At 41.3% G+C, this 121,896-nt stretch overlaps 6 protein-coding genes across 8 annotated transcripts; 2 read left to right on the top strand and 4 right to left on the bottom strand.

Annotated features, from left to right (window-relative positions):
- Positions 1 to 5,066: 5,066 nt before the first annotated feature.
- On the bottom strand, positions 5,067 to 20,761 carry LOC139446191 (cytochrome P450 1A5-like). Its single transcript, XM_071227498.1, has 11 exons — positions 20,665 to 20,761; positions 14,011 to 14,214; positions 12,617 to 12,691; positions 11,974 to 12,072; positions 10,748 to 10,841; positions 10,054 to 10,215; positions 9,639 to 9,847; positions 8,538 to 8,663; positions 7,214 to 7,318; positions 6,575 to 6,709; positions 5,067 to 5,528 (listed from the first exon to the last, which is right to left on the bottom strand). The coding sequence occupies exons 2-11, from the start codon at positions 14,156 to 14,158 to the stop codon at positions 5,182 to 5,184; spliced, it is 1,500 nt and encodes a 499-aa protein (XP_071083599.1). The 5' UTR covers positions 14,159 to 14,214; positions 20,665 to 20,761; the 3' UTR covers positions 5,067 to 5,181.
- A 2,232-nt stretch (positions 20,762 to 22,993) lies between these two features.
- Positions 22,994 to 35,918, bottom strand: LOC139444963 (steroid 17-alpha-hydroxylase/17,20 lyase-like). The gene is made up of 11 exons (XM_071225993.1): positions 35,796 to 35,918; positions 34,123 to 34,296; positions 33,822 to 33,899; positions 30,824 to 30,922; positions 30,408 to 30,501; positions 28,300 to 28,455; positions 27,537 to 27,745; positions 26,281 to 26,409; positions 25,625 to 25,729; positions 24,853 to 24,987; positions 22,994 to 24,025 (listed from the first exon to the last, which is right to left on the bottom strand). The coding sequence occupies exons 2-11, from the start codon at positions 34,280 to 34,282 to the stop codon at positions 23,679 to 23,681; spliced, it is 1,512 nt and encodes a 503-aa protein (XP_071082094.1). The 5' UTR covers positions 34,283 to 34,296; positions 35,796 to 35,918; the 3' UTR covers positions 22,994 to 23,678.
- Positions 35,919 to 44,625: 8,707 nt separating this feature from the next.
- LOC139445692 (steroid 17-alpha-hydroxylase/17,20 lyase-like) lies at positions 44,626 to 61,095 on the bottom strand. Its single transcript, XM_071226887.1, has 11 exons — positions 60,979 to 61,095; positions 57,304 to 57,521; positions 55,203 to 55,280; positions 54,935 to 55,033; positions 53,963 to 54,056; positions 53,307 to 53,462; positions 52,189 to 52,397; positions 50,723 to 50,851; positions 49,611 to 49,715; positions 48,443 to 48,577; positions 44,626 to 46,731 (listed from the first exon to the last, which is right to left on the bottom strand). The coding sequence occupies exons 2-11, from the start codon at positions 57,512 to 57,514 to the stop codon at positions 46,385 to 46,387; spliced, it is 1,563 nt and encodes a 520-aa protein (XP_071082988.1). The 5' UTR covers positions 57,515 to 57,521; positions 60,979 to 61,095; the 3' UTR covers positions 44,626 to 46,384.
- A 1,414-nt stretch (positions 61,096 to 62,509) lies between these two features.
- LOC139445691 (steroid 17-alpha-hydroxylase/17,20 lyase-like) lies at positions 62,510 to 76,440 on the bottom strand. Of its 3 annotated transcripts, none has more exons than XM_071226885.1 (11): positions 76,359 to 76,440; positions 73,249 to 73,478; positions 72,659 to 72,736; positions 70,545 to 70,643; positions 69,851 to 69,944; positions 69,147 to 69,302; positions 67,971 to 68,179; positions 66,627 to 66,755; positions 65,977 to 66,081; positions 64,754 to 64,888; positions 62,510 to 62,945 (listed from the first exon to the last, which is right to left on the bottom strand). In XM_071226885.1, the coding sequence occupies exons 2-11, from the start codon at positions 73,457 to 73,459 to the stop codon at positions 62,599 to 62,601; spliced, it is 1,563 nt and encodes a 520-aa protein (XP_071082986.1). In that variant the 5' UTR covers positions 73,460 to 73,478; positions 76,359 to 76,440; the 3' UTR covers positions 62,510 to 62,598. The 3 variants fall into 3 exon arrangements, with proteins under 3 accessions (XP_071082986.1, XP_071082987.1, XP_071082985.1); XM_071226886.1 differs by having other exon boundaries at positions 73,249 to 73,466; positions 76,359 to 76,411; XM_071226884.1 differs by lacking the exon at positions 76,359 to 76,440 and adding an exon at positions 75,392 to 75,608.
- Positions 76,441 to 85,527: 9,087 nt separating this feature from the next.
- LOC139446167 (perlucin-like) lies at positions 85,528 to 109,054 on the top strand. Its single transcript, XM_071227469.1, has 3 exons — positions 85,528 to 85,840; positions 99,190 to 99,369; positions 108,828 to 109,054. The coding sequence occupies exons 1-3, from the start codon at positions 85,528 to 85,530 to the stop codon at positions 109,052 to 109,054; spliced, it is 720 nt and encodes a 239-aa protein (XP_071083570.1).
- Positions 109,055 to 113,847: 4,793 nt separating this feature from the next.
- LOC139446310 (uncharacterized) lies at positions 113,848 to 116,312 on the top strand. The gene is made up of 3 exons (XM_071227659.1): positions 113,848 to 114,145; positions 114,469 to 114,675; positions 116,185 to 116,312. The coding sequence occupies exons 1-3, from the start codon at positions 113,848 to 113,850 to the stop codon at positions 116,310 to 116,312; spliced, it is 633 nt and encodes a 210-aa protein (XP_071083760.1).
- Positions 116,313 to 121,896: the final 5,584 nt, after the last annotated feature.

Consider the following 121,896-nt stretch of genomic DNA (forward strand, 5'->3'; position numbering starts at 1 on the left):
CATTCACAAGGTTTGGTTGATAAGCATTATGTATTAAGCGTTAAGACTAAATGCGTGTAGTTGATATGCATTATGTATTGAGCGTTAAGACTACATGCGTGTACCGTCCGAAGTCTACTATCAGTCGGTTTTGATATACGCCTGCCTTCATTCCCAAGATTTAGTCTATAAGCGTTATGGGCTAATCGTTAAGACCACATGTCCAGCGAGAGAAGTAAACATTACTCTGATAGTATGATAACGCACTATCCGAGAAATCTTACGTAATTTTAGTCATTTCTGCATACTCATGTCCTTCAAAACTGCGAGGTAATCTCTAAATTCAGATAGTCAGCACGTTAGATTAGCAACATTGTGATGGTATTGTGAAAGTAAGTAATAATTGAAAATGCGACCATATGATGACTTAAGAGCATCGGTGGTATAAATAACGGCCTTTGTTCCGGGTAATAAGATACACGCTAATAAGACTGGCCACTAGCAGATGCTTCTCATGCAGTAAAGACCTAAACACCCTAAGATGCCTAACTGGCTCTAACTGGGGAGCCTCCAAAGATACTCTCCTCTCTCTCTACATATCCCTAATTAGATCAAAACTAGACTACGGCTGCGCCATATACAACACCCTAAACAACTCTCTATCTAAAAAACTTGACTCAATACAATATCAGGCTCTCAAACTCATTACACGCACCCAACATGGCACCTCCTACACCTCACTTCAGGCCTTAACAAGAGAAATGCCACTAGGTCTACGCAGGGAACAGCTAAGCTTAAATTTCTGGACCGCGTCCCATTCAAACCCTCTCATCCAAAACTTAATAAACCAAAACATCAGCCCTTAAAACCAAGCTCTAGCTCGTAAACACTCCTTACTTACCCCAATATCCCAAAGAATAACAAACTACCTAAATGAACACCAAATTAAAAATCTTAAACAAAACTGCAAACAATCAAATATCTTCACCCCTAAACTTAAAATATCCAAAATAGACACAACACTAGCTAGCCAAATAAATAAACAAACCGACCCAAACATAGCTAAAACTACCACACTAGCATACATACACAAAAATTCCAAAAACTCCAAACAGGACACACCAACCTAAATAACCATCTAAAAAAATTTAAAAAACACACTACAGGTAACTGCCCACACTGCAAACAACTAGAAACCCCAGAACACGCACTCATCCACTGCACACACTACCTAACACATCGAACCGCATTACAAACCACCCTCAATCTAAACAAGGCTCTCACTCTAGACGCAATACTAAACCCACAAAATAAACTAGAAAACTTCAAGGCCTTAGGCGTATTCTTAATCAAAACGGAACTAATAAAACGCATCTAAAACCATAATAACCTACCAAATCAAAATCACATAAACAAACAAACATCCACCATACCCAGCTCCCTTAGTTCTCCTCCCCAACCCCATCGGCATCTATTCCAAATCTCAAAATTCCCAAATTGTATATAAGCAACCCCTAAAGCCCGCTCTTGGGTTGCACAGACCACCCTCGCCCCTTTCGGAAACACATTAAATGGTCGGGCCGGGCCCGTGTGCGAAATACGCATCAGTCGGAAAGCGCACGTTAAATCTCCAAAGTAAGTAAGTAAGTAAGTAAGTAAGTAAGATGCTTCTCTTTGTTGTCTTAAGGTAAGATATGTTCACTTCATATATATTGTATGTTCTTAAACTATATTCCTATTTTTCCTGTTTTCTATATTCTTAGTTGCTTTGAATATAATCAACATTTTAAATTCGTCATTACTGATTAAGGTAACAAGTAAAGGTCATGTAGCACGAGAAACAATCTAACAATATAGTGTATATTAAAATAGTATAAAATATGATATGATAACGTTTTTAGACATTGGTTCAGCAAATTATCGGGCTCACATAATCGGGCTCGTGGAGGCAAAGTAATTTATGTGCATCTGTTGTCAATTGTATATTTTATTGATTGTTTGCAGTTGAAGTGTATGTAAATGAATGTATCTTTAAATGATTACTGTGTGTGTTCCATTCAAATTATTCAAACTACCCTTGATGTAATTAATGTTTAAACAAGGTACTTATTGAGCGAGGTAACTATACTGTACACGCAAAAACCCGTGAGCGCACATAACACTTGTTGTCTTATTCATTTGCTGATGTATTGCTACATTTGCAGTATTATTAAGCTCTATTTATGTCTACATTGTACACATTCAATGACATACCGGCGGGCATATGCCTTTTGGTTTTAACGGTAGTTAAGATATGAAACATGTGGCCATATTATTTAATTAGCAGACTGAAATCTTATTAATATTAGTGTTTTCTTATCATTCGGTTTAAGTTGTATTCTGTAAGGTTGTATTAAAGTAAAGCTGATCATTACGTTCTTCATAAACATCAAAGATCAAGTAAGATTATTTTAGTAATGGGTGAGATATTTATTAATGTATGTGTATACTTATTATTCAGTTTAGGTTATCTTCTGCTAGGTATATTAAGGTAACGCTTATCATTACGTTCTTCATAAATAGCAAAGATCGTGTGAGATTATTTTAGTTATTGGTAACACATGTAGTACGTGTCTTACCGAAGAGTTATCCTATTTATCTAAAATACAATGTCCTTAATTGCGCTATATCACGAGTATTATATTTTCAACCAAATGTAGAGTGTCTTCGTTTCATTGTTAAATGCAATTGTTTAGTGTATGATACATTGTAAGATTTATACTGTAACTGTTCATTCATAATTAGCGGAATACTTTAATTGTCTTAGGTTGTACTTTGTTGTTTTTTATTGTGATATGTAAATGACTGATGAGATACACGGAATAAAGACTGGCCACTAATAGATGCTTCTCTTGGTTGTTGTAAGGTGTGCGGTCCAAGCTAATTCCCCGACAGCTAATTCTAGGAATAATAATCAGCCTAGACCAAACATAAACCGTTAAAGGTTATTATAGGTCATAAGGTTTATTATACCTGCATGCACGTCGCCACATAAGTGCTATAATCTTGAACGCGACGTTAACACCATATCACCCTACCCCGCCGGCGAAATTCCTCAACCTTTTCATTATGAAAGCGTCTTTACCGGTTGTCTGGGACTGTGCTGTGTCTGAGTGAGGTAATGTTAAACTATACAACCGACTTTACTCCGGACTAGTACAAGCAGACACACACGAACACGTGCAACCATTCGCTATAAATCCTTAATGCCTTTGAACCCCATTTCACCTCACAGCCACATGCACAAGAAATGTATTATTTACTCCAAACAGGAAGCAAACAGTTTCTGACCTTTGCAACATTCCTGTTCCATTGGTTCACAGAGCAAATGTACTTCGCGATGCGACACACGAATACATGAACAAGAACTATTTACCATGATCTATTGTGTATGTTTGCCTAAATATTCGACGTGGATCTCACGTGATGTTGACAGACAACGGTGTATATTTATCACTGACATAAGGGTAAGTGTACTGCGTTGTTGATCTACTTTACCTTACCATGCAGGTGATCGAATTACATTGCGTCTTTGTTTCGCATTTGTGTGTTGTTGTGACTAGGGGCAACGCATTATATGGTAAAACGAATATAACTAATGTGAATCTCGTGTTGCTCCCGTGCACCGAGTGTGTTTAGTGAACACAGTGAAACAATTTCGATAATTCGGAGTTTCATTTTGGGACCATAATATACTGTGAGTGAGTTGGGTGTAACGCCATTCCGACCCGTGAAGATCCGGGGTAGAATAGGTCTTCAGCAGCCCATGCTTGCTGTAAAAGGCAACTATGCTTGTCGTAAGAGGCGACTAAAGGGATCGGGTGGTCAGGGTCGCTGACTTGGTTAACGCATGTCATCGTGTCCCAATTGCGTGGATTGATGCTTAGGATGTCAATCACTGGACTGTCTGGTCCAGACTCGTTTATTTACAGACCGCCGTCATGTAGCTGGGATATTGCACACAAGAAAAAACAAGCAAAAACAGTTACATTTGTATATCACGACATGTCAGTTTAATAAGGGAGAAAAACCCGAAGTGATGGATGTCGCAGAGGTTTGCCACTTTGATGAAACCAATGGTGCTAACAAACCTAGAAACACATTTGCGCCGAACCGTAGACGATCCCTGAGATCTTCAATAGTTCCTGGCACGCCTAAGGGACGCAACTCTGAAAAACTTATCCGGGAACCTCAGACACCTGGACCACTCGTACTAATATACTGTGAAAATCAAATTAAAATGTGAATGGATTTTCGAATTCTATGGGTTTTTTAATTACAGTTACCGTGAAATGAGAAGATGAATAATTCTGTGAAGCGAAATAATAAATAACATCATAATTATCATCAATTTTCAGAGATCAGTAAAATTATAACATTTGCTACTGTTGCTTTTTCAGCATTGCTATCTGCAGCCAGTTATAATTCTTTGCATTTTTCACGACAATCAAAGCGTGTTATTTGAGGGGTATAATTTGATGGTTATTTAACGCCGCACTCAGCAGTATTCTAACTATATCACGGCGGTTTAGGGTTATGAGCGCGATGATGTGTAACTTCAAATAACCCTTCTTCATCCCCCCCCCCCCCCCCAAACAAAACAAAAACAACAACAAACAAACTAAATTACAAAACAAAAAAACCCACACAGAATACAACACTAAGTAACTGCGACAATAGCTAATGTGCCCCCAGGATCAGTGCCTTCAAGCCACATTCAGGCTTAAAATAGCCGTCCAATGAAATTACACTTGCGAGCGACATAAATCATGTGCTAAGTCAGTGACAAGTCATGTAGAGATGGCGACGTGACGTTTGAAAAAAAAGACTGGGATGAATGGAAATAAAATACCCTTGATAATCGAGGATGTGAAGATCGCTGCGTCAGTGTTTCCTTGTATGGTACGTTATATTTATTGTATGTGTATAAACTACATTTATTTTAAGGATACACGCCAATATGTCGTCTGAGGGATCTTAAAGAACCTAAAAAGTCAAAACTCTTTGAAAAAATATTTATTCAAGAAATGAGTATGGGCTTGAAAATATATAAATACAAAATGTCATGAGTGAATCGGTTGCATAATGTATATGTTGATATAAACCTGTCAAAGTGAAGCACATCTTCATACGTGGCAAGATCCATTGAAACCTCAGGATATGTTATGATCTAATCTTGAAAATAAGTTTATAGTCTCTCGGCATATTTTTCTCTGCCTTGAAGATAGGGTCCAGACTTGGCGTAACACCATCTTCTGGGGATATGTGGAAGTTCTTCAGTAGTCCGGCTAGGACGAGGTGGAGCTCTGGCTTGGCCACGTACTCCCCCAAACACGCTCTGCGTCCGACAGCGAAGGGGAGAAAGTGAGTGAGGTTGGTCTTCACCTTCCCTTCATCCGTCAGGAACCGTTCTGGTTTGAAAGTCTCCGGGTCCTCCCAATGGTCGGGGTCGTGGTGGATCGCCCAGTGGTTTATCAGGACGTTTGAGTTCTTGGGAACATCATATGGCCCTGCAGAAACACCGTCAGAGACTTAGCAAATATATAGAGGTTATCACATGAGTGTGTTTGGGGATGGTAAATATCCTGCATTAGGAATAAACATTGTATTTAGTGAGTCTTGGCGAGGCCTCGTGCCCTCGCAAAATTGTTTCGAAATTTATATCTCCAAAGTTGCCAAAACTTATAAAATGCCCTAGCTACATTGTACGTCACAGTAAGACACTGATTTTCAGTATATTAGACTGTTCTTTTGATAATGATAGCAATTATCCCTGTAGTTTATCCAGATTCCCGATGGTTAATTCTGACTCGATCGCCGAATGACGAGGGCGACGCCATGTTTGTTTAAAAACAGTGAAAGTAGAGATATTTGCATCTCTATTGGCTTTATCCTGCCGAGAAACCTACCCATTATATGATAAACGTGGTTACGGCGTGTAAAGTATTTCGACATGTCAGCTTATAGTGTGTCAGTGCGTGCGTGCGTGCGTGCGTGCGTGCGCGCGCATGTGTATTTGTGCTTGTACTAGTCCGGAATATAAGCTGTAGTGAAAAGTACAGAAGGGAGAGAACTCTGATTATGGAGTACTGCTGATCCACACATAAAATATTTATAGATACACCTATCGTCTGAAAGGTGATACCGACATACCAATAAACACAACCAGCGATTCTAACCAACGATCATCGGATTCTGGCACGACCAAGGGATGCAACTCTGCACAATCTTAGATGACTGGGCCACTCGTGCCCCCATTAAAATTGGAACAGACATGCAAGTTCCATGAATTGCTATGAACTACTATGAATTACTATGAATTACTATAAATAGGTAGTTGTCCGCAGTCTTTTGTTCTGTAAGTTAAATGTTTAAAAACTAATATTAAAAATAATGTAGGTTAACTTTGCGACATATTTCAAATTGAGAAATAAACAACATCTACTACAAAATACCCTTATACCGGCGTACCACCATTTAATGCATTCCACTGGTCCCTGAGAAAACGCACTAGCCCGGGGCCAATGGACCAGCGTAAATGTCGAACATTGCATACCTATTGTAGCGTCTGTTATAGCCCTGTGGGGTAGTCCGAAAGGAACGACAGTGCTAAGCCTCATGCTCTCGTATATCACAGCTTGGAGGTAGCACAGATAGGGGCGGTCTACAAGGTTGGCCATGCACCGGGACTCTGGAAACAAAGACATTATTTAAAACATATGCGGATAAAAAAGCTTTTATGACGCATACTTTCACCAAAACATATGGTCGGTAGCGAAAAACAGTAAACTATGTTTATAACGAACACGTTTATAACGAACTGACAGATATAACGAATTGTATTTTTTGTACCGGCAATTGCTGTATATTTTATCATATACAACGAACTACGTTCATAACGAACTCAAGATAGTGGTTCCTTTGAGTTCGTAATAACCGTAGTTTACTTTGAGAATAGACATCAAATGCCAGAAAAATAATTACGGGTAATGTGATGTCTTTTCGGTGGTCCGAAAGACGTTGGGTTTATTAGGCTGTACTTCAGTCCATAATGTCTAAACTATGCAAATAAGCAATCAATTTGATAAGAACATATGAAATAGCTTAGTGATTATTGCGCTTTTGCAATATTCCACTTTCTATCTTCGAAACTGAAGTTCAAGCAAAACACTGGAATTGGTCAGTGGTCCCATACCTAGCACCTCGTCCAGTTCCTGGTGGACCTTCTCCTGAACGTCCTGGTGAACAGCCAGATACAGCAGCGTCCACGACAACGTCAGTCGGACAGGATCGTTACCAGCTAGAGCAGAGAGAAGAGACATGTTTGTGAGTGTTGTCTCTTGAAATGTTCCACCTGTACCATGTGTGGTGGTAAGAAAACGTGTGTTATATATCTTCAAATGACACTTCATAAGCTGTGGTATCAGTGATTCCGGGTTAGAATGGGTCTCCGTAACCTTCTGATGGTCTATGAGGCGACTAAGTGGATCGGGTGGACAGGCTCAGAGACTTGGCTGATAGGTGAGGTGAGGTGAAATGGGGTTTAACGTCGCGTCCAAGATTACTGCACTTATATAGCGACGTGCATGCACGTGTGCGTGTGTGTGTGTGGCTGCTTGTACTAGTCTGGACTGATGCCGATTTATAGTGCGAGCTCACTGAGATACCATGCCGCAGTTTAACATGAATAGTGAGTGAGTGAGTGGGTTTAACGCCGCTTTTAACAGTATTCAAGTTATATCGCGGCGTGTCAGCTTAATGTGGGAGGAAAGCCCGAAGTGATGCAGGTCTCAGACGTTTACCACTTCGGTGAAACCCACGAGCACGGGTATGGTGCTGACAAACCTAGAAACATAATCGGGAAGAACCGGGATTCGAACCCACAATCATAGGTTTCTGGCGTGCCCAAGGGACGCAACTCTGCACAGCGATTCGCGGCGCCTTAGACGACTGGGCCACCCGTGCCCCCTTAACATGAATACCCCAATCAGACACAGTATACTGACTCCGAGCCGACCAGTCCTTGTTTTAGCCCCTTAATGCCGAGCGCCAGACAGGATAACAACAAGTACCATTTTTTAACGTATTTCGGTATGACGTGGCCGGGGATCGAACCCCCGACCTTCCGCTCTCTGGGTGGACGCTCTACCACTTGGCCACGGAGGCGGTCACTTGGTTGATTGAGTGTCATTGTACTCCAACGGCGTTGATTATTGCCCAAAGTATCAATCACTGGATTGTCTGGTCCAGACTCGATATTTTGACATAGCTGAAATATTGCGGAGTGCGGCGTTAAACAACAAACAAATAAACAACAAAGTATCAGTTAAGACTGGCGGATTTGACTTGTTTGATAAAGATACAAACAGCTCTGTTGAAACCACGCACATTAAGCTGACACGCCGCGATATAACTGGAATACTGTTAAAAGCGGCGTAAAACACAACTCACTCACTCACTCACGTTAATCCCAAACACCGATAACCATCATTAAGATATGTGGCACTTCGTTGACTCACCATTGAACATGTCCAGTATCGTATGCACCACGTGATCATCTGTCAGACGCTGAGATACTTCCACTCCCTCCTCCTCATCTTCAAGCTGGGACAACAAGATGGCGTCTAACACATCCCGTATGTTCTCTGTTGTAAAACAATAATACATTGATGAACATCGTTCTGGGAAAATTATATTTCCGCTACCTATTACCTGATCTTATGCGAACCCACATATTGTACTGTGGTATTTGTCGGGCCCAGCTTAATTACACATGAACTCATACCTTAAAACGTGTGAATGTATTCACATTACAGATAAGAACAGCCAAGTGAGTGTGTAAGTTAGTAAGTATGGTTTTACTTCGCATGTACCACAATGCTAACCATATCATGGCGTGGGGCGATATCAGTTAATAAGCACCTTTAAAGAAAGATAATTCCCTTCAATAAACCAACCCGACCACAAGTTAATCCATTAGCACTGCTATAATAGCTGCACACAGTCCTACAAGTGTAGCGGCCATAAAATCTCCGAGTCCCGTGATGGAAGGTGAACCACGGACCTTCTGATCAGAAGTCGGACGCCTTGTCCACATGACCAAAGAGGTTAACCCCGTCAGCAAGCTGACATGGTAAGGATGTCATCTGTGGGACGACTCCACGCCCTGCTACATACTTCCCTGTCAGCAGAAGGCACGTCCCGGGCCGCATAGTAGGGATATGAGACTTATATTGCTCAAATTTAATATGAACGTGCTCAGCCCCACGTTTGGCGCCAATGTAGCGGCCATAAAATCTCCGAGTCCCGTGATGGAATTCGAACCACGGACCTTCTGATCAGAAGTCGGACGCCTTGTCCACATGACCAAAGAGGTTAACCCCGTCAGCAAGCTGACAAGGTAAGGATGTCATCTGTGGGACGATTCCAAGCCCTGCTACACAAGAAACATAACATCGGTGCACCGCCTTCAGAGAATTATAGTTCTCTTTGCAGGTACGGGTTAAGAATTCACAAAGATTTTACTTGCATACAGTACGATTAGTAATACCAAGATACCAACACAAACATGTAATGTACGTGCAGAAAGTCAGAAGGTATAAGCTAATGGTCGGTCTTACCTGGGTTAAATGTTTCTTTATGCATCTCGACTCTCTTTTCAATGTATTTCTTTAATTTCTTGACGGTCGTGAGCATCTTATTAAATCTTGGTGTTGGTAGCCACTTCAGAGGCGGGATAATATCCTCCCAGAAAAAAGATCCCGTCTGCTTGCTGTAGTCGTCCAGGAGCGCCATAAACTTTCTGAAGTCGTTGCTGCCTATATCATGCCTACAATAAATATGGCATCATTACAACTGCTGCAAACAATCTTTCAATAAACGTTATTACAGGTCCGTCATAAGGTCCTTCAATAAACGGGACATCAGTACAGGTGCTGCAAAACGCGCGCAACGATCCTCACCATCACTGAAATACCTTATGACTCTACAATAAGTTAACTGAAGACGAAGCCCAGTGCTAGACGTCACACTCACGTCTTGTCGAAGCAGACACCACACATGATGTTCACGTCGATGAGGGACAGGTAGGGCAGGGGATCTACCGCCGTCTTCTCCGTCTTCAGCAGCTCCATCGCCTTCGTCACAGACTGGTGGATCTTGTCCTCAAGATGGAAACCCGACAAGAACGTGTAGGACCTAATAATAATAATAATAATAATAATAATAATAATAATAATAATAATAATAATAATAATACCACAACTACATGTACTGCTACTGCTACTACTGTTGCAACGAAGAAAGTGAATGTTGTTTTATGCCACATATCCAGGACTAGCGTTTGATAGCATGACGAAAAAGGCACACCGTCGGGCCACGAAGCTCTCCCGGCGGACGCTCTACCACTAGACCACGAAGGCTGTCCACGGCGTGTCAACTTAATGTGGGAGGAAATCCTGAAGTGATACATGTCTCAGACGTTTACCATTTTGGCGAAACCCACGAGCACGGGTATGGTGCTGACAAACCTAGAAACATAATCTGGGCAAACTGGGATCTGAGCCCATAACAATGGGCTTCTGGCGTGCCCAGGGGTCGCAACTCTGCACAGCGAATTGCGGCGCCTTATACGACTAGGTCACCCGTGTCACCGTTTTGTTTCACCGATATCATTTCAGAGTATGAACGTTAAGAAAAAGACATCTGCCGAACAGGAATGTTACCACACCTGAGTGCCATACTTGTCACCTTCCGCTGGTGCCGCAGTGTGGGCGTGTAGTCTGAGAACAGGATGCCCTTCTGACCACAGGTGATCTGTTTAACTGCAACATAATATGTCAGTCAAAATTATACAAAGAAATGACTGAGTTGGGATTAACGCAGCTTAGAACACTGTTTCATTTAGATCCCTGATTTCGACTTCATGTGGAGCGGCGCTAACTTTATAAAACTACGGCCACTTTTGCCTATATATATTTGTATTGTAGGTATATTCCTATCTCGTAATAACCTCTTGGGAGGTTTTATTTTTTCCTAGTAAGACCAGGTATGAGGTTTTACTCTTTCTCTAGTAAGACCTGGTACGAGGTTTTGCTTTTTCCTAGTAAAATCTGGAAGGAGGTTTTACTTTTTCCTAGTAAAATCTGGAAGGAGGTTTTACTTTTTCCGAGTAAAACCCGGAATAAGGTTTTACTTTTCCTTGTAAGAACTGCAATGAGGTTTTACTTTTCCTAGTAAGATCTGGAATGAGGTTTTAATTTTTCCTAGTAAGGCCTGGCATGGGGTTTTATTTTTTGCTAGTAAGACCTGATGATTTGAGTAGCAGATGGAATTTAGACAAGTATTTCAAACGTCAAATTTCAAAGACAAGAAATGAAATTATTTTATTATGGATGACGGGAATCGAACCTGCAATCTCAAATATTGTGATAGGTTTTGTAACCTACTGTTTTCTCACGGAGACACCGGGACAGGTGGTGAGAGAACGTTCAGATGGCATGACTTCTTCGGCTACCCTTTTGCCTCGGTCTTACTTCCTCGACCATAACCTCGTGTCGTGCTTTATCCTTCAGACCGCCTCCGTGGTCTAGTGGTAGAGCGTCCGCCCGGAGAGCGGAAAGTCCGGAGTCATACCAATAGACGTTAAAAGATTGTACTTGTTGTTACCCTGTCTGCCGCTCGGCATTAAGGGGCTAAAACAAGGACTGGTCGGCTCGGAGTCAGTATACCGTGTCTGAGTGGAGTATCCATGTGAAACTGCGGCATAGTATCTCAGTGAGCTAGCACTATAAATCGGCATCAGTACGGACTGGTACAAGCAGCCACACAAACACAAACACGTACATGCACGTCGCTATATAAGTGAAATAATCTTGGACGCGACGTTGAACCCCATTTCACCTCACCTCACCTTTATTTATCGTTCATGTCAAGATTCTGTGGCAAAACTCTCACCTGAGTAAGATTGTGGTCGCGCTGTGAAGGCAGACTGTTGCTTGACGAATGCTTCATCCACGGCCTGCCTGGTGTTGAGATACATGGTAGCAACACGGCCTGCCAACAGGGTAACCAACATTATATATATATATCATTTGTAAAATGTATACACTTTACCAGTCTCATGAATGAGAGTTTCAAATATCACTATTCACATTCACAGGTTCCATTCCTATATGAACTTAACAAGAAGTGTTAGAGATGAGGAATAATTTTGGAATATTTCTATGAAGATGTGAGCTCAGTCTTCACTACAAAATAGTATCCCCATGATATAATGATCCCTAACTTTATTTTGTTCAGTTTACATGTATATCCACAAAGCCGTTTATGAATAAGAACATACGAGTGAGTGAGTGAGTTAAACCACGCTTTGAACTGTGGTATATCAGTTATATCGGGGATGTAAGGGGATAAACACAGGGGTGTGGCTACTGTGCCGACTGAGAAGCATTATGAGGGAAATGTGAGATTCGAACCCACGATCACTGAATTCTCGAACATGTGTTTGATATTGAAGAGGACCATAAGTATTGTTACCATGGTATTATGAATGGTGGCATTTAAAGTATTAGATATATTCTTTTATCTCTGACAATACCTTTGTAAACCGTCATGTAGGGTCCAAAATATCTTGCCCACTCATACAGCGTCTCAAGGGTATCATCTTTTAAATCTGCGAAAATAGACAAGATGCAATTGTCAAAAGCTATGATAACTGAAGGTTCTTTGTTTGAATAATTCTTTATCATCAGCTGCAGCTTCATGTTATTATATCAAAAGCTCGAAATGTCGATTTTTTTCTCGTACATTCAATTATTTTCTCGCTACTCCGAGTTTTTTTCTCTCTATCCTTCGATTATTTTCTCGCTATTTCAAGTTTATTTTGAAAAACCTGAAGCTTCGAGAAAGATAATCGAAGCAACGAAAAAATAATTGAAATAAGAAAAAAATAGGAATTTCGAGTTTTTTAAATAAACTTGAAATAACAAGAGCATCGAAATTACAAGAAAATAATGGATGTAACGAGCAAAAGTTCGAAATTTCGATTTCTTAAAAACATACTTGAAATAAGGAGAAAATTTTCGAAATAACGACAATAAACTCGAAATTTCGAGAAAATAATTGAAATAACGAGAAATTTCCATTGAAATATTTTCACCAAAACATCATTAGGCTTTCGTACTTTGTTCCTCAATGTTCTCTTGGGTAATTAATTACCTGTGAAAACGGTTTGTAAAACCTGACAATATGTCAATATCATACCACTACACGTTAATTAAGTTATAATAATATTTCAGGGAAAATGAAAAGCATCATGACCCTCTACCGTATACATAAAGATTATAAAGTGAGTGAATGGTGTTAAACGCCGCTGTCAGCAATACTCCAGTTATGTCACGGCTGCCTGTAAACAGCCAAACCAGTGGTTGACACTATGAGCAACGACCCACGCCGTCGGCGTATCATGACACACACTCAGTCCGATATTGTGATAGACCGATCCTTTTGTTTGTTTGTTTGTTGTTTAACGCCGCACTATTCCAATATCAATATTCCAGACGGCGGTCTGTAAATAATCAAATCTGTGATTGACATCATGAGCATCGATCTACGGAATTGGGATACGATGACATGCATCAACCAAGTCAGCGAGCCTGACCACCCGATCCCGTTAGTAGCCTCTTTATACGACAAGCATAGTCGCCTATCAGCATGGGTTCCCGGAGGCCTTTTCTAACATGAGCTTCATGGGTACGATCTTATTTAGTCGACTCTCACGACAAGCATTGGGGACTTGGCATCTGTTCCCATCTCTGCCCCGAGATCCTCATATATGAGCCAGTAACAGTTGACCCGTTTTTTCAAAGATAGAAAACGTCGACTTATAACTAAGCCAGGACAGCTTAACAACAGTCATGTTTTAAGGAAGACATCGACTCGACGACATCAGTGGTCAAACTAAGCAATTAATTGGCCATGAACTACCCTTACCTAGAAGGCTGCCGAGTAACGGAAGGCCCCTGGGCCCCGGGGGTAGTCGTGGAAAAGGGCGTGTCCACCACAGGGTGAAGAGCCCCGCTGTGACGCCGATGATGGCACATTGCCACATCTGGGACAACTCGAGGAAAGCTGCTAACATCTTCTTTTTGTTGAAATTAGCTCTGCACTAATTGCCCATGCGTGGTAATCTGTGAACTAGATTGATACATCTTTTATTACAAACTATATTGGTAATTTTTATAGTGTCACGTGCTATGGTCTTAAACTAGAACACATGCACGAAATACCTCTCTGAAAATGATTTTGTTATTGACGCAATATATTCACCAAAACACAGGCACAAAGGATGAGGTCCTTCGAAAATATAATCCAATCAAAAGAAGTCAAAGAACAACCAATTTTTTCATGTGACTTAAGCTACTCTGTCTTGGCCTATAGTCAAAGGAGAAGAGCGGGTGTTCTTTAACTTCTTAGGAGTAGTATATATCGATTTATCCGTTGTTCGTGAAAACCGAGTCAATATTTGACTAAACTAGTGCCCCTCAGGTTGCTGTCGGGACCACACAAAAATATTTGATACATTTTTTTTTTTTAAATTTGACCAATTTGACTCTTATGTTTCCGGTCTGTGATAGGTTTATTTGTTGTTTAACGCCGCAATATTCCAGTTATATGAAGGCGGTCTCCAAATAATCGAGTCTAGACCAGTGACTGACATCATGAGCATCGATCCTCGCAACTAGGATACGACTATATGCATCCATCAATCAAGCGAGCCTTACCATCCGATCCCGTTAGTTGCGTCTTACGACCGGCATGCGTTGCTGATAATTCTATCCCGGATATTTAGTTAAACACTTTGTTACGGGTGCCATCGGTGTTGAAGGACACGCACTCCTTTTCGCGAACACCTGGCAAAATCACTACGTAATACTGATTCATAAACACATGCTTCTGATATAGTGAGTGAGTGAAAATGGTTTTACGCCGCTTTTGGCAATATTCCAGCCAAATCACGGTGGGGGACACGAGAAATGGGCTTCACACATTGTACCCATGTCGGGTATCGAACCCGGGTCATTGGCGTGACGAGCGAACGCTTTAACCAGTAGGCTACCCGACCGCCCCCTTATCATATTGTCGCAGTCGTACAACGGGATGTGCCTTCAGCAGAGATTCCGAGTGATTAGGCAAAGGGTTTGTTCGCTTTTCTTCGCATACATTAGGCAAATTGTTATTATGTAGTGCCTGAGCAACAATCGGGGGACACGGGTGGCTCAGTTGTTTAAGGCGCCGCGATTCGCTGTGCAGGGTTGCGTCCCTTGGGCACGCCAGAAACCTATGATTTCTGGGTTGGAATCCCGGTTCGCCCCAATTATGTTTCTAGGTTTGTCAGCACCATACCCGTGCTCATGGGTTTCACCGAGGTGGTAAACGTCTGAGACCTGCATCGCTTCGGGCTTTCCTCCTACATTAAGCTGACACGCCGTGATATAACTGGAATAATGTTAAAAGCGGCGTTAAACCAAACTCACTCACACTCACTCACTAAGCAACAATCAAGTTGAATGCATCCTCAATTATAACCATCATCATTATCATTATCAATTTCTCAAAGAGTTTTCCAAATAAGGTTGTTTTCATGTTAGGTAACGCTAATTTTATTGACATCTCAATTCGCAGTTAAGCTTAATACACGAAATACTTTTCTGAAAAAAAGATTATTATACAAACAATTCGTTCTACAGCGAAAATTCGTTAACTGGATGCCCCGTGAAGCATTTAATATTTACAGATTTCATGGTTCGAGACAAACGGACATCCGACACTTGACCATTGAGTATATTCGCTTTAAACAACATAGGGAGTTATCGGAGTGTCACTGTATTTCTACATGTGTATACAGTACACTACGGTTATAACGAACTCAAAAGGACCAATAACCGGAGTTCGTTATAGGCGTTTAAACTAAAGCATACCGCAAATGACCGGGACCAAAAACAACAGTTCGTTATATCCATCACTTCGTTATAAGCGTGTTCGTTATAAGCGTAGTTTACTGTACTATGGAACATCATATTCCTGAAACTGAATTACTTTTTAGAACCCGTTGTAAAGTTAAAACAACGCAAAAGAACTGTCAGTCTCGATTATCTGACGAAACAGATTACCGTATTTCCTCTATTAGGCGCCGGTCCTTAATGGAAGCCGGGTCAACTGATCAGTGCTAAAAATAGAAGCCGGGCCTCTAATAGATGCCGGGTCGACCAATTGATACAATTAATGATCCCTTTTTGGGACCTAAATTACATAATGAGGACTCAAAATATTTCCATTTCGTGACGATTCGGGACATCCGTGGTCAAAATGAAATGGGGGTATTAATAGAAGCCGGGCCTTCAATAGACGCCCGGCCTCTAATTGACTCTAAAAGGCTTGTAGGAAATAAATAGGAGCCCGGGCGACTAATAGAGGAAATACGGTACACTGGGGATAAAAGCCTAAATAGTGGTGAACCTTATATGATTGAAAGTCTGAAAAGTAAGTGCTAGCGAAAAGGGTAAGCATGTAAGCACAGAATACTTAGCACTGTAATTATTATTGAAGCAAATTTCAAAAGTATTTTTCATCAAAGCAAAATGGCTATAACCTAACAATATGTTTACATCTCAGTGAACAATTATCTAATTTTCACCAGTATAAAAGACCATAGTAAATTGTGTCGTAATGAACAAACGATGCCCAAATCAGCTTGAGAACCATCTACAGCTGCCAATAATATTATGACATATTCAATGAATGTATTACGGAAAAAAACAAAGTATCACATCACAAAGATATTCCTTTAAATATCACCAACCTCTCAGCAACGTAAACCCCGGAATATATCACGCCTGTGCAAGACCTGACTAGTACGACACTGACATCGCCTGTTGGTGGACACGCAGTACTTGCAACCTACCCTCAGTCTGTTAGTTCTGTTGCCCGGGGGTAGGCTGGACCTGCGCTTCCCCCCAGCCATGACAATCTACCCCACGGAAAATAGACCCTTTGTTGTGTCCGCCATATTTACCTCCCGATAAGACATGTACCATATCCCCCTTATCTGATGAAACTGCCCTGGGCAGCGGTTGACCTTACGTAATATTAGCTGTATAAACAACGACGTGAGTCCTTCATTAACCACCTGTATCTGAAAAAAGTCTACCAGAATACAACACTAAATGTATAAGCTATGTATTCATTAATCAATTATTGTTTTGTACACAACAATAACATTAATCTCATTTATTATAAATTTATTTAACATTTATTAATGTGATAGTTACACAGCAAATTATATGCAACAAAAGTGGTGGGCGGCCAACCGTTTATAAGGAATGGCGGTTTGTACTCTCTGACATGATTACTATCATGTCAGAGAGTACAAAACGCCATTCCTTATAAACGGTTGGCCTCCCACCACTTTTTTATGTACTCGTGACCTTTTTAGAGGAATGTATTATGAAAATAAAAGACAAAACCCTTCTATATTCATAAGATATCTCTGCCAAAAACAGAGACGATTCTACGATTCCGACTATATCATGAGCATGTGTTTATGAATCACTATAAGACAGTAAAATAAGTATTAACCTCATCGGTTTAAATTTATGCGTATTTACCGCATCCCGAATATATTTTGAGATTCAGATTGGTCGCACACGTATAGTCTGTCATACAGACCCTGAAACAAATATATCCAATACAGCCCATCCAGGTCTATAATGCTTGGCAAGTCTAGATTACTGTCGTATCTGAAAATGAAGAAAGTCTCTGGGCTCATTTTTATTGTATTTTATAACTATAATTTAATAACTGTTTTTCTGTAAAATATGTTCAATTCAGAGACTAGATGTTAGTCTAGCACACGTATAGCTATAGTCCCTACTACAGACAAGAAACCGCTTGATTGTTGGAATGGTGGTACACTCTAGTCATTTATATTGCATCTGCATCAAAGTGGACTGTTAAAGGACACTAATCAGTGTCATTGTGAAATCAAAAATACCCCTCAAAGCCTAAGCAAGTCTACATCAGTTTGGGAACATTGAATTTCATGACATTCTGAAAGTAGAGATATACTCAGGGCTCTTTCTATTATCTATTTCAAGACGATTGTAACAAAATAATCTGAAATTATTTTTATTTCAGACTACATGTATAATATTACGTACGTTAGCAATAAACAAGTAGCGGTTTCTAGGGCAGCACAATTTTCTGTTGTTTTCGTTAACGTCCAGTGACTTACATGTGTGAAGAAATTTTGCCACAAGCACTCGTCATATGTGTCGTTTCGATAAAGCTAGATTCTGTACAATGTTATGGCGGTGTTTTACACACTCGTGTACAGCGGTGACCTCGCTGTAACCCCCGGCTATGTACCGACACGCATGGGTGAGCCAGTTGTCTCAGGGATGTGATACTGTCAAACGTCGTCACGTGACATGCATTTAGACGACACACCATATAAAATAGTGAATAACCGGTTTATTCATCCTGGGCTTTCTCACTGTTTGAAGAAAATTAAAAAATTAAAAAAGCTCTGTAACTGATATATTTTACCGTCAGGGTATATCATTGTCTATATATATTTTATTATATTATATTTTATATTATATATTTTATTTTATTTTATTTTATTTTAATTTATTTTATATATCATGTTTTTTAGAATTTAAAACTCGCTCATCGATGCAGAGTAAATGTTCGCTATACATCCACGATATCTACAATCCAGTGGTTAAACATGCACTTGCTAAGCCGACAATAATTCAAGTGAAAGTGCACTGAAAATTGTCGAAATGTGTGTATACAAACTGCCGGGCAAACGTTCACACCCATGTACCCATGTTTGATGGTGGCGAAAAATTAACCAATCAAAAACTCCGTATGTTATTCGATGGTGATCTGTTTGATACGGGGATCATAGCTGATCTTTGGACCTTAAGCTTGCAGTGTTTCTACGCCTGTTTCCAGCCTAGTAACGTTTTGATGACGTTCGTAATTTTATTGTCAAATCCAGTTCTGAAGTGTATACTTTCTTTTGCCCGGCATTTTTCATACTTAGACAGAAACAAGACAATTGTAATTCAGAATTTGCTTTTGTTCTTATTCTTTATTATCTAAACAATATAGAGCCTCGCCATTATCAGTATTATTACAGTAAACTACGGTTATAACGAACACGCTTATAACGAACTGACGGAAATAACGAACTAACTTTTCAGTCCCGACTATTTGCTGTAGTTATGCTGTATATATGCTTATAACGAACTACGGTTATAACGAACTAAAAATAGTAGTCCCTTTGAGTTTGTTATAACCGTAGTTTACTGTGCGTGTCAGAAGAAATGTCGAAAGCTTTCATGTTAAACCGACGTACGTGTTTTTATCTCTGACATGCCTATCGTGATGAAAATCCGACGTACGCTTGTTAAATACGCCGAAAGGGTAATAGGTAGAGCTTGCTGTAAATCACGAATTGTCTAGGCTCGCTTGTGAAAGTACATGTATGTTATAGGCGTAAACGTGCTAGTATATGTACCATGTGAACGCCAGTATATGTATGTATATAAGTGCTCCCGTTCTCCCTGTTGAAACACACTTGATGACTGCGATAGTACACGTAGTTGTCCAATATTTTATCACGAACGTATATACCACCTTATTTCGTTTATCCGACATACTCGTTAATCAGACATAATCATATGCAACCAACAATGTCGGATTAATGGGACTTGACTGTATATGAAAGGCTGCATTTATCAAGTACTCGTATAGAGTAATCGATTTGGGATTAAATATTCACATGTCTTGAATGTTAGTGGTGGATAGCGGGGCATGTTTACCCCTTTCGCGAACACCTGGTGTCATTGATTTTCAGTGATCCATTCATACAATTTTCACCACTAGTTTGCCGTTAACGCCCACTGGAATTTATTTCGGAAGATAATCGAGATTAAATATTGTCTGGCATTGACTTTTAGAATTAAATACCTTTCACGATGAATATCCTATGGTATACATATGTATTACCTACGTGTAAATATGAATTAATATATTGTTGATACAGTGTCATGTATCACTATAAATAAGTAATATATACATTGACGTCACTACGCTTGAGTAAATTCCCAAATCGTATGTGCTGTGGTATACATATTTCCTGTGTGAATATGGATGAATAAATCATGGCTAGAGTGTATTATTTTTATTCTATTTAATTCCATATATCACGAACATAAGTCTTGAATACTTAATGTACGGAGATATTAGCGGGGTTTAAAGATGTTGCATTACCTGCGCATGAGTGTAAATTAATATATTATTGTTAAAGTGTTTTATACAGGGTACATTTTCTTGAAGTTAACTGTCGATGACCGCTTGCAGCAGATATTCGTCTGACTATACCACATAACACACCAGCTGACCTGATTCACCGTGACCCAGGGCAGTGCTTGCCTTACGGTCACGTGGTGTCGGGGAAACATCCCCCCCTCAATGTCACGGAGTACCTGAGTGCCCTTTATTCAATGCATGCACCCAGCTCACAGTACGACACATGCAGTTAATAGGAATGGTGAATTGAACAATGTCACTTACTGTAGCGAATGTAGAGTTGTCTCCTCTTACGTCTGCAGCCGCATGTGAATCCGCTCAGGTGAAATGTACAACAGTGGCTCCTCTCGCTTGCGGTGAGCGCCCCGTACCATGACGAAGCGAACCAGTGGGGCCCTGTTTGGGTTCTTTCACGGGTGTCCTTGAATCGCGCTTCGGGGACAAACCAATGAAATAAGAGTGAGTGAGTATGGTTTTACGCCGCTTTTAGCAATATTCCAGCAATATCACGGCGGGGGACACCAGAAGTGGGCAATGAAATAGGAGAAATGTGTGGAGTGGAAAGACGTGAGTTCTGTATCATCAAGTGAATAAATTGGTACCTGGTGTTTTGTATTTATTATCACCGGAGGCCCTGTATAGGTTTTGTCATAAGTGTCAAGATTGTTTATGACTGGTATCAAGGGTTGGCAAATACAATAAACAACTTTAAAAGGTGTGTCATAAGGTTGAGTGGTAGAGTGTATATGCACATGCTTGTACTGTGGGATGTTTTACCATCGGGGTAATATAATGTCCAATGTCCACGTGGTACATGCTGAGAGCGAGTGAAGGGTTTTAAAGGGGGTAGGGTGGAGGTGGGGGTGGGGAGTCACGCGTGGCCCAGTCCTCCGAGGCGTCGCTATTTGCTGTACAGAGTTGCGTCCCTTGGGAACGACAAACCTACGATCTTTCGCTTGAATCCCGAGTCGCCCCAATTATGTTTCTAGGTTTATCAGCACAATACCCGGGTTTCACCAAAATGGTAAACGTCTAGGACTTGCATCACTACTTGTCGTAGACGTGTAACACGTTAAACACCTTGAGCACTGACAAGTTGCTGACAAATCAAGGTTTAGCATGGACACGAGGACACACTTATCTACTCCTTGCATGCCGAAGGGCCGCAACTCAGTACATCAAATTGCGTCTCAATCAGGGGACATTGGTACCTTGATGTGAGCAACAATCCACCTTAGGACATTCATATCACAGGTAATGATCCATGTTGGGACATTAATATCACGAGTAACGATCCATGCTGGGACATTGACATCATGAGTAACGATCCATGTTGGGACATTAATATCACGAGTAACGATCCATGCTGGGACATTGACATCATGAGTAACGATCCATGTTGGGACATTAATATCACGAGTAACGATCCATGCTGGGACATTGACATCATGAGTAACTATCCACGTTGGGACATTAATATCACGAGTAACGATCCATGCTGGAACATTGACATCATGAGTAACTATCCACGTTGGGACATTAATATCATGAGTAACTATCCACGTTAGGACATTAATATCATGAGTAACTATATATCCAGGCTGGGACATTAATATCACGAGTAACGATCCAGTTGGGACATCAATACCATGAGTAACGATCAACGTTGGGACATTAATATCATGAGTAACGATCAACGTTGGGACATTAATATCATGAGTAACGATCCACGTTGGGACATTAATATCATAAATAACGACCCACGATGGGACAGTAATATCATGAGTAACTATCCACGTTGGGACATTAAGATAAGTAACGATCCACACTGATATCATAAGTGATGACCTACTTTGGGACATCCATATCTTGAGTTGTTATATATGTTGGTTCACTGATTTCATCAGTAGCAGGGGACAAATTATCCAGACCTATCAATGACGTGAGGCATTTTGCATGAACAATATAGCCAGCATAGGGACGGTCATAACACAGGGGGTGTAAAAACCAGACCTGTATTTCACCATTGCCAGGCTGATATGGCTTGGCGGGGCGGTCCGGGTAGCCTTGTGGTTAAAGCGTTTGCTCGTCACCCCGAAGACCCGGGTTCTATTCCCGACATGGGTACAATGTGTGAAGCCTATTTCTGATGTCCCCCGCCGTGATATTGCTGGAATATTGCTAAAAGCGGCGTAAAACTATACTCACTCACTCGACCCATGTCTGGACATTGATATCATAACTAAATACATTTGTTGGGCCGTTGATATGAGTTGTGATCCACGTTGACACATAGATGACCATCTTTTCCTCGTAATAGTCGGATTCTACTACAAAATGTCAAAGTTATCTAGTTGCAACGCCATTGGATGAGATAATCAAAAGTGCAATGAACTGAATGTTTCGCAAGATACGTGTCAAGTAAGCATGTCTTTATAACATAATATCGCAAACCAGTATTTGACATACTTGTATTCAATTCTAACGTATGTTTTCTTTCAACGAAAACCTACGTTTTCATTAGTGTACATTTCCTACTTCCATTGGGTACAAAAAAGACGAAGAAGACTATAGTTGTTTTGTTCCTTTCAATGTATTTTTAAAATTACAAAAAGGTAGAACATGATCAAAAGTAGATATAGGCAGCTACGGTGTTTCAAGGTGGAATATAGACATAGATTTTCTGTACATTCAAGAGTAGGTCATTAGGTCACAAAAAATTAAGTAGCTTGTACAAAGACCGATGGTACAGAAAGACCACATATATACATGTAGTTGGTGGAGGACAATCCGTGTTTTGCCTTCAGTATATATCCATATATTTTCACGTTGACACGTAAATAAAGAAAATGTTGACTATGTTAGTGAATGAAATTTAGTCCTCGCTTGTTCTAATTGCGTAATGTAAACAGTTTGTGACATACTGAATGATATGTAGCGTCACGTTTTGGAAAAACAAATCTAAAAAAGATAATTAAGTTTGAGGATCGCTTCAATGAAAAATCAATCTATTGTTTTTTAATATTCAGATGTCACAGATGAAGCAAAGCTAGATGTGAAGAAAAAAGCACGTCTGATATAGTTGAAGATTACACATGGAGCTTTGAGGTTTACAAAAAGCTTTAAAGTGAGACATTATTTCTAACCAGATTATTCCCACGTAAGTAAATAAGTATATAAGTATAAATGTATAAGTAGTATAATTCTGTCTATTTCATGTGTAATTAGTCTTCTGAGTACCCGTGAACATCACATGTGGTTGGCCGTCTTTTTACATATCACACCAGTCTGTTTTTGATGACAACCTTATAGCGCTTAGGCAAACAGGTGAAGCTTCCTTGTGGTTCAAGGTCAGGGGTCACCCCGTCCGGCAGACGAATCTCAAAAGATCTCATGAAAGACGCCAAGAGAAGATGTAGTTCCGGTTTGGCCAACGCTTCCGCCATACACGATCTCTTGCCGACGGAGAATGGCATCCAACTTTCTGGCTTTGGTGCAAACCTTCCAGAATCATCAAGGAAACGTTCTGGATTAAAGACTTCTGGTTCTTTCCAGTGTCTTGGATCATGATGGATAGCAAAGAGGTTGGCCATCACCATTGTCCCTTTGGGAATCTCGTAGTCACCTGAAAGAATGTGTTTAAGTGAGTGAGTGAATGAGTGAGCTGGGTTTGACGTCGCTTTGAACAGTATTCCAGTCATATCACAACGTGTCAGCTTAATGAGAGAGGGAATCTCTAAGTGATGCAGGTCTCAGACGTTTACCACTTTGGTGAAACCCACGAGAACGGGTATGGTGCTGACAAACCTAGAAATATAACCGGGATTAGAACCTAGGTTTCGCGCAAAAGGAGAATGTTTTAAAAACAAACACAGATGCAAAAAGAGGAACAGTGAGTGATTTCGGTTTAACGCCGCTTTGAACAGTGCAAAATGACACAGGTCAAGTATTGAAACCCGCGCTTATAGGACAGGCAGAGCAACGGGGTCACAATCGCGACGACTCCAGGATTCGATCCCACGGTCTGCAGATCCTTGTACAGTTCATCGATGCAATTTTGCAAATCTAATCGTGGTGCTCTGAGCCATTGGGCCTTCCGTGTCCCCAAATAAGAAGATATACAAATATAGATATATAAGATAAGTAAAAATCATCGCAAGTTGTTGCCCAGGTATACAGACACGAATATCAAGACCAACCATGAACCTTTTGAGTGAGTGAGTGAGTATGGTTTTACGCCGCTTTTAACAATATTCCAGCAATATCACGGCGGGGCACATCAGAAATACGCTACACACATATGGGAAATCGTACCCGGGTCTTCGGCGTGACGAGCGAATGCTTTAACCACAAGGCTTCCACACCGCCCCTTAACTTTTGGAAACACACTGATATTAAGCGTAGCCATGACGTTAATGATAAACATAAATTTCTGAACTGCGCCCGTCTTACCGAGCGTTGTATCACAAGTGGTTGAGTGCGGGAGGCTGAGAGGTGCAACAGTCGCCATCCGCATACTCTCATATAACACGGCCTCGGTGTACGGCAGCTTGTGTCGCTCGGACAACATCGGCACTCGGCGCTGACCTGTGAATTCACATGTTTCATGAACAATCCATACCAACAATTATACTTACAACCAAGTAGGAGGCTACTGGAACATCCTTGTCATTAATATTACATCCATATCACGGTTACTTGTTACAGTGGGGGGGGGGGGGGGGGGGGGTATTTTTTATTTTTAAAATATGAGCCTGAATTGTAAAAACACTTTGCAAAAAAATGTAAATTCTACGGCGGCAATACCATCAGAAACTAGTTACGAACATCAGACTCTTGGTGTCTAAATTTCAAGTTACATAAGTTGAAATGTCAAGTTAATAAGTTGAAAATTCAAGATACTAAGATGAAATTTCAACTTATTATCTTGATATTTCATCTTATTATCTTGATATTTCAAGTTCATATCTTGAAATTTCAAGTTAGTATCTTGAAATTATAACTAAGTATCTTGAAATTTCAAGAAAAAACCCCAAAAAAACATAAATGGCCCTAAAAGGGTTCCGTACAGCGGGGTATACAGTACAGATCGAGCAATACATATCGTGTAATTGTTGGACCTTCCTGGGAAAATACTGTCTAAATGCCTGTGTTTAACTTCGTAAACATCAACTTGTTAATGCCACTGACAGAGAACAATTTGAATTCCAAATGCGTTTCTTACACAACACGCTGTCCACTTCCGCATGGAGTTTCGCCTGCACTTCTGGGTGTGCAGCTATGTACAGGACTGTCCAGTAAAGAGTCTGTCGGGACGTGTCCACTCCCGCTGCGAGGAGAAAGCTCACAACGTAAATTCCGCTGCAGAATTTTCAACGAATACTCATGTCACCTAAAGGTGACATTTACAATCGTGAGAAACGATTTTGGATTCCATCTCAAGGGGAATTGATAATGTCATTGTTATCGTTACTCGTTATACATATAAACAAGTGATTTCATCAGGTGCTTAAGTATTAAATATAGAAAAAACAGAGTCCAGATATTCGTGCTTGTCAAAATTACACCTGAAGAGCCGTTGAACGGCGAAAGATCTTGTGTGGATAAAGGAATTTTGACAAGCACGAGCAGGAATATCTGGACTATATATATATATAACTTTAAGTTAAAATCGAAATGCAAAAACAATTCAAAATTTTCAAATTCAGAATCTAAACGTTTCTGTTTACATTCACGTTGAAATGAGATAGACATTAGTATTGACCAATGGTCAACTTCATTGCAATAATTTTCAGATATCAACATAATAATATGATCTCTGTTTCAAGTACCGGTAGTAGCTTCCTTCCCAGCTTTTAACAAGGTTATACATTTTATTACCTTGAAAAACATCCGATATGGTCTGGCCGAGATGCGTGTTGGTAATCTGCGCAAGTAGTTCCGGGTTCTCTTCCGCCTCTGCTTCCTTCTGGGCAATCAACATGGCGTCTGTGAAGTCACGTTGTGTATCTGAAAATCAGAGTGAGTGAGTGCGAGTGAGTTGGGTTTAACGCCGCTTTTAACAGTATTCCAGTTACATCACGGCGTGTGGGGGGAAAGCCCGAAGTGATGCAGGTCTCAGACGTTTACCACTTCGGTGAAACCCACGAGCACGGGTATGGTGCTGACAAACCTAGAAACATAATCGGGGCGAACAGGGATTCCAACCCAACAATCATAGGTTTCTGGCGTGCCCAAGGGACGCAACTCTGCACAGCGAATCGCGGCGCCTTAGAGACGACTGGGCCAACCGTGCCCCCCTGAAAATCAGAACTCATCGACACATGTAAGTAATACTTTCGCATGTTCTTAAAGATGGAACACATCAGAGGTGTTTGAAAGTATTTTCAGTCCAAGCAGATAACTTCCAGACCAAGAGTGAGTGACTGAGCTGGGTTTAACGCCGCTTTTAACAGTATTCCAGTTATATCACAACGTGTCAGCTTAATGAGGGGGGAAAGCCCGAAGTGACGCAGGTCTCAGACGTTTACCACTTCGGTGAAACCCACGAGCACGGGTATAATGCTGACAAACCTAGAAACATAATCGGGGAGAACTCGGATTCAAAACCCACAATCATAGGTTTCTGCACAGCGAATCGCAGTGCCTTAGACGACTGGGCTACCCGTGTCCCCTCCAGACCAAGACCTTAATCTTGACAACTTCTTAAGATCCATCGATTACCAAGTCTCAGGAATGTTAAAGTAAAACTACAAACCAGAATGATACAACCATGTTCCTAAACTCTTAAATGATCTTGAACTTTGACATAACGGGACTAACGGGATCTGGTGGTCAAGCTCGCTGACTTGGTTGATGCATGTCATCGTATCCCAATTGTGTGTATCGATGCTCATGATGTCAATCACTTGATTGTCTGGTCCAGACGCGATTATGTACAGATCGTCGTCATATAGCTGGAATATTGCTGAGTGCGACGTTAAACGACAAACAAACAAACAAACAAACAAAACAAACATAACTTTAGGTCAAGGGTATCTATCGTAATGGATTGGACATGTGGTATACTGGATAATCGAGTTGGTTTACAAAAATAGGTACGTAATAACTTGTTGCACTTTTTACAAAATACTCACCCGGTGAAAACGTTTCTTTGTGCACGTTGATCCTTTTGTAAAGGAATCCCAGCATAAAGTCTTGTATCTTCTTAAACTTCCTGAATTTAGCTGTTGGATAAAGTCTTATCGGAGGAAAAACATCTTCCAGGAACCCATTCCCTACCTCTTCCGCGAACGTGTCAAGTCCTTTACAGAATTCCAGAAACTCTTCATTATCCGATGAAAACCTAAAACAAAATATTGTTTTGGTTTTTTTTTGTTTAACGCCGCACTCGGCACTATTCCAGCTATATCATGGCTGTTCGTAAATAATCCAGGATGGACCAGACAATACAGTGATTGATATTAGAAGCATTGGGATACGATAACATGCATTGATATACGCGCCTGATCGCCCGATCCCGTTCGCCGCCTCTTACTACAAGAAAGGGTTGCTGAAGATCAATTCTAACCCGGATCCACCAGATCGTTGAACAGTCCATATGCGCCGGTTGAGTTAGGGTGAAACTAGTATTTTTTCATTATCCTGAATCAACTTCTTTCATCGGAAAGAAGGGGCGGTCGGGTAGCCTAGTGCTTAAAGCGTTCGCTCGTCACGCCAAAAACCCGGGTTCGATTCCCGACATGGGTACAATGTGTGAAGTCCATTTCTGGTGTCCCCCGCCGTGATATTGCTGGAATATTGCTAAAAGCGGCGTAAAATCATACTCACTCACTCATAGGAAAGAAAGATCACATAGAACAACTGTAAATGATATGAAGTAATATTTATGTTGCTCACTTCTCATCGAAGCAGATCTTGCTGATGATGTTGAAGATGGTGAGGTTGATGTAGCGGTAGATGTCGAACGGTTCTGTCTCTGTTTCCATCTCTGCTGCAACGGCTTCCATGACTTCAACTATCGTGTCCTGAAACTTCTCGCCCTTCATGTAGTACCTACATGTGCATTACAAGCCATCCTTTAATAATATTTTATACCGATGTAACTAACCTCAATAGTTTCTCTAGTTTCAATGTATTATCATTACAGTTTGTACTCTTTGTATGTTTGTTTGGTTTGTTTGTTGTTTAAAGCCGCACTAAGTAATATTCCAGCTATATGACGGCGGTCTTTAAATAATCGAATCTGGACCAAACAATCCAGTGATTGACATCATGGGCATTGATCCACGCCATTGGGATCGATGACATGCATCAACCAAGTCAGCGAGCCTGACCACCCGATCCCGTTAGTCGCCTCTTACGACAAGCATGGTCGCCTTTTACGGCAAGCATGGGTTGCTGAAGACTTATTCTACCCGAATCTTCACGGGTCGTACTCTTTGCAGGACATGTAGGACATGTTGAACGATTATATTGATACTATTTTTGGTCACAAAGAATGTAGTAAAATAACCCTTTCCATAATTAAAACAAATTTCTGCAAAAAGGCGATTGTACGATACAGACTATATCATGAGCATGTGTTCATGAATCACTATCAAATTGTGATGACTAACCTTAAACCTTCAAATGATACCAAAAAAATGTGTAAAATACTCAAATTTTGACATGTACATTACTTTTATTCCAGTTGGACCTTGAATATGACTGATTGCTGATCATGAAGAAGTTCAACATAATCGACTATATTTCGACTATATTTCGTGATGATATAACACAAGAAGGTAGTTCGTAACTGTATGAAATAGCTCAGACACCAAGGTTGATCAGTATTCAAACACAAAAATCTATGTGATACATTTCTCAATGTAAGGGTGGCATTGTGACCTGTTGCAGAATAAATGCATACATAGTTATCTTTCCTTACATTAAGATACTAGCTTCTGATTGGTAAAGGAGCGGACAACTCTCTTCCCATTCGTCACCACTCGCCCCTTTCCGTAACCTGCAAGCTGTCCCGGAATAACATGAATTGGTCACGAATGGACCCTTCCCATCCATGACCAAATCGTGTTATTTCGGGTTTTCTTGCAGGTTACGGAAAGGGGCGAGTGGTGACGAATGGTTCTCTTCCATGCAGCCCGCTCTCATGTGAGGTACAAATTTCATGTCACCCGCTGAGAAATCAGACGGAACACATCGTAGGTAGCTTGCTTATCTCGCACAAGCAGAAGAATCGTTCGGTTTCTGAAATAAACCGATGTCTTTCCGAACGCATTGTTTAAAGCGAAGTAACTCGGTCCGTTTGCGTCGCCTACTTCGAGTTTTGCCAAGTCGTGTAACTGCGAGCATGTATTCCGGATCTGCATGAAAGAATGTCGGTAAGATATGTTTGTATTCGTGACCAACTCGTGTTATTCCGGGACAAGCCGAATAGCGACTCGTTTCCCTCTCATGGCCATTTTTGCGACCGGGTTCCGACTTAGCGCAAACGGGCATACCTCAAACAATTGTCAACACGTTGCATAATGGTTCACATATATTTCCCAATATATTATGTATATTTCAGATGCAACTTAAAGCACATCGGGACGTGCGGAAATATACAGTATGATTGAACACATTTAACAGTATGTAGGGTATATTTTTAGATGCAGGACATATGTCAAATCAAAAATTACTTCTGTGGGATTCTTTGACGAAGAACTTGAAATCATACGCGCATTCTGATTGGTTTGTCGTATTTGGACACAAAACTTTCACGATAGGGGACGAGTCTTCTTGCAGGTTCCGGAAAGGGGCGAGTGGTGACGAATGGATATATTCGTTGTAAGCCGATCCCTCGGGGCATATGTGATGTACCCTGTGTGTGAGCCTCGCCCGACGGCTCGGGGTACATACGCTCACACACAGGGTACATCACATCATATACCCCTCGAGATCGGCTGTCAACTTTGTAAACACAAAATAATTAGTCACTACCACAAAGTTGTTTCTAGACTTACTTGAGGGCTCTCAATGCCAGCTTCCGATGGAGTTGCCATGTTGCTCCATAATCTGTGAAGGCAATGTCCTTCCCTCCCTCCGTGAAAGCCTTTCCTGAAATTTATGTTTTGTTTGTTTGTTTGTTAGTTTGTTTGTTGTTTAACGCCGCACTCAGCAATATTCCAGCTATATGACGGCGGTCTGTAAATAATCGAGCCTGGACAAGACAATCCAGTGATTGATATCACGAGCATTGATCCACGCAATTGGGATACGATGACATGCATCAACCAAGTCAGCGAGCCTGACCACCTGATCCCGCTAGTAGCCTCTTAATAATGATCAAAGCATCACTTGTTGAATGGTAAATATACGTTGTGATTACAAGATTTCAATGTCGTTCGTGTATTATATAGTAGTTACTTATTGACCATACCCGAGAACGTCATCGGCCGACCAGCAAAGGCGACAGCTTTCTGCACGAACGCTTCCTGCACCACCTCCACGTTGTTGAGAAACACACAGGGTATAGGACCTACACAGAACAAGTCACGTTTACAGTCGCTAGTTTTACCACGTCCGTACCACGAGCCGTAGCGCTACAACTGTCGGAAGTCTATGTTAAAGTATGGGAGTGACATCTTCCCAAGGCAAGAGAGTTAACTGACTTTAAAAGTCCAGTTTCCGCGAAACTGGACTTTTATAGTCAGTTAACTCACTTGCCTCTGGAAGATGGGGACTGAGGGTCGTCTTAGCTGCACGATCGTTTTGTGGATGGGGCCCCTGCATATCAGTGGTTGACAGCACAATCGCCTTGAGTGAGTGAATGAGTGAGTGTGGTTTTACCACCTTTTCAGCAATATTCCCGCAATATTACTGTGGGGACACCATAAATTGGCTTCAGAAATAGAACCATGTGGGGAATCGAACCCGGGCCTTCAGCAACAGTATATGCCAACGTTCACGGCACATGTCGCCGGGCATGGTTCATAGTCGGCGAGGTTCACTGTACATATCGTCGGCATTAGTCACAGCAAACAAAATATACTTGAAGATGACGATGTTGTTGATGATGATGGTCATGTTGATGATGATGATCATTACAATTATAGCAAACATGTCAGACATGATTTTTAACACCCCCTCCCCTTACATATAAGGGTCCGTCCGTAAAAAAATATTTTCTGGAGCATATCTCGAAAGCTATTCAATCTAGCCTTACGAAACCGAAAACACTTATTGGTCACACTCAGCGCTGGTGCCTGTTGCTATTTAGACATTTTCCAACATTGTATTTTGGACAGTTTCCATGGAAACGTGATGAACTTTGAACCTTAAAGGGTAGTGTCATTTCCGGAGCATGTATATCTAAATATATACAACCTAGCATCTCTCTTAAATTTACTTTCAGAAAACTTTCTGCTCTTGTTATGTCAGTATTGATGCCTTTGAAATACTTATAGCTCTTATAGAATTATTATTGACCATTTCTGGGCGTTATCCAAAACACAAGAAGTGTCGGCCTACACGAAAACTTTATGAGCTTGTGATAGATGCAGGTTAGGTATACATGCCTGTTGATTCAGTGATGTAAATTCCAATTTTTATTGATTTAATTTGGAAATATTAACAGAAAATATTATAGGGTAGAATTTTGTTGAGAAAAATGTATTTGTATTCAGAAAATATATATTTATTATTAAGTTAAACAGTACTGTATATTTCAACAATCATATGTTTAGTGGATTGGTATTTATGAACAATGTTCCCCCTATATAGATTATATCATACATTGTACTGCGACAATATCGTCCGTAACAGGCCCTAATGACACAAGATACTGGAGACCTATTCTGACACGGTTTACAATGGGAAGTGAGTGAGTGAGTTTGGTTTTACGCCGCTTTTAGCAATATTCCAGCAATATCACGGCGGGGGGACACCAGAAATGGGCTTCACACATTGTACCCATGTCGGGATTCGAACCCGGGTCTTCGGCGTGACGACTAGGCTACCCGACCGCCCCTACAATGGGAAGAGAACGGTAGGAATGACATGGGGGATGATATGGAAACTGACATATTATCCTTTTTATCATATACCATAACATCAAATTGTAAAATGATTCTATTTCAAGTGAATGCAATACATTTTCACCTGGTTTGAAGGAAATGGCCACTGGAAAGCTAGCCGAGCCAACGAGCAGACGACGCACTAAGGGAAGTAACTCCAATTTCTTACCATCCGGGCTGCTGTCAATCGCCCATTCAACATGCATTGGCAAACCATATAATGAGTGAGTGAGTATGGTTTTACGCCGCTTTTAGCAATATTCCAGCAATATCACGGAGGGGGACACCAGAAATGGGCTTCACACATTGTACCCATGTTGGGAATCGAACCCGGGCTTTCGGCGTGACGAGCAAACGCTTTAACCACTTGGCTACCCGGACCGCCCCACCAGTCCATATCAGCCTGGCAGGCGTGGAATACAGGTCTGGTTAATACACCAGCTGTGATATGACCGTCCCTATGCTGGCTATATTGCTCATTACTCACATCATTGGGGGGGCACGGGTGGCCCAGTCGTCTAAGGCGCCGCGATTCGCTGTGCAGAGTTGCGTCCCTTGGGCACGCCAGAAACCTATGATTGTGGGTTCGAATCCCGGTTCGCCCCGATTATGTCTCTAGGTTTGTCAGCACCATACCCGTGCTCGTGGGTTTCACCGAAGTGGTAAACGTCTGAGACCTGCATCGCTTCGGGCTTTTCTCCCACATTAATCTGACACGCCGCGATATAACTGGAATATTGTTAAAAGCGGCGTTAAACCCAACTCACATACTCACTCACATCATTGATAGGTATGTGATAATGTCATAGCAGGGAGTCTCTAAAAGCCATTGTTTATGTGTAATTGTATTACAGATTAATGTACTCTGTACGCCGAAAAGGAAGGTATGGAGAAATGTCAGACTTCTGTTCCCCTGCGAATTGGACCGCCCCCGTGGTCTAGTGGCAGAGCGTCCGCCCGGAGAGCGGAAGGTCCGGGGTTCGATCCCCGGCCGCGTCATAACAAAAGACGTTAAAATATAGTACTTGTTGTTTCCCTGTCTGGCGCTCGGCATTAAGGGGCTAAGACAAGGACTGGTCGGCTCGGAGTCAGTATACTGTGTCTGAGTGGGGTATTCATGTTAAACTGCGGCATGGTATCTCAGTGAGCTAGCACTATAAATCGTCATCAGTCCGGACTGGTACCAGCAGCCACACAAACACACACACGTACATGCACGTCACTATATAAGTGCAATAATCTTAGACGCGACGTTAAACCCCATTTCACATCACCTCACCTGTGTATTTATATGGATCATTGGTGATATCCCTATACTCAAGAAATATATAAGCCTATAAAACAAAACTGCGCATGCTTTACCAAGGTCAAGGGTCATCACCGGGCCGAACTGCTTCTCCCACTGTGACAGCTTCCGGTAGAGCGACACGTTTTGTATAGCTGCAATTGATTGTATTAAAATCCACTGATTATTTTTGTACGTATCAGAGCTGGGATACACTTAACATTGCTAAGCAGAAGAAGGATGTAAATTAAAAAAAGGAAATTGATTAGTTTCAAAGTTTAAATATAATATCCATCCCAACGTAAAATCAGGACAGTTTTTAGGTGAGGAGATTTCGTATTTATAAACATGTTCCGCTTGCATAACTGTCTAACTTACCTAGAATGTTGCCAAGCAACGGGAGACCACGTGGTCCCGGTGGAAGTTTGTGTCGCTTCCGGTTCATCAGATACACCATCACCGCCAAGCCCAGACCCAGAATTAGCGTTGTTCGGTACTCCAAAACGATGGCACTGAGCGATTCCAAAGTCCCACCCATGGTGTTTGACTACACTGAAAATATGAGAAACCTATTCCAGTCGACCAAATTTATATTAATGGAATCGGAGAAAACATTAGTGAGTGAGTATGGTTTTACGCCGCTTTTAGCAATATTCCAGCAATGTCACGGAGGGAGAAACCAGAATCGGGCTTCACACATTGTACCCATGTCGGAAATCGACCCCGTGTCTTCGGCGTAACGAGCGAACGCTTTAACCACTAGGCTACCCGACCGCCCGGAGAAAAAATTACGATATTATATCCTGGTTATGTAGCAAATTACACTATATTTTCACTCTCAATCCTTGCATCACCTAAAGGATTCTTTGCAGTGAAAACCAGGTCTTCAATAGACATGAACATTCTATTATAATAATACTTTGCATTTAATATACAAAATACCTTATACCCGAGAAGAACCGTTTTAGATTAGGTTTTCAGCAACCCATGCTTGCCATGGAAGGTGACCATGCTTGTCGTAAGAGGCGACTAACGGGATCGGGTGGTCAGACTCGCTGACTTGGTTGATGCATGTAATCGTATCCCAAATGCGTGGATCGATGCTCATGATATCAATCACTGGATTGTCTGGTTCAGACTCGATTATTTACAGACCGCCGTCATATAGCTGGAATATTGTTGAGTGCGGCGTTAGACAACAAACAACAAAATCCTTTAATCAGGATTTTCAATGTATTCGAAACACACCAGTGACGATGGAAGACATATACAGTAAACTACGTTTATAACGAACACGCTTATAACGAATTGACGGATATAACGAAATGTTTATAATCCCCGTGCATTTGCTGTTTCGGTATATATGCTGTATATATGCTTATAACGAACTAGGGTTATAGTGATCTAAAATTAGTGGTCCCTTCGAGTTACCCGTAGTTTACTGTACCAAGGATTCGAGACAATACTAAGGCCCCAAGGACTTCTTCCTCCAGTGTGCGTCTAGGAACTATCATCTGAATATTATTACCCTCATATGTTATTTGTGAAACAGGCTGCTTCTAAATCCACTAATGCTATCTTGTATAATTTCATTCATAAATTTGAAAAAAGATCAAACCCTTAACCAACTGTTTGTCCTTAGTGTTACAATGTGACGTGTCATGCTTTAGGTAACAATGACAATAATGCCACATAAGCCACCCGTATAGACCCTCACGCATACAATACACATCTAGGTCACATCGACAGCGGGGTATGTCAGTCCACGGACCTATATAACAAGTTGTACAAGTCCGTGGTCAGTCTGAACCACACCGTGTGACATTCTGTGTATGGGAAACACCACGGGCCGTGTCGAATTTACATGAAACGTAATAATCTATTATGTAGACATGACGATCCAAAGTCAAAAGTGTTGACAAGAGTGCATAGAAAATAGCCCTGATGTAATATTTATGCGTCGAAAAAGGCGACAGAAGACTTGCCACTAGCTATGCTTTGTGTTATTGTGACAATACTAATCGAATAATTCAGTAAAGACGGGTACTTACGGTTATGAAGATTGTTCCGGTGCTATCTTACAAGATCTGCTTCGAGATATATGTGTCAAGATGTCTGGTACGCCGAGACACTGACAACCAAAACACACACTGGAATATTGGGAATTCTGATAGTTTGATCACGTGACATGTTTGTTCACGCTAGCTCACGAGGGGGCGAGTCACACGCAGGCTGGAGACATATAAGCGGGCAGTTCAAATTCAGACGCAATTTCAGGGCATCACATGATTCAGTGTTTTAAAGGCGACCTACGGGATCGGGTGGTCAGGCTCGCTGACTTGGTTGATTGATGTCATTGTATCCCCATTGCGTGGATCGATACGTATGACATCAATAACTGGATTGTCTGGTCCAGACCCGATTATATATTTACAGACCGCCGTCATGTAGCTGGAATATATAAATAACAAACAAGCAAACAACAATGATGTGTTTTAGCACCATGAAGAAAGTTTTTACTTCTATTATAAACGTAGGTTTAACTACTTTAGTGAAGAAGCTGTGATTGAATGTTTTTGTGTAAGATTTTTATGTTCTATTAAACGTACACATCCCTCCCGAAATTAAAATATGTTTTTCAATATTTTGTGGTGTCTCTTGATGACTTTTGCTGAATGTAACCACGGATATTTTCAAGCTGGTGACATTTGGTGCGGGACTGGGATTTGTGTGTTTAGCTTCCTGTACTCAGAAAAGGAACTGGGTAAGCTAGCCACATTAGCTAGCCCTTTGTTTACAGAGATTTGAGGGATAATTTATTTTTTGCTGTAACGTCCAAGGCGTCCTCTCACCAAGAATATCCAATGGTCGGTCCCTAAGTAACTGAGAGTACGTTTTTCACTTCGCCCCCTATCGTTTCTTTCTGTACATTGTACATGTATTCCACGAAATCAGCGCAAGTGAAAGTTATGCAGTTTAAACTGTGGTGAAACGGAATACCACTTTATATTTATCCGTGTTTGATAACTTAAGTCAAACTTATATTAATACAAGTTTTATCTCCATCCAAAGTATCACAAATTCAACCTCCTTTTATCATCTGTAGTATACACTGTATACATTTATTATGCTTATGATGCTTATATTGAAAGAAACGTATTATCCAATGCATAACAGCCTGTCCGTATTATTCTATTCTGTACACAAAGGCCCGTGGCCTATACGTATTTGGTAAATCAAATTGAAGTTGAAATTGTGGTACGGATGGTCATCAACTGTATTCCCTGGTTTAAATTGACCACGGAGCGTCTATCCAGTTAACCGCACTTCTCATTCTGTCATCTTTCCGAGGCAAAAGAGTTAACTGACTATAAAAGTCCAGTTTCCACCCTTGCCGAACTAGGCTGGTATTATCGAGTTACATTTTGGCTGGACCAACGAGTCTATGCATAGTCCAATCAAAATTACGCTCCGAAAGCGAAATCCGGTTCGTAAACTGTCGTGCAGATTTCGGTCGATTGCAGGATTTGCAAAGCATGTGCAGCGCTAATTCGTTGTCAGCAGATATTTTCTAAAGCTTTGCATGTTTTTAATCAAGGTGCTCACGTGATTTGATGCACTTCGCAATGTAAGACTCGTTTTATCACAAGTTATGGATCTTGATTATCGATCAGATTGTCTTGACTGGGCGCCGCCGTTTTGTTTGAAGCAAATGCAAGTGATACGAGAGGTGGAATCTGATTGGTCTATAGGAGAGGCATAGAAGGGACATAACTCGCAACAGCCACTGGTGGCGCTACGATCGAGCCCAGGAATTCCAGCCTAGTTCGGCAAGGGTGGAAACTGGACTTTTTAAGTCAGTTAACGCCCTTGCCTCGGGAAGATGCATTCTGTTTGATATTCCAATAATTCAAAGGAGGTCACTCTGCACATGCACTGAACAGTCTGAAAGGAATGCTGGGTAATCTCATGTCTACAACTATTATCCTTAGAATGTTATTTTTGCTAGAACAGTTGAATTCTGATTTCCACCAGAAACTTTACAATTAACATCGTATGAAATTAATCAACCACAGAGAGTAAAAGAATATATGTATACAGTATCTATAGTGAGGTCCCAATTGTGGTCGAATACAATACATAAATACAGTACTGCGATGTCGGTGTATGTATAGTCAGGGTTTGTGTCAAGGTCAAGGCTGCTGCACTACAATGTCAGATTCACTTGCGTTCATTTCATGAAACGACCTTGTACACATCACCGAGTGTACAGAAGTAGCCCCATTTTCCTTTACCGCCCAGCCTTACTGTAATGCATAAGCCCCAACTGAAGGTGCTGCTTTTCCTCAGGTTCTGAATCTCTCATCTCACTTGGGCTCCTTTTAAATTTGAATGGAGTTGTTTGTTTCCATCAACATTATATTTGTTCAGTGACTACACATCAGTATACGATGCAGTAAACTCGCAGGGGAGCCAATATTGGACTTATAGGACTTATAGGGTAGAGCTGGACTCTATAGGGTAGAGTTCGTTTCCGGAGCATAACTCAAAACCCATTCAATACATTCTAACAAAACTTTGCATGTTTATCAGACACATACTGAGCTGGTGCCTTTTGCTATTTAGGAATTTTATAATTTTTTATTTTTTATGTTCCCATGGCAACAAGTTGGACTTAGGTTATATAGGGTAGAGTTCGTTTCCGGAGCATAACTCAGAACCCATTCAATACTTTCTAACAAAATTTTGCATGTCTATCGGACTCATGCTGAACTGGTGCCTTTTGCTTTTTAGGAATTTTAGAATTTTTATTTTTTACGTTTCCATGGCAACATGTTGGACTTAGGTTCTATAACAGTGGTGTTCGTTTCCGGAGCGTAACTCAAAAACCGTTAAATAATTTCTTACAAAACTTTGCATCTCTACCAGGCACATACTAAACTGGTGCCTTTTGATATTTAGCACTTTTAGAACTTGTTATGTTTTACGTTTCCATGGCAACAAGTTGGATTTAAGTTTTAATATAGGGTGGGTTCACTTATGGAGTATAACAAATAAACTGACCATAAATATATATAAAGCACATACTGAACTGGTGCCATTTGATATTAAGGAGTTTTAGAAATGTTTGTGGCCTTATGTGACATGACAATGAACAGTTTTCAAAGCTTTTGTACGACAACGTGTGACTATCAAGCTCCAAAATCTCATATTTGTATCTATGATAATAATTTAAATATAACGACTTTATTAGGTACAATTAGTTTCATAAAAATCTACCTGTGCGTTTCTTTTTTTTGAAGAGTGTATATATTAAAGTTACGTCTTTACGTAAACCAAAAACGCGTCCGCCGGTTCGGGCTCGACACATTATGAATTTTTCTAAACGAACTCCATTTTATTCTAACAAATTACAATTAATAACGTTAAACAATCAAATCAAGTGAATACAATGTTTGAAGATTTGTCTTGTATCCGGAACTCAAAATGACGAGATCACAATTTGAAACACTATTCCTCGGAGGCTGTATTTTGGAAAAGGGACTTCTTCCTATCCAGGTCCACGAATATTATCTGCGTAACGTACCTTCATTTGTCATATTACTCATTAAACATATTTTTGAAACGAACTGCTTCAAGTCTAACCACTCATGTCATCTTATTTAATTTCCGTATTTTTATTTTCTCGGGGGAATGTCGGTGTAGGGGACTATCGGTTTTGGGGAGTGTCACTGTAGGTGAGCGTCGGTGACATGTACTACGTAGAGGGCACCGCGAATCAGGTGCAGGATTTATATGACCATCATATGATTATCGTAAACCTGTCATGGGATGACAAATTAACTACAGTCATGTGAAAGAGTCGTATATTCTGAAACTTCTGTTGAGTGTGCTTGAGCCATGGACTGTTTCGATGCGTCATTCGTGCCTCCTCTTGTTTTGATATGGTTAGTGCCTTTCTCTCATACACTATGGGTCCTTTCACGATGCACGTTAGAAACCGTAACCGTAAAGTAACCGTAATTTTTTTAATAAGTAGTCATTTCTTTGTGGATGAACGTAAGTAAATACATTGTTACAGAAATACTTGAGTGGTACACTCGCAACCAGGTTTGTAACGGAACTCGGCGTCAAGAGGTTGGTATCTTGTAACCAAACACTGTCAGAGATTGGTATCTTGTTATCCAAACCCTGTGCCACCTGGTTCATGTCTTGCAACCAAACACTGTGTCACCGGGTTCGTGTCTTGCAACCAAACACTGTGTCACCTGGTTCATGTATTGCAACCAAACACTGTGTCACCTGGTTCGTGTCTTGCAACCAAACACTGTGTCACCGGGTTGTGTCTTACAACCAAACACTGTGTCACCGGGTTGTGTCTTACAACCAAACACTGTGTCACCGGATTCGTGTCTTGCAACCAAACACTGTGTCACCGGGTTCGTGTCTTGCAACCAAACACTGTGTCACCTGGTTCATGTATTGCAACCAAACACTGTGTCACCTGGTTCATGTATTGCAACCTAACACTGTGTCACCGGGTTCGTGTCTTGCATCCAAACACTGTGTCACCGGGTTTATGTCTTACAACCAAACACTGTGTCACCGGGTTCGTATCTTGCATCCGAACATTGTGTCACCTGGTTCGTGTCTTGCAACCAAACACTGTGTCACCGGGTTCATGTCTATCAACCAAACACTGTGTCACCGGGTTTGTGTCTTGCATCCAAACACTGTGTCACCGGGTTCATGTCTTGCAACCAAACACTGTGTCATCGGGTTCATGTATTGCAACCAAACACTGTGTCACCGGGTTCATGTATTGCAACCAAACACTGTGTCATCGGGTTCATGTATTGCAACCAAACACTGTGTCACCTGGTTCATGTATTGCAACCAAACACTGTGTCACCGGGTTTGTGTCTTATAACCAAACACTGTGTCACCTGGTTCGTATCTTACAACCAAACACTGTCACCGGGTTCACGTCTTACAACCAAACACTGTGTCACCGGGTTCGTGTCTTACAACCAAACACTGTCACCGGGTTCACGTCTTACAACCAAACACTGTGTCACCGGGTTCGTGTCTTACAACCAAACACTATGTCACCGGGTTGTGTCTTACAACCAAACACTGTGTCACCGGGTTCGTGTCTTACAACCAAACACTGTGCCATCGGGTTCGTGTCTTACAACCAAACACTGTGCCATCTGGTTCGTGTCTTGCAACCAAACACTGTGTCACCTGGTTCATGTCTTACAACCAAACACTGTGCCATCTGGTTCGTGTCTTGCATCCAAACACTGTGTCACCTGGTTGGTGTCTTGCAACCAAACACTGTGCCACCTGGTTCATGTCTTGCAACCAAACACTGTGTCACCTGGTTCATGTCTTACAACCAAACACTGTGTCACCGGGTTCGTATCTTGCAACCAAACACTGTGTCACCGGGTTGTGTCTTACAACCAAACACTGTGTCAACTGGTTCATGTCTTACAACCAAACACTTTGTCAACTGGTTCATGTCTTGCATCCAAACACTGTGTCACCTGGTTGTGTCTTACAACCAAACACTGTGTCACCGGGTTGTGTCTTACAACCAAACACTGTGTCACCGGGTTGTGTCTTACAACCAAACACTGTGTCACCGGATTCGTGTCTTGAATCAAAACACTGTGTCACCTGGTTGTGTATTACAACCGAAAACTGTGTCACCGGGTTGTGTCTTACAACCAAACACTGTGTCACCAGGTTGTGTCTTACAACCAAACACTGTGTCACCTGGTTGTGTCTTACAACCAAACACTGTGTCACCGGGTTGTGTCTTACAGCCAAACACTGTGTCACCGGGTTGTGTCTTACAACCAAACACTGTGTCACAGGGTTCGTGTCTTGAATCAAAACACTGTGTCACCGGGTTGTGTCTTACAACCAAACACTGTGTCACCGGGTTGTGTCTTACAACTAAACACTGTGTCACCGGGTTGTGTCTTACAACCAAACACTGTGTCACCGGGTTGTGTCTTACAACCAAACACTGTCATCGGGTTGTGTCTTACAACCAAACACTGTGTCACCGGGTTGTGTCTTACAACCAAACACTGTGTCACCGGGTTCGTGTCTTACAACCAAACACTGTGCCATCGGGTTCGTGTCTTACAACCAAACACTGTGCCATCTGGTTCGTGTCTTGCAACCAGACACTGTGCCACCTGGTTCGTGTCTTACAATCAAACACTGTGTCACCGGGTTGTGTCTTACAACCAAACACTGTGTCACCGGGTTCGTGTCTTGCATCCAAACACTGTGTCACCTGGTTGGTGTCTTGCAACCAAACACTGTGTCACCTGGTTCATGTCTTGCAACCAAACACTGTGTCACCTGGTTCATGTCTTACAACCAAACACTGTGTCACCGGGTTCGTATCTTGCAACCAAACACTGTGTCACCGGGTTGTGTCTTACAACCAAACACTGTGTCACCGGGTTGTGTCTTACAACCAAACACTGTGTCAACTGGTTCATGTCTTGCATCCAAACACTGTGTCACCTGGTTGTGTCTTACAACCAAACACTGTGTCACCGTGTTGTGTCTTACAACCAAACACTGTGTCACCGGGTTGTGTCTTACAACCAAACACTGTGTCACCGGATTCGTGTCTTGAATCAAAACACTGTGTCACCGGGTTGTGTCTTACAACCAAACACTGTGTCACCGGGTTGTGTCTTACAACCAAACACTGTGTCACCGGGTTCGTGTCTTGAATCAAAACACTGTGTCACCGGGTTGTGTCTTACAACCAAACACTGTGTCACCGGGTTGTGTCTTACAACCAAACACTGTGTCACCTGGTTGTGTCTTACAACCAAACACTGTGTCACCGGGTTGTGTCTTACAACCAAACACTGTGTCACCGGGTTGTGTCTTACAACCAAACACTGTGTCACAGGGTTCGTGTCTTGAATCAAAACACTGTGTCACCGGGTTGTGTCTTACAACCAAACACTGTGTCACCGGGTTGTGTCTTACAACCAAACACTGTGTCACCGGGTTGTGTCTTACAACCAAACACTGTGTCACCGGGTTCTGTCTTACAACGAAACACTGTCATCGGGTTGTGTCTTACAACCAAACACTGTCATCGGGTTGTGTCTTACAACCAAACACTGTCATCGGGTTCATGTCTTACAACCAAACACTGTGTCACCGGGTTGTGTCTTACAACCAAACACTGTGTCACCGGATTCGTGTCTTGAATCAAAACACTGTGTCACCGGGTTGTGTCTTACAACCAAACACTGTGTCACCGGGTTGTGTCTTACAACCAAACACTGTGTCACCGTGTTCGTGTCTTGAATCAAAACACTGTGTCACCGGGTTGTGTCTTACAACCAAACACTGTGTCACCAGGTTGTGTCTTACAACCAAACACTGTGTCACCTGGTTGTGTCTTACAACCAAACACTGTGTCACCTGGTTGTGTCTTACAACCAAACACTGTGTCACCGGGTTGTGTCTTACAACCAAACACTGTGTCACCGGGTTCTGTCTTACAACCAAACACTGTCATCGGGTTGTGTCTTACAACCAAACACTGTCATCGGGTTGTGTCTTACAACCAAACACTGTCATCGGGTTCATGTCTTACAACCAAACACTTGCATCAGGTCGATGTCTTTTTACCAAACACTGTCCAATAAAGTGGTGTTTTGTTACCAAACACTGTCATCAGGTGGGTGTCTTGTTATCAAACACTGTCATCAGGTGGATGTCTTGTTACCAAACACTGTCATCAGGTGGATGTCTTGTTACCAAACACTGTCATCAGGTGGGTGTCTTGTTACCAAACACTGTCATCAGGTGGATGTCTTGTTACCAAACACTGTCATCAGGTGGATGTCTTGTTACCAAACACTGTCATCAGGTGGATGTCTTGTTGCCAAACACTGTCATCAGATGGATGTCTTGTTATGAAACACTGTGCAATAGGGTGGATGTTTTGTTACCAAACACTGTCATCAGGTGGATGTCTTGTTACCAAATTGTGTAATCAGGCGGATGTCATCATATCAACCACTGTCTTGAAAACAAAGGGGAAATGGGGGCCCAGACGTTTAAAGCGCCTTCATGCGCCTTCTGAGTTGCATCCCATGAGGACGCCAGAAACCTCTTATCATGGGCTCGAATCCCGATTCGCCCCGATAAAGTTTCTCGGCTTGTCAGCACTATAGGCGTACTCGTGAGTGGTAAACGTCTGAGACCTTCATCACTTCGGGTTTTCCTCCCACATTAAGCTGCCACGCTGTGACACTGGAATAATGTTCAAAGCGGCGTTAAACCGAACTCATTCAGCAATCTGTTGTTGCCCATGTAAGATATTCAGGGATGTTTTAATTGTCATTCCCAATGCCATACAAAATCCAATGTAGAATTGCACACGAATCTTATCAACTTTATTAATGAAACACCTTAAATACTTTTATAACCACAACACACCATAGCCGTAATATTATATACCTTATACGAATTGTTTATCCTGTATTGGTTCAGTTTGTTTATAAATAATAGAGTCTGGACCAGACAATCCAGTGATTTGCAATTGGGATAAGATTACATGCATCAACCAAGTCAACGAGCCTGACCACCCGATCCGGTGAGTGAGTTAACCTCTGTATCAATTGACCTGCTATGTTTATCGTTATGCCAGGCATTGGACACAAAACCCAACATATCAGGGAGGCATCCCTTTTGACAGAAGACGTTTAAGTTAACTGACTGCTAACCACGAGCCTTGCCATTAGTATCCATAGACTGCCATGTGGAATATAAATCAAACGCGAACGGAAGAGTAAAAACTTCTTTATTTTAATAGTGAACCCGTACACATGATACATAACATGACGGGAGGTTAGCGTGCCTCTCAGCAACGTTCTAGCAACATCACTGCGGGGGAATCGAATGTCCCGAAGATTTACAATCGAACCACAAGGCTGCACAGTCTCTCCTTACATTGTCTATACGTCAACGTCAAGTACTCTTAGTCTGTTGCTAATAATGATTTTGCTGAGATTACACCTGCGCAACTGTGAAGGGAAACGCCGTCACAAAACACGGGAGAAGCTGGGGCACATAGAAGTGTCACGCCTTCAAATATTGAATTCTACACTTACCACAGATAACCATTTTGAACATGCTATGTTCTGCATAAAGTGTTAACGATTTAACACTTTGTCTTACTGCATGTACATAGTCTAACACACTCTCTTCACAGACAAGTTGTCTGCAAACAATCTAAATCATGTTAGTTTATCAAGTAAATCTCGGCTATGATCTAATTTAGTTTAATCTAAGTTTTTGTAATTAGTAATGTACAACGTTTCCATCTCTTTTTTCGTGTATGAGACAAGAGTCTAAGTGTTGTTTTCTGGAATAGGTTATGTTATAAACATGATTAGTTCCGTGTAGTATCCTGTATGTAGACAGTATAGCTGTATTACTCTTGGTTATAAAAGTATATGTTACTTAAGAAATAAACGACTCTGCAAGGAAAACAAATAAAAGGTGCGCAGCATGAATGTATTTTGTAAAATCCCTAATTTTATTACACAGAATATTTATCCATCTTCCTGTACACAGTACACAGTTAATGTAACTGTAAAACTATTTACCAAGTTCTACCAGTGTGTACTATTTATTTTACTTATTATTCCTTTTCAAATGTTTCAGGGTCTTACAAAAAATAACTCCTATGGACTATTGCTGGAACAAACGTTTAACACCTGCAGCGTGTGTTTGTTAAACTTTCACATTTACTGCCCAGCTACACAGTTACGACTTATGATTAAAGAAACTGCTACACTGCTTCTTTACATTAGTAAAGACAAAAATAAAAACACCCGCCATCAATAACCAGTCTCGATTATCCGCCGAAACAGATTCCGTTGGGCGTAATAGGCAACATGGTGGTGACAATTCAATGAATGATTCATTGAAAATCAATGATGACACCAGGCGTTCGCAAAGAAATATCATATTTGTTTCAAATGATGCACAGGAGTTAGGACATTTCTTTCAGCTTGCTGAGCTGTGCGCCTTCGTAAAGAAAGACGCACGTATGTCTTCAATGTTTTAAACGCCTTCTAAAGGTAAACAATCTCACTAAAATCAGATCTTCTTCTCGCTACTGCAAAACAAAGATCTGAGGACATCCCATTAGGGGTCACGTCAGAACGACCTTTCATCCGACCAATCAGAGCGTCGCTTACCAGATCATGAAAGTGACAGTCGGAATGGGATTTCTAATCATGCAATCTCAAAAACTTTAACACGGGGTATTCCGAACGATAGTTACAGGCTTAACGACTGAATCCATATACTTGCCATTCCAGAATTGTCTGTTGTTCAGGTTTCAAATTTCTTAATCGAGAATTTGTCAAAATATGTTTCGAAGCGTAGTCGCCAATTTGAAATTAGTGCCGTAAAGCACTGACTTCTTGTCAGTCCTTCAATTAGTCGGTCAAAATTCGCGCAAGGTCGGTCTGACGTGACCCGTAATGGGATGTCCTCAGATCTTTGTTTAGTGATAGCGAGAATTAAGATCTGATTTTAATGAGATTGAAAGGTAAAGTTCATACACCTAAATCCTTGCTTCAACTGTAATTTCGTATTCATTAGGAATGCTCTGAAATGACCCCCCTCTTTGTTCAAAGTTCAGTTTGGTTCCAGGTGGGAGAGACACTCTCAAATGTCTCATAATGCCAGCCAACAAGAGGTGAAGCTCGGGTTTGGCCACGCTCTCTCCGAGACACACTCTCCTTCCGGCGGAGAACGGAAGCCAACTTTCTGGTTTAGCTGCCATCTTGCCAGTCTGGTCCAGAAACCTCTCTGGTTTGAATACTTCCGGGTCACGCCACTGTTCCGGGTCATGGTGCAGAGCGTGGTGGTTAATCAGGACCAATGTTCCTTTTGGGATATCGAAGCCTCCTGTAAACGTAATCATCAAAATATGTTCCACTGAATCAACGACATGCGACATGAAAACACGACCGTAACATCAATGCTTTTGGTCAAGGTTCTTGATGCTGCAGGGGGCAAGGGTGGCCCAGTCGTCTAAGGCGCCGCGATTCGCTGTGCACAGAAGCGTCCCTTGGGCACGCCATAAACCTATGATTGTGGGTTCGAATCCCGGTTGGCCCCGATTATGTTTCTAGGTTTGTCAGCACCATACCCGTTTCGAGTTTCACCGAAGTGGTAAACGTCTGAGACCTGCACCCACATTAAGCTGACACGCCGCGATATAACTGGAATACTGTTAAAAGCGGCGTTAAACCCAACTCACTCACTCACTCTTGATGATAAAAAAAAACACATAAAAATCCTTATTTTTGAAACAAATGCTCATTATTACTCTGCTGACCCTTTTAACGTCATTTTGAGAAAATGTCACTTTATGTCATTCACTATGGTGACTTGTTCGAATGGTGATTGACAAGATTACGAGTGAATAAGGGGTTAACGTGAATAAAAGCGACAATAGCTTTGTTGGTTTGTTGTTTGGTTTGTTGTTTAACGCTGCACTCAGCATATTCCAGCTATATGACGGCGGTCTGTAAATAATCGATTCTAGGCCAGACAATCCAGTGGTTGATATCATGAGCATCGAATCACGCAATTGAGATCGATGACATGCATCAACCAAGCCAGCGAGCCTGACCACCCGATCCCGTTAGTCGCCTCTTACGACAAGCATAGTCGCCTTTTACGGCCAGCATGAGTTGCTGAAGACCTATTCAGATACAGATACAAGGGTGAGTGAGTATGGTTTCACGCGGCTTTTAGCAATAACATAACGGCGGGAGAAACGAAAAATGGACTTCATACATAGTACCCATTTGGGGATTCGAACCCGGATCTTCGGCGTGACAAACGAACGCTTTAGCCACTAGGCTACCCCGCCGCCACACATATACAAGTGAGTGAGTTTAGATTAAACGTTACAACGGCAATATTTCAACCATATCGCGATCACATATACACAGAAGAATCATGGTATATGCTAAGTATATTTTATTGCTAAGTATAACTCTTCAAGATAATGCTGATTATCCTTCCCCGGGAATAACGTAGCGTTGTTACATCAACATATTAAGATGTTACGAGTGCTACGAGCTCATGTACAAGTTCTACTTTAAAGATACAACGTAGAGTAAATATTGTTGTTTGTTTGTTTATTGGTTGTTTAACGCTGCACTCAGCAGTATTCCAGCTATGTGGGGGGCGGTCGGGTAGCCCAGTGGTGAAAGCGTTTGCTCGTCACCCCGACACCCGGGTTCGATTCCCGACATGGGTACAATGTGTGAAGCCCATTTCTGGTGTACCCCGCCGTGATATTGCTGGAAAGCGGCGTAAAGTCAAAACACTCACTCACCCCAGCTATATGACGGCGGTCTGTAAATAATCGAGTCTGGACCAGGCAATCCAGTGATTGACATCATAAGCATCGATCCACGCTATTGGATCCACATACATCAACCAAGTCAGCGAGCCTGACCATCCTATCCGTCAGTCGCCTCTCATATTACGACAAGCATAGTCACCTATTACGGCAAGGTTGCTGAAGACCTTTTCTACCCCGGATCTTCACGTGTAGTAAACATTATTGAATAGATCCTACATATCGGTAACTGTAACCTACCAACGTGTGTGTCACACAGGGACATATGTGGAAGACCAAGAGGCACCATAGTGGCGATCCTCATACTCTCGTACAGCACGGCCTCGATGAAGGGGAGATTACTCCGGTCTGAAACCTTGGGAAAGTGACGTGGACCTGTGGGTGTGTAATGAAGTTGTGAGTGAGTGAGTGAAAAATGCTTAACACCGCACCAGAAATATTGCAATTATTCGAGGCGAGAAATGAATTACACAAACACAACTAATACGTCTCCAGCTAATATTTTCATGAAATATTATCTTTAAGATCATCATATCAAGGCGATCAGGTGATATTTGCAAGAAAATGTAACGTGGCACTATGAAGCCAACGTTGAGTGGTGTGCCATAGTCAAAGTTTGTTTGTTTGTTTGTTGTTTAACGCCGCACTCAGCAATATTATAGCTATATGACGGCGGTCTGTAAATAATCGAGTCTGGACCAGACAATCCAGTTTATTGACATCATGAGCATCGATCTACGCAACTAAGATACGGTGACATGCATCAACCAAGTCAGGGAGCCTGACCACCCGATTCTATTAGTCGCCTTTTACGACAAGAACAGCCACCTTTCACGGCAGACATGGGTTGCTGAAGACCTTTTCTACCTTGGACCCACAGACGTGGAATTTCTATATTCGGATAAATCCTATATTGCTTTATTCAATTGTTTGTGTGTTGTTTTACGCCGCACTCAGCAATATTACAGCTATTCTACCTTGGACCTTTGGCCCTAATTGTGTGCGTATATAATGGAATATTTGGTGTCCAATTATATGCTTTTATATGTAATATTTTGTATCCAGTTGTAAGTTTAAGGGATGACATATTTTGTATCCAAGTGTTTGCGTATTTGAAGCAATCTAAGCAGGAAATAGTTTAATACGACAGTAGCATCTTTTTAAAAGGAACAAAAACAGACACAGGATGGCTTAGCAGATAACGTTCTGGTAAAACTTATTTCTGATATCACAATAATAAAGGCATACAAAAGTGAAGCGGACTTCATAATTGGCACAACCTCCGTTTAGCGGAAAAGTCCTGCTGGTCGGGTTTGAACAGTACTTGAGTTATGTTACCGCATGTCAGATTAATATGATGCCAAATATGTCTGAAGGGATGCAGGTCCTAGATGCTTAATAATCTCACCTAGGGCCTTATCGACCTCCTCGTGCACCTTGTCCTGGATGTCGGGGTGCATGGCCAGGTACAACAGCGTCCACAACAGGGTGAAGCGGGACGTGTCCAACCCAGCTGTAATGAGTGAGTGAGTGAGTGATTTGGCCCTACTTTCACGCTGTCTAGAACAGGAATGCACAATGGGATGCTGGTTAAAGGTTACAAAATGTATCGAAACCCACGAGCAGGGGCACGACCGAGAAACATAATCAGGGCGAATCTGGAATTAAGATGCACGATTCTCGGATCCCAGCGAGACAAAGGAACGAAAGTTTTTCTCGCTGGCTCCATGTTTGTTTGTTGTTTTACACCGCACTCAGCAATATTCCAGCTATATTTCGGTGATCTATAAATAATCGTATCTGGAACAGGCAATCCAGTGATTGACATCATGAACATCGATCTACGCAATTGGGACACAATGACATGCATCAACCAAGTCTCACCACGCATCTTACGACAAGCATGGGTTGCTGAAGACCAATCAATTCTAACCCGGAATCTTCAATGGACGGCACCTCAGAGGAATGAGCCCTTCGTGCCACCCAGCATAATACTTATTATGATAATGACACGCGTGTCGATGACCATGTTCTGCTTTGAAATATAGGCGACAAAACCCTTTCCAGAAACATAAAATGAGGTGTCCGGCATGTCTTAAGCATGTGTTTATGAATCACTATAAAATGGTTTGGTTGGTTGGTAGGTTTGTTGTTTAACGCCGCACTCAGCAAATATTCCAGCTATATGACGGCGGTCTGTAAATAATCGAGTCTGGACCAGACAATCCAGTGATTGATATCATGAGCATCGATCCACGCAATTGGGATCGATGACATATATCAACCAAGTCAGCGAGTCTGACCACCCGATCCCGTTAGTCGCCTTTTACGACAAGCATAGTCGCCTTTTACGGCAAACATGGGTTGCTAGAGACCAATTCTGCCCCGGAATCTTCACGGGTCCTGATACCAAGTTTTCAGAGGTACTTTCTATGTTTTAAGTGCGTGATTTCACTGCAGTAATACGTGTTCCATTCAGAACATATCTGTGGCCTAAATATTTCCTCTATGGAATTTTACCTCCAAGTATGTCTGCTAATGTCCGAAGAATGTGTCTGTCTGACAGCTGTGACATCAGATCGGGGTCTTCCTCTTCACGTGCCTCATCTTGGGCCTCAAGCAGAGCATCACAAAAATCACGGGTAGTACCTGTCGATAAAACACTCACACAGCTACTGACGCGAAGGATTAAAAACATTAACAATACTCAAACACGTCAACGGCAGAAACAGATTCCACTGGGAGTAAAAGGCGACATAATGGTGAAAAATATATTAATGAATCGCTGAAACTCAGTGATGATCCAGACCCGTGAAGATCCGGAGTAGAATAGGTCTTCAGCAACCCATGCTTGCCGTAAAAGGCGACTAACGGGATCGGGTGGTCAGGCTCCCTGACTTGGTTGATGCATGTCATCGATCCCCATTGCGTGGAGATCCAGGATTGGGATCGATGGCATGCATCAAACCAAGTCAGCGAGCCTGACCACCCGATCCCGTTAGTCGCCTTTTACGACAAGCATTGTCACCTTTTACGGCAAGCATGGGTTGCTGAAGACCTATTCTACCCCGGATCTTTATGAACATCGACCCACGCAATTGGGATCGATGACATGCATCAACCAAGTCAGCGAGCCTGACCACCCGATCCCGTTAGTCGCCTTTTACGACAAGCATAGTCGCCTTTTACGGCAAGCATGGGTTGCTGAAGACCTGTTCTACCCCGGAATCTTCACAGGTCCTGAAACTCAGTGATGATCCAGGTGTTCGCGAAAAGGGTGAGTATGTCCTGCTCTTCCGGAAGCTCCAGGCACTCAGACAATTTGCATAAGGAAGTATAAGCGTCTGTTTGTTGCCTGACGCCGCACAGCTGTACTCCTGCCATACGACGGCGGCCTGTAATCAATCGAGTCTGGACCCGTGAAGAGTTCGGGGGAGAATAGGTCTTCAGCAACCCATGCTTGCCGTAAAAGGCGTGGATCGATGCTCATGATATCAATCACTGGATTGTCTGGTCCAGACTCGATTATTTACAGACCGCCGTCATATAGCTGGAATATTGCTGAGTGCGGCGTTAAACAACAAACCAACCAACCGACCTGATCAGACAATCCAGTGACAGTGGACCAGACAATCCAGTGACACTACAGCGCTGAACAGATTTACTTTATATGATATTTTGAATTACGTCTGCTGCGTACAAGTGCAGAGAAACAATTACAATATATATTCGTTTTGCAACACAGTGGGGGCAGATTTAATGTCGCAGCAGCATGCCATAATTGATTACTGAATTTCACGACCATTGTATATATTTTGTAGGGGTGGGAAAGGAGCTATATACGAAAATGAAGGAAAACAAATAGCTTGTCAACTGGTTTTAGAAGAAAAATATAGATCGTTCACTGGCTCAATATTGTAAAAAAATAATATGTTGTGAGTAATAGTATGTTTTCTTAAGTACGTGCCAAAATACCAAAAAGTCACCTTTTGATTGTGTTTGCTTGTGTTTGTTCAATTGCTCCCGCAAGTACCCATCGAATTTGTCAACCAGTTTCAAAATACGCCTCATTTTCCCTGTAGGGAAGAGTCGGAGTGGGGGAATGACATCCTCAAGAAAGCCGTTGCCGACTTCATTCCCCAAGGTATCTGATATACTTATCATATCCTTGAAGTACTTGTCGTTGACATCACATCTGAAAGGAAGAGAGTAAGTGAGTGAGTTTTTCACAGTTAGTTTGTTTGTTGTTTAACGCGAATCTGGACCAGACAATCCAGTGATTGACATCATGAGCATCGATCTACACAAGTCGGATACGATGACATACATCAACCAATCCCACTCGATCCCGTCAGTCGCCTCTTTCAACAAGCATATTCGCCTTTTGCGGCATACATTGATGGTTGCTGAAGACCTATCATAACCCACCTTCCTGAGGCAAGAGAGTAAACTGACTATAAAAGTCCAGTTTCCACCCTTGCCGAACTAGGCTGGTATAATGGAGTTATATTGTGGCTGGACTAACGAGTCCATGCATAGTCCAATCAAAATCGCGCACCGAAATCGAAATCCGGTTCGTAAACTGTCACGCAGAATTCGGTCGATTGCAGGATTTACACAGCATCTGCACCGCAAACGCGTTGTCAACAAATATTTCTGAAATCTTTTCATGTCTTTAATCATGATGCTCACGTGATTTGATGCACTTCGCAATGTAAGACTCGTTTTATCACTAGTTATGGATCTTGATTATCGATCAGATCGTCTTGACTTGGCGCCGCCATTTTGTTTGAAGCAAATGTAAGTGATACGAGAGGTGGAATCTGATTGGTCTATAGGAGAGGCATAGAAGGGACATAACTCGTAATAGCCAATAGTTGCGCAACGATCGAGTCCAGGAATTCCAGCCAAGTTCGGCAGGGGTGGAAACTGGACTTTTAAAGTCAGTTAACTCTCTTGCCTCGGAAAGATGATCATAATCCGGATCGTCACGGGTTGTTTTGAACAGAATTCCAGTCACATCACGGCGTGTCAGCTTTATATGATGGGGGTCATCTAAACAAAAAACTCGGTTATCAGTTCCTATATAGCTCAACATACTTACGTCTCATTATAGCAGATGTTGTTGATGATGTTGAAAACGATCAGGGAGATGATGTCATGTGGGTTAAACGGCCCTTTCTTCTCTTTCATCAGCTGTATGCCCTGGGAGAGGGAACGTTCTATTCCACCCTCAAGTTGGTTGCCCGTCATGTAGTGTCTATGGGGGTAAAATGAATATCATGGTTGGTTGGTTGGTTTGATGTTTAACGCCGCACTCAGCAATATTCCAGCTACATGACGGCGGTCTGTAAATAATCGAGTCTAGGCCAGACAATCCAGTGATTGATATCATGAACATCGATCCACGCAATTTCGGATCGATGACATGCATCAACCAGATCGGCGAGCCTGACCATCCGATCCCGGTAGTCGCCACCTACGCCAAGCATAGTCGCCTTTTACAGCAAGCATGGGTTGCTGAAGACCTATTCTACCCTGGATCTTCACGGGTCTGTAGCAATGTGAACGCAATGCAATACATTTAGATTTAAAGAGTGTTTCCAGCAAATGGTCAAGTGACACCTCCCTGGTACGTTGATATGCATTATGCTGAAAAAGTAGTGCAATTGGTGGGATGGTTAGAGCTGCAATTTTATTGATATCAACAGTGAAAACAGTATAACTATTTGCTTAAAAGGTGTCGGTCTAAAGTTTTACTTCAGAGCCCTTGTAGCTAACTTCCTGTGCAGTTTCCAAGTGGGGCTGTAGTTCCCAAGGGCGATACTGCGTCCTCCGTCGCTGAACAAGTCCGCTGGAAACACACAAAATTAAGTCCTTATAGCTATCAGTGCTACAAAAATCAATACTATCAAACACGGGATGCCAGTAACAACGTGGGTGAGTTTGTTTGTTTGTTTGCTTGTTGTTTAACGCCGCACTCCAGCTTATGGACTGCGGTCTGTAACTAATCGTGTCTTGACCACCCGATCCCGTTAGTAGCATCTTGCGACAGCATAGTCGCCTTTTACGGCAAGCATGGGTTGCTGAAGACCTATTCAACCCCGGATCTTCACGGGTCGTTAGTTTAATAATGTTGTTGCATTAAGTGTTTAAGAGGTCACCTTCTCCCTAAGCAATTTCGGCTGACCTGGAGTTTACTAAACTATGTGGTATCCTAATGTAATGTACGAAATTAGCTGTAGCTGGTTCGTGTACATATTGCGCGGCTCAGCTCCTTTTACAAAACCCTACCCCTAAGACCAGGCCTGCTCTAAGTTCGAGTAGCCCAGTGTTCGCTCACCATCCTGGGGTGGGGTTTCCATGTTAAACTGCGCTGTAGACACCACATATAACTCCGATTTCATCTCAGTAACGATGCGAATTTTCCAAATGTTTATGCACATAACTGGCTATAGAGTTATGTACTACTACTACTACTAGTACTACTACTACTTCTACTTCTACTACTACTACTACTACTACTACAACGATGCTCATGACATCAATCATTGGATTGTCTGGTCCAGACACGATTATTTTACAGACCGCTGTCATATAGCTTGAATATTGCTGAGTGCGGCGTTAAACAACAAACAAACAAACAAACTATAATTACATATAACAAAATGTAACAACAATAAAGACAATGACGGTGATGATGATGATGATGATGATGATGATGATGATTACTTGAGTACGACTGTGGCCTCCCAGCAAAGTCCGCCTGCCGTTTCACCAATGCTTCCAAGACAACGTCTATTCTATTTAGTGTAACCGCGCTCAGAGGCCCTGTATCGAAAAAAGATGCGTTATAATAACATATATCATGTATATCAGTTGAACTGATATTGAAATGAATATGATGAAATAAAAGAAAAGCGTTCACTTTAAAATTGAAGAAATATCGTAAATCCATAATCGATGTTAACATTAACGGAGGCTGTCCATGTCGTCCTACCCATATTGACTGTGATAACGGGTCCATACTTTGTCTGCCATTCAATCAGCTTCTCAAAGATGGTGGCGTTCCTGAACTCTGCAACAGATGTAGAAACGTTGGTACTGAGTTATGGCTAAAAATTGTGCCAGCAGCACGTAAATACTCTCAAGTAATGAACACTCTGTATGTTATAGACCGCCTCCGTGGTCTAGTGGTAGAGCGTCCGCCCGGAGAGCGGAAGGTCCGGGGTTCGATCCCCGATAGCGTCATACCAAAAGACGTTAAAAGATGGTACTTGTTGTTACCCTGTCTGGCGCTCGGCATTAGGGGGCTAAACAAGGACTGGTCGGCTCGGAGTCAGTACACTGTGTCTGAGTGGGATATTCATGTTAAACTGCGGCATCGTATCTCAGTGTGCTAGCGCTATAAATCGGCATCAGTCCGGACTAGTACAAGCAGCCAAATATAAGTGCAATAATCTTGGACGCGACGTTAAAGCCAATTTCACCTCACCTCACCTCACCTGAATGTTATACAACAGTACTGAATATATCTTGTGAATATACATTTGTAATATCAGCTACATTGAAACCTAAAACTCCATTATTCCACTATGTCCTAATCATGAGCCGCCTCCGTGATCTTGTGGTAGGGTGTCCGCCCGGAGAGCGGAAGGTCCGGGGTTCGATCCCCGATAGCGTCATACCAAAAGACGTTAAAAGATGGTACTTGTTGTTACCCTGTCTGGCGCTCGGCATTAAGGGGCTAAAACAAGGACTCGGAGGTCAGTATACTGTGTCTGAGTGGGGTATTCATGTTAAACTGCGGCATGGTATCTCAGTGAGTTAGCACTATAAATCGGCATTAGTCCGGACTAGTACAAGCAGCCACACACACACACACACGTGCATGCTGAGTTCGGCGTTAAACAACAAACCAACCAACCAATGTTATGTGATTCGAATTCAACCTTCAAATAGTCTAAGGAACGTTCTTTTAAGAACATCTAAACCATCAAAAAGTATCCCCGGAATTGTTTTTATATAGAGATGATCGTTTGATTGTGAGTGAGTGAGGTGGCTTTAACGCCGCTTTGAACAGTATTCCAGTCCTATTCCGGCGTGTCTGCTTAATGTGGGAGGAAAGCAGGATGCAGGTCTCAGACGTTAACAACTTTGGTGAAACCCACGAGCACGGTTATGGTGCTGACAAACCTAGAAACATAATCTGGGCGAACCGGGATTCGAACCCACAATCATTGGTTTCTGGCGCATAGTGGCGCCTAAGTCGACTGGGCCACACGTCTCCCCTTAAGTGTTTGTTTGTTTGTTTGTTTGTTTGTTGTTTAACGCCGCACTCAGCAATATTCCAGCTATATGACGGCGGTCTGTAAAATAATCGAGTCTGGACCAGACAATCCAGTGATTGACATCATGAGCATCGACCCTAGCAATTGGGTTGATTGGTTGGTTTGTTGTCTATGTTTGTGTATTTCATGTACCCATTCTCGGATTCATATTGGATGACAATGAAGCATTAAATACAAGTTATAAATAAGGTACGTACTTCAACTGCACCTTCTAATCTTTGTATCAGCTAATCATTTAACTTTATTGTTTTATAAACTGAATACTTCTGAATACATTTTTTGTATGTAAATACTAAATACTCAGTAATACACAAGAAAAGTTCTATTATAATCCACGTCCCATAAAGTTCAAGTTTGTTGGTAGGCTTCCTTTCAAATATACCTTCGAAAGCACTTAACTCATAACTCATAACAAGCATAACTCTAGAATTAATATCAGCTAACTGTGTTTCTGATCGCATCAATCAACCTTACCTTCAATCGGTTGGTTTGTAGTTTTACGCCGCACTCAGTAATACTCCAGCTATAAGACGGCGGTCTGTTAATAATAGAGTCTGGACCACCCGATCCCGTTAGTCCCCTTTTACGACAAGCATAGTCGCCTTTTACGGCAAGTATGGGTTGCTGAAGACCTATTCTACCCCGGATCTTCACGGGTCCTCCCCTTAAGTGAAAAAGGGTGAATGTACAATTATATATATTGAACTTTATCTATTGGGCATGACTGAAATTATGAAAATTACGAGTTACCTAGCAGGTTCCCGAGTAGGGGCCAGCCTCGGGGCCCCGGCGGTAGCTTGTACCTCTTCTTGGTGACCAGATAGACCGCCACCCCCACGGCCGTCCCTACCAGAACAGCCCGGCCGGTGAGGCTCCCTGGTAGCCACTTCTCACACCGCCTGACCAAGTCAAGGAGCTGGTCCGAGTAGGGCAGTCTCTGCAGCAACTCCACGTCCAGCATGATCAACCTGTGGGTCAGTGAACGAGTTTAACGCCGCTTACAGCATTTCAGTCATGGCACCGATGGTCAACTTTATACCGGCTCAAAACCCAAAGTTGCGCAGGTTCTAGACGTTTACCACGGATGTATCATAATCACGGCAAATCTCGGATGCGAACTCAGGATCAGAGCATTCTGACATGCTTAAGGGACATAACTCTTGGTAGGTGCACTAGTTGGAAGGGACGATGCTCACAGGGGAGGATTGTACACACTCCGTTTTGTAAAAAATCCACCCGATCCTCAGTTTATTTACCTCTTACGACTGAGTACTGCTGCCATATTTATGACGCATCCATCCCCATGATAGTAACGTTGTTTCTGTCGGCTGCCAATACTTAATTAATGCTTTTTGTTTGTTGTTTAACGCCGCACTCAGCAATATTCCAGCTATATAACGGCGGTCTGTAAATAATCGAGTCTTGGACAGACAATCCAGTGATTGATGTCATGAGCATCGGTCCACGCAACTGGGAGCTGGAATGTAGCTGAGTGCGGCGTTAAACAACAAACGAACAAACAAAGTTACCATGCTCGAAGAAGTTTACGTCAATACCCACATAAAGGAATAATATCACTTACATCCGCCAGGAGAGCGGAAGGTCCGGGGTTCGATCCCCGACAGCGTCATACCAAAAGACGTTAAAAGATGGTACTTGTTGTTACCCTGTCTGGCGCTCGGCATTAAGGGGCTAAAACAAGGACTGGTCGGCTCAGGGTCAGTATACTGTGTCTGAGTCGGGTATTCATGTTAAACTGAGGCATAATATCTCAGTGAGCTAGCACTATAAATCGGCATTAGTCCGGACTAGTAAAAGCACACACACACACACACACACACACACGTACATGCACGTCGCTAAATATGTGCAATAATCTTGGACGCGACGTTAAACCCCGTTTCACCCACCTCACCCCATTGCAATATGGATCTATAAATCTGTATCCGTATCGAAAGATAATATATCTACATGTATGTGTATTTTTATATCCCTCCCCAAGAAGAATATCATATTCTTTGGTCAACCTCCCTTGATTTCCTAGGACCCACCCACCATAATAAACAAGAAGACATTGATGCAGAGCATCAAAGTTCCCCGCCACATGTGATGCCTCACAAACGCATAATTATGATGTTACTGAAAGGCATGAAGGAGCATAATTATATTAACCACAAATAACACAACGCTGTTGTGGAAAAAAATATGATTTATTTTGAGTATTGGGCAATACAGTTGATACATTTGTATAGGGTAGGTCTATTGAAAATTAGTTTCCTGTTTAACGCCGCACTCAGCAGTATTCCAGCCATATGACGGCGCGAGTCTGGGCCAGATAATCCAGTGATTGACACCAAGAGCATCGTACTACGCAATTGGAATATGATGTTATGCATCGACCAAATCGGCGAGCCTGACTACCCAATCATGTTCGTCGCCTGTTACGGCAAGCATGGGTTGCTGGAGACCTATTCTAACCTGGGTCTTTATTCAAAAAGTAGATCCAAGGAAATGGAAGCAATTTCTGGCACAAATGTAAACATGTGGAAATAGTATCAAAACTGCCAACAACATTGGCAGATGAACCTACTCAAATAATAGATCACATTCTTTTTACACTTGGCATTTGGTTATAATACTGTAAATGAAAATACTAAGGGCTCCATATGGCAAAAAAGTCATACTAGATAAGGTCTTTTTGTCACAACCACAGATGCACATACTCAAAATATTATCACGTAGTTGGAAAACATTTCAATACCGGGACTAATCAATAACGGAGATTCCTCGTCTCTTGTTTTACGTTTTTTGGTCAGTTTCTTTTTTGTATTTCTTTCTTTCAAAGAATAGTAATTGTGATCATGATGAGTTGAGTTACTCTTTTTCTATGTACTGTTTTTTTATCCAGTGTCAGTAACTGTTGTGGAATGTGGTTTACTTGTAACAATTACTGGTTTGAGTTCATATGATGATAATTGATAGTTTGTCGTTTAATGCAGCACACAGCAATATTCCAGCTATATAACGGCGTTCTGTAAATAATCGAGTCTGGACCTGACAATCCAGTGATTAATATCATCAGCATCGATCCACGCAATTGGGATCGATGCCATGCATCAACCAAAGCCTGGCCACCCGATCCCATTAGTCGCCTCTTACGAGAAGCATAGTCGCCTGATATACTGTTAAGATGTAACATAACAATTCATCCATACTACTAAACAGAAGTAAAACTGCTTGTCCATTCGGATCAGTCTGACCCAAACCATTCCGCTGATGAGAGTCAAATGATGCATACGAATCAAAATCCGTAAAAATGCAATAGAGACATCATTAAAAGTTACCAAAAGTGACTGGGATATCAATATTGCTTGATGAAATGATTCTATAAAATTTGTTTTCCCTGCTTCAATATTTGGAGCACATGTGACGGGGCTATAAAACTGATTATGACCTAAATACCCCTCATAGCCTTTATAGTGACTGTAGAGAGCTGTGCCTTCATCCAACAGAATATCGAGGTCAGTGGAACACGGTACAGACGCAAATAGATTTGAGCCATGGGACACAAAATATATGAGTGACCAGAGCTACGGCTGTACACTGAATTCCATTAAACGGTTGAAAAATACTGCAGCCTTGATGCAAATTCGCCGACACACTATTCCGATTTTGCATTGACTTTGCTACCAAACGTTTCACATGTGGCTGTGTGCGGTGCACTGATTAAAAAAAACACGGGGACTGGGTTAATTCAAAATACGGAATATAACTATTCCAAATATTTCCAGTGAAGATAAGTATCCAAGCAATCAAAAGTGTGGTATGTAGAATGTGGAATTCAGCCATATTACATTTAATTTGAAATGTCGTCGTTTTTCATGAATAAGCATATTCAGAACAGTTTTTATATTATGCTGTTATTTACGATCTCCGGAGCACAGTTCTTCTTTTGTATGCACCGTGAAAATCAGAAAATAAGTCCTTGAGGAAAAAAGGACATCGGATTACACATGAATGGTTTAACAATGTCAGCTAATGACCAGAAACGGTCAGATGCATCAATTAACTACATAAAGACGATTTTGAAGTATCTCTTATTGCTGGAAAAGAATAGCATCAACATTCCACGCACATGATTTGTATGTTTTATTTCCGTAAATGTGTGGCTTGAAATTTCAAATAAACCAACACGTCGACGTACAAGCTACAAAATTGACGTTTCCCGTTTACTTCCCTGCCTTAAGGGCGGTGCAGAATGACTGGTCCCCCAGACAGTGTAAACAGTAAACACAGTCCAGAAAACACTGCGCCGATCGATTCGTTACTTTCGTAATGTATTAACAGGTGAATATAAGACAGAAACAAGCATGTTGGTCCACTATATATAATCTGTTAGAATGGTTGAAGCAACCAGAGACTTACTTGAACGGAAAAACAGTTGGGACCTGAATAATAGCAGGTGCAGACTGTTCGAACAGGCTTGATAGGCTGGTGTGACCTTCACCTTGTGAAATTGCGGCTCCACGTGGGAGTCCCTTGTGTACGTGAAATTGAATTGTTAAGGTGTCCAGTGTGTCCAGAACACACTTGCCCTTTTCGCGAACACCTGTTGTCATCACTGATCCATTGATATTATGTTCACCGCTATTCTGCCCTTTAGCCCAATATAATCTCTCTCGGCGGATAATCGAGACTGGTTATTCTCTGGCCTTGACAATTTATTTTTCATTGTACACTGTACACTGTACAGGCCGTATTATACGATTTGTCTTACTTTCTCTTTATTTGATTTATGTGCCATTCACAAATAAATTAGGTTTACGACTAGGGTTTACTTTACAAGTAAATTGAATAGACTCAATACCTTTGACAAAATTTAACTTGCCTCTGACAGCCCATTCTGAAATTTGGTCCAGGTCATTATTGAGATTACTAGCAACTATATCCGTATCATCTATGATCACATACAGAGATGTGTCACAAGCTTTGTTTGTTTGTTGTTTAACGTCGCACTCGGCAATATTCAAGCTATATGACGGAGGTCTGTAGATAATCGAGTCGGACCAGACAATTCAGTGATTAACAACATGGGCATCGAACCACGCAATTGGGATCAACCAAGTCAGAGAGTCTGACCACCCGATCCCGTTTGTCGCCTCTTACGACAAGCATAGCCGCCTGTTACGGCAAGTATGGGTTGTTGAAGACCTATTCTACCCCGGCTCTTCACGGGTCTGTGTCATAAGCAAAAAGTCTTTTATTACTATTTCTTCCTTCAACAATTTGATTGTAAATAATAGACAATAGTGATCCTAAGACCATATTCATATAGCGACCTGCTTGGACGTGTATGTGTGGCTGCTTATTCTGGTAGTGTGGCGGGTTTATGGCGCTAGCCCACTCACATGACATACTAGTCTCCGGACTAGACCACTAGAACACGAGGTGGTCATTGCAATAATTAAACACTATCCTCAAAGTTAATGTCCAACCTGTGTCTGTATTATATCAATTACAGTAAACTACGGTTATGACGAACTCAAAGGGACCACTAATTTTAGTTCGAAATAACCGTAGTTCGTTATAAGCATATCTACAACACAATCACATACAAATGGCCGCGACTGAAAAATATGTTCGTTATATCGGTCAGTTCGTTATAAACGTAGATTACAGAACTGTTTTTTCACGATTCGACTGTATAAGCAGGGTCCATCGTGTTTTAGCTGAACTAGTGCTAACTGCAGCGAAATACGCACGAACAGACATTTGGGTAATAGAAAACACCACCCTGGTGAGTTCATGAGATTACCTTACCAAAACGAATTGACAAAAATTCGTTCACCCAGCTCTGAGGTCTGTTTAAAACTATTTATCTATCCCTCTGCACATTGAAACAAATATTCATAAGGAAAGATAAAAAAGAGTAATCAATTATATTTATTTACACGTATCACCATCCATGCATATTTGGCAAATTCAATTAGTAATTAATTCAGAACCCCGTGTACAGAATGACAAACCTATGGTACTTTGTAGAAGCTATGACCTTGATTCTGCAACGATATCAAAGCCACGAGGAACATTTGCAAAGGATCCCCCATATGGCGCAAAGTTCAATTTGGTTCCAGGTGGGAGAGATACTTTAAAATGTCTCATAATACCAGCCAACAAGAGGTGAAGCTCGGGTTTGGCCACGCTCTCTCCGAGACACACTCTCCTTCCGGCGGAGAACGGAAGCCAACTTTCTGGTTTAGCGGCCATCTTGCCAGTCTGGTCCAGAAACCTCTCTGGGCTGAATACTTCCGGGTCACGCCACTGTTCCGGGTCATGGTGCAGAGCGTAATGGTTTATGATTACCATGGTGCCTTTGGGAATATCGTAGTCCCCTAAAGACAGATTGAAATATATAATTGCATATACATCTATATATAGTAGTATGTTGCTTATACATGATAATAGACATGTATGCGTACAACTCGAATAAATTCTAATCGGGTAGTTTAACATTAGTTCGAATAAGAAGGGACAACGCTTAGGGACCAGTTCAAAGGTTCGACGTTGAATACAAAAATTGGTTCCTTAAGTTTTGAGACACCGAAAACACTTAATTTTGAAAATGTTTAATTTAGAAGTTTAGTGTCGACTTTTGTCATGCATTTTCTTTTGCTCTGCTTTTTCAGAATGTTTATAGACTGAAGTTTATTTACTTGGTGTTGAAAATCATGTGTAGGGATGTTATAGAACAAAACTGCTATTCTATCTTACTCATTGCACTAGATGGACTTATCACTATTGCCGGCGGCGATAAAACTCGTCCTTATAGAAAGACTGAATTTAGTGACCATTCCTATGTCAGCATATGAATGCAAATAGGATAGGTTCAGTTTAGTCACTACAAAAAATACACTGAGAAATCAGATAAGTTGGTTTTGTCGGATGGAAAATCTGCAGGGCCATTTACCCACCCCCGGCCCGTGAAGATCCGGGGTAGAATAGGTCTTCAGCAACCCATGCTTGCCGTAAAAGGCGACTATGCTTGTCGTAAGAGGCGACTCACGGGATCGGGTGGTCAGACTCGCTGACTTGGTTGATGCATGTCATCGATCTCAATTGTGTGGATCGATGCTCATGTTTTCAGTCACTGGATTGTCTGGTCCAGACTCGATTATTTACAGACCGCCGTCATATAGCTGGAATATTGCTAAGTGCGGCGTTAAACAACAAACAAACATTTACCCACCCACCACTAACCTTTTAAGATATTTTATTCGACATCGTTGGTTTAATTTGGTCCCTAACAGTACAACGATATTGTATTCAAAATACAACTACCTGATACAATACCATGGAACCATTTTGTCCAAACAATCCGCCATCCATTACTGTTTGGAACATCTGTACAGGAAAAGGGATGTCCATACTTTGTTAATCTGGACATTGGAGTTCCTCGAGAGTCTTGGTTCGAATCCCAGATCCCGGACTCCAACCCGAAAGTGCAAGAATTTGTACTTCTAAGAAAGTGTTATCAAAAATATAACATTTGTTACATTTGACCACATTCTAAAAGGCATTGTGTATTTATAGCTTTCGGCCAGGGGAGGCTGTGCCAGTTTACACTTATCAGAGGGGTATACAAAATACGTGACCTCGACTGCCAGTTGTGTGACAATGTGCGCTGGCGACTAGGCGCCTCTCTCCGAGAGTGTGGTTCGAATCCCGGTCGGGACTCAACCCCAAAAGTACTCACGTCATTTGATGCACTTCGCGATGTATAACCCGTTATATCACAATATAGATCTTGTTTATCGACCAGATCGTCTTGACTGGGCGCCGCCATTTTGTTTGAAGCAAGTGCAAGTGATACGAGAGGTGGAATCTGATTGGTCTATAGGAGGGACATAACTCGTTATAGCCACTGGTGGCGCTACGATCGAGCCCAGGAATTCCTGCCAAGTGCTGCAAGGGTGGAAACTGGACTTTTGAAGTCAGGTCACTCTCTAGACTCGGGAAGATTGCGTACGATGCCACTCCCTCAACCAAATCACCGAGCCTTATCACACGATCCATTTGGCTGCTTGTTACGACTGGCATTGGTTGTCTGGGACCAGTTATAACTTGTAATCTCCACATACTCAGATGCAGAAACGCATGCAAACCTTTTCCAATATTCACAAGATGGGGTATACCGACTTACCGACTTTGGTATCGCACAGTGTGGTATGCGGAAGGCCAAGAGGGGGGACTGTAGAAATTCTCATACTCTCATGCAGCACCGCGTCGGTGTAGGGGAGATCACTCCTGTCGGACACACGGGGAAATCGACGTTGACCTGAACAACACATCATAATGTAATGGCGAGTACAGGTGTATATCCTTAATTTTATACAGCTTTGATTCAAGGTCAAATATTTTATTGCATTAATGTATAGCGTTGCCTTTCGTATTAAGGAACAGTTGTCATTGAGTGATTTCTTTTCGCCACATTCAGCAATATTACGGCTACATCTCGACAGACTGTCAGTGATCGAGTTTGGACTAGGCAAACCGGTGAGTGAAAGCATGAGCACGTCCAGCGCAACAGGGGCGCCATGACACAAATTTAGAAATCACAGCAAGTCCGATCGCCTCATCTATTGTTTTAGTTCACAGACTTCAAGAACAATGCCTTCCATTGTTGGAATGCGCTTGGTGTTATGATATCTTTATTGAGTGAGTGAGGTGGGTTTGAGACCGTTTTAACAATATTCCAACAATATCACGGCGGGGGACATCAGAAATGGGCTTCACACATTGCACCCATGTGAGGATTCGAACCCGGGTCTCAAGCGCAACGAGCGAATGCTTTAACCACAACTCTCTATCCAACCGCCCCTGATCACAATATGATAGTGCCCAATAAACACATGCTCATGACATAGTCAGAATGGTACAAGCGACCCTGCTTTGCAAAATGTTCTAACAATTATGGAATATGGCGCTGGTGAACTCCTTACACCTGCTAAAGTACATCCAGTTGTTAATGACTTGACAGATTGTCTAAATATTTCGCTGCTGAAAACGTCTCCGCTCTCCTTGTTAATTATGAACGTGTATCACCATATTGCAAGATAAATTTTACTTGAATCACTGTTTGTTGTTTTACGCCACACTCAGCAATATTCCAGCTATATGACGGCAGTCTGTAAATAACCGAGTCTAAATCAGACGATCCAGTGATTGACATCATGAGCATCGATTCACGCAATTGGAATACGATGACATGCATCAACCAAGTCAGCTAGCCTTACCACCCGATCTCGTTTGCCTCTTATGACAAGCATATTTGCCTTTTACGGCAAGAATGGGTTGCTGAAGACCAATTCTTCCTCGGATCTTCACGGGTCCTTGAATGATTGCATTTGTTTGATGTGACCTCACCTAGGGCCTGATCCACCTCCTCGTGCACCTTCTTCTGGATGTCAGGGTGCATAGCCAGGTACAACAGCGTCCACAGTAGGGTGTAGCGGGACGTATCCACCCCGGCTGTAGAGGATACAGGGTACGTATTTATGTCAACATAAACAATATCCACCTGACTTCCCTGTTGTATTCAGTGGAAGCTGTCACTCTCGCTACCGATCTCAAATTTATGATATTAATATGATCAGTAAGTACTTAAATAAACGTATTTCAGTTACCACCGAGCACGTCAGGTTTATGGGACAGGACAACGTAAGGTTAACTCGACTCTTAGACGATAAACGGTTTAAAGAAACCAACGGGAATGGGCGTGCGATTTGTCTGTTTGTTGTTTAACGCCGCACTCAGCAATATTCCAGCTGTATGACGGCGGTCTGTAAATAATAAGTCTGGACAAAATCCAGTGATTGATATCATCAGCGTCTATCTACGCAATTGGGAAAAGATGACATGCCTCAACCAAGTCAGCGAGCCTGACCACCCGATCCCATAAGTCTCCTCTTACGGCAAGAATGGGTTGCTGAAGACCAATTCTGACCCGAATCTTCACGGGTTGGTCTGACTGACAAACCTGGGGTCATAATCGGGGACATTACAGATGCCCTTACCTTCCATAATGTCGCCCATTGTCATGGTCACGTGAGAATCTGTTATTTGTGACATCACTTCCGGGTCCTCTTCTTCTTGCGCTTCTTCCTGGGCTAATAGCATAGCGTCGCAGAAGTCGCGAATGTTATCTGTTAAGAAAGCATAAGATCATTCTGGAAACATGGACATTTTTACCTTCGTCCCGTCGTACATAAGAATAGAATGTGTGGTGAAAGGTGTTTAACGTCGCTTCCAAGATAATTGCACTTATATTGCGACGTGCATGCACATGTGTGTGTGTGTGTGTGGCCGCTTGTACTAGTCCGGACTGATGACGATTTCTAGTGTTAGCCCACTGAGATACCATGCCGCAGTTTAACATGACAACCCCACTCAGACACATTGTACTGACTCCGAGCCGACCAGTCCTTGTTTAAGCCCCTTAATGCCGAGCGCCAGACAGGGTCACAACAAGTACCAAGAACGTCTTTTGGTATGACGCGCCCGGGGATCGAACCCCGGACCTTCCGCTCTCCGGGCGGACGCTCTACCACTAGACCACGGAGGCGGTCGAACAAGAATAGTAACAAATGAGAATCAGGATATAACTGCATTGTACCTGTTCTTGTGGTTCTATGCATGACACGTTGGTCAAGCATGAGGTGCCGGTATTTGCCTCACCAAGCAATGTATGGGTACCCGGTATTAAGAGAGACTGTGAAAAAAACTCTTTTTGCTCCTGACGGCTGTGAAAGATCTGAGAAAGTCTGATCGTAATCTTGCGGTTCATAATTGACCTTAAATATTATAACAAATATTTGTTGAACGTTGAACGATGATCTATTCACAATACTACCCAAAACGGGTATATATATTCCCATTTCCCAATTGCGTGGATCGATGCTCATGATGTCAATCACTGGATTGTCTGGTCCAGATTCGATTATTTACAGACTGCCACCATATCGCTGGAATATGGCTGAGTGTGGCGTTAAAGAACAAACAAACAAAAACAAAAACAATGCTTTGCAGGCCATTGTGACGCCACAGGTTACCATGACGACACATTCAAATGATTGTCACCAGAAATGGGCTCTACACTTTGTACCCATGTGGGGGAATCGAACCCGGGTCTTCGGCATGGCGAGCGAGCGCTTTAACCACTAGCCTACCCCACCGTCCAAAAATCATCTGGTAACATTTAACGACAATATCTATCCCAATTGCGTGGATCGATGCTCATGATATTAATCACTGGATTGTTTGGTCCAGACTCGATTATTTACAGACCGCCGTCATATAGCTGGAATATTGCTGAGTGCGGCGTTAAACAACCAACCAACCAACCAACTTCTGTATCGTACCCTTTGAGAAGGTCCGCCTGTGTTTTTCGATATCCCGCCGGATGTAACCGAAGAACTGATCAGCCAGCTTCATCAACCGGTTCAGCTGCTGCGTGGGGAAGAGGCGGAGAGGCGGGATGACATCCTCGAGGACGCCGCTGCCGAATTCGTGCAGGAAGGCGTCAAGGCCCGATATCATGTCCTTAAAATACGTGTCTTCCAGGTCACAGCTAGGAATGCAAGAAGAGAAGAAGTTTGGCGTTGTATTCAGTTTGATCTATTGTTTTGTTAGTACATAAACTGAGGAACAAACGAAGGTTGGAGGCAATGGGGTTTAACGTCGCGTTCAAGGTAATTGCACTGATATAGCGCGCGTGCATACGTGCGTGCGTGAGTGTGTGTTAAAAGCATAATTTGATTTTAATCTTTTAAAAATTAAAAAACAACATTCCACATAGTACGCAACTGCTAATGGGTATCTCAGACATTTTATCTTTGAAAATCAATATATTTGCCTTTTTCAAACATGTTAGGGGTCACGTGATTGCAAATTAAATTCTTATCCTTGTCTTCAAAAACGTACCTAGCCACAGATTATCTTTTATATAAAAAAAAACTTTTGCGTGAATGGACATAATCAAATTTAACAATTCTTACAATTTTCAATTACATGTACTGATTATAAAAAAAACCTCCCTATACTTTCTTTTGCCCCTCAGTTTATTAAGCTGTCAAGTCTAAACACATGTCGGAATTGTACAATGGACTCTCTCTTCGCAGATATTTCCCATGATTATGAAATTTATTATTTATGATTGCATTTTGACAGAGGCTGAACATCTCTGTATGAAATCCTTGACAGAAATGGTCTAGATTGTCTGTAATAAGAGATGTAGGGATTCCGAGTTAGAAAACGTCAACAACAACCTATGCTGGTTGTAACAGGCGACCAAATGGATCTCGTCAGGCTCGGTGACCCCATTGTACCATTGTACCCCGAGGGTTTAGATCGTTGTTCACAATATCAATCACTGGATTGTCTGATCGAGACGTGATTATTTACAGCCACCGTCATAAAGCTGGTATATTGTTGTGTGTGACGTTAAACAACCAAGATATAAAACCTAGGGGTTCCTTTAAAGCGATGATCGATTTGAAAATGTAATTATTTTATTTAGAATATGATCACGTACTTACGTTTCATTAAAACACATATTGTTGATGATGTTGAAGACAACTAGAGATATAATATTGTGGGGGTTGAATGGTCCCGTTTGTTGTTTCATCAGCTCGATGCCTTTACTGAGGGATCGCTCCAGGCCAACCTCGAGTCTGCTTCCTGTCATGAAGTGTCTGAAACAGATATATCATACCTCAATGTCAGAATAATGAGATCTGATTGGTCCACGAGATCTTGATAAAATACTATATATCCCGCCTTGGGGGAAATTAAATTTATCACCCGGAATAAAATCCCTCATACCCCGTCACGAGCAAGACAGGCTGCACGTGGATTTCTGAGAGGAAGAATAACACAACTACGAAGCCAAAAGCCTCACGCTTCCCCCCAATCACTGGATTGTCTGGTTCACATGCAATTATTTACAGACGCGCTCACATATAGCTGTCTGTTTTACTGACCCAAGAAACCGATATTGACCGAGGGACGCTACTAGATGTACACTTGTATTCGTTTGCTAGTAGTGAGTGAGTGAGTGAGTGAGGTTTTACGCCGCTTTTAGCAATATTCCATCAATATCACGGCGGGGAACACCAGAAATGGGCTTCACACATTGTACCAAAGTAGGGAATCGAACCCGGGTCTTCGGCATGACGAGCGAACGCTTAAACCACTAGGCTACCCGATCGCCCCTCGTTTGATAGTATGCTAGCGTACGTACCTTAAGGCTTTCGTGGCCAACTTTCTGTGCAGCTTCCACGTGGGACTGTAGTTGCCAAGCACAATGTTCCTTCCCCCATCGCTCAAAAGTAAGGCTGATCAGAAACAACATAATATTGATTACCAGTGAGTGCGTAAGTTGTAATAGAAATGTTAATCTAAATCTCTTTGACTTGTATTTTAAGCGAGTGAGTGAGTATTGTTTTACGCCGCTTTTAGCAATATTCCAGCAAAATCACGGCGGGGGACACCAGAAATGGGCTTCACACATTGTACTCATGTCGGGAATCGAACCCGGATTTTCGACGTGAAGAGCGAACGATTTAACCACTGGGCCACCCGACCGCCCATTATTTTTAAATGAAAGAGCGTATGTCCCAAATGCTCAACTCAACAAGCGTTCTTTTGTTAGAGCCGTCATATAGCTGGAATTGTGCTGAGTGCGGCGTAAAACAACAAACAAACAAACAACAACATCTTTAGTTAGAAACCTATAGAAACATGTTTTAATATGTATTAAAGATATGAGCATAAACTTTGCATCGTTATAGTAATGTGCCCATGTAATTCTATCACGTGTATAACATGACCAGTTCTACAAACATGAAAAGGAATGGGTATTTAATTCACTTTACCAACAGTTAACAATTAAATCATAAAACGTTAGTTAAAAAATATCTTCAAATATTACAGACACGAGTAGGACTGTGGTCTCCCAGCAAAGTCGGCCTGTCGTTTGACTAGCGCCTCCATCACAACGTCAATACTGTTAAGGGATACCATCCGTTCAGGGCCTACATATACAGGTGCAATAAATTAGCTTATCAGTATCTGAAGAAGTACGTTGTGATATATGATTGCTGGAGTACATGTCTTCAACGTGATAGGGCGCAACTCGCTGTTTACTTATCCGAATAACGGGATCGGGTGATCCGGCTCAGTGTCTTGGTTGTGAGTGTCATCGTAGCTAAATATTGTAGATCGATGAGTATGATGTCAATCACTGGATTATCTGGTGATTATTTACAGACCGCCATCATACAACTGGAATATTGCCGAGTGCGGCGTTAAACAAAGAACAAACAAATGAAAATCATCCGAATATCGACATGATCAAAATTATATGATTATAAGACGAACTATTGTTTATGTCTTTCGAAATTTATGTTTTGGTTTTGGTTTGTTGTTTAACGCCGCACTCGACAATATTCCAGCTATATGACGGCGGTCTGTAAATAATCGAGTCTGGACCAGACAAGCCAGTGCTCGATATCATAAGCATCGATCCACGCAATTGGGATACGATGACATGCATCAACCAAGTCAGAAAGCCTGACCACCCGGGCCCACTTGCACAAAGCGATCTTAGCACTACAACTATTGTAAGCCTATGTTAAAGTATGGGAGTTACAATCATTTTAGCGCTAGGATCGCTTTGTGCAAGTGGTCCCCGGTCCCGTTAGTCGCCTTTAACGACAGGCATGGGTTGCTGAATAGCTTTTCTACCCGAGCTCTCCAAGGGTCTCGAAATGTATGTATTTCAATAAGATTGAATGACTGAAAGTCAGGCAGCGTTATTTCAGACATATCACAGCCAAATGTAAATAACGAGAAAAAACAGTGGTTGATAGCAAGAGCACACATTGAAACCACCCGATCCTCACTTTAGTCCGCATGGATTGCATTGGAGTTAGTCCACACAAGGCTGACTTCTTAAGAGTTTAATCATATAAGGAATAATACGTACTCTAATATATACATACATGTTCATGACAACGTCGTTTCTAAGGTTATAATAAATATACATTAATGGAACAATACAAATATAACTAATATCCATATTACCCATGGTGAGATGAGATTGGTCTACATGTATTAAACATGGTGAATTATAAAGCTAATCATTTCAATATGAAACATGGTGAGGCAATCAATTTAATATGAACAAGATACCAGATAAACATGTTATAGTAATATGAAATATGATGAAGTAATCAAGTTGTACCCAATGAAACGTTTTGCAATATTCCAGCAATATCACGGCGTAGGACACAAGAAATTGGCTTCACACATCGCACCCATGTCGGGAATCAACCCCGGGTTTTCGGCATGACGGGCGAACGCTTAAACCACTAGGCTACCCTACCGCCCCCATACTAGCATTAAATAGTACACACCAGCTGGGGGTACGAGTTTCCTAGTTTCTAGGTTTGTCAGCACCGTACCCGTGCTCGTGGGTTTCACCGAAGTGGTGACCAAAGACCTGCATCACTTCGTGCTTTCTTCCCACATTAAGCTGACACGCCGTGGTATCACTAGAATACTGTTAAAAGTGGCGTTGAACCCAACCCTACATACCAGTTTCTTTTACCAATAAGCCATTTATAAGTTATTCACACTTACAAGAAAAACAAGGTAAGATAAGTTTCATATTGGTATGAAACATAATAACGTTAGTTTTTTTTTATCTCCGCCACGTGGTGGAAGAGGGATGGGCGCTGACCGTCCGTCCGTCCGTCATGTTTCGTTTCCGGACCAGAACTCAAAAACCAGGAGAGATATCTTCACCAAACTTGGCACATAGATAGGTCTAGTGGTGAACGAGTACCTTTTGATAATTTGGGATTTTTTACAAATATATTTTACGAGTTTCCATGGCAACGACTTTGACTAAGTCTTAAAATGGCGGTAGTGCTCCACACAACCGGACATGTCATATTGGCGGGAGATATGAGTATTTCATGTTTGTTACACATATCCTGAGATCAATTTCTTGTACACATGAAACATGCTAAGATAAGCGTCTTACCCATATGAAACATTATAACTGGTCCATATTTCGTCTTCCATTGGTTCATCTTCTCATACATGGTCGTATTTTGGAAATCTAGGAGATAAACGTACATGTATATACGGATCATTCAGTTAACAACTTGGTCTTTCAACGAAACAGGCAGACTTATTTTTCTGGATGATAAAATCCTGGGAAATTTGCAAAGTACGAATTTGTTGTCGTGAGAAAGAAAACTATCAAAACTCACCAATTTAAGGAATTGATTATTTTAAGAAATGCGTTTTTTTTTTCTACAAATGAACACCTTGTGGCTGAAATACTGCCCATGTGACTATTCAATTTCACTCAATCACTCTGACGGTCTCAGTTGAACGTTGAGTGACTGATTGAGTATGGTTTTACACCGCTTTTGGCAAGATTACAGCAATAGTAACGGCGGGGGGCACAAGAAATGGGATTCACACATTGAACCCATGTAGGGACTCGAACCCGGGTCTTCGGCGTGATGAGCGAACGCTTTAACCACTAGGCTACCACAACCGTCCAAGTTCAACGTGGAAGCCTAGGTCGAAACATGGTTTTGAACTTTAAAAATATTAGGTTACCTAGCATATTCCCGAGCAGGGGCCAGCCTCGGGGCCCCGGGGGTAGCTTGTACCTCCTCTTGGTGACCAGATAGACCGCCACCCCCACGGCCGTCCCTAACAGAACAGCCCGGCCGGTGAGGCTCCCTGGTAGCCACTTTTCACACCGCCTGACCAGGTCAAGGAGCTGGCCCGAGTAGGGCAGTCTCTGCAGCAACTCCACGTCCAGCATGATCAACCTGTGGGTCAGGCTGAATAACATAACCATCTTTGTCAAATGCAGTTAAACTGAAGCATATGATAATAAAACTAGTTTACACCACACTGTATGCTACACCGTTTAAAGGGCCCTTGACACAGATTAACTAAAGGACCCCTGACACAGATTAAGCAAAGGACCCCCGACACAGACTGACAAAAGAATCTCTGACACAGACTGACTAAAGGATCTCTGACACAGATTGACTAAAGGACCCCCGACACAGACTGACTAAGGGACCCCCGATATAGATTGGCTAAAGGACCCCCGATATAGATTTGACTAAAGGACTCCCGACACAGATTGACAAAAGGACCCCCGACACAGACTGACTAAAGGACCCCGGACACAGACTGACTAAAGAACCCCCGACACAGACTGACTAAAGGACCCCCGACACAGACTAACTAAAGGACCCCCGACACAGACTAACTAAAGGACCCCCGATATAGATTTGACTAAAGGACTGCCGACACAAACTTACTAAAGGACCCCCGACACAGTCTGACTAGAGGACCCCCAACACAGATTGACTAAAGGACCCCCGACACAGACTGACTAAAGGACCCCCGACACAGACTGACTAAAGGACCCCCGACATAGACTGACTAAAGGACCCCCGATATAGATTTGATTAAAGGACCCCCGATTTAGATTTGATTAAAGGACCCCCGACACAGACTGACTAAAAGACCCCGACACAGACTGACTAAAGGACCCCCGATTTAGATTTGATTAAAGGACCCCCGATTTAGATTTGATTAAAGGACCCCCGACACAGACTGATTAAAAGACCCCAACACAGATTGACTAAAGGACCCCCGACACAGACTGACTAAAAGACCCCGACACAGACTGACTAAAGGACCCCCGATATAGATTTGATTAAAGGATCCCGACACAGACTAAACTAAAGGACCCCCGATATAGATTTGATTAAAGGACCCCCAACACAGATTGACTAAAGGACCCCCGACACAAACTGACTAAAGGACCCCGGACACAGACTGACTAAAGAACCCCCGACACAGACTGACTAAAGGACCCCCGATATAGATTTGATTAAAGGACCCCCAACACAGATTGACTAAAGGACCCCCAACACAGATTGACTAAAGGACCCCCGACACAGACTGACTAAAGAACCCTCGACACAGACTGACTAAAGGACCCCCGGTATAGATTTGATTAAAGGACCCCCAACACAGATTGACTAAAGGACCCCCGACACAGATTGACTAAAGGACCCCCGACACAGACTGACTAAAGGACCCCCGACACAAACTGACTAAAGGACCCCCAACACAGATTGACTAAAGGACCCCCAACACAGATTGACTAAAGGACCCCCAACACAGATTGACTAAAGGACCCCCAACACAGACTGACTAAAGGACCCCCGACACAAACTGACTAAAGGACCCCCGACACAAACTGACTAAAGGACCCCCGACACAGATTGACTAAAGGACCCCCAACACAGATTGACTAAAGGACCCCCGACACAGACTGACTAAAGGACTCCCGATATAGATTTGATTAAAGGACTCCCGATATAGATTTGATTAAAGGACTCCAGACATTGACTGACTAAAGGACCCCCGACACAGACTGACTAAAGGACTCCCCATATATATATAGGATTAAAGGACTCCAGACATTGACTGACTAAAGGACCCCCGACACAGACTGACTAAAGGACTCCCGACACAGACTGACTAAAGGACCCCCGACACAGACTGACTAAAGGACCCCCGACAAAGACTGACTAAAGGACTCCCGACACAGACTGACTAAAGGACCCTCGACCCCGACACAGACTGACTAAAGGACTCCCGACACAGACTGATTAAAGGACCCCCGACACAGGACAGTTGGAAATGCGTGATGGACACACAAACCTACCTGCAGACATCCAGGAATGAACTGCTGGCCATGTGATGTGTTTGCGAAATTATGTCCCCATATTTCAAGTACTGGCGCAATGATGTTGTGCAATACAAAGCCGTTCAAAGCCCGAGTTGTATCATTTGGATCAGTTGTAGTGAGATAAGTGTCAGTCACTGATTTATCATTGATGTTCTCAGCTTGAAAAGTCTTGATACTCGTTATCTGACCCTGTTTACCATTGACCTTGACCAGTACGTCTACCTTTCAACCCAAACTACAGATAAATACTTTGTTTTACTGTGGAGACAAATATCACATCTTTATGGGATGAATCGGTTAATTCTGTGCAAGTGGACTTGGGGTATTTATAGATTACAACTCCAACTCAACATTTACGCGCTCATCTTCAGCATATATTCCTAATTACCACGGGTCTTCACAGGCCCTAACAACCAATGGAATCTGTTTCAGTAGATAATCGAGACTGACTATTTTTTGGCTTTGACGGGTTTTTTCCAACACCTGTACATGAACGTAGCAAATGCATTCTTTTTTTAAAATTACAATGAAAAACATTCGGCACATAGAAGTTTATCAATCGTGGCAGTCAACTCGTGTTGACGACGGCACAAACAACCTATAGAAATACATCGATGTTAAGCCCGCCCATAGCGTGAAGATTACTGTTTGTTTGTTTGTTTGTTGTTTAACACCGCACTCAGCAATATTCCAGCTATATGACGGCGGTCTGTAAATAATCGGGTCTGGACCAGACAACCCAGTGATTGGCATCATGCGCATCGATCTACGTCATTGGGATACGATGATATAGATCAACCAAGTCTTGACCACCCGATCCCGTTAGTTGCCTGTTACGACAAGCATGGGTTGCTGAAGACCTATTCTAACCCGGATCTGCACGGGTCGTGTAGATAACTTAAATCGATGGTCAAACATTGAAAAATATGTTGCTGCACTGTACCTTGTGGACGCACCCTGCCCGAACAAGCTACATGAGGCACAGCTGTTGTGCACAGAAAGGCGAGCGCGCTAGTTCATCTTGACCTAGTTCCAGGACAGCCGAGGCTCCAGACGGGGAGGCGTATTATACGTGTAATACATTTGATCTAGGTGGTGTGAGGTGAAATTGGGTTTAACGTCGCGTCCAAGATTATTGCCATTATATACATGTACCATGCACGTGTGTGTCTGGTTGCTTGTAATAGTCCGAATTGATGCCGATTTATAGTGCCAGCTCACTGAGATACAATGCCGCAGTTTAACATGAATACCCCACTCAGACACAGGACACTGACTCCGTGCCGACCAGTCCTTGTTTTAGCCCCTTAATGCCGAGCACCAGACAGGGTAACAACCAAGTACCATCTTTTAACATCTTTCGGTATGACGCGGCCGGGGATCGAACCTGGCGGACGCTCTACCACTAGACCACGAAGGCGGTCTTCGTACATTGGAATCTTATTTTAGCATAAATAGTCTGTGATTATGGAAAGGGATTTGTCTGCTTCATTGGAAAACTATATCACACCTGGATTTATTACACATTGATGCCAAATGCAAGGAAGATATCAGAATGACATAAAGCGTACACATCAGTCTCATTTTGAAAGCGTATGCATGATAATAAGATTAAGATGTTGGCGGTAATTCTTTGGCCAAAATATACCACCTGTATCTGCTTGTCCGCACTGTTGATTAGTCCCCGCTGTATTCCGCGATTGCGGAATATTTAGCAGAAAATCCCTTTTTGTGCAGAATTTTGCATTTTTCTGCCGCAGAATTCATCAAATATTCTCCAGAACTTTAACATATGAGTTGACAGCTGTAAACGGTTGTTTTAAATGAACGGTCGATATTTGAATTGTGCAGTGTATTAATTAAATCATTCCAAATACGTATTTGAACAATCATTCAAGGACCCGTGAAAATCCTAGGTAGAATTGGTCTTCGGCAACCCATTCTTGCCGTAAAAGGCGACTATGTTTGTCGTGAGAGGCCACGAACCGGATCGGCTGGTCAGGCTCGCTGACTTGGTTGATGCATGTCATCGATCCCAATTGCGTGGATCGATGCTCTTGATGTCAATCACTTGATTGTCTGGTCCAGATTCGATTACTTACAGACCGCCGTCACATAGTGCGGTGTTAAACAAATAACAAACAAACATCAAGATGAAGCTGGAAGCAGAAGTTGAGGAGGCGGTTGTGGACGTAGCCAGACGGGCAATCACCCGAGACAGACAAAGGCAGTAAAATATCGGTATTTACATATATTAATTCCTCGAACTGACAGATACCATCCTACAGACTAACAGGAAGAAACGTATGAGTGAGTGAGTGAATGAGTTATTATTTAACGTCACATGGGCAATATTTCAGCCATATCATGACGAGAATTAATACATTAATAACATATAAGTATATATACTTTATAAAAAAAACTGTCATCAAAGGACAGTACAATAACTAGAATATCACAGAGTGTATTAAAACTAGTTGAGGAACAGATAAAAGCAGAAAGAATCAACAACACGATTTAAAAATGGGCTAGAGATCGTCAGTAACTAAAGGGAGATCACCATACCAGGGACCATGGGGACTTACAGTGCCTTTGCTTCCTGCATGGGCCCTGGCTGGATTTATATCATCCCTTCAGTCACTGGCGATAGGTTACCAGTTAAGCCTTAGATTAAAATGACAAAAATACTACGTTTTAAAAACCTGGTATGCATAACAATACATTGAATGATGTGGGACTTACATACCCTCTTAGGGTATCAATTTCCTTTAAAAGTGCAATACTGAATGAGAATTAATTTGATTAAAAAGGTCCTTGACTGTTTTGAAACTATAATATTTATCCCTTGTGATGGAAAAATCAATGCAGTCAAGCAGGACATGCTTGACTGTGATTCTTTCATCACAAGGGACACAAAACGGAGGATCCTCACCTTTTAATATATACTCATGTGTATATCTGCTGTGGACAATACGACATCGTCGCATTATGCCCTCTTCAAATCTGGACTGACAGCCCAAGTAGGTGTAACCGATATTTGGTTTAATTTCATGTAATTTATTGATACCTACTTGGGTGTCCCACTTCTTTTGCATCAGATCACGGATGTAAGATAGAATGACTGGTTTAAAATCAGTGTAGGGGATCAGAAGTGGTGTCACAGATTTGTTGAGTGATTTGTTGTGTTACCAATGATACCAACATGGCTTGGTAACCAACAAAAGACGATGTCATATTGGCCAGTAGCAAGATCAGTTGTTAAAAGTGGATGTTTGGGTGACATATTTTTAATCGCCTGAAGGCATGAAAGTGAATCAGAAAAAATAATAAATTGTTTATGTTTAGATTGATGACTGATATATTTTAATGCTGTGAAAATGGCATGTGCTTCTGCTGTAAATATGGAACTGTTATTGGGTAATCGTGAAGATATTGTTCTGGATCCAATGACAGTGGCACTAGCAACTGCGCCACCATCCTTGGATCCATCTATAAATATAGATTTATAAGTGTCGTAAGTGTTTCTTAGTTGAAGGTATTCTTGTTGGTAAATTAATTGGTTAGTATCTGATTTCTTTAGTTTTGTTAATGTCAGGTTTACTTCTGGCTATACCATTTGCCAAGGAGGAGATGAGAAAAGTTTAGTAGGAGCTATATCTTGGAGTTTAATATCAGAAGCTGATATTGCAGATTTTATTCTGATTCCGAGTGGTGGAGTGAGAGTTGGTTTCCTATTGTAAAGATCTTCGTAGAGAGGATTGAAGATGCATTCACAAGCTGGATTTGACTGATTAGAATATAATTTAGTGATGTATTGTAAAGATAATTTTAGTCGGCGTTGTTTAAGAGAAGGCTCATCTGCTTCTATATAAAGACTGTGAATGGGAGACGTTCTGAAGGCTCCAAGGCAAAGCCTCAGGCCTTGATGATGGATGGTATCAAGTTTTATTAAATTACTTTTACAGGCCCCACCATAGACGATGGTGCCATAATCAAGTTTTGAACGGATCAGTGACCTGTATAAGTGTAAGAGGGTTGTTTGATCCCCTCCCCACTTTGAATTAGAAACAACTTTCAAAAGATCGAGTGCCTTCAGGCATTTAGCTTTAAGGTATTTAATATGTGGGAGGAAAGTTAAGTGATTATCAAAAATAAGTCCCAAGAACTTGGCCTCCTTAACAACTTTGATAGGGGTGCCATTCAGAAATAGTTCAGGGTCCTTATGCGGTTTATATTTTCGGCAGAAATATATGCAATTAGTTTTTGATTTGGAAAATTTAAACCCATTTTCTAGACACCACTTGTTAATTTTATTTAGACATAATTGTAATTGCCTTTCAATTGTGCGCATATTTTTACCCCGACAAGATAGATTAAAATCATCCACAAAAAGTGATCCATAAACTGAATCATTTAAAACTTTTGACAAACTGTTAATTTTTATACTGAATAAAGTGACAGACAAAATACTGCCTTGTGGGACACCCTGATCCTGATTATAATGATCAGACAGGTTTGTACCCACTCGGACTTGAAATTGCCTGTCTGTTAAAAACTGGGATATAAAATGAGGCAGACGGCCTCTTAATCCAAAATCATGAAGATCTTTTAAAATACCATGTTTCCATGTTGTAACGTAAGCTTTTTCTAAATCGAAAAAGATCGATACAGCATGTTGTCTATTTACAATGGAATTTTTAATGAACGATTCTAAACGCACTAAATGATCGATAGTACTTCTGTTTTTCCGGAAACCACATTGTATACTGGAAAGAAGATTATTTGTTTCCAAGTACCACACTAATCGATTATTTACCATGCGTTCCATCGTTTTACAAACACAGCTAGTTAAAGAGATAGGTCGGTAATTTGATGGATCAGAATGATCTCGCCCAGGTTTGGGAATGGGGATAACAATGGCATTATGCCATGAAGCTGGAAACATCACAGATGTCCAAATATCATCGAATATATTTAACATAGTTTCAAGGCATGATTCGGGCAAGTGTATCAGCAGCTGATAATGAATATTATCAGCGCCTGCTGCTGTATCATGAGCTTGCCCTAAGGCATTATATAGCTCATGTAGTGAAAATACCTCATTGTAATCTTCACCATTATCAGATGTAAAATTTACTTTTTTCTTTTCCTGTTGGAGCTGATATTTTTGAAATTCAGGAGCGTAATTAGATGAAGAAGAATGATGAGATAAAGTTTCCCCAATGCTTTTGGCAATGGCAGATTTATCAGTTAACAAAGTATCGCCATCCTTTAGATGGTTAACTGTAGAATTTCATCTCTTGCCTTTGATCTTTTTTATCATGTTCCATACCTTGGACATAGGGGTACGAGAGTTAATTTTTGAGACATAAGTCTGCCAGGATTGACGTTTATTTTGCTAAAATAGACGTCTTGCGTTGGCATTTGAAATTTTAACAGTATTTAAATTATGGACAGTGGGATGTTTACGGAAGTACTTCTCCGCCTTCTTACGACATTTCCTCACTTGTTTGCAATTAGCATCAAACTATGGTTTACGAACACGTGGGTTGATAGAGGACTTAGGTATTGATTCATTAGCAATTTCATTCAGTTGATCTGAAAACAACTGAATTGGGTCAGTAACATTCTAAAAAGACGTAGGTTGTAATTTATCTTTGCATAAAGATTGAAATAAAAGCCAATCAGCCTTCACAAAATTCCATCGAGGTGGAGGAGGATCATCAGCGGGATTAATGGGCTTAAGCACCGTGGGAAAATGGTCACTGCCACATAGGTCATCATGGACGGACCATGAGAATTCATTTAACAAAACTGAATCCGTCAAAGACAGATCTAAAGATGAATAGGTACCAGTAGTAGGGTGTAAGTAAGTGTCGGAGTCATCATTAAAAATGCAAAATCGTTATCGGAAACAAAATCCTCGATCGCTTTTCCCTTTTGATTAATATTTGAACTTCCCCATAGAGGATTATGCCCATTTAGATCACCCATGATGACACAGGGCTTTGGGAGTTGGTCATATAGTTTTTGTAGATCATTTCGCTGAAGACTTGAAGAAGGAGGAATGTATAAGGAGCAAAGTGTGAAGGCAATATGCAGTGTAAGTCTAACTGCAACTGCTTGCAGAGTCGAGTCAAGCGGAACAGGACTGTGAACAACGCCCCGCCGCACTAAAATAGAAGCACCTCCAGTAGCTTTATCTCCTGGAGGAGAGAAGGAATGATATGAACTATATTGCTTTAAATCAAACTTATCTGTATTTTTAAGGTACGTCTCTTGTAAACAAATTGTTGATGGATTTAAATCACTTGTTAATAACTGCAGTTCATTAAAAGTATGCTTAAGTCCTCTGCAATTCCATTGCATTATATTAGACAATTGAGTCATGGTGGCTCAATTGGAGATCGCTCGCGTGAATGTGAGGAGGAACTACTCCCCCGCCTGTCCTGTGAGGACAGAGTAACCTCCATGTCCAGAGGCCCAAAGGAGTTCTGTAAAGGAACCTCTGAAGGTGAAGAGACAAGAGGTGGCTGTTTTCTACTCAATTTCTTTTTCTCTTTTTTTTTCAGATTTGCTGGTTGTTTCCCAGACGTTTGGGATTGTGTCTCAGACTGAATCTCAGTCTGAGAACCTGAATTTGATTGACTGATGGCAGGAATAGGTGTGGAAATAGTGGAATTTGGAATAGTAGCAACAGGTTGTTCTGACTTGACCCATGTCAAGTCAGTCTGACACGAAATAGATGATGTTGTTACGGGGCGTGAGACTGCAGCGGAGTAAGAAATAGCTGATGTAGTTGTTGTCTGATCTTTCAATAGTGTCTTTGCATCCAGGTAGGGTATGTTCCTTTCACATTTCAGTTTCATTATTTTAGATTCAGTCTGCCACACAGGGCAAGATTTAGATGAAGCAACATGTGGGCCAGAACAGTTTGCACCTTTCAAATCATTTTCGCAGTCAGTGCTCTCATGGTCGGCACCGCAACCATGACAAACAACCATCGGAGCGGATTGGGGACATACACATCCACTCCGATGTGGAAGTAAACTGCTTTTATTGACTGGGGAAGGGTTGTACGAGCAAACGTCATGAGATACGTGTTTGTATTGGTGATGACACCGTCCTTCTTGAATGTAAAACGTTTAACTGCAGTAACAGCCTGGTCTTCCAACTCCGTAGCGATTTCTTCTTCAGACATGTCGGACAGACAACGAGCCTTGTCACGAACAATGCCTCGACAAGAATTTAATGTTCTGTGCACAGACACAGCAACCTCAAGATTGGCAAATGTAGAGATAGATGAAAGATTGAGAGATTGCTGTCTCCGTGCACACTCCACAAGAAGCGAACCACTACGGAGACGGGTGACGTTCTTGACTTCACCGCAAATCCCGGACACAGCCTTAGAACCAGCAAAAGGATTCAATTTGATAGGTCAGTTATCAGTAGCCTCAATCACCAGGAATTTTGCCCAGGAATCAATATTTTGAGAAAGATTTCCAGTTGAAATTTCAATTTCCTCTAGACGTCTCTTTTTTTCATTACGAGATGAACCAGATTGTGGGAGAGTCATGGTGAAAAGAAAATGATTCAGCACCCCTGTTCCCCACCCCCCATCGAGTGTCAACAAGGACGGTGTTATATTGCACCGGATATCCAGGATGCAAACACCAGGGATACAGGGATGGTATACTCAAGCAAATATGACGTGAATAGCCATATTTATCTACCAGATGGAGTGCCAGGAAGGTTCAGTCCATGACAAGAAACTGGAGACATACAGTATACAGAGGTCAACATCACCAGATTGGCCCATGAGCCACCGCCTTCTGGCGTAAGACTCTAGGCAATTTATTCAATCCAAAATGGAGAATTCACACAAGTTATTCACGGCCAAGACCAAAATATACATCAAAATACAACACAGTTGTGCATACACAATATTACGCACAAGGCCCGGCATGACCAGCCGATTGATAAGACCGGGCCCATCTTACCACCCGACTAGGCGAAGTAAGGGTCAAAGTGGTGTGTTGGGCAAAGGAACACAGTTCCAGGAACCAGTGCCCTCAACTACCAGAATCCCGTCCTCCGCCGACACAGGGACGCAACCCACGGCAAACAGGTTGCCCATTTTAGTCGCCTCATACGACCAGCAATGGGGGGCTGTGGAAATATTCTGCCCCGCTTCCACACGGGGGAAGAGCGATTAGCGTTACCCAGCACTCACCACGAGGAGGTTGCTCTTCACGAGTGCCTAAAAACGTATGAGGATCTTCATGATAAATACTAATATCATAATACTGCCTGACATTTGTAAAGTGCAGCTCATAACGAATGCAATTTACGGTACGTGACGGCGGTCTGTAAATAATCGAGTCTGGACCACACAATCCAGTGATTAATATCATAAGCATCGATCCACGCAATTGGGATCGATGACATGCATCAACCAAGTAAGCAAGTCTGACCACCCGAACTCGTTAGTGGCCTTTTACGGCAAGCATAGTCACCTTTAACGGCAAGCATGGGTTGCTGAAGACCTATTCTACCCCGGAACCTTCACGGGTCGATTGAATGAATGAACTCTGTTGCCTTTGTTTTTTTTACACTTGTGAAGAATATAAAGTAAAAATACTGCAAATCGATCTTTAAAACTTAATAGATGCTTATATAGCACTAAATACACAATGCCTTCATTTCAATTACCAAATTATCTGCATTCAATCAATAATAGACACCGCGACAAGTTGCCCTTAATGATACGTCTGATGGCAGTGTTTTGTATTGTTGAACAATGATTGTAACAGTGTTACATTGTTTCTGTTGAGATTCGATAGGCGCTCATTGCATTGTATTTGGACAATGATTTGTCGCCAGGAATGTAGTCCCATTTGATGTAAGCAATCGTTAGATGCAAGAGTGGATTTGTAACTTCAGGAAACGGCGGGACTCGCCTAGCATTGTATATAGCCTTACATCACTGTGTAGAAAGTTCTGGAAACTAGTTACCAGTGACGAGATCGATTTATACATTAATAATAAATACATTTTGACTATATAAAAACCTGTCGACAAAAGACAGTAAAACAAACTAGACTATCACAGATGTGAATATAAAGCCAGCATGGAACTGTAATGAGTGAATATGGTTTTACGCCGCCTTTAGCAATATTCCAGCAATATCACGGCGGGGACACCAGAAATCGGCTTCACACATTGTACCCATGTCGGGAATCGAACCCGGGTCTTCGGCTTGACGAGCCAACGCTTTAACCACTAGGCTACCCGACCGCCCCTCATGGAACTGAAAAAAGATGTAACAATACACGAGATATGATAAAACCGGGGTATTGATCGCCAACCACTGAAGATAGATTACCATACTGGAGACCATGGGTACTTACTGTACCTTTGCTACCTGCACTGTCAACAAAAGCCTGACCGCTGTGATATATTAAAAGTTTTAAAGCCAACATAACGCCATCTTTTTCTTGTTCCAAAGTTTTCTATTGGTAATATAAGAGAATACATAATGAGTTTACAGTATCAAAGAGCCCCAATGTCAGTGGCCCTAGCTCTCCCACATGTTAACTATTGGTTGACTTTAGTGATCCGTTCAAGGAAGTTTAATTATCAGTTTGCATCTTACGCCCCATGGGATCTGTTTCGTCAAATATCCGAGGATGTTTATTCTGTTAAGTAGATGCTTTTTATTGATTAAACTTGTAAAGAACTGCAAATAGATCTCTAAAACTTAAAGACACTTCAATACATATGGCTTAACAATACATAGACAAGCACTAGATAAACCACATCTCCTTATCAATACATCCCCACCACTTTATCTGCATTGAATCCATAAGTGAAACCACGACATGTCTCCCTTGGTGATTGCACAAACATATGTTCATATTGTAAACATTTACCTAAAGTGCATTTAGTTTGAACAATTCATTAGTTGATGAGCACGAAAAACACTCTTGTCTCCTAAGATAATTAATAACCTTTTCAGTACATTCCCATCTTCATTTGCATTGAATCGATAAGTGAATCAGCGATTCATATGCCTTGAATAGGTCTTTAGATGACAGTGACTTCAGTCGTTGATGAGTGCGAAAAAGATGTTGGTAGCTCTGATAATCCTTCTAACGGGTACCTACACATCAGCCTTTATTGGAACTGGACGAGGAACTAAAAGCACAAAGATGGCAGACTTTATAGTAAATATCAATATCTTAAGTGAATTTTCAAACGTAATTAGTGGCGTCCGATGCGTTGATCACTGTCTCCAGAATGGGGCTTGTGTGTCTGTATTCTACAGACGGCAACATCGACGGTGTCAACTCCATGACGTGCTGTTCATGTCGCCGCAGGACGGAGAACAAGAGACGGGTACAGTGTACTACAGCGTCTCAACAGGTGAGGATATATTCATTATTTCATTGAGGTGTGTAGGCGAATGGTTTTAGAAGCAATAATGCAACATGTACTTCATTGAATGCAGAGCAACATTGATGGTATGAACTATGCTATGAGTGAGTGAGTGAGTGAGTTACTATTCAACGTCACATCGGCAATATTTCAGCCATATCGTGACGAGACAAAATTTGACCTTCATAAAATATATGTGAACTGTATACAATCCTGTAGATGAAGGACAACAAGAAGATTATCACAGACATATGTTTAATACTAGTAGATAACCATAAAATATGACTATTCATAACATTACAATAGATAAAATTGGGCTATAAAAGTTGGCTATATGCCTGGACCCCAGCAGGATTTACACCATCCCTTTAGTAGCTGGTGATTATTGACAGGGTTGAGCCGGAGATTTAAAACAAACAAATATTCTACGAATAAAACACTGGTAGACATAAAAATACTTTGATTTATGTTGGCTTACATACTCTTTCAGAGGGACAATAATTTTAATAATACTTCAACCCCCTTCAAGGATATTGCCACTAACTATCTCAGTTAAAATCATATAATACCAATTTATAAAATACTTTACTTTCTACATCAAAATTTATTAATTAATTCTATTTCCTTTATAAAAACGATAATTAAATGAGCATGTATTTGAAAAAAAGATCCTTTATGGATGCTGCTTTGAAATATTTCTCCCTTGTGATGGAAAAACCAATACAGTCAAGCAGGACATGCTTGACAGTGATATTTTCATCACAAGGGATACAAAATGGAGGATCCTCACCTTTCAATAAATATTCTTGTGTGTACCTGCTATGGCCAATACGACATCGTCGCATTATGACCTCTTCAAATCTGGACTGTCAACCCAAGTAGGTATAACCGATAGTTGGTTTAATTTAATGTAATTTATTGATACCCACCTGGGTGTCCCACTTCTTTTGCATTAGATCTCGGATGTAACATCTGATAGCTGGCTTATAATCATTGTATGGGATCAGAAGTGGTGTCACAGATTTGTTGAGTGCTGCTTTTGCAGCAGCATCGGCCATTGTGTCACCAATGATTCCAACATGGCTCGGTAACCAACAAAATACGATGTCGTATTGGCTAGTGGCAAGATCATTATGTAATTCAACGATTTGGAGTATAAGTGTATGCTTATATGACATATACTGAACAACAAAAGTTCCTGTGACATTGAATAAGATTTAATGCAAAGTTATGTTTTAAACCAAATCTGAAATAGTTCGGATGCAACAGATAAAAGACTCATGTAAGTGTTCAAATGGTTTAATTTGCCATACTGACTTCAGAAAATGCGTGATTTCATTAAAAAAACATCAATATGCCAAAATGTCAATTTACAAATCAATAGCGTGTGTATCCACCTCTGGTTCCGATGCAAGCAACACATCTTCGTCTCATGGAATGGACCAGGCGTCGCACAAAGTCCTGTGGGATATCTGTCCATATCTGCTGGAGCATGTTTTTGAAGTTCCTGGAGTGTCTGTAGAACACGTGGTTGACGTCGAAGGCCCCGATCCATCTCATCCCAAATGTGCTAGATTGGTGAGAGATCAGGGGAGCGAGCCGGCCAAGGGATGACATTCATGTTGTTTTGTTGAAGAGAAGGCTGAACAAGTCGAACAATATGAGGCTGGGCGTTGTCATGATGAAAGGTAATGGCTGGGCCATGACGACGCAAAAACGGTAGAACAACAGGGCAGATGATCTCGTCGTGGTAGCGCTGTCCATTAAGATTTCCCTCTACCACTATAAAAAGGGGCCTCTGTCCTGCTGGAATCCTAGCCCATATCATAACGCTGCCGCCCCCTTACCGATCTTCTTCCATGATCTTCTTCCACAATGATTGACGTAACGTTCATCTCAACGTCGGTACACTCGAATCCGTCTACCAGTGGGCAGTATGTGAGTCTCCAATCATGTAAGAGTGGGCAGTAGGTGAGTCTCCAATCATGTAAGAGTGGGCAGTATGTGAGTCTCCAATCATGTAAGAGTGGGCAGTATGTGAGTCTCCAATCACGTAAGAGTGGGCCGTTGATGAGTCTCCAATCATGTACCAGTGGGCAGTAGGTGAGTCTCCAATCATGTAAAAGTGGGCAGTATGTGAGTCTCCGATCATGTAAGAGTGGGCAGTTGATGAGTCTCCAATCATATAAGAGTGGGCAGTTGATGAGTCTCCAATCATGTAAGAGTGGGCAGTAGGTGTGTCTCCAATCATGTACTAGTGGGCAGTAGGTGAGTCTCCAATCATGTAAGAGTGGGCAGTAGGTGAGTCTCCAATCATGTAAGAGTGGGCAGTATTTGAGTCTCCAATCATGTAAGAGTGGGCACCGTGTGCGAAATACGCTACAGTCGGAAAACGTGCGTAAAATCTCCAACATAACTAACTAACCAAGAGTGGGCAGTTGGTGAGTCTCCACCAAGTGTAGTTTGTACAGATACGAGGAGAATTGAAGTATAATAGTTTCCCAGGTGTGTTGATCCAGATTGTGAGTAAATTTTGTTTCAGCCCCAAATAAGACTGATAACATATCTGTTTCATCTTGCATTTCAAGATCAACATATTTTTGAACGTCAAGTATGTCAATAAGAGAAGAACAAAACGCATTTCTTTGTGATATCAGCGCTTCACAATGTAAAATAACGTGGCTGTCATAGTCGAAAGCATGCATATTACAGAGCATGCACTCTTTCGAAAGTTTACTACATGATGAGACTTTCACACAGAGTTGTAAAGATATAACACTAATCTATAGATGTAAACACATTTGAAGAAACATGTGTATGTTTAAAGTTGATTTTGACGGCCCGGGCCAAGTCGGACCCAAAACAAGCAAAACACTTCTGATATTGACTATGTTGAGAATGTAGAGGGAAAAGGGCTTCACTTTGAGCCCCTTGTTTTCTTTAAGTACACCGATCTGAGACACTATAAAGTGGTATTTAGGTAGATATAATACTAATCGAAAGATCTGGATCCATTTGATGATACATCTGTGAGGTTTAAGTTGATTTTGACAGCCCGGGCCAAGTCGGACCCAACACAAGTAAAACACTTCTGATAGAGACTATGTTGAGAATGTAGAGGGAAAAGGGCTTCACTTTGAGCCCCTTGTTTTCTTTAAATACAGCGAATTGAGACACTATAAAGTAGTATATAGGTAGATATAATGCTAGTCTATAGATTTAAAGACATTTGATGATACATTTGTGTGTTTAAAGTGCATGGCCGTCTAGCGTAGACGCTGTCTGTACCACTGTAGACGTGCTTGACGGTGGGTACCTGTCAAAATGGGACGTCAGGCGGGCCTTCTGGCGACAATCCCTTCACGGTTTGTGAAGATATTTGTCGAAGGCGGTTTGTGAAGATATTTGTCGAAGGCCAGGGATGCTTCTTGCAGTCACTGTTGCTGGCTGAAATCGATTTCATAGGTGTGTTGTTCGAATCCAGTCGATTACTGGATACGCGTGGCCTGCCACTCCGAGGATGGTTTCTGACTGCATTTCTCTGTTGCCAACGTTGCCATAAACACCAAATGGTGTTTCTGTGGACGTTAAATTGTCTTGCAACATGACGTTGACTCCAGCCTGCTTCAAGCATACCAATGGCTACCAGACGCTCATTTTCGGACAGGCATGGCATTTCGTAAAGTTGAATAATTGCGTAATTTTGTCGTTTTTCTGAATAGTTGTTGTCAGCACGATGCTAAACAAAGTATATGGAATGTGCGTTAACGCACATGTTGTAATACCCATTCTTTGGTAGTGAAATGCATGGGGCTTGCATAAAAGTCAACTTTTGCATGGAATGGATGCTTTTCTGTAGCAGTTGCGTTTTTGTGACTTGATTCCATATATGTACTAAAATATTGAAAACCAAACTTTACTTGTTTGAAAAATACACTAAAATATTGGTGTCACAGGAACTTTTGTGGTTGAGTATACATTCCCAACCCTCTTCGCTGATTCAAATGCCAGAAGTTCGGACATGGTGTTAACACTTGCCCCGGTGTAGAAAGAGCAACTGGAGATAAACAAAATAAAATTCACCAGAAACATTAGTTTTGCAGATGCAAAAAAACTTGTCCAAACCACTGAACCAAAAGAATCCTACACTTCCATCACCAGAACACCTTCTGAATCAAACACACACTAAAGTAACCAATCCGCCAGTCACCACATCCTCAATAACTTGTCAAACCAATTTGACATGGGTAAAAACGGAACAGTCCACACAAACTGCAGATTCACTTCCAAACACATCTCCAATTCAGTCTGAGTCATCTTGCGATCACAATTCAACAAAGAAACAATCGTCACCTCAGTCAGCTTTACAACATATTTCTCATACAAATGTAAAACAAAGTGTTAAAAGCAAACTGAAACCTAGACCTGAACCTTCAAAGACCTATCAAAGTGACAGAGCCCCAAAGGGATCAGAAAATCCAATCAAGATATTCAATAAGTTTGCATCACTTGAAGACATGGATGTGTCTGACAATATCCATCCCAGGGCACATAGCTGTTCGCCCTCAAAGAAAGTGCAGGGTAGATCCCTAATTAATCCCCCGAAAAGATAGTTTATTCCCATAATAAGACAGTGGAATTGTAGAGGACTGAAGACTCACTTCAATGAATTATATCTGTTAGTCCAGGATTATAAACCATCAGCATTCTGCCTACAGGTAACGTATCTAAAACAGACTGATCATTTTAATTTACGTCAGTTTCAAGCATATCATTCCTTTTCTCCTCCTGGGGATAGGGCCACTGGAGGATCTTCAATTATTGTAAAGCATGATGTTATTCATAGTCCTGTTACACTAAGGATAAGTGTTGCCGTTGCAGTGCGACTTACCTTGAACGTTGCTTTTATTCTGTTCTCTTTGTATCTTTTGCCTTCGTCAGCTCTTCAGTTGTCTGACCTTCAAGATCTCTATGATCAACTCCCCAAGCCCTGTGTAATCATGGGTGATCTAAATGACCACAACCCATTCTGGGGTGGTACAAACACTAACAATAAAGGTAAAATGATTGAGAATTTTATCTACAATAATGACCTTTGTATATTTAATGATAATTCAAGCACTTACCTGCATCCTGCAACTGGAACCCACTCTTCTCCAGATATATCTATAACTGATTCCAACCTACTCAACGAGTTTGAATGGTCAGTCCACAATGACCTTTGTGTAAGTGACCATTTCCCAACTAGCATTAAAACAATAAATCCATCTGATATTCCACCATCAACGAGATGGAATTTTACAAAAGCTAACTAGTTTTTATTTCAGACATTATGCACAAATAAACTCAGACCTGAATGTTTAAGTGATGTTGATGATCCTGTGCAGGTTTTTTAAGACATTTTAAATGAGATTGCTGAAGAATGTATACCAAAGTCCTCTACAAATCCACATATACATAAACCATGGTTTAACACCAATTGTAAACAAGATAGGAAAGCTAGGAAAAAGGCAGAGAAGTATTTTCGCCATCACCCTACTGTCCATTACTTAAACAAATTTTAAATTTTAAATGCAAAAGCTCGTTGTACATTCAAACAAAATAAATGCCAAGCTTGGCGGAACTATGTTTCTAAAACAAACTCACATACACCATTGTCTAAGGTTTGGAATATGGTACAAAGAATAAAAGGTGAAGGTTCAACATCTAGTGTTCACTATCTTAAAGAATGTGACACTTTATTAACTGATAAATCTGATATAGCCAATAAATTGTTAATTTCATAAGCACATGTAATGTGTGAACTGAAATTATAATTTCATTAATAAAACGAAGTAGATGTGATAGCGGTGTCTAGCATCCTTCATCACATTAGTTTCCCATCTAGCAACTGTAGCTGCGGATACAGGTTTGTGGGGTTTCACATAACTGAGTAATAACTTATCTCTATCACCATCCTTCCTCCACAGGAATGTGCGGTCAAGGTAGTCTCTGATACACTGCACTACACAGAGCAGTCAAAAGAAAGACAACTTTGTCGCCCTTGTCAGATGTGAACTTTACGTTCATGGAAGTAAGTTCAGCTGATCGACTTGCTGATATAAGCATCAACAAGAGAGCTAGTTTCTCTGTCAGATGCTTATCTGATAATTTACCATTTTCAGGCATATTACCAATATTGTTCAGGACCACGCCTACATTCCAAGTTTGGTGGTATCGAGGACTTGGAGGTTTCTGTCATAAGTTTCTTGGTCAAAGGATGTTGACCAACTGGGTAGCCATGTATGTAAGGATTAAAGGCAGACAAAGCTGATCTGCTAGTGTTAACGGTTCTGTATTCAGATCCACTTTCATACATGTGGGTTAGATACTCTAGGAAATGTTCCAAAGAGGCTGAAAAGGGATTGATTTGCCGTTCATACAAACCAGCAAGACCACCTCTTCCAGGAGGAGTTTTAAGCTCCTTGCGTCCCTGGTCTCTGCTAGAGTGACAAAAGCTCGGCAGTTTTTTGCGAAATGCCTCCTGAAGTGACCAGGTTCCTGAAACCCTCCAGGCTGCTAATAGCAGTTTCCTGTTGGCTACCAGCAAGTGGGCCCACACTGGTAGAAGTATTGGACACTCCAATGACATCTCCAACAGGACAGGGTACCACGCCTGGCCCTGCGACACTGGAGTTATCAAGGTCAGTTCTGCCCCCTCCCTCCTTACTTTCCACAGACATCTCCCGATCATGGAGAATGGGACAAAGGCATAACCTCTCAACCCCTTCCATTCCAACTGAAATGCATCTATGTAAGTTGCCTGGGGATCTGGTCTCCAACTGACATACTTCTCCAGTTGATGTGAGAGGCGGGATGCAAAAGGGTTTATTAAGTGAGGGCCAAGTCTCTGATTGCACTGTTTGAACACCTTGCGATTTAAGAGCCAATCGCTCGAATCTTCAAAATGGCGACTCTCCCAGTCTGCAATGATGTTCTCCTTGCCGGTAGATACTGTGCTATCTTTCTCTGGAGACAAAAGTCCCATATTTCTTTGGCTATTGTGACTAGAACATGAGACTTTGTCCCCCCACTCCTGACGATTCACATAAGAGGCTGCTGTGCGGTTGTCTACCTGGACCAGAAGGGACATGCCTGACTGACTTTTGCAGAAACACTGAAGAGCGAGTAGAACTGCTTTCAGTTCGAGAACATTGATATGGAATTTGCTCTCCTCCAGACTCCACCGACCTCCAGTCCTGTCTTGATTGCAAACTGCCCTCCACCCCAGCTTGGAAGCATCTGTTTGTAATATCAAATCTGGGTGGATTGCTGAAATGGGTTTGCCGTTGAAGGTCGACAGATTGTCTACCAACCAGCGAATTTCTTGCACACATTTCCTGGAAAGTTTGACCCTGTGTTCGTAGCTCTGATGTTCCAATAGTTCCCGTGATGATTGCATTTGTAGGAACCGGCAGTGTAACTGGGCTGGAACAGTAACTCTCTTTGATGCTGAAAGCTTTCCCAACAAAGTGGCCAGTGTTTGAATCTTTACCACTGGTTTTTTTCAGTATCCTGTGACATCTTTGAAGGATGTCCGTCACTTTCTTCTCGGGAAGTGTTAGAGTGAGACAATGAGAATCTATCTCGAAACCCAGAAAGTTGAGTTTCCGACACAGAGCAAGAACAGATTTCTCTTTGATGATAATAAAACCTAGGTTCTTCAAAAGATACAAGAGACTCTCCAGGCAACAAACTAGACTCTCAGGCCTGCGGGCACAGAGAATCATATCGTCTAGGTATATGATCATCGGAATACCTGCTCTTCTTGCAATACTTACCACAGGACTCAGCAATTTGGTGAACGTCCGTGGAGCTGGTGCTAGGCTAAATGGAAGGCAGAGAAACTGAAACAATCGCCCCTTCCATTGAAAGCGGAGGAATTTCCTCTGGTGCCTGGCAATTGGGATGCTGAAGTATGCATCCTTTGGGTCCAGTTTGCACATATAATCGTTTTCCTGAATGACATCCTTCATTGGTGAAAGGCTTTTCATCTTGAAATGAATGTATGGAATGAAAGCATTCAGTTTTTTCACATTGAGTATTGGTCTCTGACCCCCGTCTTTTGGGGGAACTACGAACATGGGACTCAAAAACTGATATTGTGAATCCTCCAGATTCACACACGGAAGAATCTCTTTTATCGCCACTTTCATCATCATGTTCCCAATCTCCAGAACAACCTGGTTCACCTGAGAAGAAGTTAACGGTGGAGGTGGTTTTCTCTGGATAGGCTTTTGAATGAATTCGATTTAAAAGCCCTGAACGGTCTGAAGAATCCATGGGTCTAGAGTATTTTTTGCCCAATTGGTGTAGAAATGTGTTATTCTGCCCCTCAAAATATTTTCTGGGGAAGGAAACTTTTCTGATTTTAGATCTTCTATTTCTGGTAACATACTGTCTGGATGTTCTGGATTTTGAGCTTTCAGATTCATGTCTGATTTTGTCAAGATTTCCCCATAAATGGGACAAAGGACCCATGACATGTAACATTCTCTTTTGAATAAACTGCAAAGAGAAATCTGTTTTTTTTCTCATATGACCTGTCCAGTGCTTCAAAAAGATCATCTAAATACACATCCAGGCGAGCAGTCAAACATTGCTCATCAGGTATGGGGTGATCATCAAGAATAATCTCATTCAACACATTATCTTTTTTGAAGGTAGAGAACTGAGTATTGAGATGATTAGACAGATGGCTTGGCAAGGACCAAGAATCTGATTCTGCCTGTGTGATCGAAAATGGGACATATTAATCTACTGGTCCAGCTAAACCGGCTACAGTTGCATGACCATTTTCAGAGCGGGGTTTATCAACTTTATTGACACAAACGTTTGAAAATCGACCTCTTTTTGGTGAGGGTTCGATATAGTCGTCCGCATCCGGCCCTGAAAACGTGCCAGGCAGATGATAACTATCAACCACATCGCGCTCGTCACTATCAGACGAACTGTCAGTCGAACTGTCACTCGAACTTGACTCGCTAGAGCTAGACCAGTCTGAGATATCATGATCAATCCTGTGGTTAATTCACCTTTTTCTAGGAATTCTATAACCTTTAGGTAAGTGATCTTTCTTGCCTGCGTTACTGACCCCCTGGGAAGTACCCCAGTTAGTAGATCTAACCATCAGACCCACGTTGTCGTCATCGTGGCTCGTACTGGCCAGATTTAATGACACTTGACTGACTGCTCCACTTTCGGGAGGTTTGTCATGATCCCCTGAACCTTTTGAAGGTTGTTTGGGGATATTAGTTTGTTTACTACTCATATTTTCCTCGTATACTCACAAAATATCTCCAGCGAGATACGTACGTGTGATTAGCATGAGACCATGATGAAGAAGGGCTTATGGGTAATCAGGTTTTGCTCTCGTTTCACGAGGTCGTAACCTTTGAACTTGGCCTATTTTTAGCATGAGCAGATGAAGACACCGCTATCACATCTAAGGAGTTTTATGTGGTGAAATTAGGAGAAACGTTAGCTAAACATTCTTCATCAGCAAATTATGTACAAAAATTTCAGAAATTTAAAGACCAACAAGAAAGAAAGAAAATTAATTTTAACTCTGAAAATGGTGAAGATTATAATGACGTTTTTTCCATACATGAGCTAAATACTGCCTTAGGACAAGCTCATGACACTGCTACAGGTGCTGATAATATCCACTATCAGTTTCTAAAACATTTACCCAACTCCTGTATAGAAACACTATCAAATATATTTGATAATATATAGACAACTGGTAATTTCCCTTCGTCATGGCGGAATACTGTTATCATTCTAATACCAAAACCTGTCCGGGATCACACTGATCCTTCAAATTATAGGCCAATATCGCTAACTAGCTTTGTTTGTAAGACCATGGAAAGAATGGTCAATAATAGATTGATATGGTACTTAGAAACAAATAATCTTATAACAAATATTCAATGCGGTTTTAGGAAAAATAGTACTATTGACCATTTGGTTAGATTATAATCATTTGTTAAAAATGCTATCATCAATAAACAACACACCGTATCTATATTTTCTGATTTAGAAAAAGCGTATGATACGACCTGGAAACCTGGAATTTTAAAGGATCTTCATGAGATGGGGTTGAGAGGTCGTTTGCCTAATTTTATATCACAGTTTTTAACAGATAGGCATTTCCAGGTACGTGACGGATCCACCTTGTCTGAATTCGATCAAGATCCAGGTGTGCCCCAAGTTAGCATATTATCAGTCACGTTGTTTAATATAAAGATTAATAGTTTAGCTAAGGTTTTGAATTACTGTTGATGGTTCGTTATTTGTTGACGATTTTAATGTATCATGTCGAGGTAAAAATATGCACACAATTGAAAGACAGTTGCAACTTTGTCTGAATAAAGTCAGTGTTTAGGCAGAACGGCTTTAAACTAATTGTATCCATTTCCAATCTCATTAAAATCAGATCTTAGTTGTCACTACCGCTAAACAAAGATCTGAGAACATCCCAGTACGGGTCAGGTCAGACCGACCTTGCACGAACTTTGACTGACCAATGGCATGACTAATCAGAAGGCAGCTTTCTCGGGCTTTACGGCACTAATTTCAAATTGGCGACTACACTTTGAAACATATTTTGACAAATTCTTGATTACAAATTTGAAACCTGAACAAAAGAACATTCTTGAATGGCTAATAGATAGTCTAGATTGTATGGATTCAGTCATTAAAACCGTAGCTATCGCTCGGAATACCCTGTGTTAAAGTTTTCGAGGTTGCAAGATTAGAAATCACATTCTGACTGTCACTTTCATAATCTGGTAAGCGACGCTCTGATTGGTCGGATGAAAGGGCGTTCTGACGTGTCCCCTAATGGGATGTCTTCAGATCTTTGTTTAGCGGTAGCGAGAACTTAGGTCTGATTTTAATCAGATTGATCCATTTCTGTCGAAAATATCAACCACATAGCGAACCAGAATTACATCTAGCTGGAACTCCAATTAATGTCGTAAAAGAATTAACTAAATTATCTTCAAATAAGTCTAATCCAGCTTACAACAGCGTTTTTTATCCTCTTTATGAAGATCTTTTCAATAAAAAGTCATCCCTTATTCCACCACTAGGAATAAGAATTAAACCTTTCATTTCTGCTGCAAAAAATGAACTTGAAAATATATCTTCTTTCCGCCTGCTTTCTTCTCCTCCTTGACAATTGGTTAAGCCACAGGTGGAACTTACATAATCTAAACTAAAGAAATCTGACACTAATCAACTACAATATCAACAAGAATACAATCAGTTAAGAAGTGAATTAACACTTACAAATCAATATTTACAGATGGATCCAAGGATGGAGGTGGTGTTGCCAGCGCCACCATCACTGGATCCAGAACTATATCAACTAGATTACCAAATGACTCTTCAATTTTAAGCAGAATCAATGGCCATATCAACTGCTCTAAACTATATCAATAGCCAGTTTAAACATAAGGAATTTATTATTTTTTCAGACTCGTTGTCCTGTCCTCAAGCAATAAAAAATATGTCGTGTCAGCATCCAATTTTACTTGAAATAATCGAATTACACAATAATCTTGCAACTGGCCAATACGACATCGTCTTTTGTTCGTTAGCCAGCATTGTTGAGATCGTTGGTAACACTTTGGCTGATGCTGCTGCTAAGGCAGCACTAAACAAATCTTCTTATACCATACAGTGATTATAAACCTGTTATTGGATGTAACATCATGCTGAAGAAGTGGGACACCCAAGTGGGTATAAATAAATTACATGCAATGAAAGCAAATATTGGTTATACCTGCTTTAGTTGTCAGTCCAGATTTGAAGAGGTCGTATTAAGACGATGTCGTATTGGCCATTCTCGATATACTCACTAATATTTGTTAAAAGGTGACAAGCATGTCCTGCTTGACTGTATTGACTTGTTTTTAGCACAAGGGATTACAATTTCAAAGTTTCATCGCTCAAGGATCTTATGTTTCCACCACAATTTTAATCATAGCATATTTGTTCATTTAACTTTGGCTACATTTGTCATTTATCCCCAACAGCGGAAGGGATGGTGTAAATCCGGCTGGGATCCATGCAGGTAGCGAAAGTACTGTAAGTCCCCATGGACCCTAGCATGATTATCTACCTTGAGCTGCTGGCGATCTATAGCCCTTTTTGATATTGTACCGTTACTTATAGTGATATCTTTTTATAGTTGTATGCTAGTTATAAATATTAATCAGTGATATTCAAGTTATTTTACTGTCCATCGATGACAGGTTTTTATTTTGTTTAAATATATGTATTAAAAATGTATTATTTCTCGTCACGATATGGCTGAAATATTGTCGATGAGACGTAAAGCATTAACTCACTCACTCACTCACTTTGAGAGACTTTAGAAGCTTATGCAGATCAAAGGTGTACAAGTTAGTGTTAGTTTTATGAATTCTGTCATTTTGTTTTTTGGTGAAACGATTTACAGCAGTAACACCTTGGTCATTAAGTTCAGCCAAAATCTCTTCTTCGCTCATGGCAGCGAGACAACGAGCATAATCCCTTATGATACCCTCACAGGAGTTGAGTGTCCTGTGCAGAGACAACAACATTAATGTTAACAAATTGCTGTCTGTGTGCACATTCAACCAGGAGTGAACTGCTACATATACGAAGGCACCTTCAATGCCCTTGGAGATAGCAAATGGGTTTAATTTTAATGGATTGCCATCAGCAGATGCAATGACTATAAACCGAGGCCAAGAAACAGTATTTGGAGCGGCAGCTTCATCGTCAGACGAAATGCAGTCAGTGTGTCTGCGTTTGTTATTCTTTGATGAACCAGATTGTGTTTGTAGATATTAGGTGTAATAATAAAATTCAACACCCCCACCCGCCATCGAGTGTCAACAAGGACGATGTTGCAGCGGAAGCCAGCCTGCAACATCAGGGCTACAAAGGTGTCATACTCAAGAAAATACAGACATGAAAGCCATGATATCTTAAAGAAGTGCAAGGCTGGTTCGACCCATGACACAGTTCCTAAGTTCTATCTTAATAGGGATCCATCGCCTCATCAATCAGTCTGAAATGTTCGTGCCCAGTCAATGCGGTAACGTTGTGTTCACTGTGGGCTGCACTTAATAAATGGCAGACAGTGCTATCATACTATTATATTTGTACTTATCATCAATACAGTTGAGATACATATGTGTTTCCTAAAATGTTTTTGACATTCTGTAACCAGTCACGATGGTATCATATTTCCGGGATTTGCTTTCTTACATAAGGATGATCAGTGCCCTTGTCTGTCTCAGGTGATTGTCCATCTGGCTACGTCCACAACCGCCTCCTCATCCTCTGTTACCAGCTTCATCCTGAGACGATCTTGTATGACGATGGTCTAGCTGACTGTACGTCCAGAGGAGAACACCTTGTTGTCATTGACAGTGAGAACAAGCAGAACCACTTAGTCAAGCAGATCACCTCGTCATCAGGTTTGTATATTTCACTCTTACTGTTGTATGCACGTTTACACAAAGTCTTCTATCAGACTGATATATACACACTTCTAAAAAAGAAACGCATAGGTGTTTTGAGAATTCCAATTGGACTTTTTCCCCAGCAATTGTCATAAAGACAATTCGTATGTTTGATTCCCGTTAATCATGTCATGTTTGTTGTGCCCTACGCACAAACACATCTCAAAATGTTTTTGGTAAACGTTTATCAGCAAAAATGCAAAGGATGCACGGAAATTGCTTTCAGAAAACTTTTCAGCACAATGCACATGCAAAGTGTTGGAAACAAGAGTAGAGACAGTGACTATAAAAGACCGTACCAAATTCATCAGTTCATTACGAATTTTCTGACGTGAACGGAAATCGAAAAATGCCAAAATTATCTGCAGCTGACCGAAATATCGCCATTGGACGTTTGGAAGCAGGGGAGTCCCAGTCTGCAATTGCAAGACACTGCAACATTCACCAAAGCACCATATCTCGACTTTCCCGCACTAATTCGACTCAAGATCATCCCAGAAGAGGAAGACCAAGAGTGACCACCCCTGCTCAGGATCGGTACATCCAGTTGCATCACCTTCGGAATCTATTTGCTACAGCAAGGGATACTGCAGGACAAGTGCCTGGTATGAGAAGAATTTCCGACCAAACCATAAGAAATCGTCTGAAGGAAGTGGAAATTCGAGCGAGACGACCAAAAGTTGGACCTGTCTTGCGACGTCTACACCATCAACGATGTGTCCGGAGGTGCAACAGAGTACAGGCATGGGGCTCTGGCAATGCGTTTGGTTCAGCGATGAGTCACGTTTTCTTCTTCAACGACGGGATGGAAGACAACGTGTAAACCAACGTCGACATGAACGTTTTGCACCGAACTGCGTTCGACAGGTGGACCGATGTGGTGGAGAGAGTGTCATGGTGTGGGGAGCCATATCCTACACGGGTAGATCACAGTTAATTGTTGTCAAGGTCAATTTTACAGCAGACCAATACATAGACCAAATTCTGCGTCCTCACCTCCTCCCAACTTTGGACCGCCAGAGGGAGTTGTTCCAACATGACAACGCTCGGCCCCACACAGCACGTGCAACAGTTAATTTCCTTGTTAATGAGATTGTCATTGTCCTTCCATGGCCGTCCAAATCGCCTGATCTCAACCTGATTGAACACTTGTGGGACGAACTTGATCGACGCGTCCGTCAACGTCACCAGCGTCACCACACACTGGCACAACGAGCCAACGCCTTACAGGAGGAATGGCGAAGAATTCCCCACGAAAACATCCGACGACTTGTGCAATCTGTGCCAAGGAGGTGTCGAGCAGTGACGGCTGCAAGAGGTGGTGTGACCAGGTACTGACCATGACGCCCACTTGTGGCTACACATGTGCAATGACTGAACTGAATTAATGCTGACAATGCTTTTGTCGATCACCGTGTCTAATTTCATTTGATTGTGTTCACGCTTATTCTGTGTAGATACTTTTACATCCGCTTAATAAATATCCTTATTTTTTAACTATGCATTTCTGTTTTTTCAAGAGTGTATTTCGTGCTAGCTTTAAACATTAGATTTCAAAACATTCAGTGATGATTTTTGTTTTTAATAAAAGCGACAGAAATCTATCTATACTCACACGCAAAAGAAACGCAAGTCGATTACGCAGTATACATGTTATTTATTTTCAACAGTAAAGACAAGAAATACTAATAGGGCAAGATTGACAAAAATTTGACTGAAGACAGTTTAATGGATTAAAAGGCAGATGACATAATTGTTTTTTTCAAATGTTAAGGGCTTACACAGTTTCGGGTCAATACCCCAAATGTCAGTCAATACCTGGTGTAACCACCATTAGCATTGATCACTGCCACACATCTCCTGAACATTGAGTGGATCAGACGATTTGTGAAGGCCCTAGGGATCCTCCTGCACACATCCAGAGCAGCTGTGCGTAGTTCATCAGCAGTTCATCTGACTTGGCGCACATTGTGCAGACGCCTTTGAACCTCATCCCACAAGTGTTCAATGGGGTTCGGATCAGGGCTGAGCTCTGTGCACGGTAGAACACGCATGTTGTGTTGTTGCAGAAAGGCCATGGTAGCTCTGGCAACATGGGGACGAGCGTTGTCCTGCTTGAAAAGGTGTTGTTGATGTTGTGCAAAAAATGGAACAACGTGGGAATCACTTGGGTCGATATACCGCTGAGCAGTGACGCCGTGTCCCCGATCTTGACAAACATTCAGAAAGCACATGGGTCCAAGTCTCGCATTAAGTCCAATCCCTGCCCATATCATGAAGCTAGGTCCACCCCATAGATCCCTTGCCACAACGTTTCTGTCAGCGAAACGATCACCTCGACGCCGCCAAATTCTGACTCTTCCGTCTGCATGGGAGACACAAAAGTGACTTTCATCGGAGAAGATTACACGCCTTCACTCACGAAGACGCCAATTGTGATGACCCTGTGCCCACTGAAATCGTGCTTGTCGATGCCGTTGCTGGAGAACAGGACGACGTGCTGGTCAGCGACATCTGAGGTTGTTAGAACGGAGACGTCGGATCACAGTGTCCCGGCTAATGTGTCGATTATGTTTCCCTATGCTCTGTCGAGCACTTTCACTTGCAGTCAGGAACGGATGTCGCTGGTGTTGACGGGTAATCTGCCGATCTTGACGAAGTGTTGTGACCCTATGACGACCGCTCCGATGAAGGTCATCTGTGGTCTGTGTAGCATTGTACCGATGCAGGAGACGGTAAATAGTGGTTATGTTAACGTTTAAATGACGGGCAACATCTTGGACAGACTCTCCAGCTTCCAAACGTCCGATAACCTGGTTTATCTGAATTTGATTTAGACATGGCATTGTTGACCAAGCAGTGGTAGGTCTAAGAATCGGCCACTGTTATATACCCACTACAGTTCGTGACAGTTCGTGCATTTTCGATTTCGCGAGAAATGGGTGCATGATACCCACATATTCATTGAAATGGTGCGTTTTGGCGATTCGTTTTTTATGTGCGTTTTTACTCGGGGCTTGCAAAATGCAACCAAAAATATTGATAACACCATCAGGCTTCACTACATGCTAAAACTCGTATCAATTTATGGTTCCGTGTTTGGTTACCTATTTGCTTAAAACCACTTGCGTTTCTTTTGCGTGTGAGTATATAATCATTAGAAATACATGCTGTCTACTGTACAATTCTGATTTTTTCATAAGCATGTGTGGGCACGGGTAGCTTAGTCGTCTGATGCGCATCTTCCAGAGGCAAAAGAGTTTTACTGTTAACACACCACTTCGACCCTAATTTCACCTAGACGGGCGGTAGAATGGGCCCGGTTCTATCAACTGGCTGGTAACGCCATGCCCTGTGCATTGAAAAGTGTCACCTCAGAGATATATATCAAACCATTTTTTTATGAAATATGATAATATACTTATGTAAATATTGCCTAGAGTCCTATGCCAGAAGGCGGTGGCTCATGAGCAAATCTGGTGATGACAACCTCCGAATTCTACATGTCTCCAATGTTCTGTCATGTGCCGAACCAACTGGACATTTCTTTTGGTAGACAAATGTAGCTATTCGTGTTGTATTTGCTGGAGTATACCACCACTGTAGCCCTGGTGTTGCAGCCTGGCTTCCACTGTAGCACCGTCCTTGTGGACACTCGATGGCGGGAGGGGAGCAGGGATGCTGAAACATATTATCTCACCATGTCTTTAAATCTACACTCTGGTTCATCAAAAGCATACAAACGTCGACATGCAGATTCTCTTTCATCTGATGAAGATGTGCCTTCACAAGTGGCTGATTCTTGGCCAAGGTTCAATGTCATCGCATCCGCTGATGACAATCCTTACAAACTTAATCCATTTGTTATTTCTAAGGGAGTTCAAAGCATCTGTGGGGAAGTAAAGAACGTTACCCGTCTTCGTTCTGGTTCAATCCTTGTTGAGTGTGATCGGAAGCAATAATCTGTTAATCTGCTGAGTATCCAGCAATTTGTTAACACAAAGGTTGTTGTTTCTACACACAAATCACTTAATTCCAGCATTGGTATTGTACGAGATCGTGTTAGCTGTCTCGCAGACATGACAGAGGATGAAATAGGTCATGAATTGTCAAACCAGTTAAACGCTTTACCAGATAAACACAGGATGGAAGTATTGTCAACACTCAAACGTACCTTTTTACTTTTTCCCTCTCTGCTATCCCCCAAAACATTAAGGCTGGATATTTTAACATCGGAGTGGAGGTGTATGTCTCCAATCCACTCCTGTGTTACAAATGCCAAAAGTTCGGCCACGGAGCCAAATTTTGCACTGCCATGACAAGATGCTTTCGTTGCAATGGAACTCATAAAAGTTCAGAGGATTGCACAAATGACATCAAATGTGCCAACTGCGAAGGGCAGCACATGTCCTCATCAAAATCCTGTCCTGTCTTTGATCGTGAATCAAAAATAATATAAATCAAATGTACCAACAATATTTCATAGAAGCCAAAAAATTATTTCTACGATCCCAAATACCTTTCACCAAAACATTTCAGCTGCCGTGTCTGCTCCAACTCCAGTTGTAAAAGTATCCGCATCCTGCACTCAAACTGTTATCTCATAGGTTAAGGATGCTCAGATTACACTAGACGATTCCACCCAGATGTCTCAAAGTAGCCCCTTGCTAGCAACATCTGCTTCTCAAACAAAGAATCCTTCATCTGAACCTACAGCAACACAACAAACCAACCAACCAACCTATTCATCTCTTGATCTATCACTTACCAACTCTGAGCTTCTAAATGAATTCGAATGGTCAGTCCACGACGACCTTTGTTGAAGTGATAATTTTCCGAATATTCTTCCGACTATTCTTCAAACAATAACTCCATCTGATGTTCCACCATCATCAAGATGAAATTTCACTGAAGCTAACTGGCCTTTATTCAAGTTACTCTGTACGAGCAAATTACATCCTGATCGTTTCGTTGATGTTCCTGATTCAATAAAAGTGTTCTCTGATGAACTTTATAATATAGATGATGAATGCATTCCCAAGTCCTCTGTAAATCCACACATCCGTAAATCATGGTTTAATGATACTTGCAAACAAACTAGGAAGGCACGGGGAAAAGCTGAACATATTTTCCGTCGCCATCCTATGGTACATAATTTAAATAAATTCAAAACTGCAAATGCTTAAACACGGCATACGTTTAAGCAAAATAAACGCAAGTCTTGGCAAGCTTACGTGTCAAAAATAAATTCACGTACGCCAATGTCCAAGGTATGGAACCTGATTAAAAAAATCGAAGGTAAGGGATCTAAATCTGGTATTCACCATCTTAAGAATTGGAATGAGTTGTTAACCGATAAATCTGATATTGCAAATAAACTGGGTGAAACTTTGGCCAAACAGTCTTCCTTTTCCAGTTATGTGCCTCAATTTCAAAAATACCAAAAACAGCAGGAAAAGAAACCTATTAATTTTAATTCAGATAATGGGGAAGATTACAATGAAATATTTTCTATTCATGAACTACACACTGCACTAGGACAGGCTCACGATACTTCTACTTGAGCTGATAACATACATTATCAACTCCTGAAGCACTTATCAGAATCATGTTTGCAATCACTGTTAAATATTTTTGATGAAATTTGGACGTCAGGGCGATTTCCACCGTCTTGGCCTGATGCCATTGTTGTTCCAAAACCTAAACCAGAACGTGATTACACAGATCCATCGAATTATCGACCGATCTCACTGACAAGCTGCGTTTGCAAAACCATGGAACCATGATAAATAATCGACTTATTTGGTACTTAGAAACCAATAATCTCATTAAAAATATACCATGTGGTTTCCGTAAGAACAGAAGTACTATCGATCATCTAGTGCGTTTAGAATCATTAGTAAAACATGCCATAATAAACAAACAACATGCCGTGTCTATCTTTTTAGATCTAGAAAAAGCATATGACACTACATGGAAACATGGTATTTCAAAAGATTTACATAACTTTGGACTGCGAGGTCGTTTGCCTCAGTTTAGATCCAACTTTTTAACAACAGACAGACAATTTCAAGTCCGCGTGGGTTCTACCCTGTCTAATCATTATAATCAGGATCAGGGTGTCCCACAAGGTAGTATCTTGTCTGTCACATTATTCAGCATTAAAATTAATAGCTTATCGAAAGTTTTGAATGATTCAATTGATGGATCACTTTTTGTGGATGATTTTAATATTTCCTGTCGTGGCAAAACCATGCATACAATCGAAAGGCAACTGCAGCTATGTTTAAATAAAATCCAGAAATGGTCTTTGGAAAACGGATTTAAATACTAAAAATCTAAAACAAACTGCATTCCTTTTTGTAGAAAATGTAAACCGCATAAAAATCCAGAACTAATTTTAGATAACACTCGTATTAAAGTTGTAAAAGAAGCCAAGTTCCTGTGTATAATTTTCGATCACCATTTGACTTTTCTGCCTCAAATTAAATATTTTAAGAATAAGTGTCTGAAGGCCCTGTACTTACTAAAAGTTGTCTCAAATTCTAAGTGGGGAGGAGATCAGAAAACCCTCCTTCAACTATACAGAGCACTTATCCGCTCCAAATTAGATTATCGCTCCATCATTTATGGTGGAGCTTGTAAAAGCAATTTAAAAATTCTAGGCCCCTTTTCACCATCAAGGCCTGAGGCTTTGCCTTGGAAACTTCAGAACTTCGCGGGGGCACGGGTGGCCCAGTCGTCTAAGCCGCCGCGATTCGCTGTGCAGAGTTGCGTCCCTTGGGCACGCCAGAAACCTATGATTGTGGGTTCGAATCCCGGTTCGCCCCGATTATGTTTCTAGGTTTGTCATCACCATACCCGTGCTCGTGGGTTTCACCGAAGTGGTAAACGGGCCTTCCTCCCACATTAAGCTGACACGCCACGATATAACTGGAATACTCACTCACTCACTCACTCACTCACTTCAGAACTTCGCCGATACAAAGTCTGTATGTGGAGGCTGATGAACCGTCCCTTCGACAACGTCGCATTATATTATCTTTGCAATATCTAAATTACGTTCTTCGAAATCCAATCCAGCTTATGACTGTGTTTTTAATCCTCTATACGAAAATCTCTACCAAACAAAATCATCTCAGCTTTTCCCTTCTCCACCATGGCAGTTTTTAAAGCCAGAGTCGGACCTTACATTAACTAAACTAAAGAAATCTGACACAAATCAACTTATTTATCAACAACAATATCATGAATAACGAAGCACATATGATACTTTCAAATCTATATTTACAGATGGATCCAAGATGGGGACGTTGTTGCCAGCGCCACTGTCATTGGATCAAGGACTAATTTATCCCGATTACCAAATAACTGTTCTATTTTTACAGCAGAAGCAAATGCTATTTTGACAGCACTCAAATACATCAACAGCCAATCTAAACATAAACAGTTCATAATTTTTTCAGATTCTCTTTCTTGCCACCAGGCTATTAAAAACATGTCTGCCACACATCCACTTTTAATAGAAATTATTGAATTGTTTAATGATCTTGCTACAGGCCAATACGACATCGTTTTCGGTTGGTTACCCAGCCATGTTGGAATCACTGGGAACACAATGGCTGATTCTGCTGCAAAAGCAGCACTCAACAAATCTGTGACGCCACTTCGTATCCCATAGACCGATATAAAACCTCTCATCAGATGTTACATCCGAGATCTGATGCAAAAGAAGTGTGACACCCAAGTAGGTATCAATAAATTACATGAAATTAAACCAACTATTGGCTACACCTACTTGGGTTGTCGGTCCAGATTTGATGAGGTCATTATACAACGATGTCGTATTGGCCATAGCAGGTACACACTTGAATGTTTATTGAAAAGTGATGATCCTCCATTTTGTATCCATTGTGATGAGAGCTCGAGTATCACAGTCAAACATGTCCTGCTTGACAGTATTGATTTTGCCATCACAGGGGATAAATATTTCAAAGCATCATCCATAAAGGATCTTTTTAATAGTATTGATTCTCGTTAAATTGGGTTTTTTTTTTAAAGGAAATAGATTTGATTGAGAAGTTTTGATGATACGTGTGATAAACTTTGAATGTTTTAAAATTGGTAGATTAAATTAGCAACTGAGATTGATTGTTGCGGTATCCTTGAAGAGGGTTAAACACTGTAAAGTTAAGCCCACCACGATTTTAACAGTAGTATATTCGTTAGTTTTAATTGACGGCTAAACATACATATAATCGCCAGCGACTGAAGGTATGATGTAAATCCTGCTGGGGTCCATGCAGGTAGCAAAGGTACTATAAGTCCCCATGGTCTCTAGTATGGTGATCTACATTCAATAGCTGGTGAACTATAGCCCGTTTTTACAATGTATTGTTCTGTTTGATAAAAGCTTTTTAGGATCAAATGCTAGTTTTAAAAATAGATATCTGTGGTAAGTCTAGTAATTTTACTGTCCTTTGATGACAGGTTTTAATGTAGTCTAAATGGATTTTTTTAGTAAAATTGCTGTCACGATATGGAAGAAATATGGCCGATGTGACTATAAATACTCACTCACTCACTCTTCTAAAGTATGGCTACCCTACATGAAAGGCTTCCCTACATGTAAGCACTGTTTGATCAAGGAAGTTGGGACAAGTGACATATCAAACACTATACAATTATAAAATTTTCACGAGGTTAACACCTGTTTTTTTAAGGACCCGAGAAAAAAACTATATTGACAGAGGACTCCATGGCCTGGGTTTTTGTCGCTTTTTTTGTATTGACACCAGTGAGTGAGTGAGTGAGTGAGTGAGTGAGTTAGTTAAAATTGTACATCGCATCGGCAATATTGCAGCCATATTGCGATGAATTGACACCCGTGAAGGTTCGTGGTAGAATAGGTCTTCAGCAACCCATGCTTGCCGTAAAAGGCGACTCTGCTTGTCGTAAAAGGCGACTAACGGGATTGGGTGGTCAGGCTCGCTGACTTGGTTGATGTATGTAATCGAATTCATTTGCGTGGATCGATGCTCATGATTTTAATCACTGGATTGTCTGGTCCAGACTCGATTATTTACAGACTGCCGTGATATAGCTTGAATATTGCTGAGTGCAGCATTAATCAACATACCAACAAACAAACTTTTATTGTATTGTAAACAACCAGGATAGGATAAATACATCAATGCAAATGTAAGGTTGCAGAATAAACATTGGTATGACAAACAAAACATCCCAAGCAGTAGTGTTGTAGCATGCAAAATGTATCAAAACATAAAAGGATGTGCGATTGATATGCCGAGACAATCAAACATATATTCATTTCAACAATACACAAATAGTTGATGCTGTATTAATTGTGTTTCTGTCAAGCATTAAATATACTGATACACTCTTATTTGCAGACACTAAGCCTTGCAATTACTACATCGATGGGTCGGACGCAGCAAATGAAGGGCACTGGGTATTTCATGATGGCCGCAATATGACGTTCTTTCCCTGGGCTCCGGGCTATCCCCTTGGCGACAGTAGGAGGGACTACATGTTGGCTCACAGGAATGGAAACTTCCTATGGCGCAATGCGATTAATGTAAACTATAAGCATTGTTACATTTGTGGAAGGGATGTGTGACATGCTGACTACTCTACACCCTTGGCGGCAGTAGGAGGGACTACATGTTGGCTCACAGGAATGGAAACTTCCTATGGCGCAATGCGATTAATGTAAACTATAAGCATTGTTACATTTGTGGAAGGGATGTGTGACATGCTGACTACTCTACACCCTTGGCGGCAGTAGGAGGGACTACATGTTGGCTCACAGGAATGGAAACGTCCTATGGCGCATTGCGATTAATGTAAACTATAAGCATTGTTACATTTGTGGAAGGGATGTGTGACATGCTGAATACTCTATATCAGCAGCGTTGAAGTAGCAGACATTATCACGCCTCTCAAAATGTGATTATGTAAGGAATACATCCTGGATCTGTAATGTGATGAGTGATTGTTGGTTGGTTCGTGTGTTTAACGCCGCACCCAGCAATATTCCAGCTATATGATGGCGGTCTGTAAATAATCGAGTCTGGACCAAACAATCCAGTTATTGATATCATGAGCATCGATCCACTCATTTGGGATCGATGACATGCATCAACCAAGTCAGCGAGCCTGGCCACCCGATCCCGTTAATCGCCTCTCACGACAAGCATAGTCGACTTTAACGGCAAGTATGGGTTGCTGAAGACCTATTCTACCCCGGACCTTCACGGGTCAGGTAATAGATAACTCATCAGATGTTTTTTTATATCAATGTGTCGATCAAATAGTGATGATACCCGGTGTACTTTAAAAGTTGAGCGTTTCCTGCCCAAAACAGTGTCATCCGCCCCAAACACATGCAAGATCCGAGTGAAATTCACTTTGAACAATTTGAAAGCCAGGTTAATGTTTCTCACAAAATTATTTGTGCGCACATCCACACAAGACTATATCGACATGCTTTTTTTGTAATTTGACTGAAACTTTAGCGACCTGGTGACGATCATTATATTTACATGTATAAAATCTTTATGAACTAAACACTTCTATGTTTCGTTTCCGTGTGGTCCTAAATTAAGAACACCAAGAACAATTAAATGTTTTTTGTCTTGTAAAAAAATGTAAATTTATCTAGAGTTTTTAAAAGTTATACGGCCAGTGAATAAGAAGACCTAGCTTTATGCCGTCACAATTAAAAAAGTGACGTCACGTCACACAGATGACACGTTGAACTTACACACGCCCAGATTACTCACAGCCAAAGAGTTCGTTATGCTGACGGTAAGATTAACGTAACATTAACTTAAAGGAGCTTGTGACAACTTTTTATTCCTGTTAATCCTTATCCTTACTGTACATCCGGCTTCAGTACCTGTGTGCTATTTGTTATTTCTGTTCATTTAACTTCAGCGAGTCATCTGTATGCCACTTGTTATCTATTATCTGATGGAAATGTTAATCTGCTTACTACATATTCTGCAGATATAACTCTCCTTACTTGGTTGCCGTCACCTATCAGCTTGATAATGGTGTGAAAATCTACATAGAAACATCGCTATATGCAATAAACCAGAAGTTATCCAGAAAGTTGTACGTTTTCCAATAATTGTTCATGACATCACAAACGATTGCATGTGGGACGTTCCAACGATAGAATGACTGAGCTCCACTTGAGCTGGGGGCGGTGGGGTAGCCTAGTGGTTAAAGCGTTCGCTCGTCACGCCGAAGACCCGGGTTCGAGTCCCTACATGGGTACAATGTGTGAAGCCCTTTTCTGGTGTCCCCCGCCGTGATATTGCTGGAATATTGCTAAAAGCGGCGTAAAATCACAAAATCACTCATTCACAGTCCACTTGAGATCAGGAAACCAACATTCGTCTCAGAACAAATCCTATGGGTGGTCAGGGTAGTACTGCTGCATCTTTTATTAACGATTTGTCTTCTCTCATGTTTGCTGATGATGTTTGTTTGTTTCACGTTGCTATCGGACTCAAAGAATGATGTATTTGTTTGTTTGTTTGTTTGTTGTTTAACGCCGTACTCAGCAATATTCAACCTATATGACGGGGGTCTGTAAATAATCGAGTCTTGGCCACTAGTCTCGAGTGATTGATATCATGAGCATCGATCCACACAATTGGGATACGATGACATCAACCATGACAGCGAACCTGACCACCCGATCCCGTTAGTCGCCTCTTACGGCAAGCATATTCGCCTAGCATGGGTTGCTGAAGGCCTATTGCTGATGATGTCTCAGCAATGTTTGACATATGTTCGCAACTGCAACGAACGATAAATGTACTGGAAATTTTTTGTTATCATACTGGTATGATAGTAAACCTGAATAAAACTAAGGTTATTGTGTTTATTAATGGTGATCCCTTTAGATTATATGGTGGTTTTGTGATGGTACACCCACTTTATATCAACATCTGGGACCTATATTCACCCAAGAGACGGGAATGTTCCAGGAGAGATCAGCTAGTACGGGGTGAGATCAGAGTGAACTGGGAGAAATTGAAGTGTGTCTGGAGAGATCAGCTAGCACGGGGTGAGATCAGAGTGAACTGGGAGAGACTGAAATCAACTGGGAGGGTTTGGAGTGTATCGGGTGAGATTGGAGTGTATCGTGAAGAATCGGAGTGTATCGCAGAGGGTGTTAAGGGTGTCGGGAGACATCAGATCACATGGGGAGAGACTGAAATCAACTGGGAGGGTTTGGAGTGTATCGGGTGAGATTGGAGTGTATCGTGAAGAATCGGAGTGTATCGCAGAGGGTGTTGAGGGTGTCGGGAGACATCAGATCACATGGGGTGAGATTGAAATCAACTGGGAGGGTTTGGAGTGTATCGGGTGAGATTGGAGTGTATCGTGAAGAATCGGAGTGTATCGCAGAGGGTGTTGAGGGTGTCGGGAGACATCAGATCACATGGGGTGAGATCAGAGTACACTAGAAGTGCTTGGAATGTACTTGGAGGGTTTCGTAGCGTTTCGGGAGAGAAAATGCGTCAAGAAAATCATTCACCTATTCACTTCTCAAACAAGCTTGTCATTTTGGATCTCTTGGATTGAATGATCTGCTTGTTGCAGAATCTCATATGGCAAATATCTGGTACTGGTTATTCTGTTGCGTTGATGCTTTGTATTGACTTTACGTGTAAAGAGTTGATTGTTTTAAAAAATACAAATCGATCTCAGTTGAAGATGAGTTTTTAAAGTTATTTTAAAATATCTTTTGTATGATAATATAAGAAAGGTACATATATATAATGGTGATGTTAACACTCACTCACAGTGTGTTTTTTATAACTACAAACCGATCTCTAACTAACCTAAAAGAAAACCGAATGTGTCAGTTTTGTAATTTGAATATGGTTAAAGATGCATTTCACGTCATTTTGAAATGACCGTTGTATGATAATATAAGAAATATGAATATATCCCCGAAATATAGAGAAAATTGTGACTTTGAACAATTCTGATTTTTTAAGATGGATACTAATAAATTATGTTTTCGTTAACGTCATATACACTGTACATGTATATCCATTTCTCCCCTTAAACTTAACATTGTGTAATCTATATGTCTGTGGGCCTTTGGCCTTGAATACAATAAACTGAATTGAACTTGTATATGTCAACTTCTTCTCGCCACTACAAGGCTGAAATTATGTCGATGCGAAATTAAATTTTAATTCACTCACACTCACACTTCCATGTTCTGGTTCCATGGTCTTGTTTGCGTCTAGTTTGCGGCGGTTCAATTAGTTGCATCCCGAACTGCAAAGCTCTATCTCTTGGATTGCAAGAAACCTGGCCGTCCTGATATACTAGTATTAAGAGCTTTAAACCTCGCGTTCCTCTTCATCTTGCTCCAAGATTTTCTTTTCGTACAACCGACTTCTTCTTTTATTGGATATGGAAAGGACCCGTGAAGATCCGGGGTAGAATAGGTCTTCAGCAACCCATGCTTGCCCTAAAAGGCGGCTAACGGGATCGGGTGGTCAGACTCGCTGACTTGGTTGATACATGTCATCGATCCTAATTGCGTTGATCGATGCTCATGATATCAATCACTGGATTGTCTGGTCCAGACTCGATTATTTACAGACCGCCGTCATATAGCTAGAATATTGCTGCGTGCGGCGTTAAACAACAAACCAACCAACCAACCAGGATATGGAAAGGGTATTGTCGCTTTATTTCACTCGAACTGATAGAGAATACATGATGAGTTTCCGTCCTCTTTTGAAAGAACATCACTGTCAACAGACACCTGACAGCCGAGATATCTTAACAGCTTTAAAGCCAACCTTACGACATCTTTTTTGGCTCCCAACGTTTCTTTTGAGAACACAAGAGAATACATGAATCAAAACACCTTAATGTCCGTGGCTCCCCACATGTATCCGACGACATAAGTTTCATCACCAGTTTGCCTTTAACACCCCATGGAATATGTTTCGTGAAATATTCAAGACAGATTATTCTGTTGCGTTGACGCTTTGTATTGACTCTAGTTGCAAAAGATTTATATAAAAAATACTTCAAATCGATCACAAAAACTTAAAAGACGCTTACATACATATGACTTCACAATACATATTGACAAGCACCAGATAAACCATATCTCCTCCATTGAATCAATAAGTGAAACCGCGACACGTCTACCTTGATGATTGCAAAAAACATATGTTCATATTGTAAATATTTACCTAAAGTGCATTTAGTTTGAACAATTCATTAGTTGATGAGCGCGAAAAACACTCTTGTCTCCTAAGATAATTAATAACCTTTTCAGTACATTCCCATCTTCATTTGCATTGAATCGATAAGTACATATAGCGTGAGTGACTTCAGTCGTTGATGATTGCGTGAAAGATGTTGGTGGCTCTGATAATCCTTCTAACGGGTTCCTACACATCAGCCTATATTGGAACTGGACGAGGAACTAAAAGAACAAAGATGGCAGACGTTTTAGTAAGCATCAATATTTTGACTGAATGTACAAACGTGTTTAGTGGCGTCCGATGCGTTGATCTCTGTCTGCAGAATGAGGCGTGTGTGTCTGTATTCTACAGACGACAATTCCGACGGTGTCAGCTCCATGACGTGTTGTTCATGTCGCCGCAGGACGGGGAACAAGGGACGGGTACAGTGTACTACAGTGTTGGTACAGGTGAGGGTATGAACACATTATTTCACCGGGGTTCATTCATTCATGTGAACTTACATCTTAAAAGTTCATCACCTCAGAAATCGTTTATCAGTCAATTTGAAATGTACATGCCCAGTCAACTACGGAACTTAATGTTCACTATGAGCGGCAAAAAGTATTATCATGCTATTATAATTGTATTTTATCATCAATACAGTTGCGCTAGAACTGTGTTTCCTAAAATGTTTTTATCACTCTGTTACCTGTTAATGTATAGGATGGTATCATATGTTCCACGATTCACTTTCTTACATATAGATGATAAGTGCCCTTGTTTGTCTCAGGTGATTGTCCATCTGGCTACGTCCACAACCGCCTCCTCAACTTCTGTTACCAGCTTCAGAGACCATATGCTCTCTGCCAGCTTCATCAGGAGAGGATGACGTACGACAAAGGTCTTGCTGACTGTAAATCCAGAGGAGAACACTTTGTTGTTATTGACAGTGAGGACAAGCAGAACCACGTCGTCAAGCAGATCAACTCGTCACTAGGTTTGTATATTTTACTCTTACTGTTGTATGCACGTTTCATATATCAGACTGATACATTTCGTCCTCGCATTAAACATTTGTGTTGAAAACATGCATTGATTTGTCTATTGTTATCCGATATAACCATGTGCGAGCATAACGTCTTAGGTGCCGCAATTTGCTTTGCAGAATCGCGTTCCTTGGGCACGTCAGAAACCTATGATGGTGGGTTCAAATACCGATATGGTTTCTAGGTTTGTCAGCACCATAACCGTCCTCGTGCACATTCACTTGAACAAACACGGAAACATAATGGAAATATATCAAATATACTGTATACCATAATATTTCTTTAAAGCTTTACTGATTCTTTTAGTTATGTAACCCTGATATAAAACAACACTTTCTGAGTCGTTTGACGCTCTTTAAAATGGATTGCTGAAGACCTATTCTAACCCTGATCTTCACGGGGCGTCAAACTTGGAAATTTCCTTACATGTCTTCAATAAAACACTTTGAAAACTATACTGAGGACTTAATTTGTTTGTTTATTGTTAAACTCCGCAATCAGAAAAATCCCAGATATATGACGGCGGTCTGTAAATAATCGAGCCCGACATCCCGATCCCGTTAGTCGCCTCCTACGACAAGCATAGTCGCCTCTTGCGACAAGCGCGGGTTGCGAAAGACCTGTTCTAACAGGGATCTTCACGGGACCAATTTAACATTAATTCTCTGTTATTGACAATAACAATCATCGTCAGTTATTCAAATATGGACCACAATATCTTGAGCATCTTGCTACTAATCGGGTTCAGAACTGGTTAAATCATTATGGAAGCTGTGGAAGCATATGCCAAAAGAGAGTGTGTGATGTTGTCTTTGGTAGAATGCACCAACTGAAAAAGGGGAAACAGAATTGGTATATACCCATTCTGTCCCAGCTAGCTGTCATCCAAAGTATGGCTATGAAAAGCTATACTACTTGTAACCATCACCACATTGATTGTTTGATAAAAAAAGTTTGTACGAGTGACATATCAAACAATGTCTTATACATTTGTAAGGCCAATATGTTAACTGGGGAAGAAATCTGCCGAAGCCATGCATCGGCATTATCAATTTTTGGCTTGATTCTAAAACCTGAAGACATGTCCATTGCTCTTGTTTACTGGATTCTAAAGTTCCATAACAATTCATACAAAGAGATATATGTTACTGGGTCCATTCCTCATTGATAACATCAATGTAAAATGTGGGGATAAGACAACTAGGCAAGAAGTACGCATCCCCCATGGGAATCAATTGTTCTCCCCTTCTTGCTGATCTGTTACAGAATAAACACAGGTAGACTAAAACATCACAAGCAGTAGTGTTCTAGCATGCAAAATGTAAAGCATAACATTAAAGAATGGTGGATTGATATATCAAACATATATTCATTTCAACGATACACAAATAGTTGAAAGGATGCTGTATATTTTGTGTTTCAGTCAAGCAGTAATTATTATAACACACTCTTATTTGCAGACACTGGGCCTTGCAATTACTACTTCGATGGGTCGGACGCAGCAAATGAAAGGCACTGGGTATTTCATGATGGCCGCAAAATGACGTACTTTCCCTGGGCTCCGGGCTTTCCCCATAGAAGTGAGTGAGTGAGTATTGTTTTACGCCGCTTTTAGCAATATTCCAGCAATATCACGGCGGGGGACACCAGTAATGGGCTTCATACATTGTGCCCATGTCGGGATTCGAGCCCGGGTCTTCGGCATGATTCCCTATAGAAACAAAAAGAGGGACTACATTAGGGCTGATAGTGATTATAGCTTCCGATGGATCAATGCGATTAGGGGGAAATATAAGCATTGTTACATATGTGGAAGGGATGTGTGACATGCCGTGAGCAGTGTTGCAGCAGTGAACATTATGACAGAGCTACAGATAAGCTTTTGGTTATTTGGGTATTTTATCCAGGGATTTAATTTTGATTGAGTATCCACAAGTTTGAAAGGGTATTCAAATTTTTTTACCCACCTGTTTTTTGACATTTGGCTATTTAACTTTAAACCTGTTTCGTAACAATCCTTGTAAATCATTTAAAACTATGTGAATGGTAGAAAACTCATCTGCGTCTGTTTTGCAGCTCCCGCTCACGGGAGCCATTTTTGGTTTACAACCTAGCTTTGTAAGAAAGACACCTCTGTACTAATCTAATAGATGTAATATACGCATTAAGTTTTCAATGGTGTATTTGTAGTTTTTTGTATTTGATACGCTAGAATTTAATTTATCTGCGTATTTCAGCTTATTTAACGCGTAGTTTACGCAAATACGCAGCCTGATCTCTGATCATATCCTTGATCTGTAACGTAATGATTGAACGCATGACCTTTAAACTTACCAAGAGCTCCCTTGTTACAAGTGAGTGAGTATGGTTTGACGCCGCTTTTAGCAATACCCCAGCAATATCACGGCGGGGGACACCAGAAATGATCTTCACACATTGTACCCATACCTGGAATCGAACCCGTGTCTTCGGCGTGAAGAGCGAACGCTTTAACCACTAGGCTACACGACCGCTTCATTACATGTGTGCTATTTGTTATCCTTACTGTACATCTGGCTTCATTACATGTGTGCTATTTGTTATCCTTACTGTACATCTGGCTTCATTACATGTGTGCTATTTGTTATCCTCACTGTACATCTGGCTTCATTACATGTGTGCTCATTGTTATCCTTACTGTACATCTGGCTTCAAAATATGTGTACTATTTCATATTCTTACTGTACATCTGGCTTCATTACATGTGTGCTATTTGTTATCCTTACTGTACATCTTGCTTCATTACACGTGTGCTATTTGTTATCCTTACTGTACATCTGGCTTCATTACATGTGTGCTCTTTGTTATCCTCACTGTACATCTGGCTTCATTACATGTGTGCTATTTGTTATCCTCACTGTACATCTGGCTTCATTACATGTGTGCTATTTGTTATCCTTACTGTACATTTGGCTTCATTACATGTGTGCTATTTGTTATCCTCACTGTACATCTGGCTTCATTACATGTGTGCTATTTGTTATCCTCACTGTACATCTGGCTTCATTACATGTGTGCTATTTGTTATTCTTACTGTACATCTGGCTTCATTACATGTGTGCTATTTGTTATCCTTACTGTACATCTGGCTTCATTACACGTGTGCTATTTGTTATCCTTACTGTACATCTGGCTTCATTACATGTGTGCTCTTTGTTATCCTTACTGTACATCTGGCTTCATTACATGTGTGCTATTTGTTATCCGTATTGTACATCTGGCTTCATTACATGTGTGCTATTTGTTATCCTCACTGTACATCTGGCTTCATTACATGTGTGCTATTTGTTATCCTCACTGTACATCTGGCTTCATTACATGTGTGCTATTTGTTATCCTTACTGTACATCTGGCTTCATTACATGTGTGCTATTTGTTATCCTCACTGTACATCTGGCTTCATTACATGTGTGCTATTTGTTATCCTCACTGTACATCTGGCTTCATTACATGTGTGCTATTTGTTATCCGTATTGTACATCTGGCTTCATTACATGTGTGCTATTTGTTATTCTTACTGTACATCTGGCTTCATTACATGTGTGCTATTTGTTATCCGTATTGTACATCTGGCTTCATTACATGTGTGCTCATTGTTATCCTTACTGTACATCTGGCTTCAAAATATGTGTACTATTTCATATTCTTACTGTACATCTGGCGTCATTACATGTGTGCTATTTGTTATTCTTACTGTACATCTGGCTTCATTACATGTGTGCTATTTGTTATCCGTATTGTACATCTGGCTTCATTACATGTGTGCTATTTGTTATTCTTACTGTACATCTGGCTTCATTGCATGTGTGCTCTTTGTTATCCTTACTGTACATCTGGCTTCATTGCATGTGTGCTCTTTGTTATCCTTACTGTACATCTGGCTTCATTACATGTGTGTTATTTGTTATCCATTACCTGTTGTTGTTTATGTTTACTTGCTTATCACAACATATTATGAATATTTTAATCTCATCACGTGGTTGCAGTCACTCCAGCTTGATAACGGTGTAAGAATCTTCATCGAAACTTCACTATATTCAATAAACCAGTTTTACGTTTTCTAATGATTGTTCATGACGTCACAAACGATTCTATGCACGACGTTCCATCAACATGATCAATAGAATACTGAACTCCACTTGAGATCAGGAAACCAACCTTTGTCTCAGAAAAATACCTCGGATAATATGAAGAATAACCTGCTCGCAGCTCGGAATTACGGAGTGTTTGTCCCTCGCGAATTTATGTTGAAAATTCCTCGCCAGATTAATCCCAAGGTCCTTATATTCATGTAGCTCGTTGGTTAATCATTTAATGATATCACCTGTCATATGTTATTATCAGCTACGCATTGCTACCTGTAGAGACATGGTTTTCCTTCGCCCCTTTCCGACAGTATGTAGCTATTGGATGTCGCCCTAAACATCTACTCCCAGACCTCTATAAGTATCAATCCTGTCAAAGATGACGATCGTTTTCTTGCGGACAGTAACCGTTACTTAGATGTGAGGTATAGATTATGAATCTGAGCATCTCAATTATATTGTACATGTTGGCAGATGTGCCCTGTAGACCGGATTACATTCATTGCTGCAACGAAAGTTTCGACAAAGAAAAGTAAATGTTGCAATAACAACTTCTGAATATTTTGTTATCCACTTGATATTCTTGTATTATTTTTTTATGGAAGATCTATGCATTTTATGCATCTGCATGAACGTATATGCTGTGCTGTGTATGCACAGTGTTAATAGCCTTTAAAACCACACACAAAGACCTTTCAAACACACTCAAAGATTCGGAATCAACACACCTTGATTTTTGTTACACACATAACCCAATTACTGTTTTAAAACAAAGTCAGTAAATTGAATTCTTGAAGATTAAACAACTAATTTTTGTCCACTAAATACATGTCAGTATTTATAATGAGATGGTTATATAATAAGGTGTAATCATAATTACTAGTATATCCCTAACACAGTTAACGAACACAGGACCTCAAACTCCCAATCGCATAGCTGAAATGTAGTTGATTACTTTTCTAAAATTATCAAAACGTTTTTCTGTTTTTGTTTTTTAGTGTATTCATAATAACCGTTTGATATGAAGATTATGTCAATCACTGGATTGTCTGGTCCAGATTCGATTATTTATAGATCGCCGTCATATTGCTGGAATATTGCTGAGTGCGGCGTTAAACAACAAACAAACAAAAGCATATGCATTAGAGGAATATTTTGCGTTTATATCAATAAATATATTTCGTGCACTAAGTCCCTGAGTGCGGCGTTAAACAACAAACAAACAAAAGCGTATGCATTAGAGGAATATTTTGCGTTTATATCAATAAATATATTTCGTGCACTAAGTCCCTTCTCAATGGGATTGAACGAGTGCAAGAATAATGAACCCATTTGCTCAAGTTTTGATTGTCTTCAAGTTGTTAGAGAGAGAGAGAGAGAGATAGAGAGAGAGAGAGAGAGAGAGAGAGAGAGAGGACCTTATCTACTTGTCTAGTGCGGACGGGATATTTATCGGAAAACACCGATTTCTTGCCTGCGTCCAACACAAGATTCAAGAACAGAGCACGTGCCTCATTCCAGACATTCGACTGTGACAAATTCTGGACATTCGTGGGTTCATTGAAGTCATGATAACGGTATTTGTAGGTCCATATTTCAGTAATTATTATACATAATAGCGACAACACCATCATAAGAAATCTTTACCAACTATAGGATTCCGACAATACTACACTCGATAGGGATGGGGAGTGTCAAGATGGGGATACATTTGACTGGAAGTTTGGAGATGTTGAACGAATAGGAAGCGATTTGGGCTGGAATTGACGCATCTTAAGAATAATTTCAGATTAAACAAAAGTATGAATACACAATGCCATTTAGAAAGTGGTCAAATGTAACTAATGTTATATTTGGGATAACACATGTATCAAAGTACGTGATCTAGACTACCAGTTGTCGGAATTTCATTTTTGTGGAAGGCTCGGTGGCTGAGTGGGTTAGATCGCTGACTTTGTGTGCTGGCCATTAGGTGCCTCACCCTGGCAGGTGTGGGTTCGAATCCCGCACGGGACTCAACCCCAAAAAAGTACTAGAATCTGTACTATACTAAGAAAGTGTTATCCCAAATATAACATTAGTTAAACGAAAGTAAATAATAATAAAGATCGCTATCTCTCGACTTTCGTAAGTCCACAGATATTTATTGTATATATATATATATATATATATATATATATATATATATATATATATAGGTTATGTCGGCATATGGACAGAGAGGCTGGCCATGTTTGCTGATGATGACTCGGCAATGTCTGACACGTGTCCACAACTTAAAGGAAAGATAACAGCACTGGAAAGTTCTAAACATACTGGTATGAAAGTAAATCTGAATAAAACGAAGATTATTGTGTCAGAAATAAAGTTGCAGTATGTTTTACAAAGGAGGTCTTTTATTTGTGCACACAGGTGCATTTAGCAAACAATATGTAACCAAATAAAAGCGACAAAACCCTTTCCATATTCACAAAATCTCTGTCAAAAGCAGAGTCGAGTGTAGGATTCCGACTACATCATGAGCATGTGTTTATGAATCACCATCAAACAGTGATGATACCAAGTGTTCGCGAAAAGATGAACGTATCCTGACCTACCGGTTGCACCCGTCACAAACACATACAAAGGCAAGTCAATTGTTCACCTGAAAAAAACATAGGAACATATGGTACAGGTCAAAATAGGGAATTCCATCGGACTTTATTCTTGTCACTGATGCGTCAAATTTGCAAATGTCCTCCACGTGTCTACCGTAACACTAAAAAGCGTTAATGAGGCCTTGAATGTTGTAACGTTGATCAAACATCGTTTTACGACGTTCTTTTAAATCTTGGTATGCATGCTCGATTGTACCTCAGAAGCTGTGAAAACCAATGTGGTCCGGGAATATTGCTCGAAATAACTGTCATACAGTCTTGTGGAGAGTGATTTGGCACTCTTTATACATGATGATTTATGCATAAATCTCGGTAAATGTTATATTATTGTACATCGTAAATAATATGCGCATTCATGCTCTTGCTCTTGTATGTATATTGGGCCGGAGTC

The sequence above is a fragment of the Haliotis cracherodii genome, unplaced genomic scaffold (genome assembly GCF_022045235.1).
Source record: "Haliotis cracherodii isolate W230 unplaced genomic scaffold, xgHalCrac1.p SCAF_6, whole genome shotgun sequence".
NCBI classification, from domain to species: Eukaryota; Metazoa; Mollusca; class Gastropoda; order Lepetellida; family Haliotidae; genus Haliotis; species Haliotis cracherodii.

What these genes read in the sequence shown, in the direction of transcription:
- LOC139446191 (XM_071227498.1), bottom strand. Translation starts at nt 14,158, where the DNA reads ATGTTAGCAGCTTTCCTCGAGTTGTCCCAGATGTGGCAATGTGCCATC. An exon ending in GTTACTCGGCAGCCTTCTAG is followed by an intron (nt 12,692 to 14,010) that starts GTAAGGGTAGTT and finishes CTATTTTCGCAG; the next exon opens with ATTTAAAAGATGATACCCTT. An exon ending in GTGACAAGTATGGCACTCAG is followed by an intron (nt 10,216 to 10,747) that starts GTGTGGTAACAT and finishes TATTATTATTAG; the next exon opens with GTCCTACACGTTCTTGTCGG.
- LOC139444963 (XM_071225993.1), bottom strand. Translation starts at nt 34,282, where the DNA reads ATGGGTGGGACTTTGGAATCGCTCAGTGCCATCGTTTTGGAGTACCGA. An exon ending in CAAAGAAACGTTTTCACCGG is followed by an intron (nt 26,410 to 27,536) that starts GTGAGTATTTTG and finishes TCTGATTTTCAG; the next exon opens with ATACACAACGTGACTTCACA. An exon ending in CATATCGGATGTTTTTCAAG is followed by an intron (nt 25,730 to 26,280) that starts GTAATAAAATGT and finishes TTCTCCTCGCAG; the next exon opens with CGGGAGTGGACACGTCCCGA.
- LOC139445692 (XM_071226887.1), bottom strand. Translation starts at nt 57,514, where the DNA reads ATGCTGGACGTGGAGTTGCTGCAGAGACTGCCCTACTCGGACCAGCTC. An exon ending in TTAGCTACAAGGGCTCTGAA is followed by an intron (nt 53,463 to 53,962) that starts GTAAAACTTTAG and finishes TTACCCCCATAG; the next exon opens with ACACTACATGACGGGCAACC. An exon ending in AACATCTGCTATAATGAGAC is followed by an intron (nt 52,398 to 53,306) that starts GTAAGTATGTTG and finishes TCTTCCTTTCAG; the next exon opens with ATGTGATGTCAACGACAAGT.
- LOC139445691 (XM_071226884.1), bottom strand. Translation starts at nt 75,423, where the DNA reads ATGGCCAGCAGTTCATTCCTGGATGTCTGCAG. An exon ending in TCATTCCTGGATGTCTGCAG is followed by an intron (nt 73,479 to 75,391) that starts GTAGGTTTGTGT and finishes TATGTTATTCAG; the next exon opens with CCTGACCCACAGGTTGATCA. An exon ending in AATATGTGTTTTAATGAAAC is followed by an intron (nt 68,180 to 69,146) that starts GTAAGTACGTGA and finishes TTGCATTCCTAG; the next exon opens with CTGTGACCTGGAAGACACGT.
- LOC139446167 (XM_071227469.1), top strand. Translation starts at nt 85,528, where the DNA reads ATGAGTGCGAAAAAGATGTTGGTAGCTCTGATAATCCTTCTAACGGGT. An exon ending in GTACTACAGCGTCTCAACAG is followed by an intron (nt 85,841 to 99,189) that starts GTGAGGATATAT and finishes TGTCTGTCTCAG; the next exon opens with GTGATTGTCCATCTGGCTAC. An exon ending in GCAGATCACCTCGTCATCAG is followed by an intron (nt 99,370 to 108,827) that starts GTTTGTATATTT and finishes TCTTATTTGCAG; the next exon opens with ACACTAAGCCTTGCAATTAC.
- LOC139446310 (XM_071227659.1), top strand. Translation starts at nt 113,848, where the DNA reads ATGTTGGTGGCTCTGATAATCCTTCTAACGGGTTCCTACACATCAGCC. An exon ending in GTACTACAGTGTTGGTACAG is followed by an intron (nt 114,146 to 114,468) that starts GTGAGGGTATGA and finishes TGTTTGTCTCAG; the next exon opens with GTGATTGTCCATCTGGCTAC. An exon ending in GCAGATCAACTCGTCACTAG is followed by an intron (nt 114,676 to 116,184) that starts GTTTGTATATTT and finishes TCTTATTTGCAG; the next exon opens with ACACTGGGCCTTGCAATTAC.